The sequence below is a fragment of the Stenella coeruleoalba genome (assembly GCF_951394435.1).
Source record: "Stenella coeruleoalba genome assembly, chromosome: 16".
Taxonomy (NCBI): Eukaryota; Metazoa; Chordata; class Mammalia; order Artiodactyla; family Delphinidae; genus Stenella; species Stenella coeruleoalba.
Window position 1 is genome coordinate 57553089 of NC_137162.1, and position 144179 is coordinate 57697267.

Genomic DNA, 144179 nt, shown 5'->3' on the forward strand with positions numbered 1-144179 from the left:
ATACAAATAAAACTGCAGCCTCTGACTCCCACTCCTATCAGACTAGGAACTTATTCAGTGGAGTCTTCAAGAAAAGCCAAGGAAAAGGCTTTGAAACAAATTTCTAATTTGTTAAACTGCTTCATTTTCAGGGGATTAACTGGGGCTTTGATAAGGTTAGAACTGATGCTGAATACTTTAACTGCCATGTCCTGAAAGCACTCAATTTTAACCTTGGGTGAGACCAGGGTAAGATTTTAAGCTCTCCAACCTTTAAAAAGCTCTGGCCACTAGCCTCATCCTGTGTCAATAGGCAGAGGGGAAAAAAAATCCTGTTTCTAAAAGTTGTAAGAAAAGAACAAACAGGGTTGAGATGTGACCCCAAGCCTGAAAACATGCACAGGTTTTCCCTGAGCGGCATGAACAGCAGTCATGTTAAAAGCGGTGAACAAAGAACAGAGATGCCCGATCAACACCACTAACCAAGGCTCCAGGCAGCACAGAATAAACCAGCTCGAAACACATGGGCACTGAGACCCCACAGCAACTTTCTAGGCAGCCTCAGGAGTGCGACAGCCCAGGAGCCTGGGCAGCCTTGAAGTGTGGCAAAGAGAGGGTGGGTCCTCGCTGGAGCCCCTCCCCTGCCCTCTGCAGCAACTCTGGCCACCCCTTTCCTCTGTCTCTTCCCAGAGTACCCAGGGAAGAAGGCGTAACAAGATCAAGTGGGGCTAGAACCAAGTAAAATACGTCCACTTCTCACCCCAAGCCAGCGGCACATATAACCCCCAAATGTACCATCCAGGAAAGCACCTCCTAGCTGATGGAGACGATCTCTCTCTCTCTCTCTCAAACTTTCTTTTACCAGGACAATAGCCGAGAAGACAACATAACTCCTCAAGCCTTAGCAAAAGCTAAATCCTGTCTTCCTTCAGCTGCAGCATTCAGCTTGATGTAGTTAAATTAACAAAATGTTCCCTTGACATTTAAATTCTCTTTTTCTTTCCTTTTTTCCTTCTTGTAAGCAGAGTGGGGGGTGATGCGTAATAATATGTCAAAGACAAAGCAACTTCAAAACAAAATCAGTTACCTGTAAACAATCCTTGTGGGGATATTTTGCCCCTCCCCTCCCCCTCCCCAAGAAAAACAGCCCTGCCAGTTGTAATAGAAAGCGAAGTAAAGATAAATCAATTAGCTTGCTAATTTCTCCCCTCTCATTTATTTAGCTCTGCACTGTATTTGTCGTAATTGACTACAATTATGTTAATTACTAACTCCAGTATAATTACTATATTTATTGTCATTGAGCAGGCGATGTACCCACAGCAAAACTGGCATTTGTCGGGCATCAAGAAAGCAAACTGTCGAGAGGTGATTCTCGGCAAACTGGCGGATGTGGCTTCGGCAAATGAAAGGGCAAAAGAGATTTCATGCAATGTTAGTTTGATAGCACCGGTTCATTAAGGATATTAATTTTCTGATAACTACACATTTAAGCGTGACACACTCGTGCCGTATCTACAGGATTTCGCAATTATTAATGCGTGACAGTTTCAAATGCTAAGTGAATCAATTAAACAGCAGCATTCACAATTTGAGAAGAGATAACTGCTTCATAACTACCTAAGACTACAATTTTCACATGACAAAAAAGAGCCATTGAGGCGCCTTCAAAACCTGACAGGTCAAGAAAGAAGTTTGAAACAAAAGCACCTTACAACCATCATCTCTCCTCTTTACTTGTCAGATCAACTTTGCTAGTGTCTCCCCAGAAACGGCATCACATGCCAGCTGCCACAAGGTGATTTTTCATGTCTTGTCAAAGAAATCTTTTATTCTATTTGCTCTGCATTAACATGTTACATTTATTGATCAAGGGCCTGTTCCGCAGCCACAGCAGGGCACTGAGCTCTCCATGCCTACGGGGCTTTGATGTCCCGGTGACATTCGAGCCCGAATAATGCACATACTAAATGGATTTAATGCAGAAATGTGTTTGGGTCTGACAGTTACATTAATAATAGCCCCTCACACTGATAAATATGCAATTGCTACTATTAAGAGTTACCCAATTATGGGGAAAATATTTCTCTACCTTATAAATAAATCCATCGGGGAAAAAAAAAAGTTTTAACAATGGTGCATTTTTTTAAAACATTTCTCCAGCTGCAGAAACTAGGCGGTATGGGGGTTAACACCCCCTCTCCCACCCTCCTCTCCTATTGTTTTTAGTAAGTCTTGCTTTATCTTAAAAATGGTTCTGGGAATTTTTTAAAAAGAAAAAAGCTCTTTTGTCGGTCTTCCCTGCTATACCCGTCTCTTATTTCTTCAGAACCAGAGAAAAAGCAGACACCCAAGAGACTGAAAAATTGGGTCCTGTATAAACTCAGAGAGGAGCTTAGGGGAGGTGGTGCAAAGGTGGGGGGCACGTAGCTGATCCCCATAATGATGGGTCTGGAGGAGGGGGTGTCTTTTTTCTTTAAACTCTGAAAGGAAACCTGAGCATGTGTGTGTATGTCTCCTCCTCATTTAAAATCCTAAGTGACCTTGTGCTGTGGCAGTGATGAGGGTGTGAGTGCAAAGGGGAAGAGAAAGCAGCTGGGACAGGAGAGAGCTTTTATTAGGAAAGTCTCGGCCAGGGAGAATTCATAGTTACTACATCCCTGCAATTAAACACAGACACCCAGCAAAATACATAATCACTCCCCTTTCATCATAAAGGGGCAGGGAACAGCTGAAATCACCAGCACAGCAGTCCCCAAGGAGACAAGAGGAAAGAGGCTTTTCACATGGTGTGTGTGTGCACGCTAGTGAGTACATGTCCAAGTACAGACACAGACATGGACACACACACACACACACTCACTCACTCACTCTTCTTTTCCCTCCAGAATCAAAAGTCATGCATGCAGTCATCCGTCTCAAGGTTCCCCATCCTGAGGCTGGGACAGTAGAGCCCTGGCAAGTGCTGAGCCATTTCCTGCCCTGACAGTAACCATCTGAGCCATGCCTCATAACCCAGAGGAGGCAATAAAAGAGGAGGTGGTCTCTGGGAACCCCCAACTCCCAGCTGGCCCAGGCCTCACGAGGTCACCAAACTTTGCAACTCAGGAAGGTGTGGGAGAAACTGGAGAGAGGACACCCCTGAGGCTTCTATGGTCTCCAACTTGGAGCTGCAGGATCCACTCTGACCCAGCTTCCGTGAATTCCACAGGCTGCTCATGATTTTATAGAACAAACTCCCCTGCCCCCAAGGAAATACAGGCTTGGAAATGACCACCCATCTTCTTGCACAAAGAAAGCAATGATTTCTACCATGAGAAGCAGTCTAGAGTAACTGCAAAGCTGAAGTCAAACCACCAGGGCCATATAATCCCAGCATTTAACCATCATTGTGATCTGGGGGAGATTTCTACCCCTATCTGGGCCTCAGTGGCTACATCGTAGCATACTATTGGGAGGACTGAATGAGCTAACACCTGGCAGGTGTTCTGCCCAGCCTTGGCATGTAGCAAGTGCTCTATAATATTGCTCATGTATTAATAAGGAAAAAAACCATGATGTCTAATGTCACTTGTCTGACCCCTTGTCCCTGGACTCCTTTGCAGGGCCGAGCAAGTCACCTCTGGGTACTCATCTGCAAGTCTGCTTTACTTCATCAGAGAGCCAGTCCCAAGCTCTCCCCTACAGGACTCAGAGGTCTTCCTCAGGGTGCAGCTGGCGTGGGGGAGGGACGGTTCTTTGGTCTAAAGCTGTCCCATGCCCTAGAAGACATTTAGCACCCCAGGCCTCACCCACTAAATGCTAGTCGAGTCCCCACCGCCATCACTGTGATAGAACGTCATGGTGTAGAAAACAGGAGGCCAGTGAGTAGAGAGTCTGAACGGGTGAAACTCGCTTGTCTCTCCCCCGATTCCTGAAAATCACCCCTGCTTCCAACAGCCACCCTGACAACAGAGAGCATCACCACCGCATGCGCAATGACCTCAGAGTGGAGAGCAGGGCAGGGGGAGAGGGTAGAGCAGGGGGCCCAAGCTCCAAACAGCTCCGAGAGAGAAACTTTACAAAAACAGGAAAATTAAACCAAAGGCTCTGAAGGACATAAATGGGTGAGATGAGAAATAAAAGGCATTACTGAACAAGTGTATGAATTTCTCATCCTGCAGGTAACATTGTAGGAAATATGGAGACAAGGTTTATGAAAGCCCTTTCTAAACCACACTGCGGGGCTTCCCTGGTGGCGCAATGGTTGAGAGTCCACCTGCCGATGCAGGGGGCACGGGTTCGTGCCCAGGTCCGGGAGGATCCCACGTGCCGTGGAGCGGCTGGGCCCGTGAGCCATGGCCGCTGAGCCTGCGCGTCCGGAGTCTGTGCTCCGCAATGGGAGAGGCCACAGCAGTGAGACGCCCGCGTACAGCAAAAAAAAAAATAAGTAAAAAATAAAAATAAACCACACTGCAAGCCACAGGGGACATTACCATTTATGAGAAAGCTGAACCTCAGGAAAGCCCCAGAGTCTCTCAGTCAACTCGCTCCAAAGGCCCACCACTTCCCCAGCTCAGTCTTATACTCTGTGGCTCAATACCCTATTTTCTGGCCAAAGGGTAGAAATCCATGAAGTCAGGACATTCTTGGGGGAGGGAGGCAGCAAAGTACCACATAAACCTCACTGGCAGTGGCTTCCTACCTGCTCCCTTGGGCCATCTTCCTTCCCTCCTTTCCTGTTTTCCTTTAAACTGTTTTTGGTGGTTCTACAGTCACAACGGTCACTCTAGACAGGGTCATAAGTCAAGGAAATCAAAGTCTTGCTATCGAGACATCAAATATTACCTGCCAGGTCACTGTCCACTTCACCTTTTGACTGTATGTTCTGCTGGTAGCCAGAGACACTAGAATGGCCAATAATATCCTTGGAACAAAAAAGGTGCTTTTCATAGCATTGCCCAGATCAGAGAGAACACTGCTTCCAACGCACGTAGACCCTCGCCTCCCTCAATCACTCAGGGCTTATCAAGGCCCTAGAACTATTGTGAAAATTCACTAACAGTTTCTCTTCCTAAAGCCTATCTTTCCCATCATCATCTCTTCCTCTCAAGTCTCATCAACATGATGAGGTCTGCTGCCAACCCAAAACCAACATCAGTGAGCTCCCCAAGTAAGACCACTACATTTGGGTTTTGAAAACAAGTATGCACAAGGCCCCTGACTGCAAAGAAACGGTTTGATGAAGACCCAACACCAACAGAACATGCCCTTCGAGCTGTTCTCCTAAGAGTCTAGGCGGGGAGTTCTCTCTCTTACTCATTCCTACCGTGATATGAACAAAGGAACGCTCCCAGTCGGGAAGGATGAAAAATGTGGGCAAAGTGAGTGGGCTTTAGCCTATGCAATGGCAGACAGTTGGAAAACTAAGGTATTTGTACCAGTTAGAATAGGCTAGGTTACACTGCATTGAATAACCTCACGTCTCGTAACACAAATTTCTCATTTACAATCTATATCCAACATACGTCAGCAAGGGGTTCCGGTCATTTATGGTCAGAACCCAAGACTGCTGATCACAGCGAGCATAAGAGAAAGTGGCAAATCATGCACTGGCTCTTAAAGTTTCTGCCACTGGTTATACCAAAGGGTGCAAAGATGTGCAAACATACCACATGCTTAAAGAGGAGATCTTGAATGTTTGTGAGGAACCCCAATAATGACCAGAGAGTGAAATGGCCCCATGGAGGGCCCCTAAGAGTTGGCTTTTAGCCTCACTAGCGCCATGTTTAAGCACTAACCATAGCTCTGCTTACTCAAGACCTATTACATGCCAGGTAATTTGTTAGGCACTTTACACACAGTTACACACTCAGCATTTTTGTAATTAGCCCAAGGCCAGTTAAACAACTGGTGAGTGACAGTCCTAAGATTTCAAGCCAGGGTAGCCTAACCCCAAAGCCTTGGCTCCTTTCATTACACTGCCCATTTTCCCAACTGAGCAGCAAACTAACAGGCCCAGTCTTGTCCAGCATTAGTAACAGGCATAGACACGGTGGTATGTCCGTCCTCGAAGATTTGACAGTGTACCAGTTGCCCACCTCACTGCCTGGCAGGGAGGACAGAGCCACCCTTTCTCTGCTGGAGCTGCACAAACTCCCCAGCCCATCACTGTCATCCTGGACAAAGCCAGAGAAGCAGCAAGTTCCCACCTAAGAAGGTTTCTCCTAAGCAGTTCTCCCATCCAGTACATTCATCAGAGTGATGCTAGGTAAGATACGACTGCCAACGATTTTTAAAACGTAAGCTTCCTGTTGCCATAGATCAATTAAGCCCTCTCAATTTTATTGCCAGATTGACACAGACGTGCTTACCACCATGTGCCACGGGAGCTCTGCTCTGCCCACTGTGTTCACAGGCTCAGCAGGCAACCCACCCAACCCACTCAAGGCCCTTGGGGGAGAGAAACGGGCCACCAGAGAGAACACTGCCCTTTCCCAGTCAGGGGAGAAGGAAGATGAAAGCTGGAACAACTCATTACCAAGATCTCTTTGGCTCAGTCAAGGAACCAGAGGACTCTCTGTACTGATCACAGAAGTAAAGGAAAATATGAAAACCTCAAAAACGAGTTCAAGTAAGAGTTCGGGACAATGGATATTCAAATACTCCTGGTAGCAGAAATCGGTATAACCTCTCTTTAAGGCAATCTGCCATCTGTATCAAGGCCCTCTGACAATTCCATTTCCAGGAATTTGCCCCAAACAACTAATCAGAGACATTCATCAATGAGTATTACAAGGCAATTTATAATAGAGATATTTATAACAGTAAAAATCTGGAAACAATCTAAATGTCCAACATTAAGAAATAAGAAACCATTAAAAACTGTAATGCAGTATTTATTGAGATGGGAATATGCTTCCAACACAATGTAAGCAACAGCATCATTTAAAAAATATTTGGCATTACGAAAGACTCCAAGACAATAAAATGTTAACAATGGTGGTTCCTGGGTGGTAAGATTATCAGTGAAAATTTGAGAGAAAGAGGGTTTCTGTCATACCTTTCTGTGTTTTTCAAGATTTCTAAATTGATCATTGTTGGTTTCATCATTTACAAGACTGTCTTCAAAAAATAAAATCTAAAGTACAATGTCATGCAGATGTAAACATTGGATTCATGATCATTAATGCATCTAAGTTTACGGGACAAAACTTCACTCCTCTTGGCTGTTACCTACCTAATATGCCCATTAAAGGGGGGATGGCAGGACCCTACACCTGAGAATCATGTCCAGAGAGCTGGTCCCAGTTCAGTCATTGCAGTTCACCTGGTTTTCATCATAACAGGAAGAATGAGGTCTGGGCTGAGAGAGCAGGTAAGGAATGTTTGAGTCTTTTAAGGGAGCCAGAAATTTTATTTGGACCTTTTGTCTTGCTTCCCTTTCCAACCCGACAGAGAACATACTGCCCAGGGACTTTAATTCCCTCCAGGACAGAGTCATAGAAGCAAGACAGTCTCAATCTCCACGACTTTCTGCATAGTTTACTACTGGACAACCCAACTGAGGTAGAGATGGGGTCACCATAGTTAACGCAGGAGACAAGACCCTAAGGTGTAACAGAAAGAAAAAATAAAAGTTCAGAGCTTTTAAACCCATAACCACACTCCCCTCCAGCATGAACAGGTGGCCATAGAGACAATCAGCAGAAACATCACTTTCATGAATGAAATTAACAACGATGATGGGCTATGAATTGACAACAGAGAAGGATGACCCTATCACAAGTGGTTAACTGAAGCCTGGTGCCTCCGTTTTAACTAACATCTTGGCAAGAAGTAATATAAATCTGGCCACATGAGAAATTCTCATGTTAGTATAAGCATGGAATATCTCTGGAGGATGACAGAAATCAACTACCAGTAGTTAGCAGTGCAGATGGGAACCAGGAGGCAAAAGGACTTACGTGTAAAGGACACTTTCTTTTCACTGGCTGCATGTTTGTTCCCCGTAAAGACTGTGCCATGTGAACGTATTAAATATTTTGAAATGAATAAACAGAACTCCTTGCCTAAAACCAAGCTGTACTCTAAAGCACAGACTGCAGCTGATTCTGTGATTTATGAGATTAGCAAAATTTGTATTAGTGGCTCTCATCCATTTAAGGCAATACCCGGATATGACTCTTTGGATGAGAAAAGGAAGCCTGCAGAGACGCTCTATAAAAAGGAGGGGAGGGGTGATTTTTCTGAATATAACAGAGTAAGAAGAATTTTGTGTTTCTGAGGGCAGCTCTGGAAAGAAGATAAGTGACATTGGAAAGCCGAGAAAGTGGCTGGGAAAGAGGGGCACCTGGTCACATGCAGGAGACCTGATCCTAATGAGAGGAATCGCCAGGGAGAAGGTCTCTAGGGCAAGGGGGTACCCAGAAGATTTCCAGGAACAATGCTACTCCAGTGTGTCTCCTGCTGCGTCCAACAATTACCACCCTATCGCCCCCAGCACACTTTGAACTGGTATAATACACAGTAACATTGTGTTCAGCTTCAAAGAGATGAAGGGGGTGTCCGAAGTGGGGCCAGACAGGCTGCCAAGAGAGAGAACAGCAGATAGAGCGGAGAGGGTTAGAACAGGGAGCTATGGTGAATCCAGGCAGAGAGCAAATACAGGGTGATATGCTCCCCCAAATTCCATGGAAACAGTAAGGCAGGGCTGGGAAGAAACCTTCTACAGAAGGTGGGATGGGGATTCACAGTATTTCCTTTGGGTATGATGATCCCTGCAGCCTGGTGGGCTAGTGACATCTGTCACATTCCCGTCTATTTGGAAGGTAAGTTTATCGTCTTCCTCCTCCCTTCTCCTCCTTCTCTCCCCTCCCCCATTTTTTTTTTTTTTTTTAAGAGAAATTAGTTAGGCATCTAAGTCGTCTCCGAATATTTATCCAGCTGGAGGTAGAGACCAGGGCCTGAGTAAGCTTGCATCTTCCTCTGACACCCAAGATAAAATAGTGCCACCTCCCTTTGCCCCCGAGTTAGCTTAATAAGACCATCAAAGATGAGCCAATCCCAACATAACCATGTCAAGCCAGGGTTACTTTTCTCCACTGTGGTCTGTAACACCTCTGACTTTATAAGTCCTAATATAAACCCTTCCATTAGACTTCATCCCTGCCCCAACCCAGCTATAATCCACACATGGACTACAACAGGGGTAAGAACAGGTTCCTGACCAGAAGGGATCACTCCTCAAACTCAACACTTACAGAAATCTGTCTCCTCAACAGCAACAAAAATTAATAAAAATCTTAACTCTTCTCCCTCCTTCTCACAAAATGTTCCTGCCTCCAGGACCCGTCATTTCCTGTGATAAATCCTTTTAGATCCAGCCCCTCAGAGCCAAGAGCCCCTTCTCGCCACCAAGCTCGCTCGGCACACACACACCTCCCAGGATTCCAGCCCCTTCTTTGCCAAAGGGAGGCAGGGCCCGGAGCATGACAAAGACGGCTGTTTCCTCAGAGCTGGCAGCCCAGTCCCATGACCTGTGATTGCTGACACGCGCTCCCTCACAGGGCCCAGCCTCCTGAAACCCACGTCCGGGCTCCCAGTAGCAAAGCAGCCACCCGCTGAGCCACAGAGCCCCAAGCCCCTGGAGGCCGGTCACATGGGAAGAACTCCTTCTGATGCCCCAAGGAACGCTTATGCCTGAGTCTGTCCTGGGGAGCTATTCAAGGGGCACCCGTGTCTCAGGCACTGTCCAGTCCAGGTTGTGTATTCTGTCCCCAATTTGGGTAGGGACCAAAAACCATCCTTTGTTTCTTTAGAGTCAGTGTTTGTTTGGCATCCTCTCATCACTATTACTTTGCAACTTTTCAGTTTCCACATCTCTCCAGAAGCACACAAACCCCTTGGGAGTCAGGGAGAGAAAGCACACAGCACCCACTCTCTTGCAACACAACTCCCTGGACGCCCCTTCCCTGGAGCCCATGCATCTCCGCTGTGAGTTCCTGAGCACCAGCCCAAGAAGCTCTGCTGGCTTAGCTTCAACTCCCCTCTACCCTCTGGTGCCTTAAAGCACTGAATTTTGTCCATCTTCCCTGGAATCCATAATTCCCAAGTGTCCCGACTCAGAAGACACTCCACAGCATGGAAGCAGGAAAGTACAGAAGCCCCGGGGTGGGATTCCAGCTCTTCACCTCTCCTTCCACCTTGAGACAGTTTGTTCCCTTCCCAGGACAGCATGGCTCTAAAGGGGACACTTAGGAAAAACCTCTGTGTGGAACCACCTCGTTAGGAAAAGCCACGACCCAGATCCCTGCCCATTTGTCCCACTGATACCTGCTTTCCAAGAACCTCCTAGCTCCCTCCCCGAAGCCCCCAAGCCAGTCTCAATTCAAAATCTTTTAGGAAGAAATGAAACAACTGTCTGTTTTCTCCATTGGAATAATACAGACGATCACACTTACCTTCTCTGCCAAGTTTGGAACAGTTGTTCAAGTTTCCCTCCCACCTACCCCATGCCAACAGTGTTGGAATTACTTTGAAATACCATCTGGGAGAAATCATCATTGCAAATATTTAAAGTTCCAATTCATAAAAAGGCAAAGACTCCATCACACAAAAACACTCTACCTGGGATTTGGCAAATCTTTGGGCGATGGAGGTATCCAGGAAAGCATTCCTCAACACCCCCAAAGCACTTGTTGGTTCTACCTCACTTTCTCCCCAAGAGTATCCTAACTCGTCTGCACGGACATCAGTGAGAAAGGAAAAGAACAAAGTGACGCTGACGGCCCTCTCGTGACACATGTGAGATGCTCACACTTGCTGCTTTTTCACCGGCGCAAAGAGGGGAGCAGAGAACCATGTGAAGCAGAGTCAAACCTTCGGGGTGCGGTTCCACAGGTCTCACAGCCCTGTACCCTATGCAGAGCTGGGATGTCTGACTTTTATCTGCAGGCCGTTACCAGGGGGACTGGGCCTCCCAGGCCTGGTCTGCATCTTGTGAAGGTTACATACCTCAGAAGGTTAAAGCTCAGATCAAGCCTCTTTGCAAAATGTCCACAGTCCCTGCCGAGGTGCTCTGGAATCTCTCTGCAGTCCTGGCCTATGTAGGACACCTGGAAATTAAATGGAACAGAAACAATTGTGGCCAACGGAAATCACCCAGCTGCTCACAACCCTGCGTCACTGATCCGATGATTGCTTCCGCAACTTGAAACACACGCTTCACACACGAGAAGCCCCACGTGTGGCTGTTTTCCTGATCAAATCAGCTTTGGGGGCTTCAGGGACTCTGCCAACAGCTCCCCTTTGCTGGTACACTTAGCATGATGGAGACTAATCCCAGCACAATGGAAACTGGACTGAAATTGCCCTGATTCAGATGTCCCCAAAAAAACCCAACGTCAGAGCACGCTGGTATAATCACAGCAATCAGCCTCTTGCTCAGGGGCCTTCCCAACAGCTGCCCCTCTGGCTCTCCTGCTTCCCCTCCTCTGCTCCCACCCTCCCCCAAATACCCTGCGATGCACATTACCTCATAAAAGACAGAGCAGATGCACATACCAGCATTCAACCTGCAGGGTGCTGGAACAAATAGGGTTGGACAAGAAAACCTCCCCAGACCGCCAATCCCATCCTATTTCCATCGTGTATAAAATGTCCTCCACACTCTGAACGAAGCTGACTCAAAGGCGACGGGGCAACGATGGGTGGCCAGAGCTCCCAAGACCCTGTCCTCCAGGGATCCTTTGGCAATCAACCCCACTCTGCTTGCAGAGCTGCTCCCTCAGGCATTCTTTTACTTATTTTATTATTATTATTATTTACCTAGAGTGTGCCCAAACATTAAGAGGCTGAACTGAAATTTGATCCCAAAACTTCTGGCTGTGACAAGGTCAGAGGGCTTTCTCACTGCTCCAAGCACTGAGTTTCTGAAACTCACTTTTACAGATAGCACACTGCAGGAAGGACTGGCAACTAATTCCAAAACCAGTAAGACAAACCAGTGACCAGTGGATCACAGTACATGACGCTTTCCCACTAAAGGACCCTACCTCCAATTGCTCGGCAGAAATTCGTGGCTGTAGCCTTGATCCTTTCCCCCTGCAAACCCTCATTCTTCTACACATACAGACAAGGATGTCTTGGAATTAGAGAGAGGTGTCCAGGGGGGTGGGGAAGTTATGATTCCTAATTGAGAACAAGAATATGGTGGCCTTCTTGCATCCTCAGGTACTGGGTTAAACTGTATGAATTACTAATATTTCGATCATTGTAGAACTACACAACAGTACTTTCATATGGCTCAATCTAATACAAGTCACGCTGCACCCTAGCACCCTCAATTTTTCAGGTCATCTCTCAACCCTGTCTTATCCAATAGGGGCCCATCGTTGACGATACAACATCGTGTATTCACTCTCCTTCAGTAACTTCATTCCTGGAGGAGACAAAGTGGGGATAAAGGACAGAAAAATAGCTGACTCCAATAAAATTATTTTGACTTAGGAAGATACAGGCTAGAAACTAAAGAGCTGTAAGTTCAATATGATAACCTCTCCCCTTTCTACACGAGACCCATCTTTCTTCAGAACTCCTTGTGTAACAAATTAAGTTCTGCTTCCAAGCAGAGATGGAAGTTATACACTAAGGAGAGACTGGAGAATCTAGGGATTTCCATCACTCAAATGTCTACTCCATCAGCAGCTTCTTCTGTATTATATGTTCACATTGGTCCCAAGGCCCAAGGCGCTCACCTGAAAACCCATCCCTTTCACCCAAAATGCACCACCATCTTGTACACATCAAAATCGTTCAAGACCTCTGCTATATATGAAGCAGAGAGGCTGAGCTTTCAATGTAGGAACTGAGTTCTTTCCTCATTGGGTCATCAAGGGCTAAGTTTAGTAGGGACTCAATCAAAACGCCTCATGTTTTATACAGGGAAACTGAGACTCCAGAGGCCTGCCCACTATAACACATCTTTCTTAATGATAGAGCCTGGACCACATCTTGCACCAGGAATAAGGACTTCCAACATGCAGGCCATGGAATTCTTAAATATCCACACGTGGATGTGGATTTTCTTCATCAACAAAATCCAGGGGTGCATCTATCATCAAGTTTCGGCTTCAAAATGAGTTTTCCTAGCTGAAAGGTCTAGAGCTACCTCATGACACCGTGTGGAAGGCCCCAGAAGAGTGTCAGAGCCTGGGGAAAGAGGGATATTTGCTCCCCTTTTTCTCCTGTAGGATTCCACTTCAGAGCAAACAAACACCAAGGACAGCTATCACCATGAAGCATTCGGATCATTCACTACATGTCTAACAAGGATTCCATCAGCTTGTTTTACTCCATGGTCTTAACAGCACAATATCCCCAGAGAACTAAACAAAGCACAACTTGCTCCTATTCCACAGAGATGCAGACCATGTCTCCAAAATTTCGTAAGAAAATCAACTGGATAAGTCATCTGCATGCTTAGACCACCCTCACGGTAAACTGGAAGCTTTTTGAGATGTGAGTTAAGTCAACCATGTTGAAGGGTTCCAATTGGCTGGAAAAGGCTTCAAAGCAGCAAGCAGTCACTGCCAGGCACTGCAACCAACACTCATAATGAGAGGAGAAACTTATTCAAGAAGTGCTCCTGAGTGGAAGACATGACCTCTCAGGATGTCAGGAAACTTTCTGGAGCATGGGACCACCTAACATAAAACAGGAAGCCAGAAGAGCCAGGTCAAAAATAGTCTGCATCTTCAGCAAACAAGAGAAGGAATACAGAGCTTAAGAGATCTTAAATGGCACAGAAGAGCCCATCCAAAGTGAGAGGTCATTGCATTTAGTCAATTCTCTTGATGTTGAGTGAACTGAAGGACAAAGTTTCGTACTTTTAGTTTGCCTACCTTATGTAACATGCACCCCAAGACTTCTACCCTGCGTGGCAGAAAAGGACACCATTATCAGGGAAATGAAAACATATCAAGTTCAAGACCCTTACAGTGAGGAACACCAGACGGAAAAATAAGAATGTCTTGGTGGGATACGCAGATGTACACACAGCCAGCTCCTCTGAGCAGAAGCTGCAGAAAATTACCAAACTGCAGAACACTGAGGGTTTCTCTTTGCAGTTGGGATGGTCTGGCTCCTGAACTTTTCCATAGTAGTCAGACTGAGAGGAGATTATTTTAGGATGCCTGCCCCCACCCAGGGGTGAGGGATTCTTAATTTTAAGTTCACAGTACTGGAAGCTCTGTGAGAGTAGAAACAGCTCTGGGCATGAGTTTGGGTCCCTGTGCTGCTACTTACTAGCTGTATTATCTTGGATGGGTCACAATCTCACGGAGTCTGTTCCTCTTCTATAAACTAGTTAAACACGAACCACCTCCAAAGGTGTTAAGAATAATGTAACTACTAACATTTATTAAAAGCTTACCACCTGGCTCTTAACTAGTCAACCCTGATTAAACAGCCCCACGAGTCACATATTACCCTGTAATGTAAGTTAAAATTGAGGAATGAGATAAGTTTACATATTGAAAGTACACAGCCCTGTCCTGGGCACCTAGTGGCCACTGGGTAAATAGTTATTGAATCAGACCAATATCCCTGTGGCAGGGGTTTCTTATTCCAATGCCTTTCGGGTGTGAGATTTCAGTACCCAAATTTCAAGTTTGCATTTATACCTGCACTTGTATTAATGCCCCTACTTTAATTATCCTAAGCTAGTGGAAAAGGAAGATTGAGGCTTTCGTACTGAATATAAATGATGCATTCAAGCCAAAAGAAGACCAAATGGAGTCAGATCCATGTTAAAAGATTTTTACAGAGAAACGTGTAGGGAGGACCGTCTCATCCCCGAGTGTGTGGTGGTACAGGTCTGTGCAACTCCTCAAACCCAGGGTGATGGCCCTCAGCCTACAGCAGCACTGAAAGCAGTGACCAAGTTTCAGCAGAACATCATCCATCTCATTAAATTGTTTAATTTTATGGGTGTTACGGTTTTCATCTTTACACTTAAGCCATCCCTTTATTTGGGGCTTGTAAGTCTCTAAATATGAACTTAGAAAAAGTTCTATCTGGTCTTATGTTTGTATACTTAAGCAATATTGTAATAAAAAACAGTAATACTGTGGACTTCACGGCAAGTGGGGTTTTTCCCCCCTTTATAAGGATCCCAAGTTTGAGAAGTACCATGTAATACACATTCAAGGTGCTTTATCTTTTTTTTTTTTTTTTTTTTGGCGGTACGCGGGCCTCTCACTGTTGTGGCCTCTCCCGTTGCGGAGCACTGGCTCTGGACGCGCAGGCTCAGTGGCCATGGCTCACGGGCCCAGCTGCTCCGCGGCCTGTGGGATCCTCCCGGACCGGGGCACGAACCCGTGTCCCCTGCATCGGCAGGCGGACTCTCAACCACTGCACCACCAGGGAAGCCCAAGGTGCTGTACCTTATAATGGCTGCAAGGGGGAGAATGCTAAAAAGACCCTAACCCCAGGGCCACCACTCAGATTCACTGATGTAGGAGGTTTAGAATACGGCGCACTAATGACCCAACGGCATTTTCCCCAACCTGCCTGCTCCGCTCCTTCCCTGGCAGCTCCATCTGTTTAGAACTGTCCCCAAGGGCCCAAAATGCCTCACCCACAGGTCAGTGAATGTCCTTGGGCAGTTTGGGATGTGCTAAAATCAAGGGGCGCCAAAAAAAAAAAATCAAGTTTGGGAAACAGGGGAAGAGAAAGGGAAAGGGAGGCACAGGAAGGCGCAGCCCCACTGCCAAGTCTTCCATGAAGCTGCAAGAAGCTACCAGAGAACCATGGGTCTGAAATGCAGAGACCTAGGTTCTGGTGGGTCAGGGACCCTGCTTGGGCAGAGGCCCTCTCCTCCAGCCCTTCCCCCAGCAGCCTTGTTAACTCCCAGAAAGTCCCTTTTCCCTGCCTGCTAAATATGATACATCATTTTAACCTCCTTCCCAGGCTGGTACCTCCCTGGTCTGCTCCCTTCTGAACTCTGAGAAGGGGAAACATTCCCTTAGCCCAAAAGTAACCTCAAAATCTAATTCTGCCTGACACTACATGCCTTAGGCAATCCAAGGGAGAGCCTCAACTCCTCAGAACCATTTCTCTAGGGTGTGCAGGGAAAGGTGGGAAGGAGGAGGGCTGGCTTAATCAGAGTTTAAAAGGGACACCTGGCTTCTCCAGCAAGTAAAAGGCACCTGGTCCCCATAATGGCTGAGTCCATCCCTCCAGCAATGACTAACACCTAAGGCTTCACTACAGCGCTGACAGCAAGTAAAGCTGGATGTCTATCACCTCGGGTTGAAACTGCAGTGTTGCCATTTCCCATGGACGCCTGTTAAAGAAATCAGGACCAAAATAAAACTGGAGAACTGTAGCCTTCTACCCACCTCTGATTAGGGGCCTCTGGTCAGAAGCCGGAGCAAGTCTGCAGCAAAACCCCCCAACCCAGCGCCTGCAGGGATGCATCATGATTTTCACTGTCTTTCATAGATTCCTTCCTCCGTGGGGTAGGGGGGGGAAATAAAAACCCATAGCTACAATTTATATTCTACAACTGCATTGGTGTACAGACAAATATATTAAAACGTTTCTTTAACCAAGGTTCTTTTTTTTTCTTCTGGTTATGAAAGAAAACTTTTTTGTGGGCCCGGGAAAGTACCGTGGGCTGTGCGTACTACCCACTCGGCCTGATGGAGAGCTCCGCGGGCTGGCCCCTGGTCAGTGAGCGCTGGGGCTGGAGGGGACCCGGGCGACCTGGGGGCCTTCCCCTCTCCTCCCACCCAGGAGGTGTGCCAGGCGCAAAACCGAGCCTGTGCTCACCAAACTCGGGTAGGCCTGGGCATGGAGCCACTCCCCACCTGCCGACACAGCCCCCTGCAGTGAGGCAGGGAGCCCCGTCTAACCTCGGGACGCCGCCCGCCCCAGGGCTCCCTCCCCCGACCGACTGTGCCGAGGCGGGCGCGGGGTGGCCCCAGCAGACTTACTTGAGCTCCACTGACCACAAGCCCAGCCATGGCGACGGGGCGGGCGCGCTATACCGAGTGCGGAGCGCGGAGCAGAAGCGCGGCGGCGGCGGCGGGCAGCTCGGGCCGGCTATTAGTTCCGCACTGGGTGGTCAGCTGACCCGGCGGAAGCCCGAGGCGCGGGCCGGGCGTCTGAACCTCGGCTCAGCTGTGCGCCCGCCGCCCGCGCTGGGCCGGGCCTCGCGCAGGTGAGCCTCATTCAGCGCTCTGCGCGCCCGCAACAGGTGCCCGCAGCGCCCGCGCCCGACTCACTGGCGAGACCGCCAGGCTTCCCAGTGCCCCGCCCCCGGGCGCCCCAGGACCCTACGGCTCAGGAAGGGTCAGGGCAACAGGAATAGCAGCCCCATCTCATGCCCAGAGCCCTGGCGCGTTGGTAGGGGCGCACTGGGGGATGGAGAAGCAGGGAGGTCTCCCATCACGGGCTCCCCATCGCAGCCGTTAGCCAGGGGCGTGTGGAGAGCCAGGACTGTCCTCCATGTCACAATCCGGATTACATAACTGTCCTCAACTGTAGGGAGGAGGGGCATATTGGGAACTCCTGTCCCCAACTCTGAGGGGAAGAGGGGAGTTGAGAGATTGAAAGGACACCTGATGGGGTGGAGTTCCCATTTGCATGGGGAGCAGGAGGGAATTGAATTTTTCTATAAATAAACCACTGGCTCAGCTAATAACACCCCACTTGACAGGAATATGCCCTGGGAAGAAGAGCTGAATGATGTCCCCAAATTTCAGGCGTCCCTTATTCTCTCTTCTCACAGGGAAATGTTAAATGTGAGGCTGGAAGTCGTCCATGGGGTCAGCCCCGCACACACACCTTTGCCTCACTTGGAAGTGAGGGGTAGCCCCTGCTGCCTCCTGTCTGGGTGAAGTTAGGCCCAGGGGACGGGTAAATGGAAGCTCATGCCTGTTCTCAACTGAAAGTACCCTTATTTTCTCTGTATTTTTGCCTTCATACCTCCAGCACCAGGATGCACAAAGCTATCACCAGAATCCAATTCAATGTCACATTATCAGCCGTCCCTTATTGCAGCTGAGAGGCAGCCCGGCCTTAACTAGACTTTCCATCCTGCTCCCTTCATACCAATGGGTATAGGCACCATTCAAATAGAGAAGGGAAAACTGGATCCTCACGCACCAGGCTCCAGATCTCACAGGCATTCCAGGGACCTCAACTCAGTAGGCCTATTGATGATTGCAGCTCCCCATCTCCATCAAAGGGGGTGTTCACAGGACTTTTCATTGGTCCCTGTGTCTAAACAGCACTTAGAAGGCCCTGGTTGTGCAGCTGACGGTGATGATTATGATATTGGTTCAGCATTTTGTGGCCGTCATGGTTATCTCTCAGGCCTGGTGCCAACGCACTGTAACGTGGCGGTTGACCGTGGGGGTTGACCCGCCTGCCCTTCTCTCTGCTGGGAGGAGCGGACACAGCAAAGTGGAGCTGTAAGAACACACACTTGGCTGTGTTTACCTTGGTGGGTTCCAGGAAATGCTTACAACAAAAGGCCCCACAGGCCAAAAAAGAATGCTTGCCCTCCAGAGATAAGGGGGATCAAAGGGAATCTCCTGAGGCCTCCTGCCCCAGGCCAGCCCCTCAGGCTCCTCCCTCATTCTCTGCTGGATGCACCGTCTCTGAGTCCATTGTCCACTTTTGTCTGCCTTTCCTGCCTGAAAAGGAGGAAGTGATTCTCTACCCGCCCCGGGGAACTTTCCCCTTGCCCTTTCTAGATGGGCTTTGACCCGAAGGAGAGAACATGTGGAAATAAACTGACACCTACTCAGAGATGAAACTGGAACCCCACCCCTTCCCCCTACCAGGAGGAGGGTGCTTGAGGTCATTTCACCCACGCCCCTGCCTCCATACACGGCTGTGTCTTCTGAGCATAGAAGGTCTGTTCTGCAGACCCTACTATCCACCAATGACACCAAAGTGAGCAGGGATCTTTGCCACCTTTCCAAACCCCCTCACTGCTGTTCCCTTCTCTACACAGCCCCAGGGAGATCATTCTAAATGCCCGATTTGACCCTACCTGAAATCTTTCAGTGGCCTCCTCCCAATCTAATAATACAGCCCCAAATCTTGAGCCCAAAATCATCAAACTAATTTCCCTCAAGATCTTTTAAATCCCATCAACCTTTACCTTTCCTGCCTCCTTTCCTGCTTCTCCCATCCTCTGCTCACCTTTTAGTTGTTGGTTTTGCCTAGAATGCCTCCCCAACCGCTCTGGTCTCCACTAAGTGAACACATCAGGAAGGCCAGCTGACTGTAGGGAAGAGGGAATTGGGAAATCACAAAGAATAAAGTTCAAGATAGCTCAGATTAAAGAGGACTTTAGGGCTTCCCTGGTGGTACAGTGGTTGAGAGTCCGCCTGCCAATGCAGGGGACACGGGTTCATGCCCTGGTCCGGGAAGATCCCACATGCCGCGGAGCGGCTGGGCCCATGAGCCATGGCTGCTGAGCCTGCGTGTCCGGAGCCTGTGCTCCGCAGCGGGAGAGGCCACAATAGTGAGAGGCCCGCGTATCGCAAAAAAAAAAAAAAAAAGTGGACTTTAATGTCAGAAATGAATATAAACTGATGATTATAGGGAGCTATTGAAAATTCTTGAGCAGAGTAAACATTTTTTTTTTTACTGAATGTAGTGGGGGAGGGCTTCTCTAGAAACAGACTGGATTCACCTCTCCCTACTCCGCTCAGCTTTGGGAAGTTAGTCTTCATGACAGAGGAACAAGGAGAAGGAAGGCAAAAGGGAGGGAGAGGAGAAGGAGAAAAAGAATCTGTATCCCTGGACCAAGGAAGATTGGAAGAGTGGGGAGGGGACATTTTTCTACCTCATCACTTTCTTGAGCAAAAAGGAAAATTTAATAGAAATAGCAAAAGGTAAAAAAGAAAGAAAGAGAGAAAGAAGGGAAACTATAAAGGAGAGAAAAAAAGAAATAGCAAAAGGTAAGGTTTTTTAGGTAACATGGTCCTCCCCTTGGGAGGGGAGAGAGCAAGCTGAGATACAGCTGGCCCAGAAGTGGGCAAATGAGTCCTTTGGAATACAAGGAGTTTACAAAAGTCAACAGGGGGAATGAGTCTTGTTGGGGTTCCTCCCTGAACACAGCTCTTCCTGCCCCTGCCCCAGGAGCACTGAGGGAAAGGGAAAGTTCATGCAGTCATCCGAGTTCTTCCTCAGTCCCCTCACCCCATTCCTCAGCCAACAGAGAGGGAGCTGCAGGCACCCCCTGCCTTACCCCATTTATACCATAGCCCCTCTGCCCCAGCTTCCAAGGACCAGGCACTGTGCCAGGCGCTGAGGGTACACATGACAGAGATATACCCTTTAGGAGGGGTTCATGCTTAGACATTTACAGTACTATGTCAAGCTTAAATGCTGTAATTGTAATCCTGTTTTCTGAAACCAAAATTGAGACATGAAGCCCAACATGTATAGTACACTCAAGAGGACCACAGAACAGAAAGAGTTCAGATCAAACCTGGGCTGAATTCTGGAGTTCTAACATGCATATATGGAGAGTGAGAAGGCTCAACACATATAGCTAGACACTTCCTTATTGCCCTCGATGAAGAGGGCAATATTTTATTCCCACTGTCATCTTTGTTATTATTCTTCTTCTTTGGCAGAAGAGACCTTTTCCCCTAGAGTCCTTCCTCCATCACATTCCTGGGGATAAAAAGGAAGATCCTGTTTATTTCCAATCAAGGGAGTTGATTCTGGGGTCGGCCAGAACCAGCGAAACAGGAACTGATTCCTTAAATCTTCCAACTCCGTGCATCAGCAGCTGAAAGAAAGACAGGGCCAGTTAACAAAGTTTTATTAGCATTCCTCTCTATCCTGAATTTCTGTTCAGCCTGACCTCGTTTCTTTCAGGCTCAGCCCGAGCAGGTTAAGATGGTTGCTGTAATTAATCACGCCCCAGCCCCTAGTTCAGACTCACCACATTAGATTTCAATGAAAAAAAAAAAAAGCTGGATGTCTGCATACAAAATGCTCTTCGTTGCCGAAGCAGCCTCCTTTCAGCCTAAAAGAAGGAGTCTGGGAAGTGTAGGAAAGAGGGAAGGTTTCCAGGCCCCCCTCTGCAGTCTGTGCACACATGTGAGGGGCTTGAGGATGATCTATACTCCAAAACACCTCTCCGCTCTCCCAATCCGAACAGTTAAAAATTTTAATATATATTGAATGCAATCATAATGTCTGGCATGAGTATTCGTCGCACAGATGTTAGTTTATTGCTATTATTTACTATTATCATAATTATTATTATCATTATTAATTCTCAGTGCCTCAGATTTCCCTTCTCTTTAGATCTTAAAAGGTTCTGTTGTCTCTCTACTAAAATACAAACATTAGCAAGGAGTGGGGAAGTGAGCAGGTATGGGGAAGGTGAGTGGGAAAGGGGCTTCTGCTTTGCTTCTGTGATTTTTTGCAACATGCAAATACTACGTTGTAATTAAAAACAAAGAGAGGAGGAGATTGGCGTGGAAAAGGCAGGGGAAAAAAAGAATTTACAAATGAAACTGCCATCTGCTGATTTCTTAGCATTATTTTCACAAATCCTGAAAATAGCAATGAGAAACCAATCTTATTCCCCAATTCGCCTGGAACTTGACAGATACTCTAAGTCCTTAGCTGGGCTCAGAAGCAAGGTCATCTCTGACTTGGGGAGAGGGGTTCATATTGGACTTTTGAGAGGGAAAGGGATCCTTGACCAGAAGAACCTGTTCGACTTTATATTGTCCAGTGGGGAAGAAGGGAGCAGTGCCTAAGCCCCAACTACCCTTCCAGAATCCCAGCTTGGCTTGGAAAGTTTCTGCCACTTAGAGGTTGAGGAACCTCCCCCAACCTCAATTAAAATATATGGAACTAACCAGAGAAAGACAAATATCATATGATATCGCTTATATGTGGAATCTAAAAAAAGTCTACAAATGAACTTATCTACAAAACCAAAATAGTTACAGATGTAGAAAATAAACTTATGGTTACCGGTGCGGGGGTAGGGACGGATAAGTTGGGAGATTGGGATTGACAATACACACTACTATATATAAAATATATAACTAATAAGGACCTACTGTATAGCACAGGGAACTCTACTCAATACTCTGTGATGGCCTATATGGGAAAAGAATCTAAAAAAGAGTGGATATATGCGTATGTATAACTCACTTTGACTCAATATGACTCACTTTGCTGTACACCTAAAACTAACACAACAGTGTAAATCAATTATACCACAATAAAATTTTTTTAAAAAAAGAATTATTAGACTTTCAGCATGTCACTTAAAAAAATATATAGAACTCAGAAAATGACATTCTGATTCAGTAGGTGGTGCCGTAGCATCTCTATTTTTCTCAAGTACCTTCAAGTAATTAGGATTTGTGATAACCCAAATTCACTGCTTCATCTAATCCAGCTACTGATATGGAAACCAAGGCCTAGAGAGTAGAAAGGAATTCCCCAAGGTCACCCAGCCAATGAGCAGCTAATCCCAGGCCAGAGCTGTGATCTTCTGAACAAAACATGATTCCTCCTATGTCCCAATAAGAACAGGATAAAGAGACGGGAGGAGTGCCAGAAAGATGCCATTTCACATCTAATCACTTCTTGTCACGTTGTAACCATTTTCCTCATGTGGAGCCCCACGCTGATGGATCAGAAATAACATTTTCAAAGTTATATCTGCAAGGAAATGGCTATTAATGTTCTTCCTCTCCTTTTAGAGTGCTGAGGAATACATATTAATTTTCTCTCTACTTATATTGCCTATTTGCAAATTGTATTCACTACCCAGTGCTCCAATTTGTCCTACCCCTGAAGAGATTAGGATGAATAAATGTGTTCCTGGAAATAAAAGAAAAAATTTGTCACTGAGATTTATTTTTATAATTATTTACAGGGATTATTTTAGAATATATGGGGGGGCAATAATAATAATGTGCATACGAGGGTTCTGGCATGATTTACCAGTATTAATTTAGTGTCTCTTCCCACTTCTTCGAAAGGAAGCCCAGCTCTCTCTGCAGCTCTGAGCCAGGGGCAAAACAGCTGTCAGCTGCACCTGGCACCACCAGCACCCGAGGCTGAGGGTCAGATGAATGGCTGGTCAAGGCTTATAGTGGCCAGAGTCCTGGGTTCAAGACCTAGCTTTGCTACTATCCAGTTGGGTGCCCATGGAGACTCTTTCACTCCTAACATCTTCAGTTTCCTTAAACGTAGACTAACTGATCTAAGGAGCTATTTATTACTAAAATAAAAATACAAGTAAGTATGTACAGCTCCCCAAAATAAGGAAAGCGAATATACTCATTAGTAAATATTCAGTAAGCACGTACTATGTGTCAGCACTGCGGGTAGAATAAGGACCAAGACAGATACAGTCCTTACTCCCATGAGGTTTACATGGAAGACACAGGTAACAAGCAGATAAATAATGTAAGTTCAAGTCTGTGAAATACATAATCTCAGAAAGCGTTGACATGTGCTATGAAGACAAAAGCGGACAATGTGAGAGAGAGTCAGGGTGGAGATGCTAATTTAGATACAATGTCCAAGGTTTCTGTGAGAAGTTCAGAGCCTTTCTCCTGTGAAATCCTGGATGAGCAGAGCATGGACCGGACCTCAGCCCCACTCACAATGCTTCTGTGATGCCCAAACCGCACAGCTTCAGACAGCTGTGGGGTGTTCTGGGGAGGCTTCTCTAAGGGGAGCAATAATTGAGCTGAAGTCTGAATAATAAGATGGAACCAGCCATGAGAAGACTTGGGAGAAGGGTTTTCCAGGCAGAGGGAACAGCAAATGCAAAAGCTATGAGCGTTCTCTTAGTCTTGTGTTGTCGTGTTGTCACTTTGCTTGTGCTTGAGTGGTGAACTTGAATTCAAGTGCTTCCAAGGGTAGAGTCACCCCAGCCAGAAAGATGAGTATCCCAGGACAACTGCATCAGGCTTTGGATGGCTCCAGAGCACAGGTGGGCTGAGACCTCAAGATGCTGCAGCTGGAAGAAGAGACATTCACAGGCACACAAAAGTTCTACAGCCCTATAAAGCATCTGCAATTTTCTTGCAGAAGAATCACTAACCTTGATACATGACTGCACTGGCACAGACTGTCACAGACACACAAATGCACACAAACACACACGTAAGTGCATACACAAGAGACACATGCCAATGCGAGAATCACGGGTTCCATCTCATGGCTATGATCTGAGCCCTGAACCCCAAACCGAGACACACCCTGGCCGCCCATCTACTACAATAGCTACTACTGGCCAGTAGACAATGCAGACACTTTAGAGATTGTTGGTACTTGGAACCCAGAGAGTTTATAACTTTTCCTGAGGTACTGGAAATTCATTCATTCAATTCATTTATTCAAAAATATGTATTGAGTGCTGGCTGTATGCTTGACACTACTCTGGGGACAGAGCAGTAAAGAAAACAAAGTTTCTACCCTTGTGGAGCTCACTTTCAGTAGGGGGATAGATAACAAACAAATAAATACAGAGTATGTCAGGTGGTGCTAAGTGAGAGAACAATAAAGCAGAGAAGGGGGATAAAAAGTGCCAGGGGTAGACGGGGGGATCAAAAGGCCCCACTAAGAAAGTGATATTTAGGCCAAGACCTGTGGGAAGCAAGGGAGAACCAGGTGGACATCTAGGGGGAAAATAATGTTCCAGGCAGCCGGAACAGCAAGTGCAAAGGCCCTGAGGCAGGAGGTTGCTTTGCAGGTTTGGGAAACAGCAAAGATGTCAGAGTGGCTGGGGTGGAGTAAGCAACGGGGAGAATAAAAGTAAATGAAATCATGGGGCAGAGTGTAGGGCGGGGATGGGGGGGGGCAGATCGTCTATCACCTGATTGGCTGGCGTTAGGACTTGGGCTTGCACTCCAAATGAGATGGAGAGGCTTGAGCAGAGGACCCATATTTTGTAAGTATTGTTCTGGCTGCTGTATTTAGAACAGACCAGGGACAGGAAAGGGCAGAAGCAGGGAGACCAAACAGTGGGCTATGGCAGGAATCCTGGAGACAGGGAACAGCACCCGGGTATATCTTGAAGAGGGCATCAACAGAATTTCCTGATGGGTTTGACATGGAGAGTATGAGAAACACAGGAATCAAGGAGAACTCCAAGATTTTGACCTGAGCAACTAGAAGGATGGAGCTGTCACACTGAAATGGATGAGCAGATTAGGGGAAGTGGGGAATCAGGGGATCATTAGACCTAAGAAGTCTGATATGACTTTGAGACATATAAGTGGAAATGTCAAGGAGGAAGCTGAGCATATGAAAGTGAAGGAAACAGATCTGTACCAGAGTTAGAAATTTCAGAGTCCTCAGCTTTCAGATGGCATTGAAAGCCACGAGAGAGGATGAAAAAGATCTGAAGATTGGGCCCTAGAGCACTAACAGTCAGAGGTCAAGGAGAAGGGGAGGAACCACAGAGAGACTGAGAATGAGCGGCTACAGAGGTAAGGAGAAACCAAAAGCAAGTCAGGCCCTAGAAACCAAGAAAAGAAAGTGATCAAAGAGATGGAGTTCCAACATAATGACCAATTCAGCCAAGGATCATCAGGGGATGTTGAAAGCATTGGGTGAATAGGAAATTCACATGGTCTCAAAGCATCCTCCCACAGATTGCCTATAAATTACAAAGGGGAAAACATACCTTTACAGTGAAGAGATCTGGCAGTCACAACCTACCCAAGAGCTCAAACTTAGCATCTCCAAGGGTGAGACAACCTGACAATACAGACCTCTGGTGTGATACAATAGGAAGTACACACCACCCACATGCTATTCCTGCCAAAACATTTGGCCAGAATCTACTCATGAGGAAACAGACAAATCCAAAAAGTGGAACATCCTTCAAGACAACAGTTCTAACTTGGAAGGTATTATGCTTTGTGAAATAAATCAGAGAGAAAGACAAATATTTTATGTTATCACATATATGGAATCTAAAAAATAAAACAAACTAGTGAATATAACAGAAAAGAAACAGACTCACAGATATAAAAGAACAAACTAGTGGTTACCAGCGGGGAGAGGGAAGCAGGGAGGGGTAAGATAGAGGTTGGGAATTAAGAGGTACAAACTACTATGTATAAAACAAATAAGCTACAAGGATATATTGTATAGCTCAGGGAACACAGCCAATATTTTATAATAACTATAAATGGAATATAATCTTTAAATTTGTGAATCACTATACTTACATAATATTGTAAATCAAGTATATCTCAATAAAGAGAGAGAGAGAGAGAGAGAGAGAGAGAATGGGACCAGACTGTCCAAAATGTCATATCATCAGGGGAAAAAAAGGGGGTAGGGAGGAATGTTCTAGATTAAAATAGACTAAAGAGACATGACAACCAAGTGCAATGCATGATCCTTTATTAGCTACTGGAACTGAGGAAAAAGCTAAAAACACATTTTAGGGACAATTGGGAATATTTAAATTGGAACCATTTGATGATATTACTGATGATATTAAATTAACATTACTTTCCTCAGGTGTGGTAATTGTATTGTGGTTTCATAAGAGGTGTTCTTTCCTTAGGAGATGCAAGCTGAAGAAATTAAGATAAACATCAAGATGTCTACAGCTTGCAAATGGTTCAAGGGGAAAAAAGTGTGTGTGTGTCCATGCGTGTGGGGGGGTACATGTTACATGGTAACATGTTAAGAGCTGAAGAGTCTAGGGGAAGGGACCTGGCCATTCATTATCCTGTTCTTTAAATTTCTTAGAAGTTTGAAATTTTTTATAAATAAAATGTTGGAATAAAAGAAAGAAGGAGTGATTAACTTGTCCAGCGCTACTTGAGGTCAAGTAAATTGAGGACAGAGAGTTCACCACTGGATTTAACAACAGGGAGGTCATTGGTGACCTTGCAGATGGGGAGAGCGCAGAAGAGGCAGGCAAGGGCCAGATCATAAAGAGCGATACAGGCCTAACCGTGACCACAGTAGGAGTAAAGTGGTCACATTTGTGGTGGAGGGCAACTGGTCTCACAGTTGTGGGGAGGATGGATTAGGAGGGGGAGAGCAAGCACAGGAAAGTGTCCTCACAAGCTCTGAAAGTGCAGCCCCACTCGCATGAAGGGTGGTGAGGGCCTGAAGGGAGAGATTGCAAAGAGACTGCAGCCCAATTGCCAAGACTTGATGTCTGTTTGGGAGTCGAGGATGAGGGAGCCAAGATGGCGCCATTCACCGAAATACCTGATGGGGAGGGGCAGGGGGACTTGATGCATTTAAGTCTACATGCATTGTGCCCTCCTGAGGGACGCAGCAGATGGGACACCCTAGGATCAACATCAGCATGTGACAATAATGTAAACGCAGCACGTTGAGGACCTGGTGAATCACGCCCCCACTTGTACTCTGTGCATATGATACCTGAGCCAAGCCAGGACTTTGGGTGTGACAGTGACCTGGCGATGCCTTTGTTCATAAAGTCTCCTCGTCCTGGGGAGCCCCTATCCCAAACCCCTTCCCAGTGCTGCTCACCTGTTTGGCAAGCTTTCTCCAATGCTCCAGCTCTCTGCTCCGGGGTCTGAAACACCATTGTATGGCCTCTCCCATGTGCCTGGCATTGATGCCTGCTATTTGGTGTTGTTATGTACATTTATTTCTGTCCCTGTCTTCCCAACTAGGTGATCAGTTCCTTGAATGTAGGGAACCCAGTTTATATCTCAAGATATTCCCAGCCTTGCCCAGAATAGGCCATCTATAAACTGGGAAGAAGAGAAGGACAGAGGGAGGAGGACGACAAAGACCAACACTTAATATTCCCCCTAAAAGCTCACCATGCTGACTCCCAGATGTGGGGACCACTTCTACCAGTGGCGGTGGAGTTACTTAGAGGCCACTGCTGCCAGCATCCCCGACTCCTGAGTTAGAACCCCTGGTAGGAAGCCTCCCTGAAACAGCCCACGGTGCTCTCTCCCAAAGCTGTTTGCAGTAAGTGACTCACCCAATTAAGAGTATCTACATAACAAAGCCTCACCAAGCTGCAGAGGTCACGCAGACTGTGAAGTGTGTCTTTAGCGTGCAGGGAGAAGGTTCACTAATTACCAGTCATTTCCACCCCTCAAGAGCCTGTCAGCCTTTAAGATGCAGGGGATAAAAGAATCCCCAAATTCCCACCCCACACCAATCATTCCTCCCTCCCCAACCCTCCCCTGCACTTCAAACCTGTGACTAACAAAGTGCCAGGGACGGGCCTCTGCCCACCTGGCTCAGCGCCTGGAGGAAGGAAGGAAGGAGAGGCAAGAGGTTGCCTCTGACTGGGAGCATGTTTTAGTAAAAGGAAACTGGGAGGGGCAAGGGAGCAAAGAGAGTTCTAACGGCGCTGCTGTGTCGCCTCCGTTAAACAAACAAAACTTGTATTGTTTTATCTCGATTTATAAAGGTGATAAATGTTTGCAGTAGAAACCACAGGTAGGCAAGAAGAAAGCTAAAATCACTCACGATCCCACCCCCTGCGATGACCAGTGGTTGGTCGCACCTCACAGCCTGCTTCCTAGGTGACATGTATTGCTCTTTCATAACCCGTTTTTTCATTTAATGAAATATTTCAAATGGCTTGCTCCACGAGCACACAGAAAGAAAGCTGGCAGGGATGCTGACTTGGGCTAGCAAAGATGATGTGTTTGAGCATCACAGAGCACAGGAGGGAGGCATTGCCAGAATTTCTGAAAGCTGAAGGAGGCCATTGTGAGGCAGGAAAGGGCCCTGACCTTTGGAATTCAAATGACTCCCTCTCTATGAACCTCAGTTTCCTCATCTGTAAAATGGGAGTAACACTGCATGCCTTATAGGATTGTTGTGATGATTAAGGGAAATCTTGGTTGTGAAAGGACTATACAAGCATTGGACATTTTATTCCTCGTTTTAATAGGCATTCATTCGTGGGACTTCCCCGGTGGTCTAGTGGTTAAGACTTCGTGCTTCCACTGCAGGGGGCATGGATTCGATCCCTGGTCCAGGAACTAAGATCCTGCATGTCACAAGCCATGGCCAAAAGAAAGTGTTCATTTGTGCCTTTTCTTTTTTTTACTTAGCCCTTGGCTAGCTTGTGTTGGGAATAAAAAGAAGGCATCTTGTTCAGCCCTAGAGGAGCTTAAAATCTAACTGGGAAGTTGAGCATACACATATGCAAACACAGAGTTAAACAATATGAATAGCTAATAAAAGATATCATCAATTAGTAGATAATTAAGTGTCAGATGAGTGGCACAGACGGCACTCCAGGGGTTCAGAGGTAAGAAAGAACCTGCCGGATAATAATAATAACCACTTCGAGCACTTTCTATACGCCAGGCACACACGAGCATTGTCTCATTTCATTTACCCACTGACCTATGAGGTAGGTACCATTATTACATCCATTTTGCACAGGAGGAAATTGAAACCTCAGAGAGGTTAAGAACCTTGCCCCAAGTCACACATCTAGGAAGTGTGGCGGCGTGGAACCAAGCAGCTGGACCCCGGGGCCCACCACACTGAAGCCTATGATCTACTCTGATGGAGGTGGGGGAGGGGAAGCCGAGCCCTGTGCTGAATGGTACAAGAGGGAGCCTTAGAAGCAAAGATGGGACTGAGGAGGGTGGCCTGGTGTGAGGGAGAAGATCCCAGTCTGGCCGGATGGCTAGTCTGCACAAACAGTGGAAGCTTTCACGGTAAGAAGATTGAAGGAGAGGAGCTAAAGCATGTGAAACTTTTTTTTGGTAGAAAACAGGTCACCTACAAGGGCTTGAGGCAGCCGAAGGTCCAATCAAAGCAGTTCTGGGGAAGTGGGGCTGGGAGGAGACACCTTGGGAGGCTATTAGATGAAGGTGAGGAGGACTGAAGCTGGGGCAGAAGCACCCAGGGGTAGATGGACAACCATCCTTCCGAGGAAGCCCTTTTTCCTCTGGTTTTTCATCTCTGTGACATTTTGAGCTCATCTACATTTTGTCCCCATAAGCTCCGGCCTCCTTTTGACATGTTTACTAACTTCTTTCACATTTTGGTTCTGCAAGAAATAGCTCATTCATTCTTTCCATCAGCTACCACGTCAAAGGGAGAATCAATCTGCACAAACTGGGGGTTAATTATCATTAAAAGGGAAGGAGACTGAAGGTGATGCTGATATCCGGCACAGCTGACCCTCCCCAGACTCCCCAATCCTCCCAGCCTCTCAAGCCCGGTGGGGGACCAGTGTCCCCATATCAGCCAGCTCCACAGGCCACTGCTGCCACTTCTCGCTCCACACCCTACCATCCCTGCTGAAGGGGCTGGTCCCCCACCAGCGAATGGCAAAAAGACTGCCTTTTCTTCTGAAGAAGCAGTACGGGGAGACTGAAGACATGGCAAGGCCTTTGGTTCTTCAAGCAAAACTTAGAGAATGTGACAGAAGAACCACATGGTAGAAAGAAGGTTCAGTAGCAAAGGTGGGGACAAAGAAAGAAAAAGCTTTGACAAGGTACTCATGTAACCAATATTTATTGAATATTGTTGAGTATATGGCAGACTCTGCAGGGAACAAAAGCAGGGTGACATCATTTGTGCCCTTAATGCTGTAGAAAAGGTGGTGGGGTGTGGGGGGAAGGAAGGGAAGAAGTAGAGCTAGAAATAGAAAAAGAAAGAAAAAGAATAAACACTGAACCCAGAGACATGAAGCATCCTGGCCAAGGTCAGGGGTTGGGGAGAGTGCAGAGCAGTGTGGAGGGGAAACCTTCTACCTCTTCCTTGATTGTACCCTACACTCACACACAAGACCTCAAACACTTCAGGCCACCACCTGCCCAAGGAAACGTAGCCCAGAGGCGTTCCCATGCCATTGACTGCATTCCACAAACATCTTTTGAGCACTGCAAAGTGCCAAGCACTTAAGCTCTTGAACTCTGCTGAGAAGAATCAGAGGTGATTGTCATCGAAGGTGGTTGATTTGACAGTGTCCTTGATGCCTTAGAAACTTTAATCAGACATACCGAGTGGCACTGAGGCTTATGGGGACAGAAGACTAGAAATAAAAGGGAGGAATTCTGTACATTCCCCCACCAGATGGGGATAATCTTTCTTTTCTCACTGGGCTTTGTTAAGAGGTAAGTAATGTAAAGTTATGAGGTTACATAGTAGAACAGTGTCCAAGACACAGTAGATATTCTATAAAATCACCTGAACATTATGTTTTCTCACTCAGTTCTGGCATGACTGACTCTCATTACTGAATTTACCAGTTTTTCTGTTGAAATCGTTGCCTGGCTAGGTTGGAGGTATTCAGTCAGGCTGCTTGGTGTTGGGGTCCCCATCACTATTACCCATCCTAGGAGCCCACGGCCACAACTAAGAAGTAATCACCATCATGGGAATGTAAGTTGGTGCAGCCACTACGGAAAACAGTATGGAAGTTCCTCAGAAAACTAAAGCTAGAGCTACCATATGATTCTGCGTTCCCACTCCTGGGCATATACCCAGACAAAACTATAATTCAGGAAGATACATGCACCCCTATATTCATAGCAGCACTATTCACAATAGCCAAGACATGGAAACAACCTAAATGTCCATCGACAGATGTGGTACATATATACAATGGAATATTACTGAGCCATAAAAAAAGAACGAAATAATGCCATTTGCAGCAACATGGATGCAACTAGAGATTATCATACTAAGTGAAGTAAGTCAGAAAGACAAATACCATATGATATCACTTACATGTGGAATCTAAAATATAGCACAAATGAACCTATCTATGAAACAGAAACAGAATCACGGACATAGAGAATAGACTTGTGGTTGCCAAGGGGGAGGCAGGGAGGGAGAGGGATGGACTGGGAGTTTGGGGTTAGTAGATGCAAACTATTACATTTAGAATGGAAAAACAACAAGGTCCTAATATATAGCACAGGGAACTATATCCAATCTCCTGGGATAAACCATAATGGAAAAGAATATAAAAAAAAAGAATGTATATATGTGTATAACTGAATCACTTTGCTGTACAGCAGAATTCTGAATAACTGTAAATTATTCAATTCTGAATAATTGTAAATCAACTATACTTCAATTTAAAAACATAAAAGAAAAATAAGAAGTAATCACCATCAGATCTGTTTAGAAGCCACCCAAAGAGCCAGGCTATGGCAAACCAACTGATATTCTTGGTTGTGAGTGACAGAAACTGGCTCTGGCTAACTTAAGCAAGAAAAGAAATCTATCAAAAGGATATCAGGAAGCTCCGAAAATCAGTAAGAGGACTAGAGACCCAGACTTGGGAAATGGACAAGAAAAAAGAGCTGGAAAATGGTGGTGTCGCTGGTCATGCTACTGCAACAGTCTGGTTAGGCCACTGCCTGAGCAGCTGCCATTATCACACTGGACATGGCAGCAACTGGCTAGTTGCTCCACGCTGCCTCCCCTAGAGAGTCAATGCCATTGCACTGGGCTCATTGCTGCTGCTGAGAAGGGTTTCCAATCCACCCCAACCCTCTGCTCACCTCTTGAGGAGCCTCAGCTATAAGGGACAGGGAGAAGGATGTAGCCCCTTCAGCTTACGTAGGTGGAAGCAGGTCCTATATTATAACAAGCAAGAAGCAGGATTCAGATGCTAGGTAGACAAAAGAGGTAACACTGAGGGTTAAGGGTATGACCAGACTTAACTCCAAGTTACTCTGGAAACCCAAGTTACTCTGGAAACCCTTGAAGGCAAGACTCTAATAGGTTCTAAAACTGTTTTGGACCACTTTGTGGTATTCCAATAGTGGTAACACCAATGGAAATAAGGTTTGCCAAAGGGGACAGGTAAAGGATATGTTTGGCTGCAAATATAAAACCCCCCAATTTCATTGACTTAAACAAATAGGGATTTTATTTTTCTAATATAACAAAAGTTTTGGAGGTGAATGATTGCTAGAAATGGCTCAGTGTCTCAGAGACATCAGGATTAAGTGTCTCTCTGCTATTCTCTTGGACTTTTCCTCATGGTCACAAAATGGCTGCTATGGCTCTGGATATCGTATCCAAGTCCATGAAAGGAAGAAGGGAGAAAGAAAGAAAAGATCCCAAACACCTGCATCATCTCCTTTGATCAAGAAAACAAGACCGTTTCCCAGAACTCCCCCTCCTTCTTTGCCACAGCCTTACTTCTACTTGCGCTTCAATTGCCCAAACTGGGTCATGTGGCCATTCCTAATGGCAAGGATGATTAGAAAAAATGAAAACAGTATTGTCATGATTGGCCTCCATCAATTTTGATCCACTGCTTAGGTGGGGGCACACTGCTACAATGTTAACGTGAGGAAGAAGGAGGGAGGTGGATATTGGACAACTTATCTAAATTCTGGTATCAGATTTGGGCATTGCAGGATCAGAAGTTGGACACACGAGCATGGGGGACAAGGGCCTTCCAGGAAGAGGTGACAGAGGAGCAGAAAAACACAGAGCATGTAGAGAGAACACTAGATTTGGCTGGGGTGTAGGCGGCTGCACTTTTGTTAATCTCTCCTATAGAAATAAGATCACTGACTGCAAGGATATAGAGCAAAAAAAATTGTACTAGTGAAAAAATTCTGATAACAACCTATATGACCATCAACAGGGGAATGGCTGATTAAGTGGGGTATATCTAATCTATGGAATACAGATGGTCCTTGACTTACAACGATTTGACTTACGATTTTTCAACTTTACAATGGTGTGAAAGTGATAGGCATACAGTAGAAACCATATTTTGAATTTTGATTTTTTCCCGGGCTACTGATATGCAGTATGATACTCTCCTGATGCTGGGCAGCAGCAGTGAGCTGCCACTCCCAGTCAGCCACATGATCACAACGGGAAACAACTGATACATTACAACCATTCTGTACCTGTACAACCTTTCTGTCTTTTCACTTTCAGTACAGTATTCAGTAAATTACATGAGATATTCAACACTTTATTATAAAATAGACCTTGTATTAGGTGAGTTTGCCCAACTGTAGGCTTATGTAAGTATTCTGAGCATGTTTAAGGTAGACTAGGCTAAGCTACGGTGTTCGGTAGATTAGGTGTATTAAATGCATTTTTAACTGGATGATACGTTCAACTTAAGATGGGTTTATCAGGTAACCCCATCATAAGTCAAAGAAGATTTGTACTATGCAGCTAAAAAACATGAAAAAATTAGCTCTCCATCTACAGACTCATTTTTTATTGGGAAAGAATGAGCAAGTTGCAGAGAACTCTAATATAATCATTTTTGTATAAACAAGCAATAACATAATAGCTCCATACATCTGAGTGTAATTTATATGAGCATGGTGAGCATGGAGAAAGGGATAGAAGTTACACCCCCAGCTGTTAACACTGGATATCTCAGGAGACAGGGTGGGAAATGAAAAGGAGATTGGTGAGATCATGTTTTTCTTTATGTATCTTTGAGTGCTTTACTGGTTGAAGTGAATATAGGTTTCTTTTATGAGTCTGGAATGCAACTTAACCAAAGCTGTTTAAAAGTAGTTTAGAACTAAATTACGAAGAGTCAAGTGTTACGTGTGGCAGCGGGAAATCACTGAAGATTTGGGGGCAAAGGAATGATGGGATCAAGAAAATTAACCTGGCAGGAGGATGTATAATACATTAGAGGCAAGAGAGGCTGAGGATACACAGAATAATTAGAAGGTTTTTGCAGTAGCAGCTCAGCCAGAAGCTCATAAAGGACTGAACTATGATAGCAATAATATGTGAAGTGAGGAAAAGGGGGCCCAGGCTACAGCCTGGGGACACGTACGCGTGGATGTTAGGAGTGGTCATGGGGGGGTGTCTCCATTACACTGTGTCAACCAACACATCTTGCACTTTGAAAATCAGAATAAATGGCTGGAAAATCATAGTTTTTTTTCTTCTCCAACATCCTTGAGCATTGACTCGTTTGATATTTACACTATATGACTCAAAATAATCATTATTTTTCCATAAGATTTGTTATCTCCCTTATTAAATTGAGAAAACATCTTGGGATGTAAGACAATAAAGAATACTTATTGGTAGCCCCCCAAAATGAAGTGAGCCCCCAAAGTTATCATTCATTCAGCACAGCTGATGGTACTTATGAACCCTTTTCCTCTTCATTTCTTGAAGGAACAGCCCCAGTCTCTGACCCCTCCGAGTTACCATCCAGTGAAGAGGAGAGGAAATGCTGTGTGGTAAGTGCTCCGCGAGAGGGTTATACAGAAGCCCTAACCCAGTACCGGGGGGGTGTGTACAGGAAAATGGTATGGACGCTGAGACCTAAAGGCAAAGGAGCAGTGAGCCAGGTGAGAAGAAGGACAGAAGGTCATTCCAGATAGAAGGAAAAGCATTAGCAAGGTCCTGAGGTGGGAAGTTGTATGGCACATTTGAGTAACCAAAAGGCAGCATGGATGGCAGGAGCTCAGGATGAGGGGCAGTAGGAGACAGACAAAGGCAGAAGGGGGAGGTGAGGCAAATTAAACCTCAGAGAGTTGCCAGTCATGGGTTCAACTTGATTCTAAGAACAATGTGAACCCAGAAGCAAAAGCAGAGGAGAAACATGATCTCATATGCTTTGTTGTTGTGGTTGTTTTTGTTTTTTAATATCACTCTGGCTTCTGAAGGGCTGAAGGGCTATGAGGAAACAAGCCATCGTGCTCAGTGGTCCAGTTTCCCCATCAGGCTGGGAGCTGCCCAGCAGTTGAGTTGAGCCCAGCCCCATTTATACCTTTCTCCTCCTCTGTGTGGGTCCCCCTCTTGCTCTGCAAGGCCTCAGCTGCAGATGGATGCAGCTAACAGGCCAGGGAACACTCGAATAAGGTAAGTAAAAGCTCAGCAAGATTCCCCCAGAGTGATGGGTTGGGATGCTGGGGATCTGGAGAAAAGAAGGGATGAGGATATGGATGAGGATATGCGAGTGAGGCAAGGCCTATTTCTCCTCTTCGTGCCTCAATTTCTTTATCTATAAAACAGGGTATTCGTGGTACTTACCTCAGAAAGTTGCTGTTCTTAGCGTCTGGCACAAAGCAAACGTTCAAACAGTGTTAGCTTTGGCTTTTGACCTTCCAGAAAGACAGGTGGGACCCTAGGGCACGGATCTGTATTCCCTGCTGTCAGAGGAGCAACTGATTGGATCCTGGAGAATGTTTGAGAACCCCCTTGGCCAGGCAGGTCTCAGGACTACCAAAAGACCAAAGTTTGACAAAGTCTTACCTGAGCGTTTGGGCCAAGGTATGTGCTTGTGTTCCTGTGATTTAAAAATCCTTAGATACAACCCTAGGTGGGGAAAAGAAGCCGCCCACTGCCCCTCCTGCGAGACCCGGGTTGTACGCCAAGGCCTCGGGTCCCAGCCTGAGACCCAGGGGCCCAGCCGGCGGGGATGGAGCCTGGCGAGCTGGGGGCGGGCCGGCGCCGCGGAGGGGCGGGACCGGCGCTGCAGCCCGCGGTCCCGCCCACGGCGGAAGTGCCGCCGGGCCCGCCCCTCCCTCCCGAGGCAGGTTCCCCTCGCCCTTCCCCCGCCTCGCTCTTCCCCGCGCAATTGGGCTCCTAGAGCTTGTTGGGCCAGGGCCTCAACATCAGTCCGAAGAGGAGGCCCCGGGTCTGAGTATCTGGCCGTCTCGGGTAATGCTCTCAGTCCCTCCCACTCCCCCGCCCTCGCTTCCATTCCTGCGTTACCGGCGCGGCAGCAAGCGCCGCGGGGGACCGCACAGGTAAAGACTCGGCTAGTGAGGGCGCAGGTGTGGACGGGTAGTGGAGAGGCTGATGGCACGTGCCCGGCTTTTTTCCAAAGCGACTGTATTGACAGTGGGGTTCGTAGAGGGCGGACGCAGACCCCAGGAGCGCAGCACAGCACTGGGGAAGCAGAGGGGGTGGGACTGAAGCCCCCAGAGCTTGGGGGCCGGGTCATTCGTGTCCCCGCGTCTTGCGCAGGCTCCGTTGTGCACGAGAGGTGGTGAGCTGCTTGGGTGGGGGGCGGTTCGAGGCCGCGGCACCGGACGGTTATCCCCCACCAGCTCCTCGAGGTGACTGGGGTTTGACAGTCGCCCCGCCCGGGCGCGCAGTCTCAGGTTTGCAGAATGAAAATCAATAAAACCGATGCAATGGCAACGAACACGAAACACGATGGGTTGTTATTATTTGAGTTTGTTAAATTATTTTTATTTTTTTTACTTCCTTCTCGGAAAAGGTGGCTCTGATCAGAGCCTCGGAGACGGACGCAAAATGCCCCCTGGTCTCCTGGCAGTGAGTGGGACCCCCAAACCGCACAAACTTCCCCGAGCGGCTGTGAGGGGTCCGGCGGTGGGAGGGGAGCCCCCGGTGCGCTGGGCTGCCGGATACGGCTTTCCTCCGCGCCTCATTGTCCGCACTTTAGGGCGCCTATCCCCCCTCTCCATTCGCGTTTCCCCAGTTCACCACCCCCACGCCCCGGGGGCCGCGCCTCCTCCCTCCCTCGAGCTCTCCCCGGCGCTTTAAATAATGATATTTGCATGCAGGGAGCGATTCATAAATATGTCAGGGCCGGTGAAATATAGGCAACATTTCAAACTTTCTATTTAAAAAACATGAATTATGGCCGCGGAAAATGTGTTCCCATTTAAAGGCGATACGAAGTATTTGGTGTCTCGTCCCCGGGCCCATCCATCACGCAGACAATAAAGAGAGTTTTTCGCCCTGACACCCGCGATTTATGGGCGCCCTTCTCTGCCCTCATCACTCACCCGCCGCGGCCGGCCCGGCGACAGGCCCCGTGGAGAGACCGGCGGCCGCCCCCCCCCCCGCGGCCCCGCGCGCGCCTTTTGCGCCCTCGTCAGCCCCCCAAGACCACCGCTCCCGAGGGGAGCTCTTGCTCTGAGAGGCCGGCGGTGATGGTCTGGGCAGCCAAGTGGGAGCCGGAACCACACTCATCCTCTCACATTCGCGCAAGCCTGTATCAAGGCTGGGTTGAGTGGGCCGACAAGCGGCCTTGCGGGCCGGCTCTGCGTCCGGGCCTCGCCCGCCAAGCGCGGCACCGCGCGGAGAAGTTTGCGGGGCAGGCAGCGGGAGGTTATTTACGTGCGGTTTCGAGGTGAGGGGAGAGGTCTGGGCAGGGGGCTCTCCAGGGGGCTCCTCTGCCCGGGGCAAGGCGAGTTGGTCCCAAGCTTTCTTGAGCCCGGCTGGACGCACGCTTCTGGGTAAAGCTTTTTCTGCAACTTTTACAAAGCCGCCTCCTCCCTGGTGCGATTCCCACAACCACATCCTGGGAGTCCGCGGCACCTTGGAAACTATTTTTACGGACAGAGGCCGAGGAGTTGGCGAGAAATAAGGAAGGGGAGGCGCCTTCCCTCTCGTTTCGCCGCGGACCAAGCTCAGACATCCGGTGCCCTCTTCGCCCACCGCCCCACTTTGCGCGCGCTGTCCTCTCAAAGGTACCACCGAATCTTTGCTGCAAACTTGCTTCGTAGAAAGTTCGAGCTTCATCTGCCGTGGAATTTGCTTTCAGTTTTCGCCCCGGACGGACTCGGCCCGGCGGGTTCCCGAAGCACAGGCAGAGGCGGGCGACTGCCAGGCACTGCCGGGCAGCGAGAGGCTGCTCGGCCTGAGCGCGCTGATAGTCCAGCCTCCCTCGGAGGCCAGACCTGCCGCCTTATGAGCACGAGGAGCCATCTCGCGTCCCGTGCTGGGCCGATGCGTCTCCGTACACGGGAACCGGGAGCCGTTTCCTGCTGGAAGAATGCGAGCTGGATTTATTCGGATACAGACAGCGCAACCCGCAGCCAGAGAAATTATGTCGATTCTAAAAATGACAAGGTTGAATTTATTAGATTAAGATTCATGTGTAAGTGCAGGGAGATGAAAATTATACAAACAGCTCCACGTCCAGTGTGAACGGAAGATTGCTTCCGGCTTCAAGGGCATGTAACATAACATCTGAATATTTAGATATGCAGAGGGATATAAAATATTATTAAATTCTCAGTGTGTGCACATATAGTTAAGTTGGAAAAATTCTAGAGCAAGTGTCATTTTACAGCCCCTGCTTAGGTGTAATCTGGGCTCGAGACAGTACTTATGTCCAAATAACCACCCAGCAAATATATCCTATAGCCAGAGTGAGTTCCGCATCGTTGAGGTGTGCGGTATGTGTACCTCTTTAAATATCCGCGGCGTGGCATAAGTGAAATAAATACATTTAAGAAAAGCTGGCGCGCAGATAATTAAGCCACTGCACCGCTACAATATTTCTGGGTAAGGAAATAACTATTCCTACTAGGTCGGCTATGGAAAGTGCACACAAATGGGGGGCTTTCGGGACTGCGTGGTAGGGGCCACGGGTTCTGCAGCTCCGGGCGCCGAGCACTCTGAGGTGGGCTCTATTCCATATCTGCTGCCTCGGACCCTGGCGTGACTACTGGGAGAGGCTCGGCCCGGACAGCCAACACTGCTGGACCTTGAGGGTTCTCCCCCCTACACACATTGAGAGGGAGACTTTCCGAGGCGCTGAACCCAGCATTTAGGGTACTAAGGCCTGAGATCCTGCGGGCAGCCGCTCCCCCTCAGACACTTCAACCACCCCTCAATCCCGGCTCCACAAGGCCAGAGCTGTGACCATTTGGGCCTATCGGTTTGGAGCAAGAGCGCAGAAAAGGGTGGATCGCGCTTGATTCCGAAGCATCCCAAAGCTCAAAGCCGGAGGCCACCGGGAAGAAGGCCACGATTTCACACCCGTGAGGAATCCAGGCCCCACCCGGGCCTCTGAACGCCCGTTGAGGCTATACGAGCAGTTATCTGGGTGTATTTACTTATGAAATGTTAGGCACCCCCTCACATACTCAGGGCCGAGGCCCAGATGCCTCGTGGGTCTCCCTTGCTTATTTGCAAAGCCCAGGCAATGCCACCAGCTAGGTCAGTGACTTTGCAGCTGTGAAATTCCAAGATCAAATACTAATTCCAGAAGAGGCAGCTTGCGACCATCCACCCATCTCACTGACCTGGTCTCTCTTTTTTTCTCACCCCTCCAAACGCACCCAACCCTTAAACAGGCGTAGAGCTTCTGAGAATCCCTGCGTGGGGAGAAATTAGGAAGGACTTGGTCCTTAGTTCCTGGGAATTGCACACACTCCTGAGGCAGCCCTGCCGCAGAGAAGTAACCCGGGCCCTGAGAATGCCCTGTTCAGCGAGTGTGGTTGCGCTGAAGTGGTATATACAGTATAGTGAGAGAAGGGAAAGAGAATAGGAAATATTCCCTGGCTAGTAGGAAAAGTATAAATGAAGAGGGGGGAAAGGAAGAAAACGGGTAGGGGGCCAAGGAAGAAGCGGGAGAGGAAACAAAAACGAGTAGGGGGGGGTGGGGGTGGGGGTGGGGAAGAACCAGGGGAAGCGAGCCGAGAAGAGTGCAGGCCTTGGCGAGGCCCAGGGACCAGGCCAGGCTGTGGTCCTGGCAAGCCTGGTACCCCCCCGGTCCCAGAAGAGGCGAGTGCCGCCCGGCACCGTCCCCCACCAGCCCATCGAATCTGGGCCCGGCTCCCAGTCCGGAGGGGCAGGCCTGGGTCCAGCGGCCTCCGCTCGCCCTTTCTCTCCCAGCTCCCGGGGGACCACGAGGCGGGGCGGAAGGGAGGGAGGGGGTGCCCCAAGGGGCGCGCGCCAGTCCGGGACTGTTTGGGCGCTCTGGGCCAGGCTTTCCAGCTCGCCGGGCCTGACCTGTCAGGCGGATTATCTTCGAGGGAGATTAATAGGGGAGGCGGGCTGCAATAATAATCGTTTTGTTTGATGTGACAACTCTGATAGGCGTTGATTTACTTACAAACTGATAGGCTTTTAATTGAGCGCCTCCGCCGAGCCCGAGATGAAAGGGAAGCGGCGGTGAAAGGCGGCCCGCCTGCCCTCCGGCCTCAATACTGATTAGCCATCTCGACAGTGAATAGTTCAAGGCATTTTCAAACTTTTTTCCTCAGCTCTCTCCCCTTCCTTCTCCTCCCACCCCCTCCTCAAATATCTGCCATGCCCACTCCTTTTTTAGAGAAAACAAATCATTTCCATTGTGTGCAAATAAAATCCGCAGGACATCCAGGCCAGTCGCCGCTGGGGGTTGGCGGCATTAGACCTAGGAATTAATAACTCCCTTACCCCCACGGCCTGCGCGGCCTCCGGGGATTTGGCCTCCCCCTCGAGATGGGCAGGCTCGGACGCTGGCGCCTACCAAAAACCCCGGGCGCGCAGACCCCTAGGCGCCCCCGTGCGCTCGGACCTTCGGAGTCGGATTTTGTGAAGAGCGAATGAACGCGGACTGAGACCCACGCCCGCGCTACACCGCGCAGGCCTGCGAGCGTGTGCGACCACACCGCGGCACGCCCATTCCGGGGGACGCTGGGGCCAGTCTCTGGTTCCCCCAGCCGCTGGGCGTAAAAAGAAAGCTGCTGGAATTACAGGAGAGGGAATGGACTGAGTCTGGAGACTGCAGGGCGAGGGGTAGGGAGGGACGCCCGCGGTCACCTGCATCTCTGGCCGACGCCCCCAGCATTCAGTGTCCGGGCCTCACCGGGAGGCCGTTGCGACACGGGTCCCATGGCTGGGAGATCCACAGTTGATCTGGGCCAACAACCGACAACCATGCACCCAATGACACAGACATACACCAACAGACCCGCAGGATACAGGCGGCCTCACAGTGTCTGCCCTGCAGAGACAGCTTAGAACCGTCCCGTCCTCAGAAACGGGCACCTGGGACTCGCTCCCCAAAGATTATTCAGACAACCTTCACAACCTCGCTTGTGGCCTCACCACCGTCTCACGGACTCACCTTCCTCCGTTGTCGCACAGGCAGACACTGCAAAGCCCCTTGAATTTAGGTGTGTTATTACACCTAAACACACGCTCACATACACCGACAAACTCCCCATATACACAGCGCCTCACTCCCCTCTTCTCCAAATTATCGTTAGACAGGTTACCATCTCATGAATTCTACCAACCTAAAGAATCAAGGGATAAGATTAAAACGCATAAAAAGAATGCCTACGAGAAAATTCTAAAACTCACCCCCAGAAAGTTCTCGGTACCTGTTCGGAGTGGGAGACAGAGACAAAAATGAGGGAGAGAGGAATGGGGTGGTGAGAGAGGAGAGGGCGAGCACGCCGAGGGCAGGTCCCAGACCCGACTTCCGCGCCTACGGGGCTCAGGGCCGGCTGAGCACGAGTGGAAACCGGGTCTCCAGGCCCGGCCCCCGCCCCCGCGCGGGTACAGCCTGGCTCCAGGCTCCCCAGCGCTCCCAGCACCACCATTTATCAAAAGGACTTGACAACAAAAGAAGAGCCGGGGCGGAAAAGTGGGGGAGGGGATATTCAAAGTATTCCAAGTCCTTCCTACGAAGGGGATGTGTCCTCCTCTCACCCGCTTCCAGTTTCTGCGAGTTTTTGGAGGTGACCCCCGAACTCGCTCCGGACGCTCCCAAAGCCCTGACAACTCACACAGCGGCAGAGGCATTCATACACACTTCTGCACTCAGATCCAGGTACACGGAGGCACGCACAGCGCCTCCCCTCTTCCTTACAAACAGCCAGAGTGACGGTGCAAATCGAGGGGAACGCGGCAGTCCCGCTCCGCTTCCCTGGAAGAGCCGGTGTTCCCACAGGCAGCAGCCCCCTCTCTCTCACTCCTTCTCTCCATTCTCCCCGCGCCGGTCAGTCCCGGCTCGGCGTTCCAATAAATTCGAGCGAGCAGCCCGGAGTAACCCCGGCTACCAAGACTGCGGGGATGGCGCGGGGTGAGGGAGGGTGGAGAGGGGGCCTGAGTTAGCCTGAAACGTTATCTCGTGCAAGGACCCATGGTCAGGCCTCTTCTTCGCAGTCTCTCAGCCCTAGCCACGATGGGGGGCGGGTGTCAAAGAATTGAGGCGGGGGTACCCCACCATTGATCTCCAGGACTCAAGGTTACGTTGGTGGTGTGGCTCTTAGAAAGAAGTCTCCGAGTTTGGAGTCGGGTCACCACGGAGGGCGGGGTCCGCGGCAGGCTGGCACCCTGACGACTGCACACTACACGCCCTGAAGGGACTACCCTGGCGTCGGGGGGGGGGGAGCGGAGAGAGGACGACTCTCCCGTGTTAGACGTCGCCACCGCCCGTCTCGGATATCCTGTGCCGCCCGGAACTCTGCGGCCCCAAAGGACCGGAATTCCCCAGAGGTGGAAGGTTGTATCTCTCTCTCCGACATTGAGAGGAGCGAGGCGCACACCCCAGGCCAGCGCACCACTCTCAGCGCCCTGGGCGCACCTGCACACTTTACTCTCACTATTCATTTTCCTGACACTGAGCGCCTCTTTCTCCTCTTTCATTCTTTTTCTTAGAGCCCCCGCCTCTCATCCCAGGAGGCTGCTCCTCTTTCCCCCTTCTCTAGTTCCCCCTCAGTCTCTTCCTTCCTCTCCGTCTCTCTCTCCCTCTCTCTTTTTGCCTTCCAGTCGCACCCGCCTTGTAATCAGCAACAAAAGCTGACATAAATCACCGTCGGATTGACAAGAGCTGACAAATAACTGATTGATTGCGGTCGAGGAACATTGACAATTGATGGAGGGGTGGAGATGCCCAAAGAACGGGGCGGGGGGGGTAGAAAAGAGGGTAGCAGGGGAGAGTAAGAATGGGGGGGGGCTGAGTGTGAAACAGAGGAAACATGTGACCCCCGCTTCTGCCCCAATCTGCGCATCCCCGGGCGTCACGTGGCCGGGAAGGGCGGGGAGCCTAGCACACCAAGCGGAGACAGGCCTCCACCGCCTCCGCTGCCCACCCAGCTTCTGGTTTCTCCGCCGCCGAATCTCGAGAAATCAAAGCGGGCGGGCGGACTTCCTCCAACACCCGCTCCCCACCTTTCTTTACCCAGGCGGCCGCACCGCAAGAGATTTCAATTACCACTGAGGAGGAGGAGGAGAGAATATTTGGTGTGCGGGCCCCCTGTGCGGCCCTGGAGTTGACAGTCCGGCTGTTGTCCACACTCCCGCCAGTGCTCCTTCTGAACAACCCCAAACTGTTCCTCACACACACCCTCCTGCCAAAGAAGGTTTCAGTTTATTCTCCAGCTGGGGAAAAGGACGGACGACGAGGAAGAAAAAAGAGGGAGGCGGCAGACAGCAAACGTAGAATAAATGTCCAGCTTGTCCTCCGAGCGAAATCGGGGGAGGGACACGCAGGGGGAGCGGCGAAGAGGGAGCTGCCCATTAAAACCAGCGCTGAGAGTCCTGGCGGCGGCGGCGGCGGCGGCGGCGGCGGCAGCGGCGCGGGACGCGTCACATCCCCTTGACCCTCCAATCACCTCGGGCTCCCATTTGATTGGAAGGCGGCAAAGGCTTTAATCTCCCCCTCGGTGCAGCTGCTTTTGAAGTGAGTTTCCTCGCCAGAGCCCAGGCTGGACAGGCAGCGGCTCACATCGCGGAGAGCAGCGCAGGCGCTAGCGCCGGGCCGCGAGTGCGCAGCGCAGGGGCACAGCCCGAGGCGGACACCGCGAGCCACCCGGCACTCCCACAGTCGGGCCGGCTCCTCCCGCTCGGCCACGGCTCTGCTGCGGGCCACCCAGGATTATTCGCTTCTGGCTCCAGGCGCCGAGAAGGCGCTCTGGGCGCCCGTGATCGCCGCGCCAGCTCCTCCTCCTCCTGCTGCTGCTCCTGCTCCCCCGGCGAGCGCGCAGCCCCGAGCCCGCCCCGCGCCTCCAGGAGCCCTCCCCCCGCTGCTCCCATGCGCGCGGGTGGGTCATGAGCACAGCGCCCTCGCTTTCTGCCTTAAGAAGCAGTAAGCACAGCGGCGGCGGCAGCGGCAGCGGCAGCGCGGACCCTGCCTGGACCAGCGCGCTCTCTGGAAATAGCTCCGGCTCCGGCCCCGGCCCAGGCTCGTCCCCGGCCGGCAGCACCAAGCCTTTTGTGCACGCCGTGCCCCCCTCTGACCCTCTCCGCCAGGCTAACCGCTTGCCCATCAAGGTGCTGAAGATGCTGACGGCACGGACTGGCCACATTTTGCACCCCGAGTACCTGCAGCCCCTGCCTTCCACTCCCGTCAGCCCCATAGAGGTAAGGACCCTATCCCTGGAGCGCGCTGGGACCACCACCCTGGCTGCCCCTTCACAGGATTTCTTTCTCTCTGGATCGGGGGAGGGGGGGATGGAAGGGGGGGTCGGAGTGATTCAGCTCCGGGATGAGAGGAGAGGATAGTGCTCCCGCACCTTAAAACTAGGGCGGAAAGAGAGGAGGTGGTAGAATGAGGTGTGAATACTAGAAGGTAAGGCAGCCGAAACTTGTTTCTCCCTTTGGTATTAAAGCCCCTACCCCGACCGAGGTCCGCTCATTCTCAGCCTGGAAGATAGGAGCCCGGGAGCCCAAACTACGGTTCCAAAGTCCCAGTCCTCCGGTTCTCCAGAAGCTGGTGTTTGTACACAGCCTCTAAGGCGCCAATCACCCGAACCCTTACTCGAATTAGGGGTGTGTGTGGGTGCGTGGGGTTACAGTTCTGGGTCAAAGAGTCAGAAACCAAAACATTTTGCAATTTTTTTTTTTTAATACAGTCATCGCTTAGAGAGGACAGGAAAGATCCTGATGGCGGGCGTGGGGGGGGGAGTGCTGTGGCCTTTCTCAAGAGCGAGAATGTGTGTGTGTAGAAGGGGTGTCGCCTAGAATTGCGCCTTGGGGCTGGGAGGATCTTTGCGGGTCTTGGCGGAGGTGCGTTTGAAACCTAGAAGCCAGGATTCTAAACGGTTTCCCCTTCTTTCTTTGTGCCCCCCCCCACGTCTGACCCCCGCAGCTTGATGCCAAGAAGAGCCCGCTGGCGCTGTTGGCCCAAACATGCTCGCAGATCGGGAAGCCCGACCCCTCGCCCTCGTCCAAACTCTCCTCGGTCGCCTCCAACGGGGGAGGCGCGGGTGGTGCTGGCGGCGGCGCCGGGGGCGACAAGGACGCAAAGTCGGGCCCCCTCAAGATGAGCGACATCGGCGTGGAGGACAAGTCGAGTTTCAAGCCGTACTCCAAACCCGGCTCGGATAAGAAGGAGCCGGGAGGCGGCGGCGGCGGAGGCGGGGGCGGCGGGGGCGGCGGCGGGGGGGTTTCGGCGGAGAAGTCAGGATTCCGGGTACCGAGCGCCACCTGCCAGCCATTCACGCCCAGGACAGGCAGCCCAAGCTCCAGCGCCTCGGCCTGCTCGCCAGGAGGCATGCTGCCTTCGGCCGGGGGCGGCCCGGAGGGCAAGGACGACAAGAAGGACCCCGAGGCGGGCGGCGGCGGTGGCGGCAGCAAGGGCTCCGGGGGCGCCTCGGCCGAAGGGGGACCCACGGGGTTGGCGCACGGCCGGATTAGCTGTGGCGGCGGGATTAATGTGGACGTGAACCAGCACCCAGATGGGGGCCCCGGGGGCAAGGCTCTAGGCTCGGACTGTGGCGGCTCATCGGGCTCCGGCTCCGGCCCCAGCGCGCCCACCTCCTCCTCGGTGTTGGGCTCTGGGCTGGTGGCGCCCGTGTCGCCCTACAAGCCGGGCCAGACAGTGTTCCCTCTGCCTCCCGCGGGCATGACCTACCCAGGCAGCCTGGCTGGGGCCTACGCCGGCTACCCGCCCCAGTTCCTGCCACACGGGGTGGCGCTCGACCCCACCAAGCCGGGCAGCCTGGTGGGGGCGCAGCTGGCGGCGGCCGCGGCGGGCTCTCTGGGCTGCAGTAAGCCCGCCGGCTCGAGCCCCTTGGCCGGAGCGTCGCCGCCGTCCGTGATGACAGCCAGTTTGTGCCGGGACCCGTACTGCCTCAGCTACCACTGCGCCAGCCACCTGGCTGGGGCGGCGGCAGCCAGCGCGTCGTGCGCTCACGATCCAGCCGCGGCGGCTGCGGCTCTCAAGTCCGGATACCCGCTGGTGTACCCCACGCACCCTCTGCACGGCGTGCACTCATCGCTAACCGCTGCCGCGGCTGCCGGCGCCACACCGCCCTCTCTGGCCGGCCACCCCCTCTACCCCTACGGCTTCATGCTCCCTAACGACCCACTCCCCCACATCTGCAACTGGGTGTCGGCCAACGGGCCTTGCGACAAGCGCTTCGCTACGTCCGAAGAGCTGCTGAGCCACTTGCGGACCCATACGGCCTTCCCTGGGACAGACAAACTGTTGTCGGGCTACCCCAGCTCTTCGTCTCTGGCCAGCGCTGCAGCGGCCGCCATGGCTTGCCACATGCACATCCCCACGTCGGGCGCCCCGGGCAGCCCCGGGACGCTGGCGCTGCGCAGCCCTCACCACGCGCTGGGACTCAGCAGCCGCTACCACCCCTACTCCAAGAGCCCGCTCCCCACGCCCGGCGCTCCCGTGCCCGTGCCCGCCGCCACCGGACCCTACTACTCCCCCTACGCCCTCTACGGACAGAGACTGACCACGGCCTCCGCGCTGGGGTACCAGTGAGGACGGTCGGGAGGGCTGTCGAGGGAAAGAAAAGAACTGGGGAGTGGGGAAGAGCCGAGGGAGGGGCGGGAACAGGGCAGAGGCTACTGTCACCCGCGCGTGGGGATCACCCGGGCCAGAAAAGGAAAAAATATATATATACCGTATCTATCTACCCGAAACAGCGACCGAGACCCGGTGGGAAACTCACTCTCCTTTTCCCCACCTCTCATCTCCCCACCCAAACTTTATAAAAGTTGAAAAAATATCATTTGACTTTTTATAGAAAAAGAAGGAAAAAATAATTGAGAAAGTGTTCATCTGAGGACTGCATCGGTGGACACTGGTATTTATTTATGTTAGCTCCAAGCGGACCCGTGGTTCAAAAGTGCATTACTTAGTTTGAGCTCCGTAGGTAAAAAGGAAGAGGGGGAAAAAATTAAACCTTGAGGGTAAAAATGTGGAAAACAAACCCTCCCGTCCCTTGTAGATTATAAATAAATACAAAACCGCCACAGAACTAGAGGTCTTCTCTTTAATGTTACTTTAAAATTGCTATGATTGTATTGTACGTTCTTATTTAATGTCTGATTGAAACAAATTTACCTGCATGTTTGTTACAAAAAATGAAAAAAAAAAAAACAAAACAAGTCACAATTTGTCAGCTCTGATTTCAAATTGCAATTATTTTTAAGGTGTATACCATCGAAAGAGAATGGATATTTTTTTGTATGTAGTCTGGAAGAAAAAAAAAAAGGAAAAACAATTCTATTCCAAAACCTCATTTGCCTTATTTTGTTCTTTAAAAGGAACACTTAACTATTTTTAATTTTTAAGTCCACCCGCTGAGAAGGGGACAAGTAAGGTTTACGTCATGTACTAAAATAATAGACAATGTATCGCTTTAAAGATTAAAATTCCGTATATTTGATGTATTAAAAGGTTTTACTTCTTCTTATTATCTTTTTTTTATTTTTGGTTAAAGAGAAAGAAGAGCATGGCAGTTTCGGCCTCAGTGGGTTCCCTGGGCCTCATGGCTACTCATTCTTCCCAGAACTGTGGCCGCATTTCCGATTGTTTGGTTGTGATTTTCAGGAAGAGGCAAAGGCTTCAGACGGGCTGGCCAATCGTGGGGTTGGCCTTGGGGAAAATATTTTTAAAGGGGATTTCACAATGTGGAAAGATAGTGTCCTTAGCTATCGCTAATTTCGTTTTTAATTTTTCTCCCAGCAGCTGGTTTGTTAAAAGTGAAAGAAAAGAAAAGGATTTTTAAATTTTTTCCTACTGAGATTTTCGGGAGTTTGGGTTTCGTTTTGTGCAGAGAGCGGCGCAGGTCGGGACTCGCCCGCTCGGCCTCGGCCCGGAGGAGATGCCGCTACCCGCTGTCCCCCTCTTGGCTTTCCAAGCATCCCCCGTTCCGGGCGGCCAGCCGGGATCGATTGTGGGTCGGAGGGCGCTTGGGAACCTGTTTCCCAGGCCTGGGGAGGAGAGCGCGTCGGAGCCCTCTTGTCCCTAGGGGTAAAGTGAGTTCGCTTTCCATTTCTCCTCCTGGCTGCGGAGGGCCAAAGGCGGCCACCAGCCGACCCCCTGCAGCCACCACCCTCCCCCCGGGGCTGCTTCCTCTCTCCGGAGTCGGGACCCGCGTCAGGCCGGCGCCGCGGCTGCTTTTCCGCATCCCGATTTCTCTGCAGTCTGCGCTTTATCCCAGTCTGCGCCGCAGGAGAGCGCGCCCGGGCCCAGGACCCGGAAGCCCCTTCCAGCTCAGCCCCGCGAGGGTCCTGGCGCCCATTGTCGGCCTCGCTGGGGCGACCAGGTGGACGCCGACGGCCGTTCTGGGTTGCGAGCTCAGCTCCGCAAAGGCGCGGCGGGACTCTCCGTCCGGGCGCGGATCCCCGCGGGGCGCACCGCTCCCTTCTCCCCAGCTTGAGCGGCAGGACGGAGCTGCCTGAAGCGCCCATGGAAGCAGGCAGAGAAGATGTCTAATCTTTCTGGGAGGGGGGGCGGGTGTCCAAGGCCACCCCCACCCCCCACCCGCGATCACACACACACTCATACTCCAGGCCCGGGCGCAAGTCCTGGTCTCTGGCTGTTTGGGCGCTCGCCCCGCCGGGTCCGCGGGAGTTCTGGGTCCAGAGCTCGCCTTTCCTGGGATCCTGGAATCCTGGAGTCGCGGCGCTGAGCGCGCGCCCCGAACCCTTCTCTCCCCAGGGTCAGGCCGTTCTGGGTTCTCCGAGCCACCGGTCTCCCTCGGCGTCAAGCTCCCCCTGCTGCCTCGGGAAGCTCACCGCCGCGCAGAGGCCGCCCTCGGCCTCAGACTTCGGTCAGTCAACCGCGCGGCCCCCGCCGCCATTTGCTCGAGGGTTGGTGACTCTGAGATTTTTACACCCTCCTCCCAGCGTCAGCCTCATGCCTGCGGGGCCTTTTCCCAGGTTGAACGCAAAGCAGGCCCGGCGACCTCCGGGACGCCGCGGGGAGCTCCTAGGCCTCCTCCTGGAGAGGACTTGGTAGAGGAAGACAGGCTTTGCGTCGCCTACCCGGAGGGGGCAGCCTCCCGCGCCTCCGAGCCGCCTGCCCGCACTGCACCCGGGACGACGCCGTCTTGCGCCCACTCTGGTCCGGGTAAGAGAGGCTGGGCTGGGCCTAGCTGGGTCTAGCTTATTGAGAACCTCGGCCGATGGAGTGACTTGTCACCCGCAGGCTCTCGGACAGATACCCACCCCCATGGGATGGGAGGACATTCGAGGAGGTGGTGCGGCCCGAGTCTCGAGGACTCCAGTGTCCACGGCTTGTGACATGAAAACCAGGCCCTTGCTCACCCCTCACCAGCACCAGCCCCACGTTCCTGGCCACTCCGGCCCACACGCTTCGCTCTCCTTTGCCTCGAGTCTTCGGGCAGGGCCACCACACCTTGCCCGCCGGGACCCACTTGGGAGGGAAGGACCTAGAACTTCCCCAGCCCTGGAATTTCAGGTCTGGGACCGGCACGGAGACGAACTGGGCACGCTCGTGCCTTCACGCCCAGTCTCGATATTTTATTAACAAAAATCAAACCCAAAACGCCTTGAAATTTTAATGAGACCGCCTTCCTGGAGAATCTACTCAGAGGCAGTAAAATTCTGGAGCTGGGGGCCGGAGGTTGGGGAAGAAAGCGTTCCCCGACGTGTGAGACGGAGCTGAGTCACCCCCGGCGCCGGGTTAGTGAGGAGAGGGTGCCAGTGTGTGCTGCAGGTCCAGACCAGGCGCGACCCCGCTCGGGGAACAGACGCCCCATCCTCGCTCCGCGCCCCCGGCTCTCCCGCAGTCTCTTGAACTGCCGCGGGATCTTCCGCACGCCAGCCCGCTGCCGCCGAAGCCCGAGCGGAGCGCGGCGCGTCCGCCAGGCGGCGATGCGGAGTCCAGAGGAGCGGGCAAGAGACCCGGAACCCTGGCCAGCGCGCGGCTAGGTGGTCAGCGCGAGACCCCACGCCTCCACTTTCGCACGGTTTTCGAAGCGGTGTCCCGGAGCTCCCTCCTGGTAGTTCCTTGCTCCTCTCCTGCTGCGAACCATGTCCTCCGCGCTTCTCCACCTGCACTAGCTTCTGCTGTTGTGTTCCCCGTGCTCTCTTTTTCTACCCCAGAGGAGTTAGCCCACGTCTCAAGGGCCCCTCCCCATCCTGGGTAGCTCCCACTGACCTCATCAAGGCTCCGACAGGTCACTTCGTCATAGTGAAGTGATCCCCAGACATTCATGCATTCATTCATTCTCATTCTCTGATTATTTCCTACTACCTACCCCTTGCCAAGGACTGCCCATCTCTTTACTCACCCCTGACACAGATGGAGAAACTGAGGCTAAGTCCTGGAAGCCAGTGGCAAGGCCAACAGAGAGAGCCCAAGCTTTTCCCTCCATTCAAGCCCTGCCTCAATCTGTACCTCTGGCAGTGACACTGAGTGACCCTGGTGTGTCTGTGCTGAGTGGTCTTTAAGCAATAAGGAAAGGCAGATGAAAAAACCTTCTAGTTGATGAACTCCCTGTGCTCTGGAAAACGTGTAAAAGTTGCCCAGAAGGTGAGGCCTGTCCCTGGGAGGCCATCTGATGGCCTCTTCTGCACATATTGCCTTACAGTTCCTCATCTATAATACTATGGCTAGAGGCTTGGTGGTGCTCAGAGTGACTGCAAAGCTGCAGGCTGACCTGCTCACTCTGTTAGGCCCAACCCATATTATCCTGTATTATCCATTTAAACCTCACAACAATTCCATGAGGTTGTTAGAAGCTTTACCCCTGTTTTACAGATGAGAAAACTGAGGCTTAGCAGGGGAAGGATACTAGCTTGAGGTTACACAGCTAATGAGTGATGAAGTCCATGCAGATTCTCACCTTGGCTGCTCTCACCTGAGGCAATTTTAAAGCATAACAATGCCTGATTCAGCTGGGAGAGAGTGTGGTGGACATAACTGTTTTCTTTTTCTTTTAAGTTCTCAGCGTTATTATTTTACCTTTTATCATGGAGATTTTCAGACATACACAAAGGTAGAGGGAATGGTATACTAGACACCCACAAATCCATCACCCAGCCTCAACAGTTATCAACTCATGACCAATCTTGTTTCCTCTCTGCCCCCTCCTTCTTGCCTCCCCCAACCCATTGATTTGAAGTGAATACAGACATCTTACCATTTCACTTCCTCAGATGTTCATCACTTCCAGTCAGGCTCCCAATCTAGGGCTCATCCTGCTGCCCCCCTTAGTTGAAGCTTAAGTTCAGATAGTGCACAGCAAAGCTGGGATTTGAACTCATTTCTATCAGACCCAGAGCCCCAGCACTTCACCCTACCCTGTGCTGGAGATCCCCCAGAGACCTGGGGTTACTGATCTCTCTCTGCCCAGTGTGACCCTGGGGTTTGCCCAGGGGGTGTCTGGGCTGCAGAAAGACTCTTGAGCCCCTGGTGAAGCAGCAGTGCCTGATGGGACACCCACAGCACAAGGGGCGTTCTGAGAGAACAGCTTAAAGCCACATGGTACAGTGCAAAGAGCACAAATTTGGGGTCAGGCTGGTCTAAATCGAACTCTAGCTCCACCACTGGCTCAACTCTATCACTCAGTTTATCTGGGCTTCAGTTTTCTCATCTGTAAAATGGAGATATGGATACCCACCTAAGAGGGTTGTGACGCTCAAATGAAATCATTAGTGTGAGAATTCCCAACCTACTGTCTGGCCCATACTGGCTCTTAGTAAAGACAGATTTCTTTCCTTCTTCTCTTCCCAAAGTATTGTTTCATTATGACCAGCCCCCTTGCTCAAGAACTAACTGTGGCTCCCTGTGGTTCACTGGTTCAAATTCTCAGTCTACTATCTGGCCATCAGAGTGCCTATAACCATGGTTCATCTTCAAAGACCTGGCCTCTCTTTGCCTGTTCTACCTTGTGTCTCACCAGTCTTCACAGTCCAGACCCTCTTCCAGCCAGCTAGCCCCCCAACACCTTGCTTATGCTCATCATACACTTCTTCCTTGGAATGCCTTCCTCCTCCCCCATCCTTCAGAACTTTCTCAAGACTCATTTTCAGGAAGCCCTCCAGGTTTCTCTCTCTCTCACACACACACACACACACACACACACACACACACACACACACACACACACACACACACACACACACACACACACACACACACACACTTTCCCTCACTTTGCATTCCCTCAGAACTTAATGCAATGGCAGAGGGTAGACATATAAAGGCCACTGGACTAGGGATAAGGACCCCAGGGTTTGAGTAGTGCCTCTTCATAGTTGTGTGACCATGGACAAGCCACTTATGGCCTCTGGGAAACTTGTCTCCAAAACTGTTATTTGTCTACACACACCATGGGCAGCACATTTACCAACACTAATAACGTTAATAAGTAGCATGCATTTCACACTTACTTCCAGGCCCTCATCTAGTCCTATTACTACTACTATACTACTATCCTCCTTTTACAGGTGAAGAAACTGAGGACTACAGAGAAGTCACATGTCTGTGCTCCAGCACTGGAGTCCTTAACCACTGTACTCCACTGTTCTAGTCCCTGTGCCTGGAATCTTTGCCCTCTACCTTATTTTCCTAAGTACCAGCAACTCAAAACTCCTGCTTCAAATCTCTGGCCAGTGTCACCTCCTCCGGGAAGCCCCCCAGGTCCTTCCCATTAGATCCAATGCCCTTCTCTTTGCTCCTGTAGCACCTGTCCATCCCATCATACTCTCTTTACATTTTCCTCCCAGCCTGGACTCTGAGGCACTGGGGAGGAGGGACTGTCTCCTATACCTATTCCTAGTCCTGGCAGCTAGCTTGGTACCTGGAACCTAGTAGATGTTCAATAAGTGTTGGAGAGAAGGAGGGAAAGGGAAGGAAAGTGGTGGGGCAGGGTGGGAGAAGAAAGAGGAAAACAAAAGACAGAAGGGAGGAAATATGCAAAAGAATTGGGCCCTCTTGGACAGGATGATTCTTCCAAAGAGAGGAGGAGGAGAAGTAGCAGTGGGCTTAGAGGAACTTTGGATGTCTTTGCCCCTGGCATAAAACGAGGCCTGGCGAGCTTCCATGCATCAGTTAGAAACTGCATTTGCTGACAATAACAAAGACCCTTAAAGAGTGGCTTAAAGAAGCTAAATGTTCTCTTCTCTCAGTCTGGAGGTGAATGGTCCAGGCTAAGAATGGCCTTTGGTCATCAGGCACCCAGGGTCCTCTGCCTTCCTCTGTGCCAGCCCAACCAGGAAGCTTTCATCCTCATGTCGTCTCTGAGTCCAAAATGGCTTCTGGAGCTCAGCTACCATCACCTCATTCCAGACAATAGGAAGGAGGAGTGAAAAGAGGTAAAAGGGTCCCTCCCTTTTAATGAGTTTTTCTGGAATCCACAGACAACTCCTCAGCTTATACCTCATTGGGCAGAACCTAGTCACATGGCCACTCTTAGCTGCAAGGGAGGCTGGGAAATGTAATGTTTAGCTGGGCACACTGCTGCCTCAAATCAATTCAGTGTTCTGTTACTCAGGGGAGCAAGAAGGATGGGAGCTGGGGTAGGACATTAGCAGACTCCTCTGCAATCCGCAGAAGGGGTTACCCAGAACTGGAGTCAGGAGAGAGCTCTCTTGTTGGTGGCCTTCCAGAGGGTCACTGGTTGGTGACTTGCACCGCTAAACCACAGATTCTTGTTGATAAAGTGAGCAGGGGTGGCACTTGATAAGTCCTCAAAAGTTGTAGTTCTTGTTCCTCTTATGTGCCTGGAGTCGTATACTGCAATGATTTAGAGTGGGATTTGTCAAAAAGTAATTTTTATCCCCATAAAGATCTTTGGTTAGGGACCTGTTCATTTTCGCCATGCACCCCACACACAGCACCAAGCCAGGAAGAAGGGACCGATCATCTTTGAAAAAAGAACAACAATGAAAATAAAATCTCATGGGATGAAAGGAAGTAGCATTGTAAACCTACCTCCCACCCCCTTCCATGTTATTGGAAAAAAACTGAATACAGCCTCCAACTCAAAACAGAGGCAGACCAATGCTAAATCAACTTTGCACTAACCTTACCTTAAATAATTACAAGGTAACTACAGAAAGGTAAAAGACACAACCAAAAAGAACACAAACGTTATCACTGAATCATAGTGACCCTCGAGTGAGTTCTAATCATGCCTCCATACACCCACACCGGCCCTTGGGACACACCTATGCCGGGTCCTGGGGAGTAGAGGTGGCAGGGGCGTGCAGGGGGGGCAGATTCGGAAAAGGGAAGACTTAGGGAGACTCCTAAGACTGAAAGTGGTAAGGAGAAAGCAGGAACAGGGAATGCATGAATGTGAGCAGTTTGGTTGCCCTGTTGCTGGACGCTTCCTCCGCCTTAGGTCTCAAAAAGGGAGAGAGATTTCAGAGTTCTTGGCTAAATTCTTTGCATGTCTCTCTGCGTCTCTGCCATTTTTCTTTCACACGCTTTATAAACAACTCTCCCCCACATCCTCCAGGGGCGATTCCTATGGTGTGGGAATTCTATACCTTCCACATCACTAGTTCTTAAGCCTTTTGTGGGTTGAGGGAAGGATGCAGAAACCACAGCCTTTTTTTTTTTTTTTTTTGAGAATCCAATAGATAAAAGCAATGGCCCATATACTCAACATTGGAAAAATAATTTCAGGGGGTTCATGAGCCTGCAGATTTTAAATCCTTGATATTGAAGGAAATCCAAGATTTTAACTATAAAAAGAGCAGGCCCTTGGGAAACACCCTGAGGGACTCTGGGTTTTCCTTGCTAAATTTTTCTGACCATGGCTACATTCCAACTACTCTGTGTGATTAACTGTAACAAATAACATTTATGTCAACCTACTACAGGCCGGTGTTAACCTGTGCAACCTTCACAATAACTCTATGAAGTTGGGCACTATCACTGGCCCCACTTTATGGAGGAGGAAACTGAGGCACAGAGAGGTAGAATGATTTGCCCAAGACCACACAGCTAGGAAGTGGCAGAGCTGGGATTGTGTTATAGGCTACTGGACTCCAGGGCCATTATTTTTGTGCTTTTCACCACTGCATAGTGGCCTTTACCTCTCTGTACACTGAAGCCACATAAACCTACCTAACCCTAATGCAGGTGTCAGGCCCCACCTAGTAGTGTGTTGGAATCAGCTCATACTGGCTCATAAGAGCCAATTGTGCACATCTCTTTCCACCTCGACTTTCTGTGATGTGATGGTGATAGCTTGAAATCAGCCATGGTGAGAGTATTTACACCACAGCAATTGGCAAACACTCTAAGTGAAGGCTTTCCCCCCACCAGAGAGCTGTTGATTAAGCATTTACCAGCACACCACTGGACCCAGTTATTCTAGTCCCAACTCAAATAGCTGCAACCTGCACATCCAGCAGCCCGAGCCCCGAGTCCGTGGGAAGCAAGGATCTTCCTCCCAGTCAGTGAGGAGGATTTGGATGTGGTCTGCTGCCCCCAGGCTTAGTGTGGGGATAATTAGGGAGAATGTAGCCTCCTCTCTGACCCCACTGTATGCAGGCTGTCTTCCAGCTGCCCTCAGCACCTTCCCTGTCCTAGAAGCCAGGCTTGGTCAGCTGGGATCCAGATCCTTTACACCATTCTGGCAGCCCACCTTATGTGAGAGCCCTTGGCCGCCTAGAAGCCTCAGCAGCCTGCTGCTCTACACCCCTGCCATTGGACCCTTAGCTATTGATGCCAGCCAGATCTGGTTTAACCCCTTCCCTTTGGGGTTAGTCACAGGCAGCGGGCCCCTCCCTCCAGCCCCACTAGATACCAGCCCCACTCCCTCTCCACCTTCTGGGAGCACCCAGCAAACTGCCCAGCTGGGACCAAGACAGTTGTGACAATGCACATTCTCTGACTTTTGTCCACAGGGAAACCCCATCCAACAGCAAGGATTCCAGTGGGCTAGGCCTAGGGTGGAGCCTTCCCTGGTGCCCTCTCACCAAGCAGAATCTTGGACCATAGGAAAGAAATGGATTGTTATGACTATTATCATTTAGTGAGCATTTTCCTTGTGCCAAGAGCTTTATATTTCTTTATATTATCTTTTTTAATCCCTACAAGATCTCTAGGAGATAAGTATTATATTAATCTCATGCTTAAAAAGAGAAAATTAAGATTCAGAGAGGTTAGGTAACATGCCTGAAGTCACACAGCTAACAAGTGGTGGGTGAGCTGAAGGCCAGAGCTGTCTCACTTAAAGCCCCATGCCTTAAAACCTGTGTACTTCAACTGACAGGTACTGATCTAAGAGCTGACAGAAAGTCCACAGTGGCTTCCTTCTCCAGCCCCCAGGGAAATATGGGAAAGGCAGCCCCTCTTGCCTCCCTTGGGGTTCCCTGGGGAAGTCCCCAAGAGGAGAGGAAAGACAACCTTGGTCACCTGTGGCAAAGCTACTGCCCAGTCAGAGCTGTGCTCCACCAAACATAGAAAGTGAGCGTTCAGTGGCAAGCACGTCATGAGTACCTGCTGCATACACAGCATTCTCTTAGGCATGGAGGTAGTGGGAAGACGACTAGGACATGGTGTCTGCCCTCAAATAACTTACTGTCCAATCTACTGGGTTACAGAAAAGTTGCTGCCTTAAGGCGTGTGATAAGGGCTACGATCACTGGAGGCACAGGACTAATTCCGATAGGAGGATGCTGAAATCATGGGGGAAGAGGCAGCACTTGATCTGGGCTTGGACAATGAATAGGCATTTCATGGCTGGGAAATGGGGGATTTGGGAAACCAGGAGGAGGGACGAGCAAGGTCAAAGGCATGGAGGCAGGACGCCCCATGAGGGTGTTTGGTAGGGATGCAGCTGTGGCAGGGGGAGTGGGTGGGAATGTGATAGGAACAGATGGCGTCCTGTTCTTCGCTAAGCAATGGGGAGCCATCAGAGGTCTTTGAGCAGAGGAGTACCATTATGGGATAGAACAGTGAGACTGGAGATAAAGAGACCAAGACATCAGGTGGTTCAGACAGGAGAAGATGACAGCTGGAAGCAGGGGAGAGGCTGCAGGACAGACAAAGCAAGAACAGTCCTAGGGGTCAGCGAGGAGATATGATGGACTGGACTCAGTGAAGGGCAGGGGCTGGAAAGGAGAGAGGAAAGGCAAATATGATCCTGAGGTCTTGGCCTAGGGTATTGGGCTACACTGCCGTAACAAAGAGACCCACCCCTGCCCCCAATACAGTGACTTAAATCAGATGGAAGTTTCTCTCGGGTCTCTGGTATCTGTGCTGGTCAGGCTGCTCTGCTCCATGACGTCATTCAGCGACCCAAGTGCCTTCCATCTTGGTGTTCCTTCATCCCCTAGGATATTGTGCTCATTGGTGTGATTAGATATGGGCACTATTCCCACCCAGGGGAAGGGGAGAGGAGGGAAGTCCAGGGCAAGCAATGTCCTTTGGAACAAGTGAGGAAGAAGTTGCTAGTAATCACCTGGCCACACCCAGCTTCACGGGAGGCTGTGAAATGTCATTTCTGCCCCGTGGGTGGCCGTGTGCAAGGAAGAACGGGAGAATAGATTTGGGATGGAGCGCTAACCAGGAGTCGGCCACATCTGGGTACCTGGAAGAAATCCTGAGGGGGAGCAGGCTTTGGCAGGGAGATACAGAGTGTACGTTTTGTACAGGTTGAGTTTCTCACACCTGCAGGAGGTCAGGGCTGGAGATGTAAGTTTGTGAGTAGTTAGCAGAAGAGCGGGCTAAAACCTGGGGTGTGAGGGATAGGGACCCTGGGAGAGACAAGAGAAGAAGAAAATTGGACTAAGGGTGGAACCTGAGACTCTTGAGGAAGGCCTAGGAGGAAGAGTCACGTTGCCAATAGTATTTTGTTTTTTTTTCTTTTTAATTTTCTAAATTGAAGTATACTTGATGTATAATACTATATTAGTTTCAGGTGTACAACATTTTGATTCAGTCGTTTTATAGACTATACTCCATTTAAAGTTATTACAAAATAATGGCTACGTTTCCCTGTGCTGTACGATATACCCTTGTTGTTTGTTTGTTTATTTATTTATTTATTTATTTGCGGTACGCAGGCCTCTCACTGTTGTGGCCTCTCCCGCTGCGGAGCACAGGCTCCGGACGCACAGGCTCAGCAGCAATGGCTCATGGGCCCAGCCGCTCTGCAGCATGTGGGATCTTCCCGGACCGGGGCACGAACCCGTGTCCCCTGCATTGGCAGGTGGACTCTCAACCACTTCGCCACCAGGGAAGCCCTGTTTATTTATTTTATACATAGTAGTTTGTGTCTCTTAATCCCACACCCCTATCTTGCTCCTCCCTGCTTCCTTCTCCTCAGGTGTAACCACTAATTTCTTCTTTATATCTGTGAGTCTGTTTCTGTTTTGTTATATACATTCACGTGTTTTATTTTTTTAGATTCCACATATAAATAATAACACAGAGTATTTGTCTTTCTCTGTCTGACTTATTTCACTAAGTATAATACTCTCGAGATCCATCCACATCATTGGAAATGGTGGAATTTTATTCTATTTAGGGCTGAGTAATATTCCATTGTGTATATCTATATTTACCACATCTTCTTCATCCAGTCATCTGTTGATGGACACTTAGGTTGCTTCCATATCTTTTGCCAGAGGGACGAGGGTCACAGGAGAAGCCTCTGTGACAAAGAGGCAGACCCAGGGGACCAGGGATGGGGAGGTGGTTAGAAGCACCACATCCAGGGGTGACAAGAGACCTCAGAGGGGACTTGGCTCCAGAGCCAGGATCCCCAACTAGGCGGCAGGGTAGGGGGGCTTGGTAGTGAGGTGAGCACAGCTGCACAGCCAGAGCATTACTGGGGTACACTGTGAAATGCTCACCACAATCAAGTTAGTTAACACATCCATTACCTCACATAGTTACCGTGCGTGCACGCGCGTGTGTGTGTGTGGTAAAAACACTAAAGATCTACTCTCTTAGCAAATTTCAAGTGTACGATACAGTATTGTTGACTATAATCGCCATGCTGTTGACTATAATCGCCATGCTGTATACAAGATTCCCAGACCTTATTCATCTTATAGCTTTAAGCTTATATGCTTTGACCAACATCTCATTTCCTCCACTCCCCGCCACCCCATCCCAGGCAACCACCATTCTACTCTTTCCTTCTATGAGTTTGACTATTTTATTTATTTATTTATTTATTTATTTATTTTATTTTATTTTTTGCGGTACGCAGGCCTCTCACTGTTGTGGCCTCTCCCGCTGCGGAGCACAGGCTCCGGACGCGCAGGCTCAGCGGCCATGGCTCACAGGCCCAGCCGCTCCGCGGCATGTGGGATCGTCCCGGACCGGGGCATGAACCTGCGTCCCCTGCAGTGGCAGGCGGACTCCCAACCACTGCGCCACCAGGGAAGCCCATTTGACTATTTTAGATGATATATGTGGTATCATGTAGTGCTTGTCCTTTGTGTCTGGCTTATTTCACTCAGCATAATGTTCTCCAGGTTCATCCGTGTTGTTGCAAATAACAGGATTTACTTCTTTTTTATGGCTGAATAATATTCCATGGTGTGTGTGTGTGTGTGTGTCTGTGTGTGTGTGTTTGTCCTTATGTTTACTTCTAGGAGCTTTATGCTGTCAAGTCTTACATTTAAGTCTTCAGTTAATTTTTGTGTAAGATTAGGGTATGTTGATTTCTTGGGGGTTTATCCCTATGCCTGGCATCAAACTCTACACATCCCAGGTATGTGGCCAAAGTCCCCTCTCTATGCACCCTGAGAGTTCAATACTAGGACCAATGCCTGACAGGGCAAAGGTCCGTCCATTGATCAAGTAGCTGACACGCTGACTGACTGATAGATCAATTAAGCACTCCACAGATTTCCAGGTCAATGATTGACAGACAGACTAGTAGCCTGGCTGTCTGAGGGCAGTGCTGAGGACAATGTTCGCACCTTAGGTATCTTTATCCCAACCAACACTTAGCAGGGCCTGGCTCAGAATAAATGCTTAATAAATGGCTGCCATATTAGTGCTATGGCTCATCTAGCTGCAAAAGAGACTGGGAAATGTATTTTGTTAAAATCAATTACAAAATTAGGGCTCTAGGACAGGAAAAAAGGAGAATGGAGATTGGAGGGCCAAGTGGCCTCTGCCATAATGGGACGGTGATGAACTCTGGTTAAGGGATGCAGGCACTGGAGGACCACATCTCAAGTTCAGAAGTGAATTTGCACGGAGCTTAGGAATGGGATTACCTCGTGTGCAGAACTATCAGAGGTCCACAATTTCTCCCCTTTACCCATTAGTATCCTACGGAGGTGCTCAGCTAAGAAGCAGTGAGAGACCACCTGTGCCTGTTGAAATGACTGCTTTTTATTTCCAAAGGCCTGGCCTTGAGGAAGTATAGTCTTAACGTCTTCTGTAATTTTGCTCATCACAAAATCTTACTAAAGTTCCTATTTAAGACCTGGCCTCAGTGCCCCAATTACTGTTGATCCTAAATCTTTTGCAGACAGGACCCATCAGGGTCACAGGCTTCAATTCAGAAGTAAGAAGCAAAAGTTCTAAAAATGCTCCCTTGCCTCTTTGCTGTAATGGCCTTATTCAGAGCAAAAGGGCAACCTCAGCATACAGGTACTGTGCGAAGCTCCAGGGCTCTGGCACCTGGTTCAAATTCCAACTCTGTCCTGACTGGCTCTGTGACCTTGGGCACATCATTCAACCTACCCTCACCCCCAAAGCCTCAGTTTCCTCATCTGTAACATGGGATGAGAATAATAATACCAACCTCATGGGGTGGTATTGGTATCCGTGGTGAGAACAGGTCCTGGCAGTTGGTAAGAACTCAAAAACTCTTAGGCGTTATTAGAAATGGACACAGTTGTTTCAGCCTGTGTTTTCTGCCTCCCCAGCTTCTTGAGGGGTAAACGGCCCTGTCTTTTCCATCTCATGTGCCCCCTCCTTCTCCCCCAGGCACAGAGTAGAGAATCCTGCTGCCAGGTCACTCTGGATACAGAGCTGGTGTGCAGTGAACAGGTCTGTGGTTTACACGCTTCTCTTCCCACCCGGGTGCCCTGCACTCTTCCCTCTGCTTCAGCACATCCCACCCCGAGGTTCTGAGGTGGCTGGTGCTGTGCTGTGGGTGCGTGGTGCACACACCCCCACTCCACTTTGAAGAAGCATGGTGTCTAATGCACAGATGCCCTACACACCTTGCATTCAGATCGCCCCTCTCCCAGAGCAAAGGATAACGGGGTGAAAATGAAATTTGCTTGGGAGCATCCCTCTGGCTCCTTGGATGTCACTTTTCTGCGTATTTATGGTAATCATCCCTGCAACAAAAACAGTGACTTCACTGTTCTAAATAATAAGCTAATTTGTTACAGCTAATTACTCAAGGACTTCCTTAATCTCAATTAAAAGATCCGAGAGGATTCTTGCCCCCTCCCATGCCAGTGTTCCTGAAGATTCCCCTAATGTATTCTGGATCACAGATTAGTGGGGAGCTGAGAATGGTCCGTGCTGGGCAGAGCTGCTAAAATCCATCCCAGCAACGTGAAGCAGTGATTTATTGTGACATGGAATGTGGGACATTTCCCCAGCTTTTGTGATTGTGGTAATGAAGCTGTAAACCAAATAGCATGAAATGAGGCAAGGCCTTACAATTTAATCAGCTCATAAACAGATCTACTGCATCAAGCAAATGACATTATTATCCATCCGAAGTAAATCATGCTAATCTCGGGAGATAAAATCAACATCGTTAATGGTCACATGTCATATTCATCAACACTAAACCATCCCCTTTGACAGATTAATCCTAACTACAGCTCCCAGGATGTATGGTAATAGGGCTTGTAGCATGCATTTCACTCCGCGCTAGGCTAACCAGCACTCTTAAGCTGCTATTACAAATAATTTTTTTATTGATTTACATATTTTAAAATGCATTTAAGGTGAGGCACCATTAAAAACCCTGTCACCCACCCATATTTCTTCCCTCCATCCCCAGACTTTATTAATAGGAACGGGAAGACAAACGCAGTAAGCCTCATAAATACTTTGTTTAGGGCACTGTTAGGGGTAATTAAGATAGGGACCACGGTTCTTTTTGGGAAGAAGGACAGGTGAGGAACAGAAGGGGTGACGGGAAAAAAGGACCCTCTTGTGGTTCACAGATAAAGGGAAATTGCAGCTTCCTTTGTTTCCTGTTTTCCCTAGAGGTGCCAGGAAGAAGGGAGATAAATTCTCCCCCAAATCTGCTCTCAGAGCCTTCCCTCTCCCCCTTTCTCTCACATCCTACCTCCACCCCATCAACTCAGCCTCATGGTATGTGCATCTGTGCCGGCATTTCGGTCATTGTATCCTGCCTGCTGACTCCAAACATCAAATGTATTTATTTATCATGAGACTGACCTAGGATGAATGCTCCTGGAAAAGTGTCCACTACTCAAAATGTCACTTCCCCTCAACAGGCTGTGCATTATACTGACAGGCGTACTTTCAGAGGCCCCTGAATGACGAGGATGGATGGAGGGCTGCCATAGCAGCTGGCACTGCCGCCTGGGCTGAGTGAGCGAGTGGGCGGATGGGTGAGTGAGTGGGTGACCAAATTATCCACACTGTCCCCCAGAGCACAGGGGCATGACAAGAGATACAGCATGGAGACTTTCAAGGCTGCATTTCTCAGCAGCAAGCAGAGAACAACCCACCTTCTCCAAGCCAGCCTTCCAATGGGCACTTTCGAGGGGCTTCCTGTCTACCTGGAGAGCCAGGGGTGGGTGGAGAGCAGGAAAGAGGGGGTTATCCTCCTTCTGAGTGAAGAGAATGCGGGGTCCCAGGATCCCCACTTTTGGCTACGCAGACCTTGCACTGCACGATGGCATTCCTGAGAATTATTCAGGGCAGCAACCCTGAGGTCACCATTGAGTCAGGCCTACATCAACCTGGGTAGAAATCCAGGAAGCAGATGGATTTGAGAGGAAAGTGTGCCAGAATTGAGCTACTAAACTCAGCGGAAGCGCTTCTCCTGATGCACTGAAGAGGCCCCACCTCGGCCTGAACGGACTAAGTAAGAGGCAGGCATGTCCAGATGCCCCACAGCAGGCCGCATAGAGACCTCCTCCTGCCAAGATGTATTTTAGAGGTGGGGTGGCTGATAGATACAACAGGACCCCGAACTGCCCCGCCAACCCAGGTCTGTTTTGTAAAATTGCTTCTATTGATTAGACCAACGAATAAAATGATGCTGAGGGTAAATTAACTTCAGGGCTTGGGTGGCACCAAGTTCAAGTGGTTGGAACCCACTGAGCTATAAGAATCTCTAAAGATTTTGTGCCTGGGGTTTTCCATGATCCTCACTGAGAACCGCGGCGGTTGCCTGCTCTGATTTTTGGGGAAAGACCTGACCCTCAGCTATCTGGGCTGAGTTAGTTGGTTGAGGAAAGCGGATGGTAAACTTTAGTGTGAGTCAAAAGCACCTAGGGGCAAATTGGTACAACCACTACAGAGAACAGTATGGAAGTTCCTTAAAAAACTAAAAATAGAACTACCATATGGTTCAGCAATCCCACTCCTGGGCATATACCCTGAGAAAACCATAACTCAAGAAGATACATGCCCCTCAATGTTCATTGCAGCACTATTTTCAATAGCCAAGACATGGAAACAACCTAGATGTTCATTGACAGAGGAATGGATAAAGAAGATGTGGTACATATATACAATGGAATATTACTCAGCCATAAAAAAGAATGAAATAATGCCATTTGCAGCAACATGGATGGACCTAGAGATTATCATACTAAGTGAAGAAAGTCAGACAAAGACAAATATCATATGATATCACTCGTATGTGGAATCTAATTTTTTAAAATGATGCAGATGAACTTATTTACAGAACAGAAACAGACTTACAGATATCAAAAACAAACTTACGGTTACCAAAGGGGAAATGTGGACAGGGGGAGGATAAATCAGGAGCTTGGGATGAACACACACACACTACTATAGATAAGATAGATAACCAACAAGGACCTACTGTATAGCACAGGGAACTCTACTCAATAGTCTGTGATAACCTGTATGGGAAAAGAATCTGAAAAAAGAATGAATATACTTATATGTATAACTGAATCCCTTTTCTGTACACCTGAAACTAACATAACGTTGTAAATCAACTATACTCCAATAATTTTTTTTAAAAAAGCTCCTAGGGGTTTGTTAAAACACAGATAGCTGGTTTCCACCTGCTGGTTTCTTAATCGTTAAGTCCAAGTTCAGGCCGGAGAATTTGCATTTCTAGCAAGTTCTCAGATGGTCCTGATGTTGCTGGTACAGGGACCACACTTTGAAAACCAGGGTTTGGGGGCAGGAACACCTACACCAGGGAGGGGCAGAGGTGGCAGGGAGGGAGGTGTAGGTGGGTAGCATTGGATTCCCGGGTACAGGTTAGAAGCCCAGAGTTGGGTCACAGCAGGAAGCTGGGGCCAGAAACAGGAAATGAGGTTAGGAGTGGGAGTTCCAAGGCTCTGAGGGCTTTCCTATTCTAAGTTTCTGTGACTCTGAGGATGCAAGCAAGCAAAGCAAGCCTGATGAACCAGCGTCCAGAACCGCAGAGGTCAAGGCCAGAAGCAACAAGTGTCCTGGAGACCAGAGTTGAATTTTAGCCCAAGCCCCAACTCTGACTTGTGTTTCCTGCAGTCCATCCCTTTCCCTCTCTGGTTTTCCCCTTCCTTGCCTTCTCTGTGAAGAGGGAGTGCTGCACTAGATTTCCTGCAAAATCCTTTCCGTGTCTGATAGGTGTGAGGTTATGCCAGTGTTTCCCAAAGAGCACCGGGTGGAACACTTGCTCTCTTTGAAAAATGGGTTTCATGGTCAGCTAAGTTTGGAAAAGTTTTCAAAACATAAGCCCCTCCTGGATTTATAATTTATATTCACATGTTAGGGACTGAGCCAGGCTCTTCAGAGTCCTGAAGTCAGGAAACCTGTTTAACTTTATTTAATCCAGCATTTCCCAAACTTACTGGACCACGGAATCTTTTTCCCACTTAACACCTATTAGCACCCCTAACACCTATTAACACTGGGGTTAATACAGAACATACTTTGGGAAACACTGGCCAACGCCAATGGCTGAGACAAGAGGCAGATGAATACACCAGCATCTTTTCTCCCATGCCCGAAGGTACAGCCACTTCCCCTCAGCTCCCAGCACCTTGGTGCACTGGCACATCAGCAAACATCTACTGAGCATCTGCCACCTGCCAGGGACTGAGCCAGGCACTCAGCTAATAGACCGATGGCTCTTGCCCTCAACAAGCTCTCTGGCTGGGGTGGTAGGGGAGAGCCTGTGTACTGCCTTGGTCCGGCAGGGAACTTTGAGATTCTCACCAAGCTTGTGGCCTTTGTCCCTCCTTTTCCATGGGCTGACATCAATTTACCATTGGTTTCACTAGTAGGTTTACTCTCTTCAGTCTCACCTTCCTATAAACATGTTCATTCATTCACTTAACAAAAATATACTGAGCACTTATTTCCTACCAGATACTATCATGGGATATAGTAGAGAATGAAACAGGCAAAAATTCCTGTCCTCATGGAGCCTACATTCCAACAGAGAAGGATAAGCAGTGAATAAATAAAATACATGGCATATCAGATGGTAACAAGTGCTAAAGTAGAGAGGGGGTAGGCAATGCCGAGGGAGTTTTACTATTTTAAATGGAGACGGGGATGTCAGGGAAGGCCTCGCTGACTTGTGTGTAAGAATCTGAAGGTGTGAGAGAGTGAGCCAGGTGGAAGAGTGTTCCAGGGAGAGGGAGAAGCATGTGCAAAGGCCCTGGGGTGGGAGTATGCCTAGTGTGTTTGACACACTGCTAGGAGACCAACATGGCTGGAGAAAATGAGAGAGGATGAAGAGCAGAAAAGGGTCAGAAAGATGACAGGGGCCAGAGTACTAGACCCTGAGTGGGATGGAAAGCCTTCTGAGCAGAGATGACGACACAATATGACTTGTCTTTCAAAATAACTTAATGTGATTTATATACAGTATATGCAAAGTCCCTGCAGAGAGCCAAAGAAGGTGATATCAGGTCATGAAGCTGTAGGTTCCTGGTGCGGGTCACGTGGCCCTTCTGCTTACGGCCATCCCCCAAATCTGCTCTCGGAGCCTTCCCTCTCCCCCTTTCTCTCACATCCTACCTCCACCCCATCAACTCAGCCTTATGGTATGTGCATCTGTGCTGGTGTTTCGGTCAAAAAAGAGTGGGAAGGGCATGAGGATAGAGGGATGCAGGTATGGAGATGGGCAGGAAGCTCTGAAAGCCAAACCGTTTCACAGATGTGTAATATTTCCACTTTGTGCCAAGCACTGTTTGAGGCCCATTCACTTAGATCCTCTTTATGAACTCTGAATTAACCCTGTGAGGTGGGAAATTCCTATTCTTGTTTTGCATTTAAGAACCTTGTGAGTCAAAGGAGTTAACTGACTTGCCAATTCACACATTTCACCAGTGGCAGAACCCAGGGCTCCCAAATTCTCTCATTCCAGTGCTCTTTCGTCAGCCTCGCACTGTCCGGTATTGGGAATGGTGTCTGGACCGCCTCACTTTCCAGGGAAGCACTTTTCAGACAGGTACATCCCTTAGTGTTGACTCCATATACCCTGTAGGTACCAAGAGTCTGCAAGGTGAGTGTCTTAGATTGGAAACAGATGCTGGAGATGATGGAGAGTTGCATGTAGAAGGTTTATGGGGGAATGCTCTGGGGATACACATGTAAGGAAACTAGGAAGACAGGACTGAGATGAGGGGAAATCTGACAGCAAATGAGACTGCAGCAGAGACCTCAGCCCCCAAACACAGCAGAATGGTCCAAGGATGATGCCTGGGGATGCCTCATGGGCACCTGATCCAAGCTGGGCCAATCAGAGATGGCCCCAGGAACAAGGGGTGGAGAACCCAGCAAGAGGTCAGGCTGGCTCTGGGTGTTAAATCAAGGCATGAAATCTAGAGGCAGCCATGTTCAGCCATCCAGACTAAGGAGCAGGAAAAGATGTTTGGCACCCAGAGGAAAGACTGAAGCACTTGCACAGAGAGAACAGAGGGAGCTAGCCCCCTCCTGAAGCCCTGCAGGGCTCCAGGATTTTCCTGATCCACATCCCAGCCCTTAGGTGGAGGTTGGGGACCAGGGGTGCTGATTCACCTTCTCTAAGTGGAAGCTCTGAGTTCCCTGGATGCTGCCTCTGCTCCACCAGTGTTGATCCCGATCCCCTCAGCATCCACACCTCTGATCCTCCTACTTCCCCATTTTCTAGGCTTGAGAGTGAGATATTCTCTCTGATCACTATTTTTTCTTTCCCTGGGTCCTTACCCTAAGCTTTTGAAAGTCAAAAGCCAGGGTGAGCCTTTTGTTTCTCTTTCTGCTGCCTCATCTCTTCCCCAAGGCACCCAGCATAGAACAGGCCACCTTGAAAGGAGAGGGAGTCAGGGAGAGACAAAGAGAAGGAAATAGCCAGAATTCTTAACAATTAATTAATAGTTCAAACATATTATTTTACCATGAAAAAACAGCAATTTTTAAACATGCTTTTTCAAAACCACACTAGCCTCTGGATTTTGCCATAAGCTCCTTCCCACGTAAGCATCAGTACTCTGAGAGGCCAGAGTGAAGATCACTCGCTCATCTTGTGTGCCAAAATAGACAGCCACCGTTTCCTTAAGAAAAGTTCTTGCCTTGCCTACAGCTTCTCTTCTGGCCCACTGCCCAACAGAGGTAGGGTGGCCATTCATTTGATAAGTCTTGATTAGGGTTCTTAATTTTCATAAAAGGCAGTCAACCTGACAATCCCCCAGGTTGCCCTAAAATGTTGTTTTTTAAATTATTATTATTATAAAAGAAATACTTATTATAAAAATGTTACTGAAATGATTAACTTGAAAGTGAAAGTGTGCTGTAATCTTAGCTCCCCAAGGTAACTGCTTTTAGACATTTGATCTATATTTACCCAGATTTTCCCTTCCTATCTTACTTTTTCAGTAATACTGATCTGCTTCATTCTTCTTAACAAAATTGCATTGTTTGCTTGACTTTTTTTTTTTTTTTTTTTTTTTTTTTGTGGTACGCGGGCCTCTCACTGCTGTGGCCTCTCGCGCTGCGGAGCACAGGCTCCGGACGCGCAGGCTCAGCGGCCATGGCTCACGGGCCCAGCCGCTCCGCGGCATGTGGGATCTTCCCAGACCGGGGCACAAACCCGTGTCCCCTGCACCGGCAGGCGGACTCTCAACCACTGCGCCACCAGGGAAGCCCTGTTTCCTTGACTTTTTAAAAATTATTCTTAAAAATCTAAAAATAGTATATAATGATAGTAAGGACGGTTTAGGTGAACTATAGAATTCCCTCTCCCCCAAGGTTAGATGCTATCATCAATTTCTTATAATCCTTCCAGAAATGTTCTATACCCATATGTTGTTTTATTATTTAATTTTTAATACCAGCAGTATCATACAATACCTACTGTTCTGCAGCTTGCTTTTTCTCACCTAATACTGTATCTTACACAGCTTCCTAATAGTAGGTGTCACCTCCCTTATTCTTGTTGATGGCTGCACGGCATTCCACTGTACAGATGTGCTGCTGTAGTTGAAATATCGCGATCCAGTTCTCAGCCAGTGCAACACCTGCATCCCAGGTCTTTGTTGGAAACGAGAGCATCAAACTGTTGCTGCCCAGTCTCCAATAAAAGCAGAGCTGTTCTAGCTCATACAGCTCAATACCAAAACAACAAACGCAATCAAAAAATAGGCACGAGACCTACATAGACATTCTCCAAAGAAGACATACACATGGCCAACAGGCACATGAAGAGATGCTCAACATTGCTAATTATTAGAGAAATGCAAATCAAAACTGCAATTGAGGTATCGCCTCACTCTTGTCAGAATGGCCATTATCAAAAAGTCTACAAATAATAAATGCTGGAGAAGATGTGGAGAAAAGGAAACCCTCCTATACTGTTGGTGGGAATGCAAATTGGGTACAGCCACTATAGAGAACAGTATGGAGGTTTCTTAAAAAACTAAAAATAGAACTACCATATGATCCAGCAATCCCACTCCTGGGCATATATCTGGAGAAAACTATTATATAATTCAAAAAGATACATGCACCCCAATGTCCTTTGCAGCACTATTTACAATAGCCAAGACATGGATGCAACCTAAATATCCATCAACAGAGGAATGGATAAAGATACGGTACATACACACAATGGAATATTACTCAGCCATAAAAAAGAATAAAATAATGCCATTTGCAGAAACATGGATAGACCTAGAGGTTATTATACTAAGTGAAGTAAGTCAGAGAGAGAAAGACAAATATCATATGATATCACTCATATGTGGAATCTAATTTTAAAAAATGATACAAATGAACCTATTTACAAAACAGAAACAGACCCCCAGACATAGAAAACAAACTTATGGTTACCAAAGGGGAAAGGGGGGATAGGGATAAATTAGGAGTTTGGGATTAACATATACACACTACTGTATATAAAATAGATAAACAGGGGGCTTCCCTGATGGTGCAGTGGTTGAGAGTCCGCCTGCCGATGCAGGGGACACAGGTTCGTGTCCCGGTCAGGGAGGATCCCACATGCCACGGAGTGGCTGGGCCCGTGAGCTGTAGCCGCTGAGGCTGCGCGTCCAGAGACTGTGCTCCGCGGCGGGAGGGGCCACAGTGGTGGGAGGCCCGCGTACCGCAAAAATAAATAAATAAACAACAAGGAACTACTATATAGCACAGGGAACTATAATCAATATTTTGTAATAACCTATAAGGGAAAAGAACCTGAAAAAGATAGGTATATATACGTATAACTGAATCACTGTGCTGTACACCCGAAACTAATACAACATTGTAAATCAACTGTACTTGAATTTAAAAAAAAAGGTGCTAAAGAAAAAAAAAAAAAAGCAGAACTGTTCTAAAGAAACACTGTGTGGACTTCCCTGGTGGCACAGTGGTTAAGAATCTGCCTGCCAATGCAGGGGACAGTGGTTCGATCCCTGGTCCAGGAAGATCTCACATGCCACGGAGCAACTAAGCCCATGCACCACAGCTACTGAACCTGCACTCTAGAGCCCTTGAGCGACAACTACTGAGCCCGCATGCCACAACTACTGAAGCCCGCGCACCTACAGCCCGCGTTCTGCAACAAGAGAAGCCACCACAATGAGACGCCCACGCACCACAACAAAGACCCAACACAGCCAAAACTAAATAAATTAATTTATTTTAAAAAAAACCACTGTGCATGGAAGTAATTTGGAGATGAGGTTGGAGTTAGTCCCCACATTCCTCTAGTATCTAGGTCTTACCCCTGAATAAAGCCAGCCATTGGTGAAGCGCACATTTAATCCCCATCTCCTGGATCTCCCAGAGAGGTTACTTCACCAGACCATGGCCCTGATTTCCAATTTCCAAGCCTCGCCCCTGCCCGAACTGTGAGGATGCCATGGAGGATGTTGACCACTGCATGACCCACACAAGATCCATGAAAAAAATGTCTTGTTTCTTCTAAGGAGCTGGTCTGCTTTTTCTTTAAGGACCACGTGACATTTGTAGCTAATCATGCTTCTTATTTTCCTTTTTTGCTTTGGTCTCCAGGAAGCCCAAAGCCCAATTTTAATAATCACATAAAACTTGGTATGCATACCCGCTTGCCATTTTTTCCCTCTCATCTGTGTAGTCTCTTATATTTCTCCTAGATCTTTAATTTTAAAGATCTTGATTTTTAATTTTTGAACTTTTTCTGTTTTGCAGAGGTTTATTTTTGTTGGTACCATGGAAAGTCACCTCATTTTCTTAAACTGCAGAATGAACCAGAGCATTAGAAAAATAATTTTGGAAGATGCTTTTTCTGACATACCTCTTTCTGTTCAAATACCTGCTTCTCCTCCGTCCCATTGATGTGGAGAGGTTTGGAGGGTGCCATGAAGACCACAGAAGTGAAGTGGGGCAGCCGGTGGCCTGAAGGGAGAGATTTGTATCTCAAATACATAGGGCCAAAATTTATTCCTTGGCTGTCTGGGCTCCCTTGAAATGAGGTGTGAGGGCTGCCAAGTTGCTTAGCAGGGCTTCCAAGCCTCAGAAGTGCCTCTTGTCCTAACAGGACTGCCACTCCTGGGATCAGCTTGGAAACTAGCAGGGCAACTTGGGACTTGCAATGCTTTCAGAGTCAGAGTCTGGAAGGACCCTGGGTCTTCCACTGAATAAGGGGGAGGGGTGGCAGTCCCTAGAAGCCAGGAGGTTAGATACTGTCCTGTCTCCTTACATGAGAAATGGCTGTGATAAAATAATAACTGGGAACAGCAGGTGACCCAGTTTGAACAAAGGGACTGAGGATCGATGCTCCACAGCCACTGCCTGCTTTGTGAGTCCTTTTACTACAACACTATATATTATATGCAAATCGCAGCACAAACTTAAGGCCGCTTTTCATGTCAACAGGCTTCTTTGAGCCTATATGTTATATTTTACAGATCTTGGACAGTAACATTTTTCTTTTTAGTGCGAAGTTGCTCAAGGTTCATCTGAGACTCTTTTAAATTGCTGCTTTCAGAGAAATAACAATGTAAAATGACACGATGATGTATGGCCTTGTCCGGCCAACTGGGGCTGCAGCAGCCGCAAACGCCACCAAACCTCTGGGAATGAAGCAGTCTCCGGAGCGCCATTGTGCAATTGTCCTAACCGGATCATTTTTAATTAGTTGCAATTAATTTCAAGTGACAGCGTCCTGCACTATCAAGTCAGAGAGGCTCCAGTGCGTGGGTGGGGTTATTAGGAACAGACGGCTGGTGAGAGAGAAGCCAGAGGGAGGTCTCAGCACAGGGCTTTTACCTCCAAGAAGATTCCCCAGGTGCGGGGTGGAGGGATGACCATTTCCTGAGCTGGTGGAGGGAACGTCTTCCTAATGATGCAAATGTTCTGATTCTTTCTGGGCTGTGTGTAGGCCCTGCTAGGTGGGCACTTCTTATTATACCCTGTACATACGGGCAAGCGTGTTCTGCCAATTATCTCGCTTCAGTAACACCAAATCTTTCAGCCAGATAACCTCTGCCTTAGTGTGGTAGAGGCACACCCTGAGACGAGGCTTTGGGCAGGTAGTTTATTTGGGAGCTGACCCCAGGAGAGGGGAAGTGAATCAGGAAAGGGAAGAAAATGATATGGGGTGTGTTATGAAGCAAGTTAGTCCTGTGGGTACCTGGAGATCACTCCCGCTGGGGACTCTGGGCATCAACCTAGAACCTACATCTCAGAGCTGTCCCATCTGTGGGTCGGAGGAGCTGGGATATTTATACAATGATCCTGTTGGTCATTGGTGGAGGGCTGCTTCTGAGCTGCTGCACAAAGGCGTGTCAGTGGCTGGAGAAAGCTCTTGGGCAAAGAACTGCAGATGCTGGAGCCGGAAGTCAGGCTTGGAACACCAACATGGTAAGGACAAGGGGATGGGGTGGGCTATGGCAGTGTCTGCTATACCTTCTAGGACCCCCTGTTCTTTTTTTTTTTTTGGCTGCGTTGCGTCTTCATTGCTGTGCACGGGCTTTCTCTAGTTGTGGCGAGCGGGGGTGACTCTTCAATGTGGAGCGCGGGCTTCTCACTGCAGTGGCTTCTCTTGTTGTGGAGCACAGGCTCTAGGCGCGCAGGCTTCAGTAGTAGTGGCACGCAGGCTCAGTAGTTGTGGCACACGGGCTTAGTTGCTCCTCGGCATGTGGGATCTTCCCAGACCAGGGTTCTAACCCCCGTGTCCCCTGCATTGACAGGTGGATTCTTAACCACTGCGCCACCAGGGAAGTCTCCCACTTGCAGTTCTAAAGTCCTACAATTCCCTAGTACCCCTTGGACTTCCCTCTAAGGCATTTATACAGAGAGAAACAGGCAGAGAGGGTAAGGGGGATGACACGCCCGGGGCCACTGAGCCTGGCAGAGGAGAACTGGGAAGTCAGGATGCCTGCCTCTCGGTGGCAGGCTTTCCCCACCCAGACGCATCTAGGAACCCAGGCGCATCTAGGAACCCAGCTCTGGGTGAGCTGACTGGGTTTCCTTCCTTCTAGCCATATTGGCACCCTCTCCCCTGCATCCAGGATTCAGAATCCCTCTCAACAGAATGGCTACTGAGTAATGGTACATACATAAGAGATAAAACTAGAGAGAGGATCTCTCCTTAGCACCACGTTCTCTAATCCAGTGTTTTGGGGGCACACAGTCACTCCTTGTCCCCTACTGAGCTGAATCTTTGGGACCAAGGGGCTAACCTCTACTTTTAATGTATTTACTACTCTAAACAGTGGATTTAAAACAAGAACCAAGTCCATGCCCTAACTTCTCTGGCTTCCAGCTCCTCCCTTAGCTCTCCAGAGCTATCCTTCACTGGTTCATCAGTAGGGAGGGAGAGGGAGCCAATGAAGCTTCACCTTTTTCTCAGGAGTAATAACAACAACTATCACACACATGTACTGAGCACTTACGTACACCATGCACTGTTCTAAGCATTTTCATGTATCATATTAACTCCTTTTACCTCCACAGCTCAGTGAAGTAATACCGTAATGGGGCAGGACCCTATGGGGCCTTCCCAGGACAGATCCCTGCCATGCCCTCTGCCTGCCTCTTGATTGTAGAAAAACTTTAGCCAAAGAATAAATTTAATCAGAGAAGTGAGAAAATGCAAAAAGAAAGGAAAACAGTCAAACAAGATAAAATAATAGTAGTTTAGCCATTTAAAAAACTCAAGGACTTTTCATTTCTCCTCAAGGGCTATAGATAATATTCTGAGCCACATCCTTTGAGCTATTTTGCAGATACTGAGACCCCCACCAGGTGGAAGAAGTTAACTACATGATGACCAGACTGCAGCCATGACATAAGCTGCTCCATCTTACACAATTCCAAGAACCAGCCTCAAGGAAATGGGAACAAACCAACCCTGGAACTGAAGATTAACTGTACTTAAAGCAATCAAGATGACTGATCATTCCACCCCATGACCAATTTCAAGATCACTGTTGGAGCTGACTGTGTCATATTGCACGTAGCCCCCTCCACCTACACACCCCTGAAACTCCTCTTTAAAAGCTCTTGCCCCCTAGGGCTTCCCTGGTGGCGCAGTGGTTGAGAATCTGCCTGCCAATGCAGGGGACACGGGTTCAAGCCCTGGTCTGGGAAGATCCCACATGCTGTGGAACAACTAGGCCCGTGAGCCACAACTACTGAGCCTGAGCGTCTGGAGCTTGTGCTCCGCAACAAGAGCGGTTGCGATAGTGAGAGGCCCGTGCACCGCGATGAGGAGTGGCCCCTGCTTGCCGCACCTAGAAAAAGCCCTTGCACAGAAACGAAGACCCAACACAGCCAAAAATTAATTAATTAATTTATTTAAAAAATTTAAAAAAATAAAAAATTAAAGCTCTTGCCCCCTGATCGGCAGTGGGGAGCTGGCTTTTGGACACAAGTCCATCTTCTCCCCAGGTTTCCAGCCTCCTAAATGAAGCAACTTTTCCTTTCCTACCAGCACTAGTCTCTCAAGTATTGGCTTTCGAGCAGCGAGCAGCCAAACCTGAGCTCAGTAACAATATTACTATGCCCATTTTTAGAGGGGAGAAAACTGAGGCAACAGAGAGGTTAGGTAACTTGACTAAGGTCACCCAGCTACTCAGCGATGGAGCTAGGATGTGAACTCGGGCAGTTTGAGTCCTAGAACCCCAGTGATGACTTCAACTACTTTAGGAATTCTGGACACCCTCTGCACTCCCATTGAGTTTCATCTCATGCTTCCCCTAAACTGAAATACACACCCACTAAAAAAAAACCCTTTCTAAAGACTCAGACTATCTGACCTAACCACTTCTCTTTTTTTCTCTTTTTAAAAAACGGAAGTAGATTACTGCATCCATTTGTGGGACCCCTAGAAATAACCGGAGACCCCAGCATTGCCTCCTTCCTCCCAGGGTCCGGGCCCATTGTCTGCCTCGGGTTAGGACACAAGGCCCCACAACAGGAATGCGTGGTCGTCCTCCAGATACCGAGAGTGCATCACTCACCTCAGGAGGAGCCAAGTTCCCCTTCATCACCCTTGACAGCACTATCATCCATTAACTTATCTAAACCCTGTGTCTGTGCTTGACCAGTCTTCCCATTTACAAAGGATGCCTCCTTGCCTGCAGAAGTCGCTTTGAAGCCACCAACTCACAACATCAGATTTTTTTTTTCAGTCTTCAACATGTCTGATCTTTGAACTTCCAATACATTGTTTTCCAATGGTCCCAGAATCGGGGTGGCTTATTTTTTTTTTCAGTGATTTCCCCTTATCTAATCTCTAATTTTTTTCCCCTTATCAGTCTTTACATTGACGAGACTTGTGAAATTTCTGTTCTAGAGTGGAGGGTCTCTCTCACGCTGAGAGATGGGGTTTTCTGGATTTTACATCACTTTGCTGTGGACGCCCCTTTCTCGTGTTGACCCACAGGAGCCTCGTCACCACCCACCTTGTGTATTTCAGGTCAGTGAGCCTAGTTAGTGCCCTTTTTCTCTAGAGCCTGGTCAGGGCCATAAAAGGCGATCCCTTCAAGGCTGTCTCTGGGGAGCTTACGTGTTTATTGGAACACAGTTGCCAAGACTGTTCAGGAGATTATGATCATGGGAAAAAAGGTGGAAAATAGGTCTAACAAAGGGCTTCATTTAGGAAGGAAGAAAAGCAGGCTTTGGTGGGGCTGTGGAATTAAAGTGGCCAAACAGGCTTCCTGAAGAAGTTGTCAAGGCTGGAATTCTCCCAACCGTAGCTCTCAGCTCAGCGCATCATACCCACAGCCTCCTTTTATTACTGGGTTTGTCATGCCCCATTTACTATCCCAGAATGGAAAGCACAGATAATATAACCAACCTATCCACATAATTTCCAAAAAATCAATATATGGACCTAACTATAATATAAAGGAAAAATCAAAGGAAAGTAAGCTATAATAAAAGAATACATATTTCAATATGTAAATGCTCAGCAACAATGAGGAAGTTGAATACTTGCACCTAAACATAAAACCACAGACTGTCAGTGCTTCTGGCCTTGGGGCGGGGGGTGGGGGGTGCTGGTGACTTAAGGGCTGTGAGTATTGTGCCCACATGAATGGCGGTTTCTGAAATGATGACCAACTCTTGGTAAGGTTCAGTACAGAGATTCAGAACAGAAGACAATTTCCCCTTCAGCTGTCACAGGAGAGGCATTCCTAGAAAATTCAGTGTATATTAAAACCATGCAAACGTATTCTGTGTGTATATGTAAAACCAAGCTAGGTTTAGACTCAGGTCATTGTAAACAGATTTTTCCACCAGGATCACCGTCAAACCTGGGACCCCTCTGCGGTTGTGCAGGTTGTGCACTGCACAACCATTTACTTCAACACGTAAGTGAATAGTGCCCCCTGGGGTTGCAGAGTCCACGGCAACTTGCTCAGAATTTTCGAAGTTGCAAGGGATGATGAGAGAATTCTTCATTGCATGGGACTGTCCTGCACATTGCAGTATGCAGAAAGCACTCCTGGTTCCCTCCCCACACACTAAATGCCAGCACTGTCACAACAAATTACCCCCTTAAATGTCCAAACTAGCCCCTGGGCAGTACCGCCCCACTGAGAGCCGCTGCCTTAGAGGCATCTGCAGCTCCAGTCTCTCCCACCGCAGGCCATCCTCAGCCTCATCTTGACTCCGCTTTACTGCTTCCTTCGTTCATCGTTTCCTTCTCACTCCTGCCCCAGTCCAGCCTTATGGCCTCATTCCTGAACCAGCAGAGGGACCCGCCTGGGCTTCCTGCTTCTGGCCTCAACATCCCCAATCCAGCCAGGGAACCTGCCCAGCACCGCAGTACACAGACCTTTCTCTCTCACCCTTGCCCTCAGAATTCATCCCCGCACTGACAGTGCTTCTTGCTCTAACCCCATCTTTTCATAGTACTCTTTCCTCCTCCCCCCTCCCATTCTCCAAGCATTCCTGCCTCCGTGCCTTTGCTCCCACCATCCCCCTTCTCAGCCAGGCCAACCCCACCCTCCACCCCACCTCCTCCCTATCTCTGCCCTTAGGCGCCAGCTATTCACCCGCCTTCCCAGATGTGCATGTCAGAAGCACTGTGCTCCCACGGAGTTTCATCTGTAACTTTTGTAGACCCATAGCAACTTTGTAGCGTGTTTTTCTCCCTCTGTCACAGTTAGAATCTCCCAGAGCAAGGGCTTATTTCCCTTGGGGTCCCAGCGCTGGAGATCCATGGGACTTGAGGTTGGTTGGGTGCAGGGCAGGGCCAGCCTAGGAGGAACATGGATTTAACCAGTGGGCTGCTGGGAGCCTTTGGCTTGCTAAGTGGGGACTGACTTGAAGGGGTGGTGGTTTCAACGGATTGCTCTGGTGAGGCGGGCCACATAGTACTGCGGCAAAGAGCGAAGGCTGCTGCTGTTACAGGAAGGAAGGAGGATGGCGTGGTCTCCTGCATGGAAGAGGAAATCAGTGGAAGCCTTGAATTCATTCCACCTAGGGTGAGGGAGGGGTGTGCGTGTGCGTGTGCGTGTGCGTGTGTGTGTGTGTGTGTGTCCGTGCACTCTCGCTGCTACTACTGCGCTGCCACTGCTGTGTCTAGCAGGAAAGCAGATGTTTAAACCCTTCATTGTAGCTTCATCACACCCGGGGGTGGGGATGTGCCCAAGGCTAGGGGTGGGAGTGGAATGGGGGGCGGGATTGGACAGGGAGGACCCTGAGATTTTATTCTGGCCACTTTGAACAAGACCAGGTGCGGGGTGGGCAGGAAAGGGGAGTCCCAACTCCCAGCTAAAGCTGAACAGTGGTCTGCAAGCCCCGCACAGGGCCTGACTCTAATATCTTCTGATGGGACAAATTGGTGAGCACGACTATTAGCTGGGTGACATCAAAAGGCATTAATCTCTGGTTCCCGAGCAGGACCAGCCCCACATTAGTGCCTTGCACCCAGTCATTATTAAGACTTTAGCCCAAGGGTGTAATAAATGTTTTATGGCATGCAAACCAAGGTAATGGAATGCAAATCCCATAATACAGCCATACATTTATCTTCTAATGGAGCAAATGATGATGTATCGTATCTGAGAAGAGCTGCCGATAGGGTCTGCTTAGGAAATGTAGAGTTACCGACCCAGCGTGGCCCTGCTGGGGTGGTGGCTTGGGGTGAGCGAGGGTGGGAGCCGAGCTGGTATTGCCCAGCAGCAGTCAAGCTCTCGTGCACACAAACCTCCTGGACAAGCCCACTGCTCTTGCACTCGCACCCTGAAACGCCCTCCTTTGGGGGCATACCTCGAACATTCTGAGGCTTAATTACATCCCCTTTTCAGAATGCCCCGCCCTCCCTGGAGCCCCTGTCCCCACCCAGAGCTGCATACCAAGAAGCTATTCAGCTCATACTGGCTTTCCAAAAATAGGACCACATTAAGGTGTGAAACGTTAAATGGGATCGAGGGGCACGGGGCTATTTCTCCTGTGGAGTTAGGACTTGGCGTTGGTGCTGTGTTTATTAAGAGGTCAGCACTGTTCAGTCGCAGCCCTGGGGCTGGTGGGGAAGCCAAGCTGGAGACCCGGGGCAGCTGTGGCCTTGGGAAGGGCTTTGGGCAGCCAAGTCCCCCAGATCTTTCTGACTGCTGCTGTTTCAGAAAGAACTTTCTGAAGAGTCCAGTTGACCAAAAAGAACATGGGATCCCTTCTGCCGTCAGAGGGCCTCTTTATTCCTAAGAACTTCCTTAGTGCCTTCTCTTGTCCAGCCCCGACCCAAGCACACAGTACCTGGCAGGACAGGGGCTCATGGGCCCAATACTGATGTCTAAGGACCTCTCCTGTACCTAGATTTATGAGGACACCAAGAAGTTTAAGACCTGTCTCTGTCTTCAAGGTACTGATGATCTGACTAGGGAAAAGGACACACATCAGAAAAGAAATTAGCAGTCAGGAGGCATATAGTTTAAGAGTCACCTAAGTGATATATGTGAGGGATACGAGTTCCCTTGTAAGATTTCTCAGGAAAAAGAAAAGACATCACCATTAAGAAGAAGGGAAGGGGAGTGAAAACCACTGCCCAAGAGGAATTCTGACGGAGATTTGCTGTGGGCTAGAGGTGGTGAAGACCTCTTAAAATGGAAAAGGCAGGACTAGGCTCTTCCCCCAGACATCTCGTGGTAGGTGTACAATTCACATTGACTTTTGAATGCCCTGAAAACAACAGTTGTTCCCAGAGGGCTGGGACTAGATCTAGAATCTGAGCTTCAATGTTTGGCAGGTACTTTTGATCTTCTAATATGCCCTTTTGTTTTAAAGAATAATATTAACACTAATAATTAATTGAGAAATTAGATCAGGCCCTGTGCTAAGCACTTAATTATCTCACTGAATCTTAAAATGACTCAAAGAGGGAAGTACCTTTATGATTCCTGTCGAGGAATCATAACGAAGAAGCAAGTGTCAGAGAGGGACTTGCCCAAGGGAGTAAGAGCTGGGACTGTAACCCAACTTCTCTGCCTGCAGAGCTCATCCTACACAGTCCAGCCTTCCAAATCGAGGTGACAGAGGTCAGAAGAGTTAGGAGCTGTGCTGAAGGGCACACAGCAGTTGGTGTGATCAAGGGAGGGCCTCTGGCTTCAGGCCATGCTGCCTCCTGCACCACAGCGAACAGCCTTTGGTTGCCACGTGTATGTTTTACCCCAGGAGGAGTCTCCGCAGGTCCACTGCCCAACCCTCCGTCTACCTCCAACTAGTCTGTGCCCCAGAAGGACACTGTCTAACACTGTCTAAGATAAACTGAAGCATGAACACAAATAAAGGTAACAGCGAATCTGGATCTGCAGTGATCTGAGCCTACCCCAATATGAAGATTCTCATTGATTTACCTGTACCCATGCCTCTTCTCAAACATGGATGCTCTAGGTTAACTGCCCTTTTGAAGGATACTCGGGCTAGGATGAGTCTGCTCTTGGTTTTGCCCTGGTTTGGCCTGGTAAAGCCCCAGAACTGACCTTTATGAAATATTATCTCCCAAGGCACAGAAAATGGACCAAGCTCATCTCTGGGGGAAGGACAGTATTCAGCTGTGAATTATTCAGGCTGGGTCTGAAGACAGGTGTGGGTACCCAGCAACCTGAACAGGGCCAGGGCTGGGGTCCTGGATGAGAGGAGCCTAGGGTGCAAACTGAAGGAAGCATTCACTTTCAGAGCCACACTAGTGCAGGTCTTTTTAAAAAGTGCCCTATGATTATGTGCTCTAGCCCCTCTATTGCCAGGGCTTGACCCTGAATTTTTGACTACCACAAATGGGGAAGCGGAAAGAAGCCTACGTCTCCTTGGCCTCAGCTGTTGAGTTAGGGGACAGACAGGGTGACTTCCAATTGGTCTCAGTACCTAGAAAGCTTGTAACTCAGAGACTGAATCAGCAACAGAAATTCTAAGGAAACTGACTTACGCAAATGTAAGCAGAGATAAAACTTGAGCCGTTCACTGGCTCACCTAACTGAAAGTTCAGGGGCTGTCAAGCCTTAGACAAGGCTGGATCCAGTCACCCATCAATAATCTTTTTCTTTCCATCTCTCAGCTCTGCTCTTCTCGAAATTCTTCCTGGGCACAGTCTAGTTGAAGGTAGAGAGAGGGTCACTTGAACCTGGGATAATACACACACCTAAAAACCGAAGCTGCTCATGGTGGTGCAGGAGACAGCATGACCTGAAGCTAAAGGTGCCCCTGCAGGAGAAAGTAAAGGGATGTCTTCACTCTGAGGTTCAGGAAGCATCTCCTGTGTGAGAGCAAGATGGCGGCCGGCAGCACCAGGCCCACTTCTGGCCAACCCAAAGGAACAAAGAATTTCTCCTTCCTAGTGGTTGCACCCATAGCTCTCATTAGCCCAGCTCCAGTCCCATGCCCATCACTGAACTAACCACTGTGGCCAGGGGGCTGACCCAGGAAAGAGGACATGACCCCACGGAGCCTTCTTAGGTTGGTGTGCATTTGAGTAGGGAGTGGCCAATACAGAGAGTCCACTTGTTAATGTCCATTCATCATCTCCCATCTGAGATGAGCTGCATTAGCCTCTGCTGGAAGTTTCTGGGAATGAGGCTGGTGTGGCCAGACTCACTGGCCACTCCACGGCCTGCTGTAGGGCTTGGGATGGAGGGAAGAAGGCAGGCTTCCCCTCCAGCCCTTCCCACCAGTGCCTGGGTTCGAATAACAGATTTTCAACTGGGCCATTAAATGCTGATTAAAGTACAGAAGAAAAGAACAGGAAAGAAAAAAACAACATCGAGCATTGTACATACATACACACTCCCACCCTAGGCCCCCCTTCCTTTTTCCCAAGCTGCCTCGAAGTTCTTTCCAACCCTCCACTGGAAATGCTATAAAAGGCCAGGTTAATTAAGTCCTATATATTACCAGTGCAAACACTTCCAACTTTATTCCAGCAGCTCGCTGAGTGAGGAGGAGGCCAGGCAAGGTCCAGGCAGCTCAGGGTAATAAAACAGAAGACTCAATTACCTTGTACATTTGCAGTTTTTATAAAATCATTTGAAGTTCTCCCAATGAAAAGCACGGTAAGAGGGAATGGAATCTCGAAATCCAGCAGGAGTTTAGGGAACCAGGGATTTTAGAACAGCCATGGATAAGTCATCTTGTCCATCCCCCTACTTCTGGGCAGGGAGGCCCCCTCTACGGGTCAGTTCAAGTAAATTATGGAGGAAGAAGAAAGGGAAGGGAACTCCCCAGTCATGCATTGAACGTCCACTGGGTCTGGAGGACTATACTGGTGCTTTATGTAACTCACTCAGGTAGGCATTATCCCCATTTACAGACGAGCAGACTGAGACATCAGAATGGGTCCTTGGTACCCAGCCAAAAAGACCCAACACCCAGCCTATTGTACTCTAATTCCTGTCCCTCCCTTTAAGCTACCAGGCCTACTATCTGCATAGCATGGCCCAATGTTAATAGAACAGTGTCCAGAGTCCATGGGTTTAGGTTCAAATCCCAGTTCCACCACTTCCTAGCTGTGTGTCTTTGGGCAAATTACTTAACTTCTCTGAACCTTAGTAAGTAGTTTCCTCATTTACGAAAACAATTTTAGTACCTTCCTCACAGCATTGTTAAGAGGATTAAATGGGATGGTGTGTAAAATGCTCAACCCGGAGCCTGGAGTATGATACATATTGGTTATTATTGTGATTATTATACTAGCTATACCTCAACTTGTCATGACCAGGTCATTACATTTTCCAGGGTGATAGCTAGTGAACCAGTTATACTAGCCAAACTCATGTGCTAAAGAGTTAAAAGAGCTCTCCCAGCTTCTTCCTTTACACCAAAAGGACCTAATTCACAAACGGATTCTCCCACTTCTGAGTGTCACCAAAGGGCAGGAACTTCTTTCTTACTGAGGAACCACTTGTTTCATGGGGGCCACAAAATAAGAGCTATATAAAAGTAAAAAACAACTTACTATGTTCTTCAATAAATAGAAACTGTTCACTATGTCTGTTCTTTCAGAAATGGGAGTATAAAACCTCAATTCAACAGCAGCCCCCAGAGGGAGAAACTATTCTCTGGGCTGTAGCCACAGTGACCCAGAGCAATGTTTCCCAGAAGGCTGGAGAGAGTTAAGCCCAAAGTTCTCTCATCTTGATCAAACCATTCAGGGCCTCAGGGGAAGCACCTGGGTGGGTGGGGCTGAACGGCTGTGCAGCTGGGGACCAACTGGAGAGGCAGCGTCTGGCACGTGGTGAACACTATATATTGCCTGAATGAACAAAGTTGTAAAGCATGGGCACCTCTCAGGTCCTCCTGTGTGGACAGCTTCCTCTAAGGTGGGCCTGTGAAGTACAGTGTATTTTCCAAAAATGGCCACAGTAATATTTCCAGTCCCACCTGGTCTTCTAGAACTTTGACACCCTCCTATCGAGAAGTGGAGTCTATTTCTCCTCCCCTTGAAGTTGGGCAGGGCTTTGTGACAACTTAACAGAATGGTGCAGTCATGCTCCCGTACAACTAGAAGAACTAGTCAAAAAAGGCAACGTGCTTTTAACTGGTTGTCTCATGGGAATCGAGCTACCGTACTGTGAGGAAGCCAAAGCTATCTGGAGAGGCCTCATGCAGAGATTCTGGCCGAGAGTCCCAGCTAAGGTCCGAGCCAACAGCCAGCACCAGCCACCAGACATATGAGTGAACAAGCCTTCAGATGACCCCAGCCCCCAGGGGCTGAATCACCTTCAGCTTTTGAATCTCCCAGCTGAGGCTTCCACATCGTGGAGCAGAGATCAAGCATCCCTGCTGTACCCTATCTGAATTTCTGACCCACAGAGTCTAAAAGCATAATAAATGGTTGTTTCACACCACTGAGTTTGGAGTAATTTTTAACCTAGCAATAGATAACCAGAATAGCCAACCATGGCTTTCAATGCCAGGTTCAGTTCTGGGGCCTGCTATGTAAGAGGGTCATTGACCCACTGAAGAAATTCCCATGCACTGTAGTCAGGGTGGGAGGGACCTGGAACTCTGACCTAGATGTTGAAAGCTGGAGATGGGGGCTGGTATGTGGGGTGGGGAGAGGACTGGTCATGACCTTCCTTTCCCTGAGCAAGGGGCAGGCTTGTTCTGGCATCACTGCGGTCCAGTGGAAAAGGAATAGCCTCTGGAGTCAGACGGCCTCTCACTAGCTTTGTGACTTAGACAAGTCAGCCTACTTCTCTGAACCTCAGATGAAGATAACAATGTCTCTCTTGCGGGATGCTTGTGTGGATTACATAAGATCAATAGAGGTGACTTGCTTGGCACATAGACCCTTAATAAATATTCTCATAAAAGGCCCTTTTGTTGCCTATTCAAACCTGCAAATACATACAAGGTGTTAATGAGATGCTGCAGGACATTTCTCCTGGGTTGAGGGTGGTAAGGAGGATTAAAACGTAACTCTCTTCTCTCACGGTTTTAATGTATAGAAAATAGGCATAAGGTGGTGAATGTGGATTGAAGTCCCAGCTTTATTAATAGCAATAAATGCCCAATAACTGCCACAGGAAGGGCTGCAGTTGGAGCCTGCAGTTTTCTCTGTGAGGACATCATTAATTAAGGATTCAAATTCTCTGTAGTGAAAAAAAAAAAAAAAACCTCCCTGCAAACAAAAGTCCAGGACCAGATGGCTTCACTGGGGAAGTTTACCAAACATACAAAAAGGAACTTACACTGAATCTTCCCAAACACTTCCAAAAGACTGAGGAGGAGGGAATACTCCCAAAGTCATTCTATGAAGCCACCATCACCCTGATACCAAAGCCAGACAAAGACACTACCAAAAAAGAAAACTGCAGGCCAATATCTTTGATGAGCACAGATGCAAAAATTCTCCACAGAATATTAGCAAACCAAATCCGATAACACATAAATAAGATCATACACCACAATCAAGTTGGTTTCATCCCAGGGTCACAAGGATGGTTCAACATACACAAATCAGTCAATGTGATACACCATATCAACAAAAGAAAAAACAAAAACCACATGATCATCTCAATAGATGCAGAAAAAGCATTTGATAAAATTCAACATCCATTTATGATAAAAACTCTTCCCAAAGTGGGTACAGAGGGAACATATCTCAACATAATAAATGCTATTTATGACAAACCCACAGCCAATATAATACTCAACAGTGAAAACGTGAAGCCTTCCCACTAAAATATGGAACAAGACAAGGATGCCCACTTTCACCTCTTCTATTCAACATAGTATTGGAAGTCCTAGCCACAACAATCAGAGAAGAAAAATAAAAGGTATCCAAATTGGAAGGGAAGAAGTACAACTGTCATTATATGCAGATGATATGATATTATCTATAGAAAACGCTAAAGATGCCACACTAAAGCTACTAGAACTGATCAATGAATTCAGCAAGGTAGCAGAGTACAAGATTATCATATAGAAATCTGTTGCATTTCTTTACACTAACAATGAAATATCAGAAAGGGAAAGTAAAAAAACAAACCCTTTTAAAATTGCATCAAAAAATAAAATACTTAGGAAGAAACCTGACCAAAGAGGTGAAAGACTTATATGCTGAGAACTATAAAACATTGATAAAGGAAACTGAAATTGATTCAAAGAAATGAAAAGATATTCCATGCTCTTGGACTGGAAGAATTAATATTGTTAAAATGGCCATACTACCCAAAGCAATCAACAGATTTAATGTGATCCTTATCAAATTACCCATGACATTTTTCACAGAACTAGGACAAATAATCCTAAAATTTATATGGAACCATAAAAGATCCAGAATTGCCAAAGCAATCCTGAGGAAAAAGAACAAAGCTAGAGGCATAACCCTCTCAGATTTCAGATAATACTACAAAGCTACAGTAATCAAAACAGTGTGGTAGGGACGTCCCTGGTGGTGCAGTGGTTAAGAATCCACCTGCCAATGCAGGGAACATGGGTTCAAGCCCTGGTCTGGGAAGATCACATGCCGTGGAGCAACTAAGCCCGTGTGTCACAACTACTGAGCCTGTGCTCTAGAGCCCACAAGCCACAACTACTGAAGCCCGTGTGCCTAGAGCCCGTGCTCCACAACAAGAGAAACCACAATGAGAAGCCTGTGCACCACAAGGAAAAGCAGCCCTTGCTCACTGCAACTAGAGACAGTCTGCGTGAAGCAACGAAGACACAACACAGCCAAAAATAAATAAATAAAATTTAGAAAACAAAAAGCAGTGTGGTATTGGCACAAAACCAGACACATGGATCAATGGAACAGAATAGAGAGCCCAGAAATAAACCGACAAACCTACGGTCAATTAATCTTTGACAAAGGAGACAAAAATATACAATGAAGAAAACACAGTCTCTTTAGCAAGTGGTCCTGGGAAAGCTGGACAGCTGCATGTAAATCAATGAAGTTAGAACACACCCTCTCACCATGCACAAAAATAAATTCAAAATGGCTTAAAGACTTAAATATAAGACATGACACCATAAAACTCCTAGAAGAAAACATAGGCAAAACATTCTCTGACATAAATCATACCAATGTTTTCTTAGGTCAATCTCCCAAGGCAACAGAAATAAAAGCAAAATGAAGTAAGTCAGACAGAGAAAGAGAAATATCATATATCGCTTACATGTGGAATCTAAAAAACGGGTACAAATGAACTTATTCACAAAACATAAGTAGAGTCACAGATGTAGAAAACAAACTTATGGTTACCAGGGGTAGAGGGAGGAGGGATAAATTGAGAGATTGAGATTGACATATACACACTACTATATAAAAATAGATAACTAATAAGGACCTACCATATGGCACAGGGAACTCTACTCAATACTCTGTAATGGCCTGTACAGGAAACGAATCTTAAAAAAGAATGGATATATCAATATGTATATGTACAACTGATTCACTTTGCTGTACACCTGATATTAACACAACATTGTAAATCAACTATACTCCAATAAAAATTTTTTTAAAAAGAAATAAAAGCAAAAATAAACAAATGGGACCTAATCAAAGCTATAAGCTTTTGGGATTTCCCTGGTGGTGCAGTGGATAAGACTCCACGCTCCCAGTGCAGGGGGCCTGGGTTCAATCCCTGGTCAGTGAACTAGATCCCACACGCATGCCACAACTAAGAGTTCACATGCCTCAACTAAGGAGCCCGTGAGCTGCAACTAAGGAGTCCACCTGCCTCAACTAAGGAGCCCAGGTGCCACAACTAAGGAGCCAGCAACCCACAACTAAGGAGCCCTGGAGCCGCAACTAAGGACGCCACCTGCTGCAACTAAGACCTGGCACAACCAAATAAATAAATATTTTTTTAAAAAAGCCATAAGCTTTTGCACAGCCAAGGAAACCATATGCAAAACAAAAAGACTACCTGCGAACTGGGAGAAAATATTTGCAAATGATGCAACCGACAAGGGCTTACTTCCCAAAATATACAAACAGCTCATACAACTCATAACAAAAAACAAACAACCCAATCGAAAAATGGGCAGGAGACCTAAGTAGATATTTCTCCAAAGAAGACATACAGATGGCCAACAGGTGCATGAAAAGTCGCTCAACATCACTAATTATTAGAGAAATGCAAATTAAAACTACAATGAGGTACCACCTCACAGCAGTCAGAATGGCCATCATCAGATAGTCTACAAATAATAAGTGCTGGAGAAGGTGAGGAGAAAAGGGAACCCTCCTACACTGTTGGTGGCAATGTAAATTGGTGAAGTACCTATGGAAAACAGTGTGGAAGTTCCTTAAGAAACTAAAAATAGAGCTACCATATGATCCAGCAATCCCACTCCTGGGCATATATCCGGAAAAAACTATAACTTGAAAAGATACTTGCACCCCAATCTATTGAATACACAGCAGCACTATTTACAATAACCAAGACATGGAAGCAACCTAAATGTCCATTGACAGATGAATGGATAAAGATGATGTTGTTCATATATACAATGGAACATTACTCAGCCACAAAAAAGAATGAAATAATGCCATTTGCAGCAACATGGATAGAACTAGAGGTTATCATACTAAGTGAAGTAAGACAAATACCATATTATATCACTTATATGTGGAATCTAAAATATGACACAAATGAACTTATTTACGAAACAGAAACAGACTCAGACATAGAAAACAAACTTACGGTTACCAAAGGGGAAAGGGGGTGGGGGAGGGATAAAGTAGGAGTTTTGGATTAGCAGATAGAAACTACTATATGTAAAATGGATAAATAACAAGGTCCTACCATATAGCACAGGGAACTATATCCAATATCCTATGATAAAACATAAGAGAGAAACAGACTAGAAAAGTTAAGCACACAATGAGAAAGAAAACTGGAAAAGGCAAAAGAATGAACATTTTAATGAAATTGTTTTATAAGGAATTAAGAAGGGAGTTGACTATTGATGAAAGTTATTTTCACTTTGGCAAAATGAAAATAATTATTAATATGTATACTTTAAAAAATAATGGAAAAGGATATATATATATGTATATGTATGTATAACTGAATCACTTTGCTGTATACTAGAAACTAACACATTGTAACATTGTAAATCAACTACACTTCAATTAAAAAAAAAGACTCAGATTCTTTAATAGTTATAGGATGATTTAGGCCTTCTATTGTTTTGTCGGTTTTGGTCATTTTTGTTTTTCTAGGACTTTGTCCGTTTTACCTAAATTTTCAAACATATTTTCAAACAAAAGTTGTTCAACTGTCCATTGAATCTATCACTAAGTCCTCCCTTCTATCAAACCCTCAGAATCGCGCTGTGCGGTCACTGCATGTACTCTTTTTAAATTTTTTAAAAAATTTTTTAATTTACTTATTTTGGGCTGCGTTGGGTCTCTGTTGCTGCACGCGGGCTTTCTATAGTTGCGGCGAGCGGGTTTCTCATCGTGGTGGCTTCTCTTGTTGCGGAGCACAGCTCTAAGCGTGCGGGCTTCAGTAGTTGTGGCTCGTGGCCGCTAGAGCACAGGCTCAGTATTTGTGGCGCACGGGCTTAGCTGCTCCGCGGCATGTGGGATCTTCCCGGACCAGGGCACGAACCCGTGTCCCCTGCGTTGGCAGGTGGATTCTTAACCACTGCCCCACCAGGGAAGTCCCCACCGCGTGTACTCTTGTCCAGGGGTCACAGAGGTAGCGTTTTTGCCTCCACTGCAATAACCTGTGAGTAAACCTGAGCCACACTTTCCTAGACCGCCCCCCCACACCTCCCCACCTCCCCCCACCCCACCCCCTGCCACCAGAGCCGTGAAGGCACTCTGAGCATTAGCAAGTTACAACTACTGCCTGTAACTCACCCAGAAAGTTCAAGGGAAAGCCACATTCCCTCCCAGCCTTGGCTCCAGAAGACAGCTCCAGTGTGCCCCTGATGGTAAGAGTTTGGGGTCGACCTAGCCATCTCCCCTCCCACCTTCCAGTAACTGCTTCAGCTTCCTCTGTCCTCACTGACTTCCCCAGCTGAGCAGGGGATATCAGTGACCTCACTCTGGCAACAGTCATTCATGTCCCACTCCCATCTCTGTGGCTTGTTCATTTCCCCACTGAGGACAAGCAGCATCTAGCAGGTTGGGGTAAAGGGCTGGGACCTGGGGATAAAAGAGGAGCTTACGGGGCAGTGAGGGTTATCTGTTTATCCTACAGTGACCTCATGTGTGCTTATGCTAACGTGAGAAACACACGGGTGTAACCTCAGCAATGGCTTCAGGGAGGTGCCCGTTTGGGATGCACCTTGCCATTCACCTTTCCCAAGTGGAGCCCCCTTCCTTCCTGACACTTTCTGGACCGTTCCCCCCCTCACCTCCCCACTTCAGAGAAACCATAAAGGGTGGGATTGCTGGGTGATGCTCCGGAACCCTTCCCTCCTGGGGGGTCCCTGGCTTGCAGCCCTCACCCTCCATCTGTCCCCTCAGTTGGGTCCTTCCTGCTACCCCGCAACCCCCTGCCCCAGAAAAGCAGCCATTCCTGAGCTCTGCCTCTCTCCAAGGGTGGCTGCCCTGAGGGCCCTGGCAGCATTGTCCTCCATCTGGCCAACCAGCTGAGGAGAGCAGAGGACACGAGCAGCTGCCACGAGTCTTGGGGTCAAAGGTCCTACAGACTCACTCAGGAACTGGCTACTCAGGCAGCACAGGAAACTGATGTTTTGAGGGATGAGTCAGTGCCCAGCTGGGCACTGAAGGGGTTAAAGGAACGTGGTGGAAGATTGCAGAATGGAGGCACATGGTGCTGCTGGAAAAAAGCTAGCCTTGTGTGTGGATAATTAGAACTGCACATCAGTAAACAATGCCTTTTCCCCTCATTAAGGACAAATCTGTATGTATAATGTGCCTATTTTCTCTTTCATTAACTTATAAATGGCCACTACTTTAAAGCCACTTAACCAGCAGTTTTGACTTGCCCATCAGCCCGGGGATCTGATGTGTCTCATCTCCTACACAGACAGAGGCGCCCACTTCAGCACCCAGCTCCCATGGGGGGAGAGGCTGTGGGAGCGCTCCTGTGAGATGCCACAGGCAGAGCTGCAGCAGCTTCCAGAAGGGAGTGGAGAGAGGGTGTGAGGGTAGACCCCAGGCCCAGGCCACCGCCCACCCATCCCCTCCCCCACCATGCCCCTCTGATGACTCACTCTCATTCTCTAAATTGCTTTGTCTGACCTTGAGTAGCTTGAGAACCCTGACTCTTGGGAGCCCCTGAGAATGTGGCCAATCTTCAAGCGTTCCTTAGGACGCCCAGCAACAAGCTGGGACCAGAAATCCCAGTGATGAGATATCAGTTCTGCCCTCATGAAACTCACAGTCCTGTAGAGAGAGCAAGCAGCATGTACATGTTAAGGAAGGGACGCTGTAAGAAAGGTTCACACAAAATGGAAATCTTCAGTGAAAGTCAGGAAGGCGCCCCAGATGTATGTCTCCTCCATCAATCTGGAAACTTCCCTGGGAACTGATAACATCTCTCCCTCATCAGGCAAGGAGCTTCAGGGGATACTGACCATGTCCTTCCCATCACACTAGGAGATCCCCTGGAGGCAGAGACGCTCTCTCCCATCAGACAGGAGATTCTACAATTAGGAACTATTGCCTCATTAGATTAAAAAATCCCAAGAGTGAGGGATCAGTCCAAGGGTAGGGCGCTGTCTCCCCATCTTTCTCTGGGTAGCCTCCCAGGACCCTGAATAAAGACAGCCTCTTTACATCACTCCCTCTCTCCTGGGGCCCCAAAGTGTGCCCCAAACCTACGCCAGGACTTGAGAGGGGCAGGGACAATGCCAAAGTGGGAGATGATACAATCTTTGTCCTCAGGAGCATCGACTAGCTTTTCAGTTTTGCGGTGACACTAGTCCACACAAAGCGACAGTGAGACAAGGGAAAGGGGACTGAAGTGACCACTCATGGAGCACCCTCGTGGAGGGGATGGGGGCATGTACGTGACCCGTTCTGTGATCCCACAGAAGAGCTCACAAGCCCAGGACGTGAATACTATTTTCCCCATCCCACAGATGAAGCACTGGAGACCCAGAGAGGGAAAGAGATTCACTCAAGGTCACACGGTCCGTCAGTGGCAGAACTGGGAATCGAACAGTCTCTGGCTCTTTCCACCATAGCCAAGCGTCACTCCATGTGAGTGCAAGAGCCTTATGAGCAGTAGAGGCAAGAGGAGAAGAGGAAGAGCAGTGAGACTGGAGGCACCAGGCCTAGGGACAGGAGCTTCTGCTGGACCTCAACTGCGGGAACAGCTTGGAGAGGCCAAGGGCATTCTGAGAGCCTTTGATGGTAAAGCTGGGTACAGCCCCATCTCTGAAGCCCTGTACCATCCCTGAACAGGGCAAATGGAGGAGCCTCAGTCCTGGTGAGGGATCTTACTCATAAATCCAGTCATTCCTCAAAAATGTCATCTCCTGAGAATATTTTTAGACTGACTTCTGTTGGACGCTGGGTGGTTCTGCTGTTGGGACAGTATCACCGTCGCCATCATCATCAGCATGGTTAGTCATTCTAAAGAACTGGAAACAACCCAAATATCCATCCACAACAGAGTGGAAAAATTCACATGTGGAATGCTTGACAGCAGCTAAAAGGAATGAAGCAGACCCACGTGGGCTTGACATGGCCAGATCTCCAAGACATATATTGTTGAATGAGAAAAAACAACTTTCATGTTGATATATTTAGTGTGATACCACTTATGTAAAAAGAGAAGTCTCAAAACAAGGTGCTTTCAGTGGCTACATATTATACTAAAAGGGTCTGTAAAATACATCAAACTGGTAACAGTGGTTACCCCTGATTAGGGGTGGCTGTAACCAGGATGGGAGGTGATCAAAGGGGACTTTGGTCACCCTATGCAAGGTGACCGCTTGCCCAGGTTTGCCCAGAATGGCCTCTGTTTTCTCTGTTGCTGCTGTAACTAATAACAGCACTGCCTTTCACTCTCAAAAGTGTTCAGACTGGGTGATAAGTTACTTAATTACCATACTTATCTGTAGGGTTTAATTTTTTACAAAAAGAATATATGAAGTGATCACTTGTGTCATTTCTAGCAGTGTATTGAGAGAAGGTAAAGTCTTCCTCTCTTTCTCCAGGGCCCCAGTCCCACTCCTCAGAGGTAACCCACTGTTAACAGTTCTAACATCCTTCTCGAAACTGTAACTCTAGGGACTTCCCTGGTGGCGCAGTGGTTAAGAATCCGCCTGCCAACTCAGGGGACACGGGTTCGATCCCTGGTCCGGGAAGATCCCACATGCCGCGGAGCAACTAAGCCCGTGTGCCACAACTACCGAGCCTGCACTCCAGAGACTGCGAGCCACAACTACTGAAGCAAGCCACCACAATGAGAAGCCCGCACACCGCAATGAAGAGTAGCTCCCACTTGCCACAACTAGAGAAAGCCCACGCACAGCAACAAAGACCCAATGCAGCCAAAAAACAAACAAACAAAAAGAAACGGTAACTCTGTATGTAACCATGTAACCTTAAAACACAGAGAAAAAGACATGGAATTATGCAGCACACCCTGTTTTGAAACTTGCTTTTTTCACTTAATTTTGTCTATATCTGGGTATCAGGAAAACCTAACATAGATCCTTGGGTCCTAGCAACAGAGATTCAGTTTCTGTGGGTTGGCAGTGGGGCCCACGGATGTGTATTTCTGATGAGTTTTCTGGGTGATTTTGATGCCAGTGGTCCATGGACTCCATGCTAACCTTTGTCCATAAAACAATCATTCATCCATTTATTTAATAAACAATCATGGACCCTTGCTCTGGGTTTGGCCCTGGCTAAGCCTGGAATTCAGCAGAGAACATAACGCAGTCCCTGCCCTCCAGGGCACAGCCTCAGGTCTACTTCCAGCGGGACCAGTCATCTCTGACAGTGGGTTGAACGGGCTATGAGCATGGGCACTGGGTCAGACAAGCCTAATCCTGGCACTTCCTCTTTCTGACCATCTGACCTTGCGAAAAGTACTTAGCCACTCTCTGCCTCAGTTACCTGGTTTGTAAAGTGGACATCAAAATCCCCACGTCACATCATGGGCACTCAATAAGCTGCAGCTACTCTCATTAATAATTAATTATAAAGAACATATACATAATAATAAAACTCCTATAGCATTCTTGCCAAGAATGTTTAAACTAAATTCAATCATGGGGAAATAATCTGACAATCCGAACTCAGAGATATTCTAGAAAACTTGACTATATGCTCCAAAAATGTGTCATGAAAGACAAAAAAAAAAAAAAAAAAGAGAGAGAGAACCTATTCTAGATTAGAGAAGACGAAAGAGACATACAACTAAATGCAAAGTGTGTTCCAGGCTTTCATATGTATACACACACACACACACACACACACATATATATATGTATACATAATATCATTGGGATATATATATTATATATATTTATATATTTATGACTGGGATAAGTGGGAGATATGAATATCAACTGTATATTATATAATGATATTGTAGCAATGTTAAATTTCTTTATTGTAATAACTGCAGTATGTAAATGTTCTCCTTCTTAGGATGTGTGCTGAAATATTTAGGGATAAAGTGTCATGATGTCTGCCAATAACTCTCAAATGGTTCAGAAAATTGTGTGTGTAGGGATGGGGGGAGAAAAAAGAGACAGAAAGGGAGACAGAAAGACAGAGAGAGAATATGTTGCAAAATGTTAACAACTGGTATATCTAGGTGAGTATATGGGTGCTCCTATTCTATTATTTCCATTTACTTTGTAGATTTAAATTTTTCCAAAATAAAAAATTTGGGAAAATGAAATCTAATGGTTTTAGAAAATAATATTCAGGATAGTGGCTGACTGGGGAAGGAGGGAGTGATGGGGAGGGGAGTGTGGCTGGCAGCTTCCTGACTTTGGTGGATGTCCTATATCTTGAACTGAGTGTGTTCGTTTTTGGAGGATTCATTGAGCTGAGCACCTATGATTTCTCCTCTTTTTGTGTGTAGGCTACGTACCAAGAAATAATTTTATTTAGAATCATCATCATAATAAAGCATCCTTCCCAGCATCCTATCCTCTGATCTGGTTCTGTAAATGCAAGATGGGTCCAGGCGGGAGGGAAGGCTGGGGCGGGGCCATCCTTCCCTGACAGTGTGTCTCATCCGAGAGGAGGGACAGCAGGGCCTGAGTCTGATGACAGCCTGCCTCTCAGTCTGACCCCATGGGGAGGAGGCCGGCTGCTTTCGGAGGTGCCCCAGCCTGCGCCTCTGAGCCGTGCCCACTCCTGCTGCCAGCCCCTGCAGCGGGAGGTTGGCCTTGACTCCACACTTCTCAGGCCCCAGCGTTCTCCTCTCTTGTCAGCCTTGTGGGCCCAGATGGATGTGGGTTCAATGAAGCATCTCATCTTGTGTGAGAAGGAAGTCCAGGGGTCACATTTTCCTCTCCTTGCATTGTTTCCCCATGTGCTGGATCTCATCTGCTTCACTAGCTGGAGACAGAAATGTAGTCATGTCTCTGTGTTTTACAGATTAATCGCTGGAGTCCTCATCAGCCTAAATTAACAGGAACAGTGACAATGGCTAACACTTACACAGCGCTTACTACATGCCAGATCCTGTTCTGAGTACTTTATGTATATAACTCATTTAATCTTACAACAGCTCTCTGAGGCAGGGTTGTTTTAAATCCATTTTACAGATGGGGAAATTGTGGCATAGAGAAGTAATTTGCCCAAGCAGGACTGACTGCATAATTGGCAGGGCCACGTGAAAAATGAAAATAGAGGGGTGGAAGGGGGTCCTTCTTCAAAAATAACTTATTATGAAAAAAGAATGAAATAATGCCATTTGCAGCAACATGGATGGACCTAGAGATTGTCACACTAAGTGAAGTATGCCAGACAAAGACAAATATATGATATCGCTTATACATGGAATCTAAAAAAACAATGATACATATGAACTTAGTTACAAAACAGAAATAGACCCACAGATGTAGAAAACAAACTTATGGTTACCAAAAGGGAGGGGGGAGTCTGGGATTAACATATACACACTACTATATATAAAATAGATAACCAACATGGACCTACTGTCAAGCACAGGGAACTCTACTCAATATTTTGTAATAACCTATAAGGGAAAAGAATCTGAAAAAGAATAGATAGATATGTATGTATAACTGAATCACTGTGCCATACACCTGAAACTAACACAACATTGTATTATAAATCAACTATACCTCAATTAAAAAAATAAAATAAAATATGGCTGACAGATTTTTAAAAATTATTAAGACTTTCAAGACACCAAGCATTAAGCCCAGCATGGTGGCTGTTTAATTAAGGCAGGCTCCAATGAGGCTGTACAGGTCTGCAGCCCATGAGGTCAGGCCAGGGAAGTAGCAGAGCAGAAACTGGAACCCGAGCAGTCTGACGCCAGAGTCCATCCTCCTATCCACGGTGCTGTACAACCCTCTACCCTCAGGATCTTCCTCCGCTCACCTTCTCCAAGGTGCCCAAGAACTGGAACCACGACTCAGTGCATCGGGATCTGTCCTGGCTCTAAAAGCCAGGTGGAGACAGAATTGAACAGTCTAATCAGCCCGCTGCCACAAGGGCTCGCTGTTGAAAACTGGTCCTGCGCAGTTTGCTGCCTCCACGTCCAGAGCTCAGTGCTGCCCTTGCTGAGCCAACCCTGGAAGTGCACAGCAGCGCCCCACACTTGGGCTCCAGGCTTCAACTCTTTTATTTCACACACTTACGTGCAGCCACTGCTCCCACAGCACAACCTCTACCAGAGTGCTTGGAGGTCTCTGCCACATCAGCTGCTGGCTGGGCACCAGCCTCACTAACAAGTATCTAGGCCTGATATTAGCTTGGTTCACCTATTCAGCGTCCCTGTTTCCTGATGATGAGGTTCCCCTGTGGCATTTCTTCTACCCTTTCTTGCCAAAGGATCTCAGAGAGGCCCAACTCAGTATATCAGAAAGGCTCTAGTAGTCTTAAACCCCAAAAGGGAAGGGTCAGTCAGGGTCTTGACCTCAGTCCTCCCATATGCAATTATCCTGCCTCTATGATCAGCCCTGCAAAACCTTCTCAGAATCACATAATTCCTTTTTGCACCCTTTTCCCAAAGCAATGTATTTGCCTACTTAACATAAGCACTGCATAACTAAGAGAAGAGGGATTATTCTTTTGCCAGAAAATCTAGTTTTGCCTTCCTAGGCAAACCATTACACAGGATTTAACATGTCTGGCACATCAATGTCACACCCAGATACTTTCTTAATAACGTAAGTGTCTAAAAAGGGTTGATGAATGAGACTTTAAAAGATGAAGGATCGGAGGAGTGGGTATTATAACCTCACTCGCTGATGAGGCCAGCGATGTCTGGATTACTCTGGTACCATGGGCATCTGTGCAGTCAAGCTGGCGCCATCTAGAGTTCCCCTCTGTATCAGTTAGAAGTGTATTCAGTTGCAGCTAACAGAATACCAACCAACAGTAGACTAAACAGATGGAGATTTATTATTTTCACCTGACAGAAATCTGGAGGTAGGCAAGTTACTGGCATTGGTTGGTCAGCTCATGGCTGGTGTCATTACAATTCTCTTGGTCTTTCCCTCATAGAAGCTGATGGCTGCTGCAGCTCCAGCCTTCAAGTCTGCATTCAAGGCAAAAAGAAGAAAGGGCAAGAAGGGCCAGCACCAGCAGCATCCAACGCCCTTTATCAAGAAAGGAAAAGCCTTCCTAAGAGCCCCCAGCAGGTTTCAGCTTATGCCCCATTGGTCTGAACTGTGTCCCATGCCTTTCCTGGCTGCAAGTGAGTTTGGGAAAGTGAGCCTTTACGTTGCAGCAAAGAGGATGATGCCACACCCTTCCCCCACAGTCACCCTAGGTGGCACAGGACCCCAGGGCCCCTTCCCAACAACCTCAGATTCTTTCCAGAGGAGCTCCTGCATCCTGTGGCCCTCATAATGCCCCAGGCAAGAAGGGCCCACCCAATGAGCCAGGATTCCCCTGAGCAGGAGGCCGGCTGACTTCAGCCTTTTCCTTGGTGATTCATGGTGCTCTGCCAGCTGGGGGAGGCGACTAATTAGCTGTAGACTGATTAAGGACAAGGCAGGCAAAGCCCCAGACGTGATAAACATGAACTTTCCATCTTCCCCCTCCTGGCCGTTGCTGCCACCCACCACCAACAGCGGAAGGCAGGCCCGCGGCACCCCTCACAGTGCACCTGGCTGGGAGGCCAGCAGACGTCGTCCAGGCCACCATTCACACTGCCCGGCGCCAACCAGGGCATCATGGCAGGGACGAGCATAATGGGTTTTCCTTCAGGGCTTCTCCTCTCCTCCAGCCTCTCCCAACCTTCTTGCTCTCGACCAGGTATGGTACCAGGCCCGGATTTCTAAACCAGCCTCTGCCCTAAAGAATCTACAGCTGAGGGCTGTAGAAATGCAGAAAGGGGTGAGTTCAGTATGACCTGGAGTTGCTGGCCAGGGCTCCATGGCGGTGCTTTGGGTGGGTTTTCTGAGTAGAGCGGTGGTCCTGGAGAAAGGGGAGGACTCATGCACAGGAGTGGAGGCAAAATGAGCAGAACATGCTCCTGGGGCAGTGAGGAATCTGGAGACAGGCCTGGAGAGGGGCAAAGCCAGGGGCAGGATGGAGATGAGGACGAAGAGGAAGCAAGAGTTTAGATCTGAAGCCCAGCTGCTTCCAGCCTCAGCTCCTCCACAATAGGTGGCCTTCACATGCATGAGACCCCATGGGGGGTTCAGGGGGATCTCCACCCCCAGCTCCAACTGTGACACCTGGCCTGTATCTCTCACTCCAGAAAGCACCTGCCAGGTGCAGGCAACCTTTATGCCACCAGGGCCTGGCCAAGCCACAGTGGAAAAGCTCTCTAACACATGAGTCTTATACCAGATAAGGCTGTGATAAGGACAAAGGATACATTTCACCAACAGATAACAAGAGAGATTTCAGTGAATGTGATTTCTCAAGTCGCCTCTGTTTTTCCATGAGGAGACCCCCTCAGGACGTGGCCAAGGTAAATGCCTATCTTAGGACGCTTGGAAGCACCCCACCCCCAGTCCACTCTGCCTGGCCCACTCTTACCAATCCCTTGGGTCTCAGCTCATGTCTTTTCTTTGAGGGAGCTTCCCTGACCCGTCCTAGGTCACATTCTATGTATTTCCCTTCATCAATTGTAATACAGCTTATATTAATGCATTTAGGTGACTGTCTTTATTACTATAGATTCAATCAGCAAATATTAATTGAGCCACAAACTGTGCTAAGTTCTGGGGATACCATGAGACACAGACCTACCCGCATGGAGCTTACAGCCTAGGCATAAGTCCCAGCTTGTACCTAAGTGGGGATCCACCCTAACTGCAGAAGTCAGACCCCTCCCAGTCCCAGTAAAACAATAGGACAACTCATGCCCATTCAACTCATGGCCTCAGGCCACCCCCAGAAGGACCTTCCTGTGTGGTTGCTCAGGTTGTCCATGACACAAGGGGACTGTAGTGGATGCTGCCCATATTTCTCCTTCAGAGCCAAAGCACTCGTTCCTCTAGCTGCTGGGAGTGTTGCCTGTTAATGGCTGGCAACCAAGTCCCCCTCCAGGACCTGTCCTCAGCCAAAGAGAGGCACATCAGTCCCAGAGTGATGTCTGCTCGTTTGAAATAACAAAGGCCTGCCCCCTTCCTTGCCTCAATCCAGGAGCTTCCCGTGCGGTTGTGGTCCAACTTTTCCCTCTACCCCATCCTACTTCCCTCACTCCCTCACTCAGGGGCTATTCCTGAGAACACTCCTCAGTAAGACGCCGGCACGCAAATCTCGAGTCTCAGAGTCTGTTCCCTGGGGAACCTGAGAAAGAAACACGTTGGGGCAAAAATCCTCACATGTGACTACATCTGTCCGGAGGGAAGGACTCCTTTTTTCTCATCGGCACGAAGATGCCCTTTTATGACTTAGCAGCAACCTGGCCCAGCCTGAGAGCTGAACAAGGAGCGCAACCCAGTGCTGGAAGGCCTTGGCACAGACATGAGGAGGGAATCGGGCCTTGCAGCCAAGTGATTTAGGAGACTCCAGAGGAGAGTATATCTGTGGTAAGAAGCCCACCAGCTCCTGGAGGCTGATTCCAGCTGATTAAGAGGCACCCAGGGCTAGTATTTCTGCAAGACAGCTGGGAAACAAGCTGAGGGAAACTGTTAATCAGAGATTTCCAACAATGTGGAAGGTGTCAGCCCAGCCCTAAACATCCTAACTCAGGCCTAGTGTGTGGGAACTCGCCCAGGTGGGCGCAGGAGGAAGGCGGGAGAAGCAGAAAGGAATTAGACTTTGCACAAACTTTGTAATTGAAATCATTAATAGCAGTGAAACAAGCTGTCCATCCTACATGTAATTTGTAGTAATGTTTGGTTACTGAGATTAATTTCTAGTAATGAAATACTAATTAAACCATTTATTGAGCAATGTATTTGTTTGGTGGTGTTTTATGGGTGTTCGCTTATAAATATTTTAATTACTTTTGCTAAGTAATTAGCATTTACTAAATAATTTCCAAACTATTTATTAATTTCCAGCAATTCTCAGCCAACCAACAAGTTATTGTTTTACTTTATATCAGTAATTAAAGCCTGTTTGTTTTTTTTTTTAGACTTTGAGTGAAGAGAAAGTAATAAAGACAGTCTATTCTATCACAGGAGGTTGGGTGTATTAAAGCAAAAAAAAAGGGACATAAAAACGACTCATAACCCAACATTACTCAAACACTGTTAATAAGATAAAGATATCTTTACAGACTTTCCTTATGGGCACATGTACTGTGTTTTTCGAAACTGAGATCATACCAACTACATGATTTCTGGCCAGCAAACTTTGCCAATTTTTGTATCATACTTTCTATTCTATTAAAATGCTAAACCACTCTAGAGAGGTAAAGTCTCTTTAACAGTTAAAGAGACTTTCTGAAAGTAATATTTACTTTTTCTACCTCTATGTACCTACTATATGTCAGACACTATGCAAAGTAATTCACACATTATTGGTAGTAATAAACTACTCTGGCAGTAGTCTGTGTAAAACAGGGCTACCCCCATGATACAGGCTTAGCATGAAGTCATTCATCTTCAATAAAATGGTCTGGGAAGAAAAAAAAAATTACTAAAATAAATGAAATAGGGTCACAGTGAATGTAGTTCTGGGACCTGCTTTTCTTGCTTAAAATATAATAAACATCTTTCCATTTCAATAACTATGGAGGAGTAGCAGTGTCCTTTTTACTAGCTGCATAGCATTCTATATTCCCAGTCATTATTTAATGCCTAATTGCTGGACATTTTGGTTGTTTTTAGTGAACAAGCTTATAATGAATGTCAGTATACATAGATCATTGTGCACTTGTCACCTACTTCCTTAGAACATATTCCTAGAAGTGGAATTGCTGGGTCAAAGCACAGGAACATTTTTAAGACTTTGGATTCATGCTGCTCACATGCTTTAAGAAAAATTGAACGAATTTATTCTCCCATCACTAGAGGTGAGAGACCTGTTTCCCTGCACTATATACAATTATTATTATTTTAAATCTCATGTCACTTGCTCTTGCTCCCTGTCTAAAGCAGGGGCAGCCCAGGAAAGCATCCTGAATCACAGAACTTCACAACCCACCACACCACTGGCTCAGGAGAAACAGTTGGTTGGCTCATGAAGACCTACATGCTACGTCTTCACAGCTTACATAGCACCAAAATGTTTAAAATTATTCCCTACCACACTATTCCCCTCTCCCCCAGCCTCTTCCTTTCCAGCCAGGACACCGCTTCTCTGAAGGCATCAGCAGAGGTGGCACAAAGGGCTTGGCTCCCTGCTGGCAGATGCCTGCCCCATGTGGTGTCAGAACAGGCACCTGTCTAGGCCTTCTCCCTTTATCTCTTGACAAAATATCAACCCACCAGCATGTCACAGTGCCTAAAAATTCTACCATCAGTGGCGCACACTAAGGAGTTCTGTAAACATTCAGAGGTTAGCCTAGGTGACATTTTATGATCTGATAAGTTTTCCAGAGGCTCTCCCATCTCCTTTCCAATGCTCCTTTCTCACCTCCTGTCAAGTCACCTGGTGCCTCTGGCCGTCCCAAGTGCCCATCCTTAGCCCCCATACCCCTCCTTGGACAGGACCACCTTGAATAATGTTTTAGTACCTGTGAGAAGGTACCTTCTCCAAACAAACCAAAAAACCTTCTTAGAGGGAGGAGATATTTCAACAACTCTTTGAATAAAGAGAGGGAGGTAAATTCGGGACGGAAAGGTGAGAGTGAATTGAGAGATGGCTTGATGTGGAGATAGAAGGGGGGGTCATTGACGTTGCCCCCTCCCAAAAGAAAACCACAAAACAGCACACAGCTGGAGTTTGCTGTTTCTCCAAAGAATGAGAATTCCCACAAGTACGTTCCTATGGTACCACCGTGAGTTATTTTCCTCTTTTCTTTGCATCCATTTCCTCTCTCTCCCTAGAGCATGTAGTGTCTCAGGCACTTCTCCAGGCCCTCAAAAGTGGCTCAGAAGAGCGGAGGAGGAGGTGTGAGAGCCCCCAGCATTGGCTGAACATTGGAATCACCTGAGGCTCTTTAAAAAATACTGATTAATATCTGTATCCCACCTTAAAAGTTCTGATGGGGCTTCCCTGGTGGCACAGTGGTTGAGAGTCCGCCTGCCGATGCAGGGGACGCGGGTTCGTGCCCCGGTCCAGGAAGATCCCACATGCCGCGGAGCGGCTGGGCCCGTGAGCCATGGCCGCTGAGCCTGCGCGTCCGGAGCCTGTGCTCCGCAACGGGAGAGGCCACAACAGGGAGAGGCCCGCATACCGCAAAAAAAAAAAAAAAAGTTCTGATGTAATTGGCCTGGTTTGACTTGGGCCTCAGAATTTTAAAAATATCACAGGTTATTCCAATATGCCACCAAGGCTGAGAACTACAGGTGTAGAGTTTGGACTTCATCTACTAGCCAGCAGAGCCTATTGAGGATTTGTAAATGACAAAACACAGTGGAAAACAACACTAACTGGAAAGATGACCACATCAAGTAAAAATAATAAGAGCAAATAACAATACAGCATATTTTGGATTCCAGGCACTTTTCTTAGATATATATTATATTATATACTTTTAAAGTATATATGATATAAGAAATGCTAAGAAGCCCAGACAGGATAAATACAAAGAAAACCATACCCACACTTCTGGCACTTCAGAGTAAAACTGTCAAAAGACAAAGGCAAAGAAAAAATCTTAAAAAACAGTCAGAGAAAAAAAGGAATACTACCTTCAAAGTAGTAATAATAACAATAACTGACTTCTCTATGGAAACAATGGAGGCCAGAACAAGAAGGTAAGTAGGAAAGTATATATATATATATATATATATATATATATATATATATATATATATATATATATATATACACACACACTACTTTATATATAATACTTGTTAAATCATCAAAATAACCCTATAAGGTAGCTACTGTTATTATGACCATTTTAGTGATGAGAAAAGTGAGGCTCAAAAAAAGTTAATACCTTGTTCATGATCACAGGACAAGTAAATGATGGAACTGAGATTTGAATCCTGGAGTTCTGGCTCCAAAGTCCATGCTCTTTGTATTGCTTCTGGATATGGTGGATTAGCTTGTATCAGACCAACTTCTTCACCAACCACAACTAGGAAAGCAAGTTTGAACAAAAAGAAAAGTTACCAGGGCACTGAAGACTTGAGAGGCCAAGATCACTAAGATAAAAGAAGTACATTGTGTGAACCTGATATCTGGTCACATTCTTCCCCTGCAGGCATTTGTAGATTTGTAAACCAACATCTGAGGGGCCCAGGTACTGAGTAGATATTCAGCAGTGTCCTGGGACTGAGGATTTTAAAAATGAGTTCTGGGATGCCAAAACATAGGAAATTTAGCAAACATCTCCAGCTTTCAGCTGGGACACCTGACAAGTTATAGCCTAAAACTAAGGGCTAACCTTACTTCTAGGATATGTTAAGAGATGAGCCATCAAAAGAGCTGAAACCCAGATTTAAACCATCTCAATCTAGATTAAGATGATCTAACCCTGACCTGAAGTAAAAGCAAACCCTCTCTGAAGGAAGATAACATTCAAGCTCAAATTTCCACCATAATGTTTTATCCACAATGTCCATCATTCAATCAAAAGTTACCAGACTTACCAGGAGACAAAACCAAGTGACCAAAAACCAGAGAAAGACCAAATAATAAAAACAGACTTACAGGTAATTCATATATGAGAATTAGCAGAAACAATTTTAAATGAACTATCATCAATACATTTAAGAAAACAAATTACAAGTAGAAAATTTTCAGTAGAGAACTAGAATCTATCCAAAAAATCAAATAGAAATTTTAAAACTGGAAAATATAATGAATGAAATTAAGAACTGGATAGACGGGTTTAACCACAAAGTAAACACAGCTGAAGAGAGGACTAGAAAACTAGCTAATAATAGGACTGAAGCAAAGGGAGAAAAAATAGAAAATACAGAAAGGAAATGAAAGATGAACAAAGTGAAAAGGCACAAAATATGTGTAATTTTCTCATAAGGGGAGAAGAGAGAAAACAGAGCAAAAACAATATTTGAAGAGATTGATTATTGACTAAGAATTTTTCAAAAGAAACAAAAAAACACAAGCTATGTATTTAAGAAATGTTAAGCCTAGGCAGGGTAAATACTAAGAAAACTACATCCACACCTTTGGCACATCAAAGTAAAACTGCTGAAAGACAAGGCAAAGAAAAACCCTAAAAAACAGAGAGAAAAAGGACTATTATCTTCAAAGTAGTAACAATAGCAGCAACTGATTTCTCTATAGAAATAATCGAGGCCAGAACAACAAAGGATATCTTCAAAGTTTTGAAAGAAAATAATTGTCAACTTAGAATAATACATCTTGCAAAAAATATTCCTTAAAAATAAATGAAAATAAGACATTTTCAGACAAAAATTAAAATATTTAACCAACAGACCAACATCAAAAAAAAAAGATCTAAAGAAAGTCCTACAAAAAGGAAAACAATCCCAGATGAAATCGAAGATATTCAGGAAGGAATGAAGAGCAACAGAAAGGGTCAAAATGTATGTAAAACTATAATGATTACATTGTCTATATAGAAAACTCCAAATAATCTACAAAAAAACGCTCCTACGGACTTCCCTGGTGGTGCAGCGGTTAAGAATCTGCCTGCCAATGCAGGGGACAAGGGTTCAATCCCTGATCTGGGAAGATCCCACATGCCGTGGAGCAACTAAGCCCATGTGCCACAACTACTGATCCTGTGCTCTAGAGGCCAAGAGCCACAGCTACTGAGCCCACGTGCCACAACTGTTGAAGTCCGTGCACCTAGAGCCCATGCTCCACAACAAGAGAGGCCAATGCAATGAGAAGCCCATGCACCGCAACGAAAAGTGGCCTCTGCTCACCACAACTAGAGAAAGCCCGTGCAGCAACAAGGACCCAATGCAGCCAAAAATAAATAAATAAATAAGAGTGAACTTTAAGAAAAAAGCTCCTAGAACTAATACGTGAGTTTAACAAAGGTACAGGATACAAGGTCGATATACAAAATTTTATTGTATTTCTATATATCAGCAATGAACATTGGATTCAAAATTTTAAAAACAATACAATTTACAATAGCACCCCAAAAATGAAAGACTTAGTTATAAATCTAACAGATATGTGCAGGATCTGTGTGTTGAAAACTACAAAATATTGATGAAAGAAATCAAAGACCTAAATAAATAAAAAGATAATCCATGTTTATGGATTGGAAGAATCAAATTGGTAAGATAACAATCCCCCCCATTGATCTATACATTCAATGCAATCCCAATCAAAATCTCAGTATACTTTTTTGAATCATTACTGACCAGCTGATTCTAAAATGTATGAGACAAGGGCAAAGGATCTAGAATGACAATTTTGAAAAGGAAGACAAATGTTGAAGGAATTAAACTACCTAAATTCAAAGCTTAAAAAAGTATGGTAATCAAGATAGTGTGGCATTAGCAGAAAAGACAGACATATAGCTCAATGGAACAAAACAACCAAGATACACTCAACTGATTTTTTTAAAATTTATTTTATTTCTTTATTTTTGGCTGCGTTGGGTCTTCATTGCTGCATGTGGGCTTTCTCTAGTTGCGGTGAGTGGGGGATACTCTTCACTGGGGTGTGCAGGCTTCTCATTGTGGTGGCTTCTCTTGTTGCAGAGCATGGACTCTAGGTGCACGGGCTTCAGTAGTTGCAGCTTGCGGGCTCCAGAGCGTAGGTTCAGTAGTTGTGGCACACAGGCTTAGTTGCTCCGTGGCATGGGGGACCTTCCCAGACCAAGGCTCGAACCTGAGTCCCCTGCATTGGCAAGAGGATCCTTAACCACTGCGCCACCAGAGAAGCCCTCAACTGATTTTTAACAAGGGTCAAAGGCAATTCAATGGAGAAAGGATAGTTATTTCGATAAGTGGTGTTGGAATAATTAGATGCCCATATGCAAAAAAAAAAAAGAAAGAAAAAAAGAAACTCAACCCATGCCTCACACCTTATATAAAAACTAACTCAACCACTCCTAAGTATATATGCAAGATAACTGAAAGTATGTGTTCACACACAAACTTGTACATGAATGTTCATAGCAGCATTATTCATAATAGCCAAAACAATCCAAATGTCCACTGAACGATGAATGGATAATATGTATGTATTTATACAATGGAACACTATTCAGCAATAAAAAGGGATAAAATACCAATATATGCTACAAAATGGATGAAACTTGAGAACAATATTCTAAGTGAAAGAATCTATAGAGGCAAAAAGTAGATTAGTGGTTGCCTAAGGCTGGGAGAGGGGCAAGGGGCAGTGATTGCTAATGAGTTCTGGAGTTTCTTTTTCAGATGATGAAATGCTCTGGAATTAGACAGTGGTGATGGCTGCATAACCTTGTGAATATACTAAAAACCACTGAATTGTACACTTTCAAAGGGTGAATTTTCTGGTATGTGAATTATATCTCAATAAAATAAAATGTTTTTTTAAATTAACTCAAAATGGATCATAAACCTAAATGTATAATGTGAAACTACAAAACTTCTAGTAGAAATACATGAGAAAATCTGCATGACCCTATATTAGGTAAAGAATTTCTAGACACTCAAAGCACAATCCACAAAAGCATGATCCATGAAAGAAAAATGATAATTTGAACTTTATTAAAATTAAAAATTCTTGCTTTGCAAAAGACACTGATAAGAGAATTCAAAAGCAAGCCACAGACTGGAAGAAAATATATGCAAATCATATTTCTGACAAAGACTTGTATACAGAACATATAAATAACTCTAAAAGCTGAACAATAAAAAAAAAAAAACAAGGAACCCAATATCTAACTTGCCAAAAGTTCCAAACACACACTCCACCAAAGAAGATGTATGGGTGGCAAATAAGCACATTAAAACCTGCTCAGCATAATTAGTCATTAGGGATAACCAAATTAAAACTACCATGAGGGCTTCCCTGGTGGCACAGTGGTTGAGAGTCCGCCTGCCGATGCAGGGGACGCGGGTTTGTGCCCCGGTTCGGGGGGATCCCACGTGCCGCGGTGCGGCTGGGCCCGTAAGCCATGGCCGTTGGGCCTGCGCGTCCGGAGCCTGTGCTCCACAGAGGGAGAGGCCGCAGCTGTGAGAGGCCCGCGTACCGCAAAACAAACAAACAAACAAACAAAAAACTACCATGAGATACTACCACATACCTACTAGAACGGCTAAAACTAAAAAGACTGATAATACCAAGTAGTGATGAGGATGTGGAGTAACTGGAAGCCTCAAATGTTGCTGATGGAGATGCAAATTGTTTGAAAAACAATTTGGCAGTTTCTTAAAAAATTAAACATACATATAACCATATGACCCAGCAATCCTACTACTAGGTATTTATCCAAGAGGAATAAAAATGTATGCTTATGATAAATTAATGTTTATAGGAACTTTATTCATAATTGCCCCAAACTGGAAGCCACTCAGATGTCTTTCAACTAGCAAATGGATAAAGTATAGTACAACTATACAATAGAATACTACTCATCAATAAAAAGAAACAATCTATTGATTCACACAATAACATGTATGAATCCTATATGTATATTGCTAAGTGAAAGAAGTCAGACCCAGAAGGCTACATATATCTCTAGGGGTTGGAGGTGGGAACAGAGTAGACTATAAGGGGACAGCACAAAGGAATTTAGGGATGACAGACTGTTCTATATCAAGAGGTTTTGGTGGTGGCTCTGTGCCACCCTGAGAGTCACCAAATGACTCGTGCATTTGACAAAACCCATAAAACAATACAAAACAAAAAATAAAGTTTACTATATTTAAACTTTAAAAAAAATCAACCAAGATATGGAGAGAACCCCAAATGAAATGCAAACTGTTAACTGTAACAAATGAAAAAATGAGTATTGTTTCTACAGAAAAATAATAATATCATGTAAGGTGTAAAATATATGTAGAATTAAAACATATGAAAATAATAGCATAAAAATTGGAGGTAGGAAATGGAATTAAAGTATTCTAAAGTCCTTGAATGATATGAAAAGTGCTAAAAGTACTATTTTATATTAGACTTTAATAAGTCAAAGATATATGTTGAATGCTCTAAGGTAACTACTAAAATAATAGAAGAATTTATAATTAACAAGATAAGAGAGGGAAGAAATGGAATAATAAACATATTTGTTTAATTGAAAAGAAGTCAAGAAGTGAGAGAAAAAAAGGAATATAGAATATGTGGGATAAATACTGAATAAATAAAATAGTAGATGTAAACCCAAATATATTTGTAGTTATATTAAATGTAAGTGAACAAGATACTCCAATTAAAAGACAAAAATTGTAATATTATATTACATAAAAACAATTGCATACGTTGTTTACAAGAGACATCCTTTAAAAATAAAGATACAGAAAAATTTTTAAGTAGAAGAATAGGGGGGAGTTCTATGTAAACACTAACGAAAAGAGAGATGGTGTCACTATACTAAAATCAGACAAAACAGACTTTAAAGCAAAAAGCATCACAAGAAATTAAGAGAGACTTCATAGTGATTAAAAGCACAATCAACCAATAGGATTGAATAATTCTAAATGTATATGCATGAAATAATATAGTCTCAAAATATATAAAACAGAAATTGACAGACCTAAAAGGAGAAATAGAGACTTCCCAATCATGACGGATTATTTTAACATATCTCCCTTAGTATTTGACAGAATATACCAATAATGATATAGTTTTTTTTCTATTTTATTTTATTTTTTAAATTGAAGTATAGTTGATTTACAATGTTGCATTGTGTTAGTTTCTGGTGTACAGTTATATATATATATTCTTTTCCATTATGATTTATTACAGGATATTGAATATAGTTCCCTGCGCTATACAGTAGGACGTTGTTATCTATTTTATATATAGTAGTTTGTATCTGCTAATCCCAAACTCCTAATTTATCCCCACTCCCCCCCCCTTTCCCCTTTAGTAACCATAAGTTTGTTTTCTATGTCACTTCACATCTTTTAAGCAGGGTTGTATTTCAACCATTAGAGAATCTTAAAAGCTCAAACAAAACAAATCTCTTAAGTTCACCGGCTTTTAAAAAAACGATACCCACTGTTCAAAGACTCAAATCTCTCATGATACCAGCTTAGAATTATTTCCTTTTATCAGAAGTCAAGATGTAGTGAACACCTGTGTGCATGGAAATGCATACCAGAAGGAACCTTTAAGCCTCCAAGGTTCTAATATGTGACTTCTTCCCCCAAATCCTCTTATTCCCTTCATCCCTCTTTTTTTTTTTTTTTTTTTTTTTTTGGCAGTACACGGGCCTCTCACTGTTGTGGCCTCTCCTGTTGCGGAGCACAGGCTCCGGATGCACAGGCTCAGCGGCCATGGCTCACGGGCCCAGCCGCTCCACGGCATGTGAGATCTTCCTGGACTGGGGCACGAACCCATGTCCCCTGCATCGGCAGGCGGACTCCCAACCACTGCGCCACCAGGGAAGCCCCCTTCATCCCTCTTATATGCCTTTCATCCTCCTCCTCTCCTCCTCCCTGTCTGGCCTCACATTCTACTTTCTGGTCCATCTCTAAATTCACTGTCTGCCATCAGATACTCAGCCTGCTATCCTCTCTACTGGCAGAAGCTTAGGGCAGCACTGAGGAAAGAGTCTTGCAAATCTCAACTCAAGGTCTCAAAACTGAGTGCGCAGATGGCTCTCTCTGGATTCCTCTGCCAAGGTAAGTCTAAACAGGAGCTGCTTTGCTACACAACCATTAGAACTCTCATTCAAGTCTAAGTGACTCCACGATCCCCTCCTCCACACCTGGCCCCTCTCTCTGGTTAGCAATACAAGTAACGTCTTAACAACTGAATTCCACATCTTCCTTCCCACTTGCCTATTTTGCTTTGTAGAAGTATCTTTCTTCCAGAGCCCTGAGCCAGAATCCCACTCTTTTTGATTTCTCACTCCTCTACTCAATAGCTCCCCACTCCTTTGACAACTATCTAGTCAATGCCAAAATCATTTTCCTTCAAAACTATATCCCATATCTCTTCCTTCATATTTTTTTCCTATCCTAATTTGGCACACTCCCATCAGATTCATCTTCTTTGGTATTCATACTCCGCTGCTTAGAAATCCTCAATGACTTCCAAATGCCTGATTATTCTCTATATCCCAGTGAATCACTTGAATATCAGATCCTCCAGAAACTAATTCAGTAGGAGGAGAACCATCCTGTTTACAAATCCACTGTATGCAATTGACTCGAGCAGTGTGACCATTCAGGTTGGTAATAACAACACTTTTCTGAGGGTCATAGAGCACCACGGAACAGGACGTGCCGAAGGCCAGAAGTCCTCCGGGCCTGGAGCTCCAGCTCAGGCCTCCCCACACCCGGTTCGGGCAGCAAAACACGTGAGCGGTCTCCAGCACTGGTGCCACCATGTTGCTGCCTGGTCAGCGGCCGAAACCTGGGCATGCACTTACGCCCTTGGAGCAGAACTGCTCGCCTGCCACGTCTCCCGCTGGCCGACATACATTTTTCAATGAAGAATATTTTATTAATTCTTCTAAGTATCACAGGTGACACACATATAGACGATTAAGAGAGTCCAGGTTTTTTTTAAATTAAACTTTTTGTTTTTATGTAATACAGAGTGATCCTGCATACCTTTTACCCAGTTTCTCTGAATAGTAACATCTTGCAAAACGGTACCATGATACCATAACCAGGATATTCACATTGATACAGTCAAGATGTAGAACATTTTCATCGCTTATGTTATTCTTTCATAGCCATACCCACTTCCCTCATGTTCCAACCCCCACCTTAGCCCCTGGTAATCACTAATGTGCTCTCCATTCTATAATTTTCTCATTTCAAGAACCAGATATAGACGGAATCATTCAGTATGGAAACTTTTGGGGTTGGCTTTTTTTCACTTAGCATAATTCTCTGGAGATTCATCCAGGTTGTTGTGTGTACCCATAGCTTGTTCCTTTTAATCATCGAGTAGTATTCCATGGTGTGGATATATCACAGTTTAACCCTTCACCCATTGAAGGACATCTGGGTTGTTTCCTCTTGTTGCCTGTTATACATAAAGTGCTATAAAACATTCATGTAAAGGTTTTTGTGTGAACATAGTTTTCATTTCTTATTTACCTAATGGTTTTCCAATCTGCAAGCCATTTATTTCCTTTTCTGGCCTTATTGCACTGGCTAGAACTTCCAGCACTACATTGAACAAGAGTGGTTACAGCAAACATTTTTACCTTGTGAACTTAAGGGGGAGAGATTAGGTCTTTTATCATTAACTATAATGTTAGTCGTAGTTTTTTGTAGATTCTTTTTATCAAGTTGAGGAAGTTCTCCTCTATTCCTATTTTTCTGAGAGTTTCTTTTCTTTTTTTTTAAGCATTTTGTGAGAATTTATTTATTTATTTATTTGGTTGCACCAGATCTTAGTTGTGGCAGGCAGGCTCCTTAGTTGTGGCTCGCCAGCTCCTTAATTGCAGCATGTGGGCTCCTCAGTTGTGGCATGTGAACTCTTAGCTGCTGCATGCACGTGGAATCTAGTTCCCTGACCAGGGGTCAAACCCAGGCCCCCTGCCTTGGGAGCGTGGAGTCTTATCCATTGTACCACCAGGGAAGTCCCCTTTCTGAGAATTTCAACACCATGAATGGGTGTTGAATTTTGTCAAAACTTTTTATGCATCAATAGATATAATAATGTGATTTTTTTTCTTTAGCTTATTAATATAGTAGATTATATTAATATAATTTTGAATATTGATCCAGTTTTGTATCCCTGCAATAAACTCCACTTAGTCAGGGTGCATAATTCTTTTGATATACTGCTGAATTCTATTTGCTAATTTTTTAAAGGATTTTTAAATCTATATTCATGAGGGTTATTGGTCTATAGTTTTCTTTTTTTGTATGAACATAGCTGATTTTGGGTAACAAGGTAATATTATCCTCATGAAATGAATTTGGAAGTGTGCCCTCCTCTTCAATTTTCTACAAAAGACTGTATAGAACTAGTGTTAATTCTCCTTTAAACATTTTGTAGAATTCTCCTGTAAAACCATCTGGGCCTGGAGATTTCTTATTTGGGAGTTCTTTAAATTATGAATTCAATATCCTCAATATAGGATAGTATATATCTATCTATTTCATACTGGGTGAATTGTGGTAGTTGGTGTTGAAATTGGTCTGTTGTATCTAAGTCACTCCTGCTTTTTTTTCTTTTTTTTCTTTTTTTTTCTTTTTTACTAGGCATTCGTTAGCTCCCCTGAGGCGAAGCGAAAACTCCCTACTGAGGTGTGGAGGCTCTGGGGGCCCTGCCAGTGGCTGAGCTAGCTGCTGGCTGAGGCGCGTCCCTGTGCTGCTCTGGTACACAGAGACGGTCTGTGGCTGCTCTGGGCTGGGGACTGTATCTCCTCTGCTACACCCTGTCTTGCAGTTTGGACCCATGGATGCAGCAACACATCTTTGGGGAGGGACAAGCACCTCTTCTCCAACAACAGCTGGGGCCCAATTTGCCCCTTAACCAGAAGGGTTTGACATTTGCCAGATCTGACCAGGGCTCCCTCCACAGAACCCAATCATTCCACAAACGCTTAACAGAGCATCAAATGCAAAGCCCTGGCTCCTAGGAGGAGGCCGCTTCTTATTCATCCTGCCTGGCACTCAGTCAGTCCCGCTTCACGAAGCACACGTCTAGAAAGGTAATCACGCCATTCAGGGGCAAGTGCAGCACAGGAGGGCAAACAAAATACAGTTGTCCATTTTCCAACATTTCCACTGCTACAACTGTGGACCTAGCCAGCACCATGCTCTCTTGGATTACTGCTAGTCTCGCTGCTTCCACCCCTGCACACTGCCCCCACCTTCCCTGTCTATTCTCAACAAAGCAACTAGGGTGATCTTTTTAAAAGTAAAGTTGAACCCCATCATTCCTCTGCTCGAGCTCTCTCCTCCCGTTTCACCTGCGTGTGAAAGCCAGTTCCTTGCAAAGGTCTTTCAAGCCCCGCACACTCTGCCCAATTCCCTCTCCCTCCTTTTTGCTCACTCTGCCCTGGCCACGCTGGCCTCTTGCCCCAGAACATGTCAAACATGCTCCCGCTTCAGGGCCTTTGCCCTTCGTGTTCCCTCTCCTGGGACCACCACCCTTCCAGGTAACTCCATGGATTGCTTATTTACTTTCTTCAAGTTCCTGCTCGTTTGTCATCTCAACAGAGACCTTCTCTGGCCACACTGCACAAAAGAACATCAACTTCTCTTTCTCTCTTACTCCACGGGACTTAGCACTATCTGAATTTACTGATTCAATTTTCGGTACCTTGGGAGGATATACTTCCCATAACTAAAATATTAAGCTTGATGAGGGCTCTAGGCCTTCCTTGTTGTAACTGCTGTATCCTTCGACGCCTAGAGAGTGCCAGGCCCCTCTCTAATTTGTTGAGTGAATGTGCTAGAGAGCCGGAGCGAGAGAGACTCACCATAGTAGAGGTAGTCAGGAATACTCTCTTAGGAGGTATCCTACGAACTGCCAACTGAGAAAGAGCCAAAGACCGGAGCACAAGCATGCCAGACAGAAGCAACTTCAAGTACACAAGACCATACTTAGGGATAAACCTGGGTTGAGGGAAAGGCGGTAGGGTGGGGGGAGCACGCAGAGCTAAGGCAGATGGGCTGAGGTAGGAAAAGGTGGGCCAAGGCGAGATCGGGCGTGGCCTGGGTGTTCAGAGGCTGTTCCCCGACCAGCCGGCCTTGGACAAACTCTGGAGGCCTGGCAAAGCAGTCTCCGCTCCCTGACCCGACCCGGCTCCAGCCCCCACCCCCGTGCTTCCCCCGCGAAGCCCCTACCGCAGGTGACAGCCAGCCCGCGAATTCCTCACCGGGTCCCAAGACCCCCTTTGCCCACCTTTCTTGTCGCGCTTGGATTTGAGAATCGCGGTGCGGCCACGTGCGGCGGAAGACGGTGCTGCCTATTAGGACCTCGGCGGCGCTGGGGCCTCTGGGGCGGCCCTCGGGGGCTGCCCTTGCGCGTGCCTGACCCAATCTGCGCTGAGGCCCGCCTCTCCCGGCCCGGCCGCCGCCTGCGCTCTCTCTCAAGTCTCCAGAGCTACTTCCTAAGCGGGCACCGGATCCCAGCGTCCTGGGCGCCCCACCGAAAGCTCCACGTGCTGTTCCCAACTCTATGGTTCCGCCTCCTGCTTTCTTTTAATTAATACTTGCATGATATGTCATTTTCCAGCCTTTTGCTTTCAATCTGGCTGTATCATTATATTTGAAGGTAATTTTTTGTGTAGACAGTGTATAAGTTGGGCCATGTTTTTTAATCCTGCTGCCATCTGTGTCTTTTAATTATTGTATTTAGATAATCTATATTTTGTGTAATTTCTGATATGCTAAGGCTTAAGTGTATTTTTTTTCTGTTTCTTCTTTGTTTTGCCTTTCTCTTTTCTCTTCATCAAGTAGATTACTTAACTTTTTAAAAATTCCATTTTGATTTATGTATAGTGTTTTTGAGTGTATCTCTGTATAGCTTTTTTTTAGTGGTTGCTGTATTACTTTATACCTACATAACTTGTCATGGTCTATGTCATTTTACCAGTTGAAGTGAAGAATACAGGTCTTATCTCCCTTTGTGTTCCTTTACTCTCTTCCATTTATAATATAATTATTTTAAACATTTCTTATATATATATTTAGAACTGCTAAGATATTATATAATTTGCTTGAATCATCAAACATTAGAAAATTTAAGAAGAGTATATCTATTATATTTACCCATATTTTTGCTTATTGTGCTATTTCTCCCTGATGTTCTAAAGTTCCTCACTTTATCATTTCCTTTCTGTTTAGAGAACTTCCTTTTGCCTTTCTTTTAGGATAGTTCTGCTGGCAACAAATTACTTTACTTTTCCTTAATCAGAGAATGTCTTCATTTCTTCTCCACTCCTGAAGGATATTTTTGCTGGTATAGGACTCTGAATTGACAGTTTTTTACTTGCAACACTTAAATATATTGTGCCACTCCCCTCTGGCCCCTATGGTTTCTGACGAGAAACAAACAGTAATTCAAATTGTTTTCCCCTTGAGGTAAAGTGTCATTTTTATGTCTACTTTCAAGAATTTTTCTTTACTTTTAGTTTTTAGTAGTTTAATTATGATGCATCTTAGGATAGATATCTTTGAGTTTATCCTGTAATGGGTTCACTCAGCTTCTTGAATTAGGTTTATGTCTCTTGACAAATTTGGAAAGGTTTCCACCAGTACTTCTTTTCATACTTTTTCAGCCCCACCCTCTTTCTCCTCTCCTTCCTGGACTCTGACACCCAAATGTTAGATATTTTGTTATAGTCCTACATGTTTCTGAAGCTCTGTTCTTCCTTCCTCCATCCCTTCCTTTCTCCCTCCCTCCTTCCCTTCCTTCCTTTCTTTCTCCCTCTGTCCCTCCCTCCCTCCCTCCATCCCTCCCTTCCTTCCTTCCTTTCTTTCTCTTGCTCTCACTCTTATTCAGATTGGGTAATTTCTATAGTTTTAGTTTCTGGTTCACTGATTCTTTGCTCTACTTTCCATTCCAGTGTTGACTCCATTCCCTGAGCTTTTAATTTTGGTTACAGTATTCTTTAGCTCTAATATCTCCATTTTTATCTTCCATTTCTTATTGAGTCTTTCTATTTTTTTTGTTTGTTGCAAATACATTAGTAACTGCTTGCTGAAGCATTTTTATCATGGTTACTTTAAAACTCGTCAGATAATTGTAGCGTCTCTGTCTCTTTTACACTGTGAGTACAATGAGAGTTTAAGGAGAATCCTTCACACATGGAGATTCCTTCTGGATATTTGTGATTTTTTTCCTCCAATGTTTTCCAGCTGCTACATGCACACCCACTTTATTTATTTACTTATTTTTTAGCATCTTTATTAGAGTACAATTGCTTTACAGTGGTGTGTTAGTTTCTGCTTTATAACAAAGTGAAACAGTTATACATATACATATGTTCCCATATCTCTTCCCTCTTGTGTTTCCCTCCCTCCCACCCTCCCTATCCCACCCCTCTAGGTGGTCACAAAGCACCGAGCTGATCTCCCTGTGCTATGCGGCTGCTTCCCACTAGCTATCTATTTTACGTTTGGTAGTGTATATATGTCCATGCCACTGTCTCACTTTGTCACAGCTTACCCTTCCCCCTCCCCATATCCTCAAGTCCATTCTCTAGTAGGTCTGTGCACACCCAATTTGACATTAAATTTTTTGCTACTTTTCTTTATCAAGTCTTTCTAAAACATTCAATTTAGTTAATATAAAAAAAATATTTTTATAGTCAGATTTTATTAGTTTATGTTATATTTAAATAAATAAGGTAATTAAAATTCAAGTAAAGCTGACATAAACAGGCTTAGGAACACATACAACTAATTTGTAGTAAGCAGACAACACAACTGGTGGACATGTTGGAGAGTAGCATACAAGTGTTTATCGTATTGAAGGCATAAGTCCATATGTTTTACAGAGGAAATAAAGAAATATTTAAATGGAGGTCAATTAGCAGAAACAAAAACCAAACCAAGCCAAACAAGCAAGCAAACAAAACATTTCACACTCTGGAATTCTACCAAAGGCATACAACAACTAAGAAAAACTTATTTATTAAAACTACCAAGCTTTGGGTAAGAAAACCATGAGTCTATGGCTGCTCACACCCCATTCCCCTTCCCTCAGCTTTGTCAATGCCATGAAAACCAGTAGCTTCACCACTGATGCTGGAGGGGGCACAATTTATTTGGAGCACTGTCAGTTGAAGAGATAATCTCAGTGGCTAGCAAACAGGGAGGAGCATCCTCTCCATTAATCTGAGGTTTTAGGCTTGGTTCTGACAAGCAAAGGACTGGTGGACTAGCCAGGAATTTATCAAGAAGTTGCAGGTGGTAAGATAGCCATCAGGGGCTTGATGAGCTTCCCACATATCCTGGGATGACCAGAGACTGTGTGCATGTATAGCAGGGACCAAAGAGGGCCAGAGATGCCCACACATCCCTGGCCAACAGAGCCTGTGCACACGTGCAAAGATGTGAGGCAATATTAAGGGTACCAACAAATCTGTAATTGTTATCTTAGAAAGAAAGTAGAAAGTGAAAGGGGTTTAAAAATTATTTAAAGATATAATGACCAAAACCTTCCTAAATATAATAAAAATATTAATCTGCATATCCAAGAAGCTCAATAAATCCTAAGTAGGATCAATACAAAGAGTTTCACAGCTGGATCCACACAGTCGAATCAGTGAAAGCCTAAGACAAAGAAAATTTTCAAAGCAGCAAGTGAAAAACAACTCATCCCATACAAGAGAACAACAATACAATTTTTTTTTGCTATGCCGTGCAGCTTGTGGGATCTTATTTCCCAGACCAGGGATCAAACGCAGGCCCTCAGCAGTGAGGGTGTGGAGTCTTAACCACTGTACTGCCAGGGAATTACCACCAACAATACAATTAACAGCTGATTTCTCATCAGAAACAATGAAGGTTAAAAAGCAATAGATTGACATATTCAAAATACTAGAAGAAAAGAAAAATGTTCAATCAAGAATTCCATATCCAGGGACTTCTCTGGTGATACAGTGCTTAAGAATCTGCCTGCTAGGGGACACGGGTTTGTGCCCCGGTCCGGAAGGATCCCACATGCCGCCGAGTGGCTGGGCACGTGAGCCATGGCTGCTGAGCCTGCGCGTCTGGAGCCTGTGCTCCGCAGCGGGAGAGGCCACAACAGTGAGAGGCCCACGTACCGCAAAAAAAAAAAAAAAAAAAAAAAAAAGAATCTGCCTGCTAATGCAGGGGACATGGGTTTGAGACTGGTCCAGGAAGATCCCACATGCCACAGAGCAACTAAGCCAGTGTGCCACAACTACTGAGCCTGCACTCTAGAGCCTGCGAGCCACAACTACTGAAGCCCACGCACCTAGAGCCCATGCTCACAGAGAGAGAAGCCACCGTAATGAGCAGCCTGTGCACTGCAATGAAGAGTAGCCCCCACTTGCCGCAACTAGAGAAAGCCCATGGGCAGCAACGAAGACCCAACACAGCCAATTAATTAATTAATTAATTTTTAAAAAGAGCTATTAAAAAAATAGCCTACACCCAGATGGATTTACTGGTAAATCAAATTTAAATATTTAAAGAAGAAATAGTACCAATCCTTCACAAATTCAGGAAACAGTGGAGGAGGGATACTTCCCAACTCATTCTATGAGGCTAGATTTACCCAGAAAGCCAAGCTAGACAAATATATCATAAAAAAAGAAAACCGATATCCTACATGAATGTAGATGAAAGAATCCTTAACAAAATATTAGCAAACTAAATTCAGCAACATATAAAAAGGATTAAACACCATTACTGGGACTTCCCTAGTGGTCCAGTGGTTAAGACTTTGCCTTCCAATGCAGGGGGTGAGGGGGTTCACTCCCTGGTTGTGGAGTTAAGATCCCACATGCCTCGTGGCCAGAAAAACAAAACATTAAAAAACAACAACAACAACAGAAGCAACGTTGTAACAAATTCAATAAAGACTTAAAAAAAAAAAAAAAAGGTCCTTGGACTTCCCTGGTGGTGCAGTGGTTAAGAATCCGCCTGCCAATGCAGGGGACACAGGTTTGAGCCCTGGTCCAGGAATATCCCACATGCTGCAGAGAAACTAAGCCCGTGTGCCACAACTACTGAGCCTGCGCTCTAGAGCCCGCGAGCCACAACTACTGAAGCCCGCATGCCTAGAGCCTGTTCTCTGCAATGAGAAGCCACCACAATGAGAAGCCCACACTCCACAACGAAGAGTCGCCCCCGCTCACCGCAACTAGAGAAAGCCTGCGCGCAGCAACAAAGACCCAACGCAGCCAAAAATAAATAAATAAATAAACATACAAACAAACCAAAAAAAAAGAATACGCCTTCCAGGGACTTCCGTGATGGTCCAGTGGTAAAGAATCTGCCTTACAATGCAAGGGATGTGGGTTCGATCCCTAGTCGGGGAACTAAGATCCCACATGCCATGGGGCAACTAAGCCCATGTGCCACAACTACTGAGCTCATGCGCCTCAACTAGAGAGCCTGTGTGCTGCAAACTACAGAGCCCACACACTCTGGAACCCGCCTGCCACAACTACAGAGCCCACATGCCCTGGAGCATGCACACCAGAACTAGAGAGCAAAAAACCCACTTTCCACAACTAGAGAGAAGGCTGCGTGCCACAACGAAGAGCCCCCCCTTCTTCTGCAAAGAAGATCCCACATGCCGCAACTAAGACCCAACACAGCCAAAAATAAATAAATATATAAATAATAAATAAATCTTTAAAAAATAAAATCCGTGTTCCAATGCAGGGGACGCGAGTTCAATCGCTGGTCAGGGAACTAAGATTCCACATGCCACGGGGCAACTCTCATGGGCCACAAGTACTGAGCCTGTGCACTCTAGAGCCCGCATGCCGCAACTAGAGAGCCTGTGTGCTGCAATTACTGAGCCTGCATGCTACAACTAGAGAGCCGCACACCGCAGTGAAGAGCCTGCTTGCCACAACAAAAGATCCCACATGCCGCAACTAAGACCTGATGCAGCCAAATAAATAAATAAATAATTTTTGAAAAATGGTTCACATCAAAAAAAGAACTTAAGAAAAATACAACACCATTACTAAGTGGTATTTATCATAGGAATGTAAGGTTGGTTTAATATTTGAAGATTAATATAGTAAACCATTATTAAAAGAATAAAGGACAAAACTCATATAATTTCAAGGAGAAATAGACAATTTAATAGTAATAATTGGAAATTTCAATACCTCACTCAGTAGATGTAGAAAAATCATTTGACAAAATCCAGTGCTAATTCATGATTTTTTTTTTAAGTTATGCTGGGACAATTGGATATCCACATGCAAAGAAATGAACTTAGACTCTTACCTCATACCATACACAAAGATTAACTTCAAATGAATCACAGTCAAAAAGTTAAACACAGAGTTAGCATATGACCTAGAAATTCTACTTACTCCTAGATATATGTCCAAGAAAACTGAAAACATATGTGCACACAAAAACTTGTACATGAATGATCATAGCAGCATTATTCATAACTACCAAAGAGTGGAAACGACTCAAAAGTACATCAGTGAGAAATGGAAAAAAAAATGTTGTAAATCCTAATAGTGGAATACTGTTTGGCCATAAAAAGGAATGAAGTTCTCTTACATGCTAGAACATGGATGAATCTTTAAAAGTATTATCCTGAGTGAAAGAAGCCAGACACAGAAAGCCTCATATTGTATGATTCCATTTATATTGAATGTCTATAGTAGGAAAATCCATAGAGACAAAATGTAGATTAGTGATTTCCAGGTACTAGGGGGAGGGAGGAATGGGGACTGACTGCTAATGGGTATGCTTTTTTTGCGGGGAGGGGGGTGATGAAACATTATGGAATTAGGTAGTGGTGATATTTATACAACCACTGAATTAATATATATTTAAAAACCACTGAATTTTACCGTTTCAAAGAATGGACTTTATGGCATGTGAGTTATGCTTCAAAACAGTTGTTATATATTTTTTAAATGGATCATAGACCTAAATCTAAAACCTGGTTGCCAAGGACTAGGGCTGGAACCCAGGATTGACTGAAAATGGCCCTGAAAATTGACTGATAATTTGGAGGGAATGATGGAAATGTTCTAAAACTGGATTGTGACCACAGTTATGCAACTCTATTATAAGTTTACTAAAAATCATCACATTGTTCACTAACAATGGGCAATTCTATGGTATGTAAATTTTACCTCAATAAAGCTGTTCAAAAAAACCCAAACCCACTGAAAACAGAAATCAAAATGTCATACTTAATAGCGGGCAAAAGTTGGGATGGGCAACAGATGAATGGACAAAGAAGATGTGGCACATATATACAATGGAATATTACTCAGCCATAAAAAGAAATGAAATTGAGTTATTTGTAATGAGGTGGATGGACCTAGAGTCTGTCATACAGAGTGAAGTAAGTCAGAAACAGAAAAACAAATACCATATGCTAACACATATGTATGGAATCTAAAAAAAAAAAAGGTCATGAAGAACATAAGGGCAAGAAGGGAATAAAGACACAGACCTACTAGAGAATGGACTTGATATGGGGAGGGGGAAGGGTAAGCTGTGACAAAGTGAGAGAGTGGCATGGACATATATACACTACCAAACGTAAAATAGATAGCTAGTGGGAAGCAGCAGCATAGCACAGGGAGATCAGCTCGGTGCTTTGTGACCACCTAGAGGGGTGGGATAGGGAGGGTGGGAGGGAGGGAGACGCAAGAGGGAAGAGATATGGGAACATGTGTATATGTATGGCTGATTCACTTTGTTATGGAGCAGAAACTAACACACCATTGTAAAACAATTATACTCCAATAAAGATGTTTTAAAAAAAAAAGTATAATGGAATGAGAAAGAAAAAAAAATGTTGGGGTGGGAATTTCACTTAAAAATTAAAAAGGGGAACTAGCGGTGGGGGGGGCAGTACTGGAGTACAGAATGTTGTTTCTTGAGCTCATTATGGGTTACAGTTTGTGAAAACTTATTGAGCTATATTCTAATGATATGTGTACTTTTCTGTGTGTATATTATACTACAAAAAGTTTAAAAAGTGGCATTAGGAGCTTGGAGAGGCCACGAATGAGCCAGTTACGAGTTATAAAAGTTGAGAGGCTCAGCTATACAGTTGTTCTTGGGTCCCCAGACGATTTTTGTGTTCTTATTGCCACCATCTTACAATAACCCCCACTACTAGAGCTAGCCTAGGTGAGTTTCTGTTTCTTACTATGGAAAAAACCTCACTAATATACCCACACATATAGCTACCAAAATGTCAGCTCTGAGAGGGCAGGGGATTTTGTACATCGCTGAATCCCCCGTGCCCAGAACAATACCTGGCATGTAGTAGGTTCTCAATACATATTTCTTGAATAAGCAGACAAACAAATGAACAAAGGAACAGTTGTAGAGGAAGGGAGGTATAGAGGGAGAGATCTGTAAACACAGACATTTTTCAATACAGCCTGGACAATATTTTCACATGGATATGGACAGAATGCTATGGGGGGCGGGCAGAGGGTGAAATAATGCCTCCTGGGGAATGTCAGGAAAATGTGGCAGGGGAGGACACATGGGAGCTGGGTCTTGAAGGATGAGTAAGAGTTTGCCAGAGAAAGAATGCAAGGAAGTGGGATAGATAGAGATAAACACAGACAAAAGCACATTGTTCTGAAAGAGCCTGGCATTCTTGGGGACCCGGAGAAGGCTCATGTGGAGGTTCATACCCAGAAGTGCAGGGTTCAAGGTGAGAGAAGAGGCCAGAGAGGTAAGTTAGGGGCAAATGGAAAAGGGTCATCTATACCCAGCCAAGACATTTGAACTGACTCCTGTGGGAATCACAGCCAAGAGAGAATTGTTAAGCAGGGGTCAGATGTGCTTTTTAGGGAACTCATTTTGGCTGGAGAAAGAAGAGTTTCTCTGAGTTCACAAGCCATCTATTCTGTCGGTATCTACATTTCTTTACGTCTATGTCTCTCTCTCTGTGCGTTCGTCTCTTCCTTCTATCTCTCTCCATATGTTTTCATGTCTCGCAGTCTCTCTTCCCTGTCTATGTATTTCTTTCCATTTTTTTCTCAAGACACCACCCCTTGAAGATGTCCCTCAACTGCCTCCATCTTATCTGTCCCCAGACACCTTTCGGATTCCATCTCCGGGACTCATTTTCTCCAGGACACCATCCCCACCCAGGCTTGGGTGCTTCACAAACAAGAGGATTGCCTTTTGCACAGCTAGCTCTTCAGGGGCTTTCCAGTGTATGGACAAGGCATCTGGAAGAAGGGAAAGGGCCTGAGCCACCCTCTACTGGGCCCAGAGGGGGTGCCCCCAGGCCTGCATGGAACCAACAGGCTGGGAGCACTACACTCCCCTCTCAGGCATCCTGTTACTGCTTATGACACGGTTGGGGCCAACGGCTCCCAGTGCCAATCCAGCCTCAGCCAGGAAAGCCTACTGCCCAGTTGCTCAGACCTCTGACCTTCTGCTCTGCAGTATTTCCTAGCATCTGCTCACCTTCCCCAGGGACTGGACAAGGAGGTGAAGGAGGAACAGCCCCTCCCCCCAAGCTGAGGCTGGGACTCCTCTCCCGGACAATCCCATCCCCTGGGACATGAGGGTCAAGCTGCTCTTGGAGATATGACCTCAGAGATGTGCAGCAAGGGCCCTTGGCCGAATTTATCACCACGGGGCTATAATTAGGTTTGTTAACATACAGTGGAGTGTAGTCTTGTTGACTAGGAACTTAATCACGTTACTATTGAGTTCCTGGACGCATTGCTCGGGGGTGACTGTTTTACTTGTAGAGTTATAGCCAAGCCCAACGGGAGGAAATTAGCTTTGGACACAAGTTTGGAGGGGGGTTCTTTTTCCTCCTGACTCTGTCTCCCTCTCCCCGCTTCCATGTGAAAATATTTAGCAAACAGTGACAATGATGAAAAACAGTAGGAAACAAAATGTTCTACATTAGTATAAAACATGAAAAATGCAGCAAGGACCCTTAGCGGTACAACATGTGTTATGCTGGCTGGCAGTCCATTAGCTCTGATAGACATTTCACTTACCTAAGTCAAATATAACAGTCTAGTATTCATTAATATAAGAAGGGGCTGTGGAATCAGAGCTACCATCTGGCTGGGCCGACAGAATAATCTACAACTCATGATTAGGTCTAAGGAGTGGGGTTTCACTTTAATCTTTCTCATTGCTCGAAATTTCCATCTGCGCAGTTCGGCACATCATTTTTCTTCAAGACAAATGTGCTGTTTTTCATGTTCCAAAATTAGATCAGAAGAAAACGATTAATCATGTCACGGCCTGGGAAAGGAAACAAAGCTCCGATATTCTGCTCTCCCCTCACCCCTCCCCACCCGCCCCTCCCCAGGCCCCCGGACCGTTGAAAGTTTCTCTTTTTTCCCCCAACCTCTGGGTTTTCAGCACAACTTTTGGAGACGCCACCGCCAGCCGAGAGGAGGAGGGTAGGATTGAAGGGAAAGGGCGCCGGCTGGGCTTAAGGGGAGAGTCAGTGCCGGGGGGCGGGGGGGGGGGGGGCCCTGGGTCCGGCCCCCCCCCCCCCCCGCCCCGGGGAGTCACCCCGGCCGGTCTGCACCGCCCGCCCCTGGGAGCCGCCGAGTCCGGGCACTGGGCGCTGCCGCGGGCCCAGAGTGACAAAAAAGGGCTGCGCGCCTCCCTCCCGCGTCCCTCCCACGGCCGCCACAGCCCTGTCTGTCAGCCGGCTCGCAAGTCATAACAAATCCCTGGCGCGGAGCTGAAGCTGAGCATTTGCCGGAGCGTCATGGGGATGATGAATGACCCGCAGGCCTTTGAAGTGCTCTGCCAGTTCAGCTGGGTCCGCGGTGCTGACAGAGAAATATACACAACAGCGTAACCAATAATGAGAACATTAAACATTCCTGCGCCGTGACAGGCTGACAGAAAAACCCAGGCTCGCATCAATCATCGCGCAGATAGAACCTTGACAATTGGCCCCTCGCTGATACCTGCGGTCACCTTGCCCTCTCCCCGGCCTGCCCTCGCCCTCTCCTCTTCCTCCCTCACGTTTTCCTCTTTCTTTCCGTCCTGACTCCCCCACGCCTCTTCTCCAGGCTCTGGCCGGCTTCTCTCCCCTCTCTTTCCCCACTCTCTCTCCCCCACCTCCCCTCCCCCGCCCCTCCTCCTCCCTGTTCCCTGCCCTCCCGTGACTGCCTTCTGGGCCTCCCAGAGGTCAAGTGAGGTTTGAGCCACTTCCATTTGGTTAGGTCGCCCCTGCCTGAAACCATGAAGAGATGCCGCTTCTGGGTAAGAAGTGTGAAGTCTTCAAGTTTATATTTAACAATCTGTCACTTTTAACCAGATGCAAAAAATAATAATACAATCACTGTACATAAAACCTCATTTGGAAATATTAAAAGTCTAAAGCAAGGTCCTTGGGGAAAGTGAGGACCACATGAATCCCCTTCTCCCTCCCCTGCAGGGGGAGGGTCTCTCTGGATTCTTCCTGTGTGACCTCTGCCAGGGAACCTTCTCTTTGGGCCAGCCTCTGCCACTTTCTTTTCATCTGGGCTTATCTGACAGGATCTGATTTCTGATCTGTCTGAAAGGGAAAAAACAGCAGAGAAACACAAAGATCTCTTCCTTTTCCTCCAACGGGAAATGAAATCTGCCCAGATAAAGCATATTGGATGGACCTTCACCCAGCTGCCTGACGAGCCGCTGGAGACCTCTTAGCCACTCTCTGAACCCTCCAGGGCTCCCAACAGAACTTGGTTTGGGCCACACTTTCCTGGGCTGAGCCTCTATTCCTGCCTTGTGAAGGTGGGGCATCCCCCCACTCCACACATACAGATTCCCCTGCCAGGCCCACTCCCCACTGGTCAGCAGGGGCCTATGGTGAGAGGCCAGGGTCCCAGTCCCACCACGAGAACTTGGGCAAGTCCGGAATGTTCCTGGACCTCTATTTCTTCATCCAAATATGGGAGAAGTCTCTATTTCAGGGCTCTTACGGGTCTCTCTACCTTCTCCAGATGCAAAATGTTATTTTTCCTCCTTTTACTCTTGGAGGGTATTTTCGTGGGGTTTTTTGTATTTTGTTTTCATTCTTGGCTTTGGGGGAGAGAAGACATTCCCTGACTTTCCAGAAAGTCATGAAAAACTCCCTACAACCTCCACACACAGGTCCAGAGATGGTGAGCAGCAGAGGGGACAGGTCACTTCATGGTCAGCCAGGGACCAAGGGTGTTAGGAGGAGGCTGGTGGGAACCTGGGGGTGGAGGTAGGAAGGCCTATACACTTCAAGTACATTTGCAAATTGGTTCAGGTGAGCCAGCTCAGGTGCGAAGAAGGCCAGCTCTGTTCCCACCACCCATTCTACTTGCTCTGCTTACCCTGGCCTACAATGACCTTGCCCTCCTTGAAATTCTGTGACCCCTGGCTCAGATGAGCATCTTGCCTGCCCAACTAGACTTGAAGCTACTTGAGGCCTGGGATGGCGCCATGCTCTGCTCTTCTCTGGGTCACCTGGGAACAGGATGATGTCTTGTTCTGAAATGCCTGCCCCACCCATAGCCCCCCTTCCCTAAGGTACCGCTCCTACTAGGTCTGCTCAAGGTGAAGGCCTCACAGGAATGTCTGCACTATATAACCTTACCCTTTGCTACAGTTGATCATTCCAATAGTGAATGCCTATCCCTGCAACCAATCAGATTCTCTTTTCCTTGAAAAATCTGAACTCAGCCACAGGTGGTGCTGGGCTCCTGAAAGTCAGGTAGTGTTTGGGTCTGAGGAAGCCACTATGAGCCATGTCTGTGCTGGGAGAAGCCAGCGGCGGTGGGGGTGGGGTGGGGGGAGCTGATCTTCAAAGTGAAGTAAGAGAATGAGCAGGTGAGCAAAAAGAAGCAGATGAGAAATGCCAGGTAGACCCAGAAGACAGTATAGCTTCACTTCCTGACTTGCCTATTCCTGTCCCCTGAGTCCTGGTTGTACTGCTTCCTGCCCTTGGATGCCTATGAGATAGCTGACCGCTGGAAAAGACATGTGACCCAGGCCTGGCCAGTCATTCTATCCCATCATTCTGCCTATACAGATGGGCCCAGAGATAGGCATGGGACCCATGTCAGGCCAGTCAGAGTCCTTCCCTGGGATTTCATATCTTGATTCTGAAAGAGAGATGCTCTCCATTCCTTTTGTTTATTTATTTATTTATTTTTGGCTGCATTGGGTCTTTGTTGCTGTGTGCGGGCTTTTCTCTAGTTGTGGCGAGCGGGGGCTACTCTTCGTTGTAGTGCATGAACTTCTCATTGTGGTGGCTTCTCTTGTTGCGGAGCACGGACTCTAGGCGCGCAGGCTTCAGTAGTTGTGGCATGTGGGCTTAGTTGCTCCGTGGCATGTGGGATCTTCCTGGATCAGGGATCGAACGCGTGTCCCCTGCATTGGCAGGCGGGTTCTCAACCACTGCACCATCAGGGAAGCCCTCCATTCCTTTTGGATTGAGAGTGGTAAGGTTAGGACCCCAGAGCTGCCAGCACCAGGGCTGCTGCTGCCTGGAGGAAACCAGCTGACTGCAGGAGCGAATGAGGCCAACCAGGGCAGTGGGGCCCACTGAAGACAAGTCTGATGACTTCTTCGGGTCCCTGTATTTAGTCAAGCCTGAAGCCCACTCTACCCTTGACCATCGCAGCAGGTGAGCCAACACATTCCCTTTCTTGCTTAAACTAGGTTTAGATTTGTTTTTGTCACTTGCGACCCAGAGAGAGCCCTCATACTGGGGAGGTGTCAATTCAGGAGGACTCACCTAAAATCAATAAATGCTTCTACTCTTTCTTTACATATACATCCATGAATAAGAGTCTGCCGAGGCCCAGAACAAGGAGGGCTGCAGTGAGCCTTTTCTGACCTTTTATACCCCTTCAGTCCTCCCTGTGACCTTGGCCCTCATGCCAGGCGGCCAGCCTATTCCCAGGCCAAGCTCAAGCAACTTGCACTTCTAAGCCTGTCAGGAATGGCACTGCCCTAACACTGTGGAATGGTGGCAGATCATCACCACCTGCAGTAGAGGCACGCTTCCATGCTAGCATAGCTTCCCCTTTCTTCTGGACAATACTTCATCTAAGCACGAACAAGAGAGGGCAGGGGCCCCATCTCTGGCCCATCCTAGAACCCCATCTGCTCAGCACGGTGATGCGTCCAGAGGTGAGCACAGGTCCCAAGCTTGGACAACAGAGTCCTTCCCAGGATTTTTTAACTAGACCAGGGATAGATAGCCTTTGTCCTCCAAGGGTATGGATGCGAGGCCACAGCTTTGGCAGCTGTGCCCCTGCTGTGAGGAGAAGTTGGGTAGGAGAAGCTTCTCTGTGCCTTGGTAGAGAACCAAAGCACAGAGAAGATAAGCAACTTGTTCAAGGTCACATAGGTGGGAAGAGGTGGCTTCCGGCCCTGGTCTGTCTGGCTCCAGAAATGGTAAATAAAGAAAGAGGAAGCAGAAGGAATATCCGCCACGCCCTACAGTTCATAGAGCAGCACGTGTTTTGCACATACGCCCGCGGCCCTAGCCCCCTGTGTACACGTTTGATGGACCTGCCTTATATTTATGAGCAAAAACTTAAGTTTAACTTTGTAGCACTAGGCTCTTTGTGAAGGTATTTTTGTACCAAATCCTATGACTATGGTGGCACCTAAGAGGCCAACGGACACAAATGAAGACAAAGAACTCAAGTCAGGATCCCTCAGGGGCAAAACCAGGTCTAGAACTCGGGTCTCTTGACTCCCTCTCCAGTGCTCTCTGCACTTCTGTCTGATGCAGAGAACTTACCAAGCGGTTACCATGCGCTACAGCATCATGTTTTCCCCTTTCCCTTGGGTCCTTCCCAGTGGTGTGCTGGTAAATGTTTAATAACCGTCTCTTCAGAAAACAAACAAACCAACAAAAAACCTGACTTGTAGCAACTGCCATTTTCCATAGTGTAAATACTCCACTATGGTCAATTTCAGTGTTCCAACATGATGTCCCTGAATGCAGTTGGGAGGACTCCAGCACACCACTGAACCTCCCACAGTCAAGGAAAGTTTCCAGAGCAGCTGGTGCTAACTGCAAGGACTTTCCAGTCAACCTAATAGTCTTCCTGCGATTTAGCCTGAAATCAATCTGTCTGCCATCCACGGAGGCTCAGAGTGAAAGGGTTGCTGATGGCAGAAGAGGAAAGTCTGTCTGTAAGGGCTTTTGATGCCAAACAGACCAATACACCAAAGTCATTAGCTAGAAATGTAAATGGTTCAGAATGAATTAAGGAAAATACGTTGCCATGGTTTAGGGAATGGAATCTGGAACCTGGAGCCAGATGGTATGTTTTCAATCCTAACTAGCTGTGTGACTTTGGATACGTAACTTAACCTATCTGTAAAATGGGGATGGCACCAGGGCCAACCACATACGGTTATGAGGATTCGATGAGAAATGTGAACACAAAGATCTCAACACGGCACCTGGCACATAATAAACTCTAAACAGATGTTAGCTGCTATTACCATTTAAGTTGGGTAGAAAACAAATCATGATCAATAAGTAGGGATTGATCGCTGGACTAGAAGCTCCATGAGAGCAAGGACCTGGTCTATCATGATCTCTGCTGTATCCCCATACTTACAACAATACCTGATACATTTACTGAGGAAGCACTCAATTAATATTAACTGCATGTTGAGTACAGCATCTAACAGTCTTTAAATATTTGTATTTCTTTAGCTCTTGCTTTAATCGCACCCTCTGTTTTAAAACAACCATCAAAAAAAAAAAAACCATCAGTAACCTGGCTAATGTTTATGTTCAGTTTCTCTAAAACGTCATCACACTTTTTAAGTCTATTTGAGTGGAAATAAGGGCCTACCTTCCCCTTCGTTAATCACACTCACGGAAATCTGTTTGTTTGGATTACAATCCAGACGGTAAATTCACTTGGTTGCAGGACAACTAAATAAAGGCAAAGGGGCTCCGACTTCCAGCATTAGCCTTCCACACGCCAGGCCCTGAAGTGACAGACATAGCTCATCCCAGCCCGGGTCCTGACCCTCACCCCCGCCATCCACCTGGCAGGCCCAGGGATGACAGGCGGAATGTTCTGGACATGGATGGGGGCTGGGTGGATTCTGTCTTCCACTTCCGCTCTGGTCTCTTCCTGTGCTCTCCTCCCCAGGGCCCTGTCTCTGTCCCCTTCCCCGCCCTCCTGAGCAGACCCCAGCCACGCCCTCCACAGGCCTCCCCTCCCCACTCTCGGCTCTCTCCTCTCTAGCAGGCTGGTTTGTTAGGGCATGAAAAATGGCTCCGTGGAATAAAGATGTTTCCCCCTGATGAGCACATTTGCAGAAGGTATGTCACAGATCCCAGGCTGGGGTTGGGCGGTCTCTCAAGAAAGTTGCTTGTGCCCCCTTCTTTCTCTCCCTCCCTCTCCCCCTTCTCCCCTCAGCACCCTCCCCCTCTTTGCTTACTTATTGGAAGAGTAATAAATATTGGGCCGACGGGCCCTTCTCACAGCTACAAAGCCTACCTGTAAGCGAGCTCAATAATTAGCAGTCTTGAAGATGATATATGACTTTCATTACCCTTTGGGACTGGAGACTAAATGAGGACAGAGCTAATTGCCGTGCAAAGCAGTTTGGCATGAATGAGAAAAATGCAGGCCCTGTCTCCTGCCAAAAAAAGGGCCCTATTGCTGCTCTGATCTCAAGGCTGGTTTCTGCCGCAGGAGTTCACTCGGTGTCCATAAATCATGGGCCGCTCACAGCTCGGCTGCCCTTAGTCGTCAGCGGGCTGTGCGCTGAGTGACAGATCCCAGCCCACTGCACTGGAACTTCAACTCTCTCCTTTCTTCTCCTCCTCCTCGTCCTCTTCCGCCTCCTTTTTGCACTGACCAGAAAATTAAACCCAGACTCCTCAGCTTGGGGAGGCCTGGGCTGGGGGTGGCGGCTGCTGACTTGCTTTGGGTTCTGGATGCCCGGGCCCAGCTGCTCACTCCCTACACACTGTCTCCCCCTCCTCAAAACGTGCCCTAGACCCCGAGGCCAGCAGAGGATGGCTCTCTCCATCCTCAGGAGGAGGCAGGCCCCTCCTGCAATGCTCCAGGCTGAGCCTCTGTCCTTGGTTTGCCATCGAGACAAATGTGGCCTCTCTGCTGGCCGCATGTCTCCCTCTCCCCCCACCACCCTTTCAGGAAGTGCTTCCCTTCCCTTAAAGGGGAAGGACTGACAGCAGCCACATGTGTGTCTGCAGCTGACAGATGCGCACAAGCCATGGAGGGCGGAGCTACCCAAGGCAGGGCCACTGTGCTGGGGGGATGGGACGCCTCCTAGAAACAGTCTCTTCTCCACCCCTCAGCCCCACTCCTTGGTCACTTCTCAAGGAGCCCTGCTGCTGAGGGTCCAGGTGGGAAATGCTGAGTGTGCAAAGCACCACGCCTGTGTCCCCTTCCATTCACTTCCCTGGGGTGGGGGGAGGGTGTCCCTCCCTTGTGGGCAGACACCAATTTCACAGTCAGAGTCGTGGTCCCTGGATTTTCTAGGGCAGTCACATAATTAATTCTTAGTGTGGCCAAATTATATTTGACACTTAATTTATAACTCAAGGTTCCATAATGCAAAATCCTCTCCTGGCAAGAAGGGTGACGTGCACAGTGAGTGTGTGTGTGACTTGACAGCCAGGGTTGGAGGGGTGGCTCTCTGTAACTCCCAGAGGGGAGGGGGCTGACTTTTATTGAACAGCTACTTTACATCCAGGGATTCCAGAATTACTTTCTTGATTCCTCATTATCCCATTTATTTCCTCATTCCCTTCACAACAACTCTATGAGGAAAGTACTACTTATTGCCTCTAAAGTGCAGACAAGGAAACCAAGACCCAGCAAGGTTAATTCACCCAAGGTCATCCTGTTAGGGAAGAGGCCAAGCTGGGGTTCATGATCTTGGGAGTCTCTCAATTCTTTGTGCCATTCAATTCCTCCTTTAAGGATAGGGACAGGGGTTCCCCAAACTGGAAGCCTCAGCTGCTTCACAGAGGTGGGAGTCAAGGCCAGACTTTAGCTGCGTGTCACAGAATGCCCTCTACAGCAGCTTAAACAAGTACAGGTTAATTGTCTCCTATAACAAGAAGGCCAAGGCAGGTCATCCAGGACTGGTGCAGCTCAACAAGGACTTCAAGAACCCAGACTCTTTGTATCTCCCCATTCCATCATCCCTGCATTCTAGCTTCTCGCCTTCTGGTTACAAAGTGGCTGCTGTACCACCAAACATCATGTCTTCAGTCCAGGGAGGGAAAAGGGGTTAGAGAGAGGGAAAAAATGAATTCTCCAGTCAAAACTTTGTCTTTTCACTTGGGAAGAGGAGCCCTTCCCAGCAGACTTCCCCACGGGAAGGTGGAAACCAATGTGCTAGAGACCAATGGCACCAAAATGGAAGCCTTATCATCTTATTCATACATCCCACACTCTTGCCTGATAAAATCTTTGACAGTCAAATTGATTTAGGCTATTATAAGGGGGTTGTTCCTTTCCCATCTCCACCTGCAGCTGGGGCAGGACAGGGTGTCCCCCCGACAGTGCCCCAAGCCTGTAGCACCCATGAGAAAGTTCTCATCACTGTCTCCTTATCCAATTAGGGGCAGATTCACTTGCTGGGAGCTGCATCTGTCAGTAAGCAGGCAGGAGACAGTTAGAACCTAAATCAGGGCCACTGGGGTTGGCGGGTTGCTACACAGTAACAGTAACTAGCTTACTGCCCATCCCACCGGATTCCACAGGCCATTTCTGTGCTCCTGGCGGCTGCTGTCACTTGCAGATTTCTGATATCTCCCAAACCTTTCTCAAGAGGCTCCTCCATGTGGATGGGAAGGATGGTGGGAGGTTTCTGAGTGCTAGGGTCCCACCTCAGGCCCTCCAGGTGCAAAATGGGTCACATCTCCCTTTCCTCCAGACCCCAATGGCTTCTCATAACCTTGAGAATAAAACTCAAACTCTTTACCTTGACCTACAAGTAGGGTGACCTGTTATCCCAACATTATTATTAGTAGCACCCCTTTCGGTCTCAAATGTGTCTTAGTCTGGATGATAAATTATGTGGTCACCTTATCAAGCAGTAGGCTCTGCACGTTCCCTGTCTTTGTCCCCAGGCTCCTCTCCTCCGCTCCCTCTGGCTCACACACCTCCCTCCAGCCAGGCAGAGGGTTCACTGAAGGGGCCAGTGCCTCAGGACCCCACCGGGAACACACTGTCCCTGCTCCCTCTCTAGCCTAGTTCTACTCAGCTCTCAGGTCTCATTTCAGTGTTCCTTTTTCAGAGGTGTCTTCCTTTACTTATCCCCCAGGAACCTTAATTCTATTATACCAATGCTGTTATTTTTCTTTATTGATAGAATCATCCATTTGAATGACATGTTTGTTTAATATCTGTTTCCTCACTAGACTGTAAGCAGAGACCCCTGCATCTCCAAACCCTAGCAGAGGCTGTTGACCCACAACTGTCAAATGAATGAATGAATGACTGAATACATGATGTTTCTCCCAAATGCATACCTCCACCAGGTTCACTGCGATCGTCTGCAGTGAGAAGTAATTCTGGCACAACTGGAGCTTCCCAGCAACATAACACATCACTCTGAGCTGCCCGTCACAGGAGGAGCTTAAACAAAGGCCATCATAGAGTGAGAGATACTGCACTGTAAGGCTTTCCCTGCACCTGGTTCTCATACCCCCTCAGGCAGGATATCAGCCAGATTGCCGCCAACTCCACAGCGCTATCTACAATGCCTCAGTGAACATGTCCATGCCCCTTATGGATCTGTGAGAAAATTTCCCTGGAATACAGATTTCTCAGGTCATTAGGGATTTTTTACCTAATATACTTAATTGGATTAAATCCCCCCCACCCCTTTTCTTGGTCTGTACAAGTTCTAGAATTTTAGGGCCAATTATCTGTCCTGACAAGTGGGGCCTTAAACCAAATTTAATTTGATTTTAAAAATACACCTTTCTTCTATTCCAAGTATCACGGAAACTTTGCCACCTGCTATGGACACAGCTTTGCATGCTACTGTCCACCCTTAGAAAAAAAGGCCTCAGAATGAGCTGGATGCTGTGGAGGTGGCCTGGGCAATGTCAGCCCTTGCTTACCTCCTGGCATGAGTGACAAGAGCAAAAGAGGAAAAGCAGAGAGTTCTGGGAAAGGCCGGATGGCCTGGAAGTGTGATGGTACTGGCTCTCCTGGAGGCCCATGGAAAAATTCACAGTGCAAAACACCAGGTTGTGCTCCTCCAAGGCCTGGCCTGGGCTGGGCTGATAGCAACAACCAGACCCATCCTATGCCCAGAGAGACCAGCACTCGAGCCAGGAACCACAGAAGGGTCAGCCTGGGGCCTATGGGATTTCTGTGTAAGGGAAAGGAGAGACAGGGCCCCTAGATCAGCCCCAGCTGACTCAACACAGGAAAACCATTCTGCTCCCCACCCCGTCTTCCCAACCTGACTACAAAAGGCAACGTCTGCTGGCCTCATCTTCAGGCTGTACCCAGGCCAGCGCAGGCCTAATGGACTCTGGTGTGGGACATCCAGAAATTTGGCAGAGTGATTGTATGAGCAGCCTAGAGTCTCACCTGAGCAGACAAAAGGAGGGACCCTGTTCCAGGGGGCCAGCCACAGACAGCTTCCCAGACTCCAGCAGAATGCATTCAGACGTGCAGACAGATGTGCAGTCAGGGATAGCAGATACATAGCTACGGGCACAGAGATACTCACCCTTTCATATAAACTGACCCTTCTTCTTCCAGCCAACCCCGTAACACACCTCAGACTCCTCCGGAACTGCTAGCCTCCCGGTTTGACGGCACTATTGCTAAAAGCCAAAGGGCACTGAGCGCCCTCCACTTCCAGCCAAGATAGAACAACAGGGAATGGATTTACCCTCCCACGTGAAACAACTAAAACACTGTACAAAGTATATGAGACAATTTTCGAGCCACTGAACATACAGCAACCGAGATGGGAAATCAGCGAGGTGAGCCATGCACTTTCCCAAGATCACTGCCTTGAGAGAGTTTCCAGGATACCACAAAGGGAGGAGGAATCCCAGACAGAGCTTAGTTAATATGATGAGTTAAGGAGATGGAGCTAAGATGGTCTCTGAGGAAACCCGGGCACCTGGCATTTGCAGGATAGAGCCCTGGAGAGGAGAGGGTTGCACAGAGAGACAACCCAAGAGATGAGCACCTCCCCCTCAGGTACTCAGCAGAGTACTGAGCAGTGCGTGGTGTATAAGGATGCTACCCGAGGCCAGGGAAAGAACTACCAGAAAAGATTAGAAGGCCAAGAATATTTTTGGTTTCCAATAGGCATTGGGTACTTAGATGGGTCTAGTCTCAGCAGTGAGACAAGATCAGCCCTAGATTAACACTACTCTGGTTCTACCTATCAAATCTTAAAAGCAAGACTCAGAATGATCAAACTGTTTCCAAGTAACATAATGGCATCTAGAACAAAGCTCAAGAAGACTTGTAAGAACACAAAGCACGCGAGAAAGTAAAATTCAAAATGTCTGGCATCGGGCTTCCCTGGTGGCGCAGTGGTTGAGAGTCCGCCTGCCGATGCAGGGAACACGGATTCGTGCCCCGGTCCGGGAAGATCCCACATGCCGCGGAGCGCCTGGGCCCGTGAGCCATGGCCGCTGAGCCTGCGCGTCCGGAGCCTCTGCTCCGCAACTGGAGAGGCCACAACAGTGAGAGGCCCGCGTACCGCAAAAAAAAAAAAAAAAAGTCTGGCATCCATCAAAAGTTACCACACATGCAAAAAAGTAGGAAAGTGCAACCGATGAAGATAAAAATCAATCAGTAAAACCTGGAAATGATGCAGATATTAGAAGTAGCAGACAAGAGCACTAAAACAGTTATTATAACTGTATCCATATATTCAAAAGCTAGAGGAAAGAGCAAACATGTTGAGAAGAGACACAGAAGACATAAAAAAAGACCCAAATCAACTCGAGAAATAAAATTGAACTAATCATCAATAAACTGTGGAAAAACTCAAGCAGCCTTATATATATATATATATATATATATATATACACACACACACACACACATATATATGTATATGTACACATACATACATATAATATATAATTATGTGAATATGTATATGAATATTATATGAATATATCCCTAAAGGAAAGGAGAAGGGAAAGAAGAAATAATGGCCAAAATTCTTCATCAACTTACTAAAGCTTACTCAAGAAGAAACAGATATCCTGAATATTCCTATATCTATTATAGATACGTATTGAATTGGAATTTGTACTTATAAACTTCCCAGGCCCAGAGACTGCACTGGTGAATTCTTTTTTTTTTGTTGAATAGATCTTTATTGGAGTATAATTGCTTCACAATACTGTGTTAGTTTCTGTTGTACAACAAAGCGAATCAGCCATATGCATACACATGTCCCCAGATTCCCTCCCTCTTGAGCCTCCCTCCCACCCTCCCTATCCCACGTCTCTAGGTCATCGCAAAGCACCTAGCTGATCTCCCTGTGCTATGCTGCTGCTTCCCACTAGCTAACTATTTTACTTTCGGTTTCACTGGTGAATTCTATCAAACATTTAAGTAAGAAATAATACCAATTCTACACACTCTTCCAGACAACTGAAGAGGACAGAATACTTCTGAACTCATTCTATGAAGCTAGCATTACTCTGATACCAAAGACATTACTAAAAAAGAAAACGATTGACCAATATCCCTTATAAAACTTGATACAAAAATTCTTAACAAAATTTTAGCAAATTGGATCCATCAATACGTAAAATATTGATCCATCAATATGTAAAGATAAACCCAGGAAGGGTTTATCCCAAGGATGCAAGGTTGATTTAACATCCAAAAATCAATTAATGTGATACACCACATTAACAGAAAGAAGGGGCTAAAAACCAGTTGATTATCTCAATAGATGCAGAAAAAGAATTTGACAAAATCCAACACCCACTCATGATGAAAATTCTCAAGAAACCAGAAACAGAAGGAAACATCTTTGACTTGATAAAGGGCACTATGGAAAGTTCACAGCCAGCATCATAATTAACGGTGAGAGGCTGAATGCTTTTCCCTTAAGATCAGGAACAAGGTAAGGATGTTAGATTATGTCACTCCAATTCAACATTGTACTAGAGATTCTAGACAATCCAATAAGGCAAGGAAAGATTTCTAAGAAGACACCTTAGGAAAAACTGGAAAAGAAGAAGCAAATTGTCTTTATTTGTATATGATGCAATAATCTATATAGGAAATCCCTTGGAATCTACAAAAACCTACTACAACTAATAGGTAAGTTTACCAAGATTACAGGATACAAGATCAATTTCAAAAAAAAATTGTGTTTCTATATACTAGCAATAAACAATTGGAAATTAAAATTGAAAAATATCATTTACAATAGCAGCAAAAATATGAACTACCTAGGGATAAATCTAACAAAAGATGTGTAAGCCCTGTGTACTAGAAACTACAAACCACTACTGAAAGAAAAATAAACAAGATCCAAATAAGTATAGAGAAATACCATGTTCATAGGTCAGAGATGGTTAGGATGTCACTTCTCCGCAAATTGATGTACAGAATCAAAGCAATCCCAATCAAAATCCTTGCAGGCTTTTTTCTAGAAATTGACAAGCTGATTCTAAAATCCATATGGAAATACAAAGACTTAGAGTAGCCCAGAAAACTTGGAAAAAGAACAAAGTTGGAGGTCTAACACTACCTGATTTCAAGACCTATTATAAAGCTACAGTTATCAAGATAGTGTGATGGTGACATCAAGGTAGACAAATAAATCAATGGAACAGAAAAAGACCCACAATAAGTGAATAATTAATCTTCAACAAAGATGTAAAGGTAACTTAGTGGAGAAAAGATAGTCTTTTCAACAAATGATGCTGAAACAACTGAATATATGTAAAAAATGAAATTCTTTTATATTTTTTTACATATATGTAAAAAATGAAATTCAATCAATACCTCAAACCATGTGCAAAAAATCAGATCAATTAACACCCATCCTTCTGAAACTATTTCAAAAAATTGCAGAGGAAGGAACACTTCCAAACTCATTCCATGAGGTCACCATCACCCTGATACCAAAACCAGACAAAGATACCACAAAAAAAGAACATTACAGGCCAATATCACTGATGAACATAGACGCAAAAATCCTCAACAAAATACTAGCAAACCAAACCCAACAATACATTAAAAGGATCATACACCATGATCAAGGAGGATTTATCCCAGGGATGCAAGGATTTTTCTGTATCTGCAAATCAATCAGTGTGATATATCACATTAACAAATGAAAGAATAAAAACCATATGATCATCTCAATAGGTGCAGAAAAAGCTTTTGATAAAATTCAACATCAATTTATGACAAAAAAAAAACCTCTTCAGGCTCTTCCTAGAATAATTCATATGCACACATCTTTCATCTACAGACCTCAGATTAAGAGCTTATGTTGGGTGGGATGAATTGGGAAGTTAGGATTGACATATACGCACTATTGATACTATGTATAAAATAGATAACTAATGAGAACCTACTGTATAGCACAGGGAAATCTACTCAATGTTTTGTGGTGACCTAAATGGGAAACAAATCCAAAAAAGAGGGGATATATGTATATGTATAGCTGATTCACTTTGCTGCACACTAGAAACTAACACCACATTGTAAATCAACTATATTTCGATTAAAAAAAAAGAAAAGAACTTATGTTGGACGCATTAAAGGAATCCATGAAAAACAAAAAAAAACCTCTCCAGAAAGTGGGCATAGAGGGAATCTACCTCAACATAATAAAGACCATATAGGACAAACCCACAGCTAACATCATACTCAACAGTGAAAAGCTGAAAGCATTTCCTCTAAGTTCAGGAACAAGACAAGGATGTCCACTCTTACCACTATTATTCAACATAGTTTTGGATGTCCTAGCCATAGCAATCAGAGAAGAAAAAGAAATAAAAGGAATACAAATGGAAAAAGAAGAAGTAAGACAGTCACTGTTTGCAGATGACATGATACTATACACAGAAAATCCTAAAGATGTTGCCAGAAAACTACTAGAGTTCATCAGTGAATCTGGTAAAGTTGCAGGATACAAAATTAATATACAGAAATCTGTTGCATTTCTATACACTAACAATGGAAGGTCAGAAAGAGAAATTAAGGAAACAATCCCATTTACCATCACATCAAAAAGAATAAAATACCTAGGAATAAACCTACCTAAGGAGGCAAAAGACCTGTACTCCGAAAACTATAAGACACTGATGAAAGAAATCAAAAGTGATACAAACAAATGGAAAGAGATACCGTGTTATTGGATTGGAAGAATCAATATCGTCAAAATGACTATACTATCCAAAGCAATCTATGGATTTGATCCAGTTCCTATCAAATTACCAATTGTATTCTTCACAGAACTAGAACAAAAAAATTTTTAATTTGTATGGAAACATGAAAGACCCCAAATAGCCAAAGCAATCTTGAGAAAGCAGACCAGAGCTGCAGGAATCAGGCTCCCTGGCTGCAGACTATACTACAAAGCTACAGTCATCAAAACAGTATGGTACTGGCACAAAAACAGAAATATAGATCAATGGAACAGGATAGAAAGCCCAGAAATAAAACCAACATATATGGTCAATTAATCTACAACAAAGGAGAAAAGAATATAAAATGGACAAAAGACAGTCTCTTCAATAAGTGCTGCTGGGAAAACTGGATAGCTACATGTAAAAGAATGAAATTAGAACATTCTCTAACACCATAACAAAAATAAACTCAAAATGGATTAAAGACCTAAATGTAAGACTGGATACTATAAAACTCCTAGAGGAAAACATAAGCAGAACACTCTTTGACATAAATAGCAGCATTATCTTTTTGGATCCGTCTCCTAGAGTAATGGAAATGAAAACAAAAATAAACAAATGGGACCTAGTTTAACTTAAAAGCTTTTGCACAGAAAAGGAAACCATACACAAAATGAAAAGACAACCCACAAAATGGGAGAAAATATTTGCAAACAATGCAACTGACAAGGGATTAATCTCCAAAATATACAAACAGCTCATGCAGTTCAATTAAAAAAAAAAAACCCAATCAAAAAATGGGCAGAAGGGGCTTCCCTGGTGTTGCAGCGGTTGAGAGTCTGCCTGCCGATGCAGGGGACACAGGCTCATGCCCCGGTCTGGGAAGATCCCACATGCCGCGGAGCGGCTGGGCCCGTGAGCCATGGCCACTGAGCCTGCACGTCCAGAGCCTGTGCTCCGCAATGGGAGAGGCCACAACAGCGAGAGGCCTGTGTATCGCAAAAAAAAAAAAAAATGGGCAGAAGATCTAAAAAGACATTTCTCCAAAGAAGACATACAGATGGCCAAAAGGCACATGAAAAGATGCTCAACATCACTAATTATCAGAGAAATGCAAATCAAAACTGCAATGAGGTACCACTTCACACCAGTCAGAATGGCCATCATCAGAAAGTCTACAAATAACAAATGCTAGACAGGATGTGGAGAAAAAAGGAACTCTCTCACATTGTTGGTGGGAATGTAAATTAGTACAACCACTATGGAGAACAATATGGAGGTTCTTTTAAAAAACCAAAAATAGAACTACCATAAGATTCTGCAATCCCACTCCTAGGCATATATCTGGAGAAAACCATATTTCGAAAAGATACATGCACCCCAATGTTCACTGCAGTGCTATTTACAATAACCAAGACATGGATGCAACCTAAATGTCCTTCGACAGAGGAATGGATAAAGAAGATGTGGTACACATATACAATGGAATATTACACAGCCATAAAAAAGAATGAAATAATGCCATTTGCAGCAACATGGGTGGACCTATAGATTATCATACTAAGTGAAGTAAGCCACACAAAGACAAATATCATACAATATTGCTTATATGTGGAATCTAAAAAAAGGATACAAGTGAACTTATTTACAAAACAGAAATAGACTCACAGACACAGAAAACAAACTTGCAGTTACTAATAGGGAAGAAGGGAGAGGGATAAATTAGGAGTTTGGGATTAAAATATACACACTACCATATATAAAATAGATAACCAACAAGGACCTACTGTATAACACAGGGAACTATACTCAATATCTTATAATGACCTATAATGGAAAAGAATGTAAAAACAGAATATATATACTTATGTATATATATGTAAAAAAATTAGATCAAAATAGATCATGACTTACATGTAAAATCTAAAACTATAAAAATTCTAGTGGGGGAGGGCGTCCACGCTGGGCTCACTGCCCACTGGCCAGCAGGGCGGAAGCTGTCAGAGAAGGACGCGGAGAGCCACGGTCACCCGCGCTCAGGTTCAGCAGTCGCTGCCTCCCACCTCCAGGAGTCAGGACCCAGAGGGAGACAGTCTGACCCTACCCACCTGTGGATGGCTGCCAAAAGGAAAAAAAAAAAAGACTTTAACACATCCCCTTACCCAGGCTGGCAGTTCCAGGGGATATTTGCAAAACGTATGGCCTTTTTACTTTACTTCCTCGTCTCTAACTCCTTTCTGTGCTATAAAAGAAACTGGCATCCAAACCCCAATAAGGTGGTTTATCAGAGACACTAGTCTGCCATCTTCTCGGTCTGCCGGTAGTGACTTCTTTTCTCTCTTATTCTCTACCTTGCTAAGGAGAGATGAGAAACTAGGGCTTCCTGTACAGTGTGAATTCCAGAGAATCCTGGAGTTTTCCATAAATACACTCCTCCAAGGCTATCAAGTGATATGTTTTGCTTTCCAGTTTGGTGTGATCGTGATGAAATGCCTACTGTTTTGTTTTATTACATCACCTACTCCGTTCCTTCCCTAAAATGTGACAATTAAAAGGTGGAGCCCCAAAGGAAAAACAAAAAATTTCTAGAAATTTTTGTCACTTTGGGTAGGCAAAAATTTCTTAGATATGACATTAAAAGCATATACATAAAGGAAAAAATAATAAATAAGACTTCAACAAAGTTAATTTCTACTCTTCAAAAGATACTGTTAAGAGAATAAAAAGACAAGTCATTGATTGGGAGAAATGTTTACAAATCACATATGATAGAGGTCTTATATCCAGAATATACAAAGAACTCTCGAAACTCAATGATAAGAAAACAAACAGCCCAATAAAAAAATAATCAGCAAAAGATTTGAACACTTTCCCAAAGAAGTGAAAAATAATGAGAAATGAGAAATAATGGTCAATAGGGAAATGCAAATTAAAACCACAATGAGACACCACTACACACCTATTAAACTAGTTCAAATAAAAAAGATTTATCATACCAAGTGTTGGTGAGGATACGAAGGAACAGGAACTCTCGTACATTGCTACTCGGAATGTAAATTGGTATGACCACTTTGGAAAACAGTTTGACAGTCTCTTTAGAAAGTTAAATATACACCTAGCATATCCAGCCCACTCCCAGATATCTGTCCAAGAGAAATGAAAGCATAGGTCCATATAAAGACTTGTAGACAAACATTTATAGCAGCTTTATTTGTAATAGTCAAACCTGGAAAATAGTCAAATATCCATCAACAAATGAATGGACAAACAAGTGCTGTGTTAAAAGAACAAAGTACCAAAGAGATATATACCCATGTTCATAGCAGCATTACTCACAATAGCAAAAAGGAAGAAGCAACCCAAGTGTCCATTGATGGATGAATGGATAAAAAAAATGTGGTATATACATGCAATGGAATATTATTCAGCCTTTAAAAAGGAAGGAAATTCTGATGTGTGCTACAACATGGATAAACACTGGGGACATTATGCTAAGTAAAATAAATCAGTCACTCACACACACACACACACACACAATACTGTACAATTCCATTGATATGAGGTACGAAGAGTTGTCAGATTCACAGAGACAGAGTGTAGAATGGTAGTTGCAGGGGCTGGGGAGACGGGTGAATGGAGAGGTACTGTTTAGTGGGGACTGAGTTTCAGTTTTGCAAGATAAAGAGTTCCGTCGATGGATGGTGGTGATGGTTGCACATCAGTGTGAATGTACTTAACACTATTGAACTGTACACTTAAAAATGACTAAGATGGTAAATTTTATGTGTATTTTACCACAATTAAAATTTAACTTTTTTTTCAGTGCCAAGAAAAGGAAGAGATTCCTTATACCTTGAAAGAATCCTAGAAAGCTTCCTGGAGGAAATGTCATTTGAGTTAGACCCAGGAAGGAGAGTAGGATTTACCTAGAAAACAGGAATTGGCCATCCCAGGCAAAGGACAGCTCAAACAAAGGAAGGGGGGCTGGAGTGGGCTGAAGGGTGTGGGGTCAGAGAGCCAGCAGCCAGGAACCTGGGGTTGGAGGGATGAGGTTGAAAAGTAAGATGGGACCCACCCCACTAGGGCCTCCCAGCCTCTGTTAGAGAAGAGAGACATTTGTAAACATCAGCTCTGAACAAGCCAGACCCACAGCACCATGGCTCCATCAAGACGGCCATTCGGAAGGAAAAGACTTGGGGTCGGCTCTGGATAGTCGTCGAAAAATAAACATGTCCCTGGACATTCAGGAAACGCTCTGCGAGGCTGTGTCCAGGCAGGGCTGTTTGCTTATTTGTGACTTTCCTGCTTTCCATCACCCTGTCAGCGGCCACCCTGCCCCCATCCTGACCCTGACACCCGGCTGGCCCGGCCTCCGCCATTGGCTTCAGAAGAAAACTGGTCCCTAGGAGGGGAAGGAAGGCAGGAGGGGCAGCAGGAGTGCACGTGTAGGGTCAGCAGTAAGTGTGTGTGTCAGAGAGCATTTGCACACAAACTGGTAGCACTGTGAGTGACACAATGTGTGTGTGTACATGCATATGTGTCACACCAGAGTAGATGGGGGCCTGGGTGAAGCAGTGTGGACTCTAGGCCCAGATGGGCTGGGTTCAAATCCAACTCAGGCAAGTGACT

At 46.7% G+C, this 144179-nt stretch overlaps 3 protein-coding genes across 3 annotated transcripts in view; 2 read left to right on the forward strand and 1 right to left on the reverse strand.

Moving 5' to 3' along the window:
- LRMDA (leucine rich melanocyte differentiation associated) overlaps nucleotides 1-17495 on the reverse strand; it is a 1307794-nt gene extending 1290299 nt beyond the window's left edge. The window contains exons 1-2 of the mRNA XM_079899924.1: nucleotides 16959-17495; nucleotides 10975-11075 (exon numbers count right to left, since the gene is read on the reverse strand). Of these exons, the coding sequence (XP_079756050.1) occupies nucleotides 10975-11075; nucleotides 16959-16988 (131 nt within the window). The 5' untranslated portion in view covers nucleotides 16989-17495. The remainder of the gene's footprint in view (nucleotides 1-10974; nucleotides 11076-16958) is intronic.
- A 26847-nt stretch (nucleotides 17496-44342) lies between these two features.
- On the forward strand, nucleotides 44343-49321 carry ZNF503 (zinc finger protein 503). The gene is made up of 2 exons (XM_079899722.1): nucleotides 44343-45003; nucleotides 45731-49321. The coding sequence occupies exons 1-2, from the start codon at nucleotides 44692-44694 to the stop codon at nucleotides 47357-47359; spliced, it is 1941 nt and encodes a 646-aa protein (XP_079755848.1). The 5' UTR covers nucleotides 44343-44691; the 3' UTR covers nucleotides 47360-49321.
- LOC307175144 (uncharacterized protein) lies at nucleotides 48708-100345 on the forward strand (the record flags this gene model as incomplete). Its single annotated transcript, XM_079900011.1, has 4 exons — nucleotides 48708-48779; nucleotides 49047-49197; nucleotides 49352-49957; nucleotides 97500-100345. 4 exons carry the CDS (start codon nucleotides 48708-48710, stop codon nucleotides 97658-97660), a joined length of 990 nt encoding a protein of 329 aa, XP_079756137.1. The 3' UTR covers nucleotides 97661-100345.
- Nucleotides 100346-144179: the final 43834 nt, after the last annotated feature.

Excerpts from the sequence above, each read along its gene's own strand:
- ZNF503 (XM_079899722.1), top strand. The coding sequence starts at position 44,692 with ATGAGCACAGCGCCCTCGCTTTCTGCCTTAAGAAGCAGTAAGCACAGC. Across the intron at positions 45,004-45,730 it reads CTCCCGTCAGCCCCATAGAG|CTTGATGCCAAGAAGAGCCC; the intron begins GTAAGGACCCTA and ends TGACCCCCGCAG.